Source organism: Pelobates fuscus, chromosome 13 (genome assembly GCF_036172605.1).
Source record: "Pelobates fuscus isolate aPelFus1 chromosome 13, aPelFus1.pri, whole genome shotgun sequence".
NCBI lineage: Eukaryota > Metazoa > Chordata > Amphibia > Anura > Pelobatidae > Pelobates > Pelobates fuscus.
In genome coordinates this window covers 53,896,297-54,040,475 of record NC_086329.1, presented here as the reverse complement: position 1 = coordinate 54,040,475, position 144,179 = coordinate 53,896,297, and the positions used below count along the sequence as shown (strand labels likewise).

Genomic DNA, 144,179 nt, shown 5'->3' with positions numbered 1-144,179 from the left:
CAAGACACCATAAAACCTGTACATGGGGGGTACTGTTTTACTCGGAAGACTTCGCTGAACACAAATATTAGTGTTTCAAAACAGTAAAATATATTACAACGACGATATCGTCAGTGACAGTGACATTTTTTGCATTTTTCACACACAAATGGCACTTACACTGACGATATAATTGTTGTGATACGTTTTACTGTTTTGAAACACTAATATTTGTGTTCAGCGAAGTCTCCTGAGTATAACAGTACCCCTCATGTACAGGTTTTATGGTGTTTTCAAAAGTTACAGAGTCAAATATAAGGTTTGCGTTTCAGTTTTTTCACATTAAAATTCGCCAGGTTGCCTTTGAGACCGTATGGTAGCCCAGGAATGAAAATTATCTCCATGATGGCATACCATTTGCAATAGTAGACAACCCAGGGTATTGCAAATAGGGTATGGTTTTTTTTTTTTAGTAGCCACTTAGTCACAAACACTGGCCAAAATTTGCGTTCAAATTAGTTTTTTGCATTTTCAAATATTAACACTAACTTTGGCCAGTGTTTGTGACCAAGTGGCTACTAAAAAAGACTGGACATACTCCATTTGCAATACCTTGGGTTGTCTACTTTTGCAAATGGTATGCCATCATGGGGGTAATTCTTATTTCTGGGCTACCATATGGTCTCAAAGGCAACGTAACCAATCTGGCGAATTTCAATGTGAAAAAACTGAAATATGTAACATGCTATATTTGACCCTGTAACTTCCCAAAACACCATAAAACCTGTACATAGGGGGTACTGTTTTACACGTGAGACATCGCTGAATACAAATATGTGTATTTTATTGCAGTAAAAGCAAACAGTATTATGACATTCACAGTTAGAATGTCACGTAGAACTAAAAAAATTAATCTTATTTTCTCTCATTTTTGTAATATTTTTTTCATATTAAATTATGTTCCATACCTAAATATTTGATGTTAAACGAAAGCCCTGTTTCCCCTGAATAAAAGGATATATAATAAGTGTGGGTGCATTTAATATGAAAGAGGTGAATTACGGTTGGACAGACATGTAGCGCAAATGCCAGGTTTTGTTTACGTTTTTTTTGGATCACAACTTGTACATTTGGCTGCGGTCTTAAGGGGTTAATTCACCGTAGTTTTTTTATTTACACATTAGAAGGGATTTTTTTTTCTGATGGCGGCGGGATTTTTGGTAAATGTTAGTGATGGGCGGAGCTTAAACAGCATTCCATTTCAGTTGCAGATTTACCCACAATCCATCGGTGAAATCAGTCTGGCAGAAGGCAAACAGCAGACAATATGGAGGGAGGAGAACAGAATGGCGGCAGCACACACAATGTTATATTTATTTAAACTATACCAGTGGCTGACACAGTGCCCACATGCAATGGTTACCATGACAACATGAAGTCATGAAGCCACCACCCCATCGCTGCTAACCCACAACAGGCCCCAGAGGAACCAAAGCCAAGTGAAATAGAGAAATGTACGCAGTGCTGCACATACAATGTACGATGGGATCGCCGCTGGGACGGCCATAATGTCAGAGCAGACGGCAATGCTCTCCAGCTAAACAGCAGGTCGGGGAAATCACCGAATTATCACAGCATTGGCAACAACCAAAATCTAACTCCACAACCTCAGAGACCCCCGATAAACCCCCGATAAACCCCCGCCATGGCACTGCTCACACAGCGAGGGGCAAACAGTGCGGACATGACGGAGAAAGAAACAGGCTGGGGAAGGAAGGGCTGCAAGCAACAGGAGATAGTGGGCCAAGCCGCCTGACTGCATCTCCTAAACTGACCGACATCATGCCCCTCATGTGACTGGCATCCGGTATCGTTCACCATCATTACCCGCTATGGGAGGCTCTGCCAAATGGACCTACCTGGAAATACTGGACAGATACGGTCACCATCATTACCCGCTATGGGAGGCTCTGCTAAAAGGACCTTCCTGGAAATACTGGACAGATACGGACACCATCACAGGCCGTTATTGGATCTGCTCAATGGACCTTCCTGGAAATACTGGACAGATACGGACACCATCATTACCCGCTATGGGAGGCTCTGCTAAAAGGACCTTCCTGGAAACACTGGACAGATATGGTCACCATCACAATCCGTTATTGGATCTCCTAAATGGACCTTCCTGGAAATACTGGACAGATACAGACACCATCACAATACTGGACAGATGACACCAGAAGCCCCCAACATTTCAAGGGTGATGCTTGGACTAAAAATAAATATAAAAAGACAAGCTCTGCTCTCTTCTCCCAGCCTCAAGGTATAGATAATATGTTATGTGATAGTTTAATGTGAGCCTGGATTTACAATGCTTTTGTGGCATTAACCATCTGGCAATTATATTTATCCTAAAAGGCTCCATTTTCCCCTAATATTTTGTTGACTTTCTGGACTTATATATTAATTTCAATTCATTTTAATTTGTGGTATTAATATATAATATAATGGACATGTATTTTATTCTATTTTAAGAGGTTGCTATACCCCAATAATTGATCTATATATGTATTAATATGGATATCTCTATATTTTTCTAATTACTATTCAGCATTTTATTCCACTCTAAGCTATTTCTCCTGACCATCCTGCTATACTGTTAGCTAGGTTATATCTTTGTATTTAATTTAGGGTATGGCGAACCCTGGGTTCATTTGAGCAATATTTAGTTAATTGTCCCCTAAATCACTTTTGGATGGGGACAGGGCACATCATGACCGGTCTGCAGCTATGTGGCCTCATATGCAGCAAACTGCGATGCACTGTATGTTCTGACACCTTTCTGGTGGCCAACATTACGCTTTCCAGCAATTTGAGTTTCAGTAGCTCATCTATGTGATCGGACCAGACGGGCTAGTTTTTACTCTCCACGTGCATCAATTTATTTATCTATTACTGGCATTTATAAAGCGCCAACATATTCTGCAGTGCTGTACGATTGGGGAAACGACAAACATAATAAGAACAGACCAATACAACAGGTATAGGACCCTGCCCGTGAGCTTACAATCTAAAGGTTAAAATGGGGGAGATTATCCTTGGGTGCCCATGACCATGATGCTGGTTCACCGGTTGTCCTTCCTTGCACCACATGTGGTTAGTACTAACCACTGCATACCGGGAACACCCAAAACTTGCCCTTTTGGAGATGCTCTGACCTAGTTGTCAAGTCATCACTATTTGGTCTTTGTCAAAGTCACTCAGATCTTTTCTCTTGTCCATTTTTCCTCTTGCCAACACATGAAATGCAAGAATTGAGTGTTCACTTGCTGCCCACTATCACATCCGTTGACAGGTGGCATTGTAACGATATAATCAATGTTATTCACTTCAACTGTCAGTGGTTTAATGTTGTGGCTGATCAGTGTATGTCCCTTCACCTCTCATTAAATCCCTCTCCCATCATTTACACCCAACCTGTACATCCCCACCCACCTTCCAGTCACCTACACCCAACCTGGACATCCCCACCTACCTTCCATTCACCTACACCCAGCCTGGATATTCCCATCTACCTCTAGGTCACCTACACCCAGCCTCTACATCCCCACCCACCTTCCAATCATCTACACCCAGCCTGGACATTCCCACCTACCTTCCATTCACCTACACCCAGCCTGGATATTCCCATCTACTTCTAGGTCACCTACACCCAGCCTGTACATCCCCACCCACCTTCCAATCATCTACACCCAGCCTGGACATTTCCACCTACCTCCAGGTCACCTACAACCAGCCTGGACACATGATTCTCATTTGGTCAATGACTTAACTCCAAACTGGTTTAAATCTAAATTACATAATATATCCTTGTAACTCATCTGGAAACATTCTCCTATTCAGCTATAAAGCTATAAGGGGGGTGAGAAAAGAGAGGGGCTCATTTAATCACATCCACATAGTCAACTAAAAACATCCTGCATCTAGGTGCAACTGACCCCTGGCCAGGGCCGGACTGGGGATACAAAGCAGCCCTGGAAAAAAAATCTATGCCAGCCCCATAAGTCATTGCGCCATATATTGTCGCATGTAATATGTAAGGCTATGTCTTGCCACCCCAGATGATTGAGTAATATATATATATATATATATATATATATATATATATATATATATATATATATATATATAAATTAATGAAATAAGGCTCGCACTCACGGTCTTTAAAGATAAAAAGTTTCTTCTTTATTCCAAAGTAGTTAAAACATATAAGTTGTCATCAACGTTTCAGCCATCGTCTGTGGCTTTCATCAGGATCAGTTCAGCATAAAAAAAAAAAATAATAATTATGCTGAACTGATCCTGATGAAAGCCACGGACGATGGCTGAAACGTTGATGACAACTTATATGTTTTAACTACTTTGGAATAAAGAAGAAACTTTTTATCTTTAAAGACCGTGAGTGCAAGCCTTATTTCATTAATTTTTATAATATCTGGCTATGGCTATATTGCACCCGGCAATTTTTTGTATTTGAAAGTGTGTGTGCAGGGTACCAGAGGAAAGATATATATATATATATATATATATATATATATATATATATATATTTGTGCTCAGAATTTAATACGTAATGGATAGTATCTGTAAGTGCAAAGTTGGTTGTGGTGTGCCGAAACCAACTGACGAGTGGGCCTGTAAATAAAGAGGGCCCACCAAGGAGAAAGTAATTGTAACAGGGTGTAGGTGGGTGGGGACAATCAACTGAACGGCAGAGGTGAGTAGGGGCTGGGAGTTTAAGTAGGGGACTTACTCCTCCCACAAATTCAGGCCTAATGGCCTTTCTACTTGTGCTCGGAATTTAATACGTAATGGATAGTATCTGTAAGTGCAAAGTTGGTTGTGGTGTGCCGAAACCAACGTACGAGTGGGCCTGTAAATAAAAGAGGGCAAAAGAGAAGTTCGAGAAAATACACACTTTATTGCATTTTACATGGCCAAGTTCCTGAAAGCTTGACGAAGCTCTTTTTCCGGTCGTGGAATATATGTATAGTATATGGAGGATTTCCAAAGACCCAGCCTCTTGATGATGTGGACCGGTGTATTTGTGCTAGAGGCTGATGAGGCGGCTCCTATGCGGAAGGAGTGCCCGGAGAATGAAGCCGGATTGAAACCCAGCTTAGATAGTAGTGTTCTGACGTGTGACATGAATTTAGCAGTGGTAAGCGGGTGCCCTTATAGTGATAAGAGCGGAGAGTCTGGTAAGTGCGCGTGATGGGTTGACGGTGGGTGGTCTAGCGCCTTGACCGGACACCAGGCATTATCAGTAGGGAAGAGAGGAATTACAGTGGGGTGTTGTGAATGATTGGTTTTAGTTGATGGGATTGAAAGTAGGTAGTGATCCTCCACCTTTGTGAGGTGCAATGCTTTTAGGCTGTGCGTGGTATCTCCTTGACAAACAACGGTGAACTCTCTAGGTCTGAGAAAACCATAGAAAGCAAGATAGATAGCCGATTTGATCACCAGATTTGTGTTGAGATCGAACAGGGATTCGTCAAGGAGATTGCTAAGTGATCTGAAGATAGGCCCATCTATAGGTAGTCTTAAAATAGTGAGTGGAGCTGAAACCTTTGATATACCTTTCAATACCTTTTAATGGGATATGACGACAAGAAGGGCGTGCTGTTAGGAAAATTAGTGAGGCTATGGTGCTGAACCCTGGTGAGGTAAAGTTTAATGGTGTTGAGAAAGTTTAAGATGTAAGTGGCAGAAAGAGGCAAAAGCCACCATGATTTGTATAGAAAAGTCACCTTGTAAACCGAATTCTGCAGTGAATTTGTTAAATATGGTAAGTGCCCTATAAAGAGATAGCTGTGTTAGGTGATAGTGCTTGGTGAGTGAGAGTCCTAGCGTGGTGCATTAATGTGTTCAATCCAGGATTAGTTTGTGAAATCGTGGTGTCCTGGATGGCTGGTGGTGAGCCGTAGGGAGTGCCTGAGAGAATACCTGGAATTGAGAGCGAGAAAGAGCATCAGCGGCCGTGTTGTGGATACCCGGGATGTGAAAACAAATTAAGTGAAACTGAACGGTCAGCTTGCGAATCAGCCGCATGATGGTCAGGGACGATGAGTTAATGATTTCGTAAGCCGCCGAGTTGTCAGAGTAGCATTTTTTACTGCCTTGCCGGATCAGAGATGACCCCATGTGTGTGCGGCCGCCACAATGGGATAGATTTCAAATAGTGCTGAGGTTTCCCTGAATCCTGGCAAGGCATCCGTCTCAGTGGACCCGTGACCCCTAAACCAGTGGTTCCCAAAGATGACTGCACAACCAGTGTTGGCTGCAGCGTCTGTGTAAATGATGGGTGAAGAAGCGGAGAGAGGGGGGATAAACATGGAGATACTGTTCCACTCTGAAAAAACTTCCCCCATATAGCTAAATCAGCCTTGGCGTGGAGGTCCAATGAAACTGGGCAAGAGTCCGGTAGCCCGTGGAGCAGGCAAAGAAGCCTGGATATAAAAGACCTTCCCTGCTGGATGATGCGCATTGCGAAGTTCAGGGATCCCAGAAGGGACTGAAGCTCCTTTCTGGTGCAAACATCATTCCGCAGGAACATGTCTATCTCCCCTCTCAAGCGGGACAGTTTGTCGTGGGGAAGGCTAGCTCTGAAGGTAACGGAATCTAGCTCTATCCCCGAAAAGTTAGTTTAGTTGTGGGGCCAATTGTTTTTGATGGGGACAAAGGTACTCCAAGTGTGGAAAACAGTGCTGTAATACTGCTGATAGCAGTGGGTGTTTGTGACCCTGGCTCTATCAGTAGGAAGTCGTCTAGGTAGTGAATAACGGAGTGACACCTGAGGACGTTCAGAAGCAGCCAGCATAGTGTCTCAGCGAAAATATCGAAAAGTTTGAGGCTGCTTTGAGAACCGAAAGTGAGTCATGTGGAGAAGTACTACTTTCCTCACCGTTTAACACTGTGCAAGTGCCAGAGTGAGGGGTGCATGGGTAGTAAATTAAACACATTTGTGATGTCTGTTTTGCCTTTTTAACCAGTATATGATTGCTGTGGACAAAAGGTGGTCCACTGTAAGTGGGTCAATAGATGTAGAAAATAGGTTAGGGCATACGAGTGAACCCGTGGGGTTGGCGCCAAGGCCCGTGTGAGACCTCAGTGTGAAACCCGGCATCAGAATCTACCATATGCCCGGCTGGGTTTAAATGCAGATAGTATATCAGTGTCAGGATCGGGACAGGGATCCAACACGCAGAGTACAAAGAGTGGAAAGGTACGTATACCGGGCCTTAGAATGGCCGGACTAACGTACCGAGAGTAATAGAGAATAGTCAGAGACAAGCCGAGGTCGAGGGAACGGGAAGACAGATAAGCGAGAGACAAGCCGGGTCAAGGGAGAACAGAGAAGCAGGGTAGTACAACAAGCCGAGTCAAAACCAAATAGAGTGAACTAGAATACCAGAGCACTGAGTGACTAGACAAGCTAGAACCACGACAGGGCAATGAGCTGAAGAGAGAAGTAAGCTTAAATACCCTGGCTCTGGATGGTAATCACGCCTCTGACAAGTACCGATTGGATATCGGACACTTGAGTGACAGGTCGCTCGTGATAGCGTCATGACGTCACGTATTGAGCGTCCCGCTAGAAAAGGACGTGGATTCCTCGCGGCCGGTGTTTAAGTGACTGGATGAACCGCGAGGAACGAAGGAAACAGCTCGCCTGGACGGGCAAACCACCAAATCTCTACCTCCCTTAGAGGTAGAGGCCTCAGGTACCCTGACAGTACCCCCCCTCTCAGATACGCCCACCGGGCGGAAGGAACCGGGGCGAGATGGGAAGCGGAGGTGAAATGCTCTGCGAAGGCGAGACGCATGAACGTCCTCCTGAGGTACCCAACTCCTCTCCTCAGGACCATATCCCCTCCAGTTGACCAGATATTGCAATTTTCCCCTTGAAATTCTGGAATCAATGATGGAGCTGACCTCGTACTCCTCCCGACCCTCCACCTGAACAGGACGAGGGGAGGAAACCTTAGAGGAGAATTTGTTGCAAATAAGAGGTTTCAACAAGGAGACATGAAAAGAGTTAGGAATGCGTAAGGCAGGTGGCAGAGCAAGGCGATACGCAACCGGGTTGATACGAGTGAGAATCCTGTAAGGACCTATGTAGCGAGGAGCAAACTTCATAGATGGGACTTTTAGGCGAATATTCTTAGTACTCAACCATACCCTATCCCCAGGAACAAAAACAGGAGCCGCTCTTCTATGCTTGTCAGCGTGTTTCTTGAACAACGAAGAACTATGTAATAGAATTTGCCGAGTCTGATCCCATAATCTCTTCAGGTTGGCGACATGATCATCAACCGACGGTATCCCCTGAGAAGAGGAAACCGAAGGAAAAATCGAAGGATGAAAGCCATAGTTCATGAAGAAAGGGCTAGAGCGAGTTGAATCACAAACAAGGTTATTGTGTGCGAACTCCGCCCAAGGAATCAGACCGACCCAATCGTCCTGGTGTTCGGAAACAAAGCAACGTAGATACTGTTCGATCTTTTGATTAGTACGTTCAGCAGCTCCGTTAGACTGAGGGTGATAGGCAGAGGAGAAGTTCAATTTGATACCCATTTGAGAACAAAAGGATCTCCAGAAACGTGAGACAAATTGAGAACCTCTATCAGAAACAATCTCCGAAGGAATCCCATGTAGGCGAAAAACCTCTCTCGCAAAAATCTCCGCCAATTCAGGAGAAGTCGGAAGTTTAGGTAATGGTACGAAATGAGCCATCTTAGTAAATCTATCCACCACCGTGAGAATAACAGTTTGTCTCTTGGAAGCAGGTAAATCAACGATAAAGTCTATGGACAAACAGGACCAAGGTTTCTCAGGAACGTCCAAAGGGTGTAACAGGCCACATGGAGAAGCATGAGGTAGTTTAGTCTTGGCACAAGTCTCACAAGCTGCGACGAACTCCTCAATATCTTTTCGAAGTGAAGGCCACCAGAAATCCTTGGATATCAGAGAGTATGTCTTGCGAATACCAGGATGACCAGCTATCTTACTTTCGTGAAAACATTGTAAGAGCTCCAGTTGAAGTTCAGGAGGAACAAAGTTTCTTCCCTCAGGAGTGTTTCCGGGAGCTAGATGTTGTGACTTCAAGATCTGGTCAAGTAGCGGAGAATGAATTTTAAGACTGGTATTAGCAATAATATTGCATTTGGGTACAATGGAGGACACAAGTGGTTCAACTGAAGCAGAAGGCTCAAATTGGCGAGATAGCGCATCGGCTTTAGAATTCTTTGAGCCAGGTCTGTAAGTCAGAACGTAATTGAAATGGGTAAGAAACAATGACCAACGAGCCTGCCTGGAGGACAAACGCTTGGCCTCTCCGATATAAGACAAATTTTTGTGGTCTGTTAGAATGGTAACAGGATGTAAAGTACCTTCCAATAAATGTCTCCACTCTTTCAAAGCTTTGATAACCGCTAGTAATTCTCTGTCACCAATGTCATATCTGCTCTCAGTACCGGACAATTTTTTAGAGAAAAATCCACATGGATGTAATGGTTTATCAACACCCAACCTTTGAGATAGGACAGCACCTAAACCAGTCTCTGATGCGTCTACCTCAAGCAGAAAAGGCAGGGAAGTGTCGGGGTGAACTAAAATTGGAGCGGAAGCGAAAAGCTCCTTGAGAGTTTTGAACGCAAGAAGAGCTTCAGTAGTCCAATTCTTAGTATCAGCCCCCTGTTTGGTCATATTAGTGATAGGTGCGATAATTGAAGAATAGCCCTTAATAAAGCGCCTATAATAATTGGAAAAACCAATAAATCTCTGTACGGCTTTAAGACCTTTGGGTAAAGGCCACTCTAGAATGGACTGGAGTTTATCCGGATCCATCTTAAATCCCTCCCCAGAGATCACATAGCCGAGAAAGGTTACCTGGGTTTGATCAAAGCTACATTTCTCCAACTTGCAGTACAAACCATGCTGAAGAAGCTTGTGCAAAACCCTCCTGACTTGCTTGTGATGAGTCTCAATCTCACTAGAATGTATAAGTATATCATCTAGGTATACAATGACGCACTCTTGCTGAAATTCCCTAAGAACCTCATTTATCAGATCTTGGAATACCGCTGGTGCATTGCATAACCCAAAAGGCATAACCGTATATTCATAGTGACCATAGCGAGTATTGAATGCCGTCATCCACTCATGTCCCTGCTGGATTCTCACCAAGTTATATGCCCCTCTGAGGTCTAACTTGGTGAAAATTGTAGAGCCCTTCAAACGATCGAAGAGTTCGGTGATCAAGGGAATCGGGTAGGCATTTTTAATGGTTATCTTATTCAAGCCTCGATAATCAATACAAGGTCTCAAAGAACCATCTTTCTTTTTAACAAAAAAAAATCCAGCCCCGGCAGGGGAGGAGGACCTCCTGATGAATCCCTTGTCTAAATTCTCGTGAATATACTCCTCTAGAACTGAGTTCTCTTTCGTAGATAATGGGTATACATGACCTCTGGGAGGCATGGTACCAGGGAGTAGGTTAATTTTGCAATCAAAGGACCTGTGTGGGGGTAAGGTATCGGCTTTCTTTTTGTCAAATACTGCCTTTAAATCTAGATACTGAGGCGGAATTTGTGTCTCTGTAGGATTGTCAGAGGTAGTCGATGTGTTAGTTAATCCGAGAGGTAAGACCTTCCGCAAGCATTTTTCTTGACAATTCTTTCCCCACGAAACTATCTCCCCTGACTCCCAATTAATAATAGGGTTGTGTCTCCTCAACCAGGAGTACCCCAGGACTATGGGAATAGACGGAGAAGAAATGAGCATTAAGGATATATCCTCTTTATGTAGGATGCCAACAGTTAAGTTAATCGGTATGGTCTCATGGAAAATAACAGGCTCAAGTAACGGTCTACCATCGATGGCCTCAACAGCCAGTGGTGTCTCTTTTAACTGGGATGGGATAGCATGCTTGGCAACAAAACCCTGATCTATAAAGCTCTCAGCAGCTCCAGAATCGATTAGTGCCATAGTCTTTACTACTCCCTTCTCCCACCTCAAAGAAACGGGTAACAGAAGCCTGAACTCTTTGTAGTTGTGAATAGAGGACAAAGTAGAAACACCCAAGGCCTGTCCTCTAGAGAAACTTAGGTGCGAGCGTTTCCCGAACGATTAGGACAATTTAGGCGTAAGTGTCCTCTGACTCCACAATACATACATAAACCCTCCCTTCTTCTGTACTGTCTCTCTCTCTCTGTGAGATGAGTACTGCCTATCTGCATAGGTTCAGAAATACGTAAGTCCTCGAACTCAGAATTTTGAAAGGTAGGCGCTAGTTTAAAGGAGGGTCTACGGGTCCTATCTCGAGTGTTCTGCCTCTCTCTTATGCGTTCATCAATACGAGATATAAAAGAAATTAAATCCTCCAAATTCTCAGGGAGTTCTCTAGTAGCGACCTCGTCAAGAATTACATCTGATAACCCATTCAGAAACACATCTATATAAGCCTGTTCGTTCCACTTAACTTCTGCCGCCAAGGACCTGAACTCTAGTGCATAGTCCACAAGTGTTCGATTGTCCTGTCTAAGGCGCAACAGTAATCTAGCTGCATTGACCTTTCTACCAGGAGGGTCAAAAGTTCTTCTAAACGCAGCTACAAAGGCATTATAATTATAGACTAGTGGATTATCATTCTCCCATAAAGGATTGGCCCATCTCAGAGCTTTCTCAATGAGTAAAGTAATAACAAATCCAACCTTCGCTCTATCTGTAGGATAAGAGCGGGGTTGTAATTCGAAATGGATGCTAATCTGGTTCAGAAAACCACGGCACTTCTCCGGTGACCCGCCATAACGTACTGGTGGGGTAATACGGGAAGAAGCACCTACAGTGGCTACCTCTAGACCTGAGACTGCAGGAGAAATAGAAGGAGTACGTGTCTCCTCAGGTGGGTTACTAGCACGAGACAAAAGTGCCTGTAGTGCTAGAGCCATCTGATCCATCCTATGCTCCATGGCGTCAAACCTGGGATCAGAAGAACCAAGCTGACTGTTTGTACCTGCAGGATCCATTGGCCCTGTCGTAATGTCAGGATCGGGACAGGGATCCAACACGCAGAGTACAAAGAGTGGAAAGGTACGTATACCGGGCCTTAGAATGGCCGGACTAACGTACCGAGAGTAATAGAGAATAGTCAGAGACAAGCCGAGGTCGAGGGAACGGGAAGACAGATAAGCGAGAGACAAGCCGGGTCAAGGGAGAACAGAGAAGCAGGGTAGTACAACAAGCCGAGTCAAAACCAAATAGAGTGAACTAGAATACCAGAGCACTGAGTGACTAGACAAGCTAGAACCACGACAGGGCAATGAGCTGAAGAGAGAAGTAAGCTTAAATACCCTGGCTCTGGATGGTAATCACGCCTCTGACAAGTACCGATTGGATATCGGACACTTGAGTGACAGGTCGCTCGTGATAGCGTCATGACGTCACGTATTGAGCGTCCCGCTAGAAAAGGACGTGGATTCCTCGCGGCCGGTGTTTAAGTGACTGGATGAACCGCGAGGAACGAAGGAAACAGCTCGCCTGGACGGGCAAACCACCAAATCTCTACCTCCCTTAGAGGTAGAGGCCTCAGGTACCCTGACAATCAGGATGTCAATGTTGACCTAGTTAGACATGTCTTGAGTGACAGACTGGCTGTATATGTGGACTAGGTGTAAGTTCTGGAGCAGATGAAGTGGATGTGTGATACCCTGTATCTAATGAAAATAGCATACCCCAGCATTAAAGTCATAGCTCGCCCTCACTTTGCCCAATAATTAATGGTCAGCCCCGCTTGTCCTTCTGCCCGCCTCCCAGTATAGTGCGTGTGATGGAGGAGTGGTAAGAGAGGCTAAACAATTGAATTTGTGGCAGACCCAAGAAGCCTGGATATGTTAAAAACATAGTGATAGGTACCGGGTTCTCGAGTGTGTGCCGAGAGAGGGAAAAGACATGCATGGGCCTAACGAGGTCATGCGTAATATAAGGAATGTAGTATGAATTATATTAGAATTTAGACGTATGAAATTGCCCAAATGTGGGGCCGGAGTTGACGTAAGTAACTGCCCAAATGAGGGGCCGGAATTGCCATAGTGCCCGTAGTGGACCATGTGTAAACGTATGGAGTGAAGGCTTGGTGAGGGCCATGTATAGAGGTATTGTAGTGGAAGGCGGAGTGCGTAACCCCTTAAGGACCAAACTTCTGGAATAAAAGGGAACCATGACATGTCACACATGTCATGTGTCTTTAAGGGGTTAATGTTAGTCCTGAGCTGCTGGGTGGCGAAATAGGGTTGTATGAGAGGTATGGATGAATAGTACGAACAAAGAAGGAAACGAACAAAGAAAGGGTGAGAGATTCCTTCGGAGACCCAGGCCTGACTGGTGTGCTGGGTATTTCGTTCAACAGTAGACCGATTATTGGGATGGATTCCTTTGACATTCTGAAAAGAAATAATGATTTGGATAAGTAAGGTGTCGTAGAGGTGGGGATGAGACCTCCGGAGAACTGGCCTGCTAGCTAGTGCCGAGGCGAATAATTAACCTAGGACCAAGTGACAGGTGAGGCCCTGCTATTGCCAAGTGGCGGTGAGAGGCTCTACCTATGATTTGGGCCGAGGGGATTTTGTGGCCACCAAACAAGGTGGCAGGATGTTGGCCTCTCGGTGACAGTAAGATTCAAAACGTGTGGCTGTGACTTGGGAAGCCCTAACTGTAGCCCAAAGAAGAGTGAGTGAGGTGGCTAGCTATGATTTGGTCGTGGGGCTGAACCTCCGTGTATGAGGTGGGGGTGTAGACCTCGCGGACCGCAGTATTATTTGGGAAAGTTAGGGCCAGCGCCTAACCCTGAAAGCCAGTTCTCTAACCTAATGGGGCTTGTCTCTAGAAAGGAAGTATGTAGATACTGACCTCGAGTGTTTGTCCTGTATATTTACACAGTGTTCAAGGCGGCTTCAATATATATGTATAAATATATATATACTGCGAAGAACAGGTCCAGTCCAGGAACCTAGGGGTAAAAGGATGCTAGCTGGCCTGAGGCGTGTCACTGGTATGCCAAGTGTAAAAATGTAGAACGTATGGAAAGGAGTGTAACAGCGAATCTGTAGCGTAAGAACCAGTGTAAGCTGAGGGACCTGAACGTTGGTCCAAATATTTTGAGACAAGCCCCTGGATTCTTACAAATGTGCATTACTTGTGAAAGATACGAAGGCAAAGTGAGGTCTTAGAAGTAACGTAATCGTAGTGAGTAAGATTAATGATACCTGATACTGAAACATCGGGGACCAGTTAGCCTGTTAGTTTGTTGATGGCGTAGAAGAGCTAATGGACAAATTGAGCGTGGAGCCGAATAAATTTAAGCGGCTTGATGGGCTTGACCTATTGGCTGTTAGGAGCGCAACGTGAGATCCTGAATTGAGGGATCTTAAAGGTTTAGTATACGGCTGGGACGAGTTTGCGTTCAGGAGAAAGGCTGAATGAGGCCTTGGGGTAGTGATTGCCGTACATGAGTAAAGGACGTAAGTACCTGGTGGTATGGCTGAGTACCGGGTCAGGTAGGTTGGGTATTTTTCCTGGCCTGATGGCAGTATGACCGTGGGCCTTGATTTAACGTACGGGAACTATGATGAGCGTAACTGGTTTAATGTGTAGAAACCGGAGGAGGCCTGGATACCGGTGGAGGCCTAGAATAATACTGGAGCTAAGGATTAACCAATTGATATTTCAATAGTTGACAGATGTGACAGTATGTAATAAATCCCAACAGTTTAATTGAATTTGAGGCCTAGACCTAGATGAAACCAGCGTGAGAAAAATACTATACCTGTTCCTGTAATAAAAGAACTTGAAATAACAACTTTTTGAGCAGAAATGCGAGAAACTGATGCAATCTGTAAAGCTAAAAACATGTGACAGAGGCAGGAATAAATGACTGCGTGATTTTAGGAGAAGATGTAGTACAGGTGTGAATTTAACAGAATTATCCTAGAAGATCGTGTTTAATAAATTAATATCTGTATGTAGGGTTTGAATATGGTTGGTGTATAGTTTAGAAACTAGTTTATTTATTTGTGTGACATAGGAAGTCTATAAGAATTACTAAAATGGAATTTAAAACGTGGGTTACTAGTTAATTAGGTGTAGGAAAAAGAACCGTATGTTATAAATAATTGTAGAGATTTTAAATGTTTTAGATATATCAAACCGGCCGACATAGTTTAAGAAAAAGGCTAGTAGTTAGACCGGGTTGTATAACCAAATACTGACATGTAGGTATCAGCAGTTAACTGACCGAACAAGGAATATACGTTTATATTTAGAATTCGTGTAAATGAAATTTGTGAATTTGTTAAGCATGGTTTACAAGAATTAACCGTAATAGGGATTTGTACCGTGCGTTCGTTTAAACCGTACAAATAGATCGGTACTGAATGACCGAACGGCAACATAAAAAAAACAACGAATATTGTGAGCGTTATACTTATACATAATTCGGTAGTTTCCGTACGAATGCGTGAACAATGCGTAAGTGTGACAAGCTTTTGTCCTTTTTGGCGCGAACGCTGAATACGTTAGAACGAGCATGGATACATGTAATGAAGATAGAGGGAGCCTACCCCTAAGTTTTTAGGCCCAAACGCTATTTCCCTCACTTAGCTTACGTGAGCATGCCGGTCTCGTGACCGGAAGCCAGGTACCTCGACCGGGAGGAAAAACCGAGTGGCAGGACCTCAGAACGGACGGGGGATTGCTCTGGACCTCTTGCTGCAGGAAACAGAAGCTGTTCTGGCGGGAAGCTTGGACCGGAAGTGCTGGTTGCTATGGGGACAATCAACTGAACGGCAGAGGTGAGTAGGGGCTGGGAGTTTAAGTAGGTGACTTACTCCTCCCACAAATTCAGGCCTAATGGCCTTTATATATATATATATATATATATATATATATATATATATACACACACACACTGCTTTTTCTAATAAAAAATATTGGTCCTTTTAAAGTAAAACATTTAATAATACAGTAAGCATACTCACATGCAGACACAGACAGACAATCTCACTGACACACACAAGCTCATTGATACACATACAATATAGAGGATGGAAAGTGGAAAATACAACCTGTATAACAGGACGTGGTCTTTAGCAAATCTAAAGGATAATAAATGGTATATAGTAAAGTATGTATAGAAAGGAATAATAACATCCAGGAGGTAGAGAACTTACAAGAAGTATTGATGGTCTGTGCTTATCTCCCCTCAGGGGTATCTGTATGCAGAAACGAGATTCTCCTCAAGTCTGAGGTCCTCAAATTGATAAAAAGAAAAGATATACATAGAATAGTACTGTTAAAAAATTATAAATTTATTGCACTGATTGCACTTACATTCAGGTCGCAATCAGCAAGCATATCTCCACTCACAAGTGGACCACGATGATAAATGGGTCTATGCAGAAGATGGAACAAAAGCTGATCACAATACACTAAGTGCTAAAAATAATAATAATACAATCATAAAATCAAATAGAAGAAAAAATCTTTCTAAATACTCAATCCAACGCGTTTCGTCAGTATTGACTTCTTCAGGGATGTGAGTACAGTCCAAAATCTTTTCTTTATATATCTTCAAGTGTAGATGTTCCTCATTAATCACATTTTCCCGCGCTGCTGAATACTTGCGGGGTGTGACGTTAGGTATCTTTCATTGGTCGCATCCATACAGACATAATATGACCTGCAGCCGTCTGTGCGACTTCCGCGTACCAAAATGGAACGCATGACGGAACTTCCGCATGGCGCACATTACAGCATTCCACAATGGAACGCATATCAGAACAAAGATCAAAACAACAATTAAGACGAGAGTGGGTGAAAGGGAACCACCCACTCTCATCTTTTGGACATATGTGTCCATATATATCATCATACAAAATATAAAAAACAGAAATAAATACAGAAAAAGAGTATATAAGCGGATACACCAGATAGTGATACCTAGACAATAAGTATGAAAAAAATATGAAAAAAATATGAAAAAAATATATAAAAAAATATATATATATGAAAAATATAAAAAAATATATGTATAAAAGCTGTATATAAGAAAAACTATATAAAAAAAAGTATATATAGAGAACATAAAAATAAAAAAATATATAATAAAATATATATATAATAAATACACATTAAATAAGATGAAATGAAATTAATACAAAAATAATAAAAAACAAATTAGTATAAAAAAAATATATATACATATTACTCGAAAATATGGTCGAATGAACCCACCAAGTGAAAAATAGAAAACCAAAGAGGTGTATTAAATTATATCCAAAAAACCTTCTGTAAAGATGGTGACAAGAGTATCAAAGGAGTCCTGCTAGATCAATGTCTTGATTTAGTTTTTAAAGTTTTTAAATTATATATCCACTGTGCCTCTTTTCTAGCTAATTCAAGCATTTTATTTCCTCCTCTCCATTGTCTTTCAATGGAATCTATACCAATAACAATAAAGGTAGACCAGTTAAAAAGTGTACATTCAAGTTCTCCCTGCGGCCGCAGGTCACCGAAATGTCTCCCCGGCCCCAGGTGCCGACGGCCCACCGGGAAATTTCGCGGTATCCCGTTGAGCCAGTCCGGCCCTGCCCCTGGCTCACCCCGAGCAAATTATCTCGGAAATTGTAAAACATATCCCAAAAGTGTATTAAATAGTAATGCAATCTAACTAGCAAACCACGAAATGCCCTAATCTTCAAAACCATATAAACGAACCATGTAGAATGAACAATATGTTAGCATAACAGTACAGGTGTGCAATGAAGAATGTGTAGCCAGAACTATATGTTGTAACAAACCACCTCTTTTCCAGGTAGGATTTTGTCACAGATCTTGTAACCACAGCCTTCTAGGGTAATGAAAGTCCAGGACACATCCAGCTCAGTTTTTCAGCTTTATTCAGTGAAATATATATACAGGTGTTTCAAAAGTGAAAAATAAACAAAACAAAATTCCTTGCTTTGTTAAGCACTTACTATACACAGCAAATCCCTATCTGGAATTGGGTGGCTTTGCCACTTGCCAATTTACAAAAAGTATAACTGCAAGACACCATTCCTCTGGCTTTTCCTCCTCACTCTGCAGCATGCTGATCCATTCCTTTTAAAAGCCTGCTAGCAGGTGAGGTGCAATTAGACATAAGTGATACTACTAAGCAAAATAAAAGTTCTGGTTCGACTGTTACATAGCAGCTGGTGCTATTGGAGCCCTGGCCCACCCTGCTCTCCAAGTGCTCCGCCCCAGGGACCCATACCGTGGTTTGCAGAGTACCAGTAATGCATCTTGCAAACCTAACATCTCTCCCTGGGACATTTAACTCTCAAACCTCAGGCTGCTGTTCAGTAAAGCAGGCCTAATATATATGCCATCAACTACTAGACCACATTTCCTCTCACAATGTGCAAAACAAAACATACTCAAAAATATTTTTATTTATTTATTTACAATATAACAGTAGTTGGCACAAGGCCCACATGCAGTCGTTTCTATCGGTCGCAGAACTACTATGGAGGTGGTCCTGGTGCAATAATTTTTTTTTTGCTCTCACAATGCTTTGCAAACTGGGGATCAACCATTTGCCCATTCTTACAGGGTTGTATTTAGCACTGAGCAGTGTTTGTGTGTTTGAATGTAAGCATGTTTTTTTATGGTGTATGTGTGAGTGAATGTAAGGGCGTATTTGTATATGGTGTTGTGTGTTTTTATGTACTGTTGCAATTTGAAAGCCGTAGATTACTTGTGTAATACCGACACCCACACATAGATACACACACTGACACACACACAGTTTCACAGACACACAGAAAGACACAGAGATACACACACTGACACACACACAATTTTACAGACACAGAGAAAGACACATAGATACACACACACTGACACACACACAGTTTCACAGACACACAGAAAAACACAGAGATATACACACTGACACACACACACAGTTTCACAGACACACAGAAAGACACAGAGATTCACACACTGACACACACACACAGTTTCACAGACACACAGAAAGACACAAAGATATACACACTGACACACAGTTTCACAGACACACAGAAAGACACAGAGATACACACACTGACACACACAGTTTCACAGACACACAAGAAGACACAGAGAAACACACAGTGACTCATATACAGATACACATACTGACGTACATATAGATGCAAAGACACACAGATACATTCCCAACATTCCTAGATTGTGAAGGACAGGCCATGGATAACGTAGTCTTCAAATAAAAAGGTGTCTGTCTCTTGATACAGTGTCTGCAAAAAGAAATGATATGTAATTAGTTTAGCATCATATGGCATTGCCTACTTCTTACATATAAATAAGAATGTACAGCTTATTATGGTCACTGTGATGGTGGGGAGCAATTATTATTATTATTGGCATTTATGTAGCGCCAATAGATTCCATACCCTTTACAATATTATAACAAGGGGGATTTAGCAATAGGTAAGACAATTACAAAAAACTTACAGGAATGATAGGTTGAAGAGGACCCTGCACAAATGAGCTTACAGTCTATAGGAGGTGGGGTGTAAAACACAATACGACAGGAGATAGCAATCAAAAATGGTAGGAGTGAAGCAAAACTGGAGGAGAGATAGAGTGCCTTCTTTTAGGAGAGAGCAAGGGACAGGTATGTGAGGTAGAGGTTCCTCTGTGAGGCCATAAGCTTTCCTAAAGAGATGTGTTTTAAGGTACTTTTTAAAAGATTGAAGACTAGGGGACAGTCTGATGGTGGTAGGCAGGCTTTTCCAAAGGAAAGGAGCCACCTGTCAGGTCCCCTGCCCCCGCGCCGCTCGCGGCGACCTTGCTTTCCTCATTATAGCGAGCGGCGTCATCTGGTCCTTGTCTCCAGACTGGCAGTGTGTCTGACGCTGCACGCTCCAGAGCAGCTTCCTTATATGTGTGCTGCACCCGGTCATGTGACCTTGCACAAAGTGATGACCTCAGAGACCACAAGGGAGGGAAGAAACTCCTCCCACGTGTCGTGGCTAACACTAATTGGAGATTAGCCAATCAGACACGCCCTGTGTGTATATAAGCTAACCCCTCCCTTTTCTCAATGCCCTGTTGTGGTCTGTGGTTTACCATTGAGCGTTGCACTTGTTATTTGGATTTCCTGGTTACTGATATTTAGCTTTGTCTCTCGTTATTCCGTCTCTCTGTTTCCCTTGACCTCGGTTCATGTTTTGACTATCCTTTTTGCATAACCCGACCATTCTAAGGATCGGTATTACAATTCTCTCTACTCTGTCCTGTCTGCATGTTAGGGTTCCCTAGTGAACTTTACACCACCTGCGAGACGTCCTGCAAGCGTGAATTGGCCTTACAGGTGCAAGCAGCAGACAAGAGAAGGTCATGGGTAGAGCATAGAGATTGAGAAGGGGCATACCTATGGAGCAGTGAGGAGATATAGGAGAGGATAGAATTGTTCAATGCTTATAGGTATGGACAGGGGCGTATTAGCCGCGAGGCAAACAATGCATTTGCCTTGGGCGGCATTTTTCAGGGGGCGGCAAAAAAAGCCGCCCCCAAATGCCCAGGGCAAATGCCTTTTTAGCCTTGCGGCTAACAAGGCATGCTGGGCGGCCGGCGGGCTGCTGGGTCAGTGCGGGTAGGTGGGCGGCCGGCGAGGGAGCACTTCCTCTGAGCGGTCTGCTCAGCTCCCTCGCGCGCCGCAGAGTGAGGCTGGGAGCCGGAATATGACGTCATATTCCGGCTCCGCCTCCCAGCATCACTCTGCGGCGCGCGAGGGAGCTGAGCAGACCGCTCAGAGGAAGTGCTCCCTCGCCGGCCGCCCACCTACCCGCACTGCCCAGCAGCCACTGGACCACCAGGGAGACAGATACCCCCCCCCCCCCCAGCATTCCCAAAGGTAAGGAGGCTGGGGGGGTTAAATTTTAAAAAAAAATGTATTAAATATGTGAGTGATTGAGTGTGTTTGTATGTCTGTGTAGGTCTGTTAGTGTGTGTGTATGTCTGTTAGTGTGTCTGTGTGTGTGTGTCTGTTAGTGTGTGTGTGTGTATGTCTGTAAGTGTGTGTCTGTTAGTGTGTGTATGCCTGTAAGTGTGTGTGTGTATGTCTGTTAGTGTGTCTGTGTGTGTGTCTGTTAGTGTGTGTGTGTTTGTGTGTGTGTTTGTGTATGTCAGTGTGTGTGTGTATGTCAGTGTGTGTCTGTTAGTGTGTGTGTGTTTGTGTGTGTATGTCAGTGTGTGTGTGTTAGTGTGTGTGTATGTCTGTTAGTGTGTCTGTGTGTGTGTGTCTGTTAGTGTGTGTGTGTGTGTGTGTCTGTTAGTGTGTGTGTATGTATGTCTGTAAGTGTGTGTGTGTGTATGTCTGTTAATGTGTCTGTGTGTGTGTCTGTTAGTGTGTGGGTTTGTGTGTGTGTGTTTGTGTGTGTGTATGTCTGTTAGTGTGTCTGTGTGTGTGTCTGTTAGTGTGTGTGTATGTCAGTGTGTGTGTTAGTGTGTGTGTGTGTCTGTTAGTGTGTGGGTCTGTGTGTGTCTGTTAGTGTGTGTGTGTGTGTGTGTATGTCAGTGTGTGTGTATGTCTGTTAGTGTGTCTGTGTGTGTGTGTCTGTTAGTGTGTCTGTGTGTGTGTGTCTGTTAGTGTGTGTGTGTCTGTTAGTGTGTGTCTGTTAGTGTGTGGGTCTGTTAGTGTGTGGGTCTGTGTGTGTGTGGGTCTGTGTGTGTTAGTGTGTGTGTATGTCAGTGTGTGTGTCTGTAAGTGTGTGTGTATGTTAGTGTGTTTGTCTGTTAGACTGTGTGTGTGTCTGTTAGTGTGAGTGGGTGTGTGTATCTGCTAGTGAGTGTGTGTGTCTGTTAGTGTGTGTGTTTCTGTTACCTAGTGTATGCGTATTTGTCAGTGAATGTGTGTGTGTGTATTTAGAAGGCGGGACGGGGGAAGGGTTGGGTGGGGGTGGCGCGGAGGGTTGGGTGGGGGTGGCGTGGGCGGGAGGGGGGCGCCTGAGTTTTGTCCTGCCTAGGGCAGCACAAAACCAGGATACACCACTGGGTATGGATTAGTACTTTGAATTGACTCCTATAGGATTCAGGAATCCAATGTAAAGACTGGCAGAGGGGAGAGGTGTGAGAGGAGCGACTGGAGAGGAAAATCAGTCTGGCAGCAACATTCATTACAGACTGTAGCGGGGCAATACGGCTTTTGGGAAGACCAGATAGGAGAGGGTTACAATAATCTATGCGGGAGATTACTAGACAAGGACAAGGTCCTTAGTAGTATCTTGCGTAATGTAGGAGCGGATGCAGGCTATGTTTTTAAGATGGAATCTACAGGATTTGGGTGCAAAGACACACAGATACACACATACCATAGGAGAACATGGTCTTTTTGATGTTCAAGCTACTGCTATAGTTTGACCAAGATGTGGCCATAACCATCTTCTTTGCTGGAAATCTTTTCTTTTCTTTCATTACCGACATTCCTAGATTGTGAAGGACAGGCCATGGATGACTAAGTCTTCAAATAAAGAGGTGTTACTTAGCAGAAAAAAAATATTTCTTCTGTGGTGTCTGTCTCTAGATACGGTGTCTGCAACAAGAAATTATATGTAATTAGTTTAGCATCATATGTCATTGCCTACTTCTTACATATAAATAAGAATGTACAGCTTATTATGGTCACAGTAATGGTGGGGAGCAATTATTATTGGCATTTACCTTATATAGTGCCAATAGAATCCGTACTGCTTTACAATATTATAGGGGGGGGGGGTTTACCAATAAGTAAGACAATTACAAAAAACTTACAGGAACGATAGGTTGAAGAGGACACTGCACAAACAAGCTAACAGTCTATAGGAGGTGGGGTATAAAACACAATACGACAGGATATAGCAATCAAAAAGAGCTCAGTTTTAGAAAGATTGAGTTTCAGAAAGTGGAAGGACACGCAGTCAGAGATGGAAGAAGGGCAAGCAGTGACACATTGCATGATGGCAGGGGAGAGGTACGGGGAGTAGAGATCTATCTGGGTGTCATTGGCGTACAGGTGGTAGTGGAATATAAATGAGGTAATAAGTTTGCCAAGAGATGCAGTATAAAATGACAATAGAAGGGGACCAAGGACAGAGGCTTGGGGGACTCCAACCGAGATAGGACGAAGGGAGTAGGTATCATTAGAAAAGGAGACACTGAATGAGCATTGGGACAGATAGGAGGAAAACCACGAGAGGAGAGTTTCACAGAGACCGAGTGATTGAAGAGTTTGAGGAAGGAGAAGATGATCAACAGTGTCAGCTATTAAGGCAGTTCTTGTTAAATGGAGCCCCCTCTTGGATATGATCACTGGTGGATCAAGAAATCAGTTTTCATCTTGTTGTGGTGGAATTATTATTCTGTATAATGTTTCCTCATTTTGTAAATACTGATTATTTGTGTACTTACCAGCAGTGACAAGAATGGACAGGTCACTTTGCCCCCCTCTAGATCTTTCCAATTAATGTTAGTGTAGAAGGGGTGCTCCCGAATGTTCCTTCCTGCCACAGCACGTGCATTAGGATCCTTATCCAGGAGCTAGAGAGAGAGGATACACGGAGTATAATTTACTTTATATCTCTGTAACACTTTGATGGACAATCTTTAATGCATACACAACCAATCACCTCTGATGGAGGATGCCATTTTACCTGTCCTTGGGAGATTAGAGTTTACTTTATTATCATTAATATTGTTATTAAAACCATCGTTCGTTAATTTGGAACATGACTGTCCCTTGATATATTATCCATTGAACCCTTCTCGGTTCTCTACTATAAAGCACAAGCTGCTCTATGATTCTTCCAATTTGTTAGATGTACAAATCAATAATCTATAAATATATGAATGTATTAAGAAGATTCATGGTCATAGCAATTTGTATTTCAAGTGTGTAGAAGAAGATCCACCCTGAAGTCAGCTTAGAGCTGCAGCAGGTCAGCTGACCCCTAGTGGCTCCCGATCTGCTGTCAGTCCGTACAGAACGTATCCCGCTGCTAGTCCTGAGTTTCTTGTTTTTTTGTTTTTGTTTTTTTTTAGACTATCTTTATTTTTATATTTAAATTGAACAAATCAGGTAAAATTATGTGTAGATGTGCAGTAATGCCTCAGACAGACACGGAATGAGTTATTAACAAGGAAAACATCTAAAAAGTTCTAAGTTGCCTCTGTATACACAAAGTTAGGTGTTTGGGCATGCATCTCAATAGTAACTTTCCTAGCTGGAAGTACCATGGAAAGCATAGTAATATACGATATCATCAGATGGAATCCATGATATCAACCGATTATCGAACTCGTCAACCATTTAAGCCATCACATATTCCAGAGGGATGTAAGATCCTCCGTCCTGAACTAGTGAGCGAGATACCACTGAGGAGGAGGGGGAAAAAAGGGAGGGAAGAGAAAAGAAAGAATAAATAGGACACGAGCATAGAATAGGATCAGAGCTGGGTTCTTGTATTGCCTATTGTCTGGCTGATATTGAAAGGGGAATTCTGGTTTAGTACATTACCGTTAACTCAGTCTGTGTCCATGGGCGTAGGAACCGGGGGGGATGGGGGGACGCATCCCCCCCAGCAAATCATGCGGGGGGGACAGGTAATGGGAAAATCCCCCCCAGCTCCACCGGCCCCCCTTTTGCTGCAGCCGCCCGAGCGCTCTGCAGAGAGCCTCAGGCGGCTGTAGCTCTGCCCGGGCGGGCGCAGCCAGAGGAGAGGGGCTGACAGGAGGGAAGCGCTCAGCGCTCCCTCTTGTCACTCCCTCAATGTAGCGTGGCCGAGCCCAGTATAGTCCGCCGGTACAGGGAGCATCTGTCTCCTGTACCCGGCCGGACTAAAAGGAAGTGAACACTGAGTGTGCACTTCCTGTTCGTCCGCCGGGTACAGGAAACAAAAGCTCCCTGTACCCGCGGACAGTACAGAGCTCGGCCACGCTACAACACAGGTAGGGGAGGGGGGAAGAAAGAAACAGGGAGGGAGGGGAGAAAGAAACAAACAGGGGGGAAGAAAGAAACAGGGAGGGAGGGAAGAAAGAAACAGGGAGGGAGGGGAGAAAGAAACAGGGAGGGAGGGGAGAAAGAAACAGGGAGGGAGGGGAGAAAGAAACAAACAGGGGGGGAGAAAGAAACAGGGAGGGAGGGGGGAGAAAGAAACAGAGAGGGAGGGGGGGAGAAAGAAACAGGGAGGGAGGGGGGGATAAAGAAACAGGGAGGGAGGGGGGATAAAGAAACAGGCAGGGAGGGGGGATAAAGAAACAGGGAGGGGGGATAAAGAAACAGGGAGGGAGGGGGGGATAAAGAAACAGGGAGGGAGGGGGGGATAAAGAAACAGGGGGGGATAAAGAAACAGGGAGGGAGGGGGGATAAAGAAACAGGGAGGGGGGGATAAAGAAACAGGGAGGGAGGGGGGGATAAAGAAACAGGGAGGGAGGGGGGATAAAGAAACAGGGAGGGAGGGGGGATAAAGAAACAGGGAGGGAGGGGGGATAAAGAAGCAGGGAGGGAGGGGGGATAAAGAAGCAGGGAGGGAGGGGGGATAAAGAAGCAGGGAGGGAGGGGGGATAAAGAAGCAGGGAGGGAGGGGGGATAAAGAAACAGGGAGGGAGGGGGGATAAAGAAACAGGGAGGGAGGGGGTGGGATAAAGAAACAGGGGGGGGATAAAGAAACAGGGAGGGAGGGGGGATAAAGAAACAGGGGGGGATAAAGAAACAGGGAGGGAGGGGGGATAAAGAAACAGGGAGGGAGGGGGGGATAAAGAAACAGGGAGGGAGGGGGATAAAGAAACAGGGAGGGGGGGATAAAGAAACAGGGAGGGAGGGGGGGATAAAGAAACAGGGAGGGAGGGGGGATAAAGAAACAGGGAGGGAGGGGGAGATAAAGAAGCAGGGAGGGAGGGGGGATAAAGAAACAGGGAGGGAGGGGGGGATAAAGAAACAGGGAGGGAGGGGGTGGGATAAAGAAACAGGGAGTGAGGGGGATAAAGAAACAGGGAGGGAGGGGGGTGGGATAAGGAAACAGGGAGGGAGGGGGGATAAAGAAACAGGGAGGGAGGGGGGATAAAGAAACAGGGAGGGAGGGGGGATAAAGAAACAGGGAGGGGGGATAAAGAAACAGGGAGGGAGGGGGGATAAAGAAACAGGGAGGGTGGGGGGATAAAGAAACAGGGAGGGGGGGATAAAGAAACAGGGAGGGAGGGGTATAAAGAAACAGGGAGGGAGGGGGGATAAAGAAACAGGGAGGGAGGGGGGATAAAGAAACAGGGAGGGGGGGAGAAAGAAACAGGGAAGGGGGAGAAAGAAACAGGGAGGGAGGGGGGAGAAATAAACAGGGATGGAGGGGGAGAAAGAAACAGGGAGGGGGGAGAAAGAAACAGGGGGGAGAAAGAAACAAGGAGGGAGGGGGGAGAAAGAAACAGGGAGAGAGGGGGGAGAAATAAACAGGGAGGAAGGGGGGGGAAGAAAGAAACAGGGAGGGAGGGGGGGGGAGAAAGAAACAGGGAGGGAGGGGGGGAGAAAGAAACAGGGAGGGGGGAAAGAAACAGGGAGGGGGAGAAAGAAACAGGGGGGGGGGAAAGAAACAGGGAGGGGGGGAGAAAGAAACAGGGAGGGGGAGGGGGGAGAGAGGGGGAGAAAGAGTGACAAGGGAGGGGGAGAGAGAGTGACAAGGGAGGGAGGGAGGGAGGGGGAGAAAGAGAGTGACGAGGGAGAGAGATTGACATCCATCACACACACACACAATCACACAATCATGCCACCCTTACACACACAGAAACACACACTCAATGCACCCCGTGCACACACACACAAACACACAATCATGCAATCCTTACACACACAGAAACATACAATGCATTCCTTACACACACTCAATGCACCCCGTACACACACTCAAAGCACCCCTTACAGACGCACACACTGCATCCCGTACATACACAGAATCACACCTTGCAGCCCTTACACATACAAACACAGATTCACACAATGCATTCCTTACACACATATCAGGACATCCCCTACACACTCCACCCCCTGTGAACAAACTCATTGGTGGAACGTGAAGAGGACCCTGGGACCCAGACCTTGAGCTGTGTAAAGGGCCCCCAAAAAATGGAGCTGCTTCCCGTTCTCACAGAACATTGATTTTTGGGACCACAGTTAGAAACAGCCTCCAGAGAGCCTGTTCTACACCAGACCAGTGGAGCCAGACTGCAGCTAGAGCCCATCATCATCCTCATCTGGTTGTAAGTAGGCAATCTAGCATATTATTAGTGGCACTAATCTCTAATTTACCTCACATTAAAGAAACACTATAGTCCCCAGAAGCACTGCAGCTTAATGTAGTGGTCCTGGTGTCTATAGCCTGTCCCTGCAGGCCTTTTAATGTAAACACGGTGGCAATCCAGCACTGGCGTTAGTTAACATGGCAGAAAAATAATTGGAAAGGGTTAGGGGGGCTACTAATAAGGATAGGGGGAGAGGGGTAGGTAGAAAAATAATTGGAAGGGTTTAGGGGGGCTACTAATATGGATGGGAGGAGGGGGGAGGTAGAAAAATTATTGGAAGGGGTTAGGGGAGTACTAATATGAATGGAAGTGGTTAGGTGGGTTCTAATATGCATGGAAGGGGTTAGGGGGTACTAATATGCATGGTAGTGGTTAGGGGGGTACTAATATGCATGGAAGGGGTAGGGGGTTAATATGCGTGGAAGGGGTAGGTGGGGTTCTTTTGTGCATGGAAGGGGTAGGGATGGTTCTAATATTTATGGGAAGTGTAGGGGTGGTTCTAATCAGGAGGATCCCGGCGCTGTATCCGGGTAAGTAAAACCCCTTCCTTGTAGTGACCCTTTAATGTTATTATTTAATCATTTATATAGCGACTGCAAATTCCGTAGCGCTGTACAATGGGATAAACAACTCCTAGTTTACGGAATAAGAATATACCCGGCGAGTAAAAATGCTATCCCCCCCAGATTTTTTTGGGTTCCTACGCCCATGGCTCCTTCCCCAATTAGGCCGCAGTCTCCAAAGTCTCAAGTAGTCCCCAGGGGCCACGAAACTCCCGATCTTGGGGTCTGCAGTAGCGTCCATCGCCTCCCGGTCACTTTGCTGCGCTTCTTGGTTTGTTATCAGCTTAATGTGTCGTGTTTCTCAGGCTTAAGGGCCTGTGCCTGCAGGAGCCTCTCCCGCATGCGACCGGTCAGCATGGCGGTCGGCCCCGCCCCCCCACAAGAGCAATATTAACCCCCAAAACACTAAAAAAAAAGTATGCATCCCTATAGTTGATTTTATACTGACCAGTGTTTCAACAAGTACCTTTTAATAAATTATGCAATCTAAGGCTATTACTTACAGATGCTCTGATTGTCTAAGGGCCCCCCTATTCACAAAAATGTGAGTCTTCACTGGTTTGTCTACAGGTTTCTAAAGAAATGTTGCAGAATGGTTTTGATGTTCCTATCCTTGTATTAAGGGAACACTCCATGCACTGTAACCAATACAGCCTGATAGTGATGATGGTGCCAGGAGTTCCCTGGTGCCCGCCCTTGCAAGTAGTCGAACGGTTGGACTTCTTACCTGTGGTCTGTTGGGCACTGCCCCCAACTGTCACTCCTAATGCTGCAGAGCTGGAAACTCAAGTATGAGTTCACGTTAGTTCTCCTGAGTTAAATCCTGCACTTGCATGTCTTAGCTCAATGCAGAGAGCTGCTGGGTCTCGGAGGAGGTGACCTGCACCTTGCAGACCCCAGAAAGATTGGCAAACAGTTTAACTTCTCACAACGGGGAGGTGCCAGTGTGCACTGTCATTATTATGGTGCTTGGAGTATTTAATTTTATTTTTTTTAAATGGATTGGCATTGTTAAAAATGTCAGATTTAGTTACAATCACTGATAACCTTTCAATGGTGTTAACACTTTTACTGAGAGAGTGCTGCCTGTATGTTTGCTAAGGGTAGTGCAGGGATTATCAAATATTTGTAGATTTTAGAAGCCTGTTAGTCATACATATGAGCTACCTTGTGTGTTTTGTGTTTTACCTTAAGTAGAGAAAAGGTTCACCCAGAGTGTAGTAGCCTTTTTCGCATCAATCACTTGCCTTGTGTAAAACTCACAAGGCATCAGAGGAGTTACAGTCCTGCCACAATTGAAAGCCTACCTTTAAGCCATTCCTGCTTCATCCCCCCCAAGAACCATGGCAGAGGCCCATTTTCAATTTTTAGTTTACCTTGTGCCTGCATGTTGGGTAATCAGCTTGTTTATTTTCATTCCCTTGACACCTAAAGCTAGATTCACTTGAAATAAGCACTGGTAATATTAGGTCTTTAAAGGAAAACTGTCGTAAATTGTATTAATGAAAGTGTTTCAGAATGCATTTAATATAGCCTCTTTAAATATTATTTTTCAGTACATACATAAATCTTAATTCCCCTTTGCATGCATCTCTTGAATAAGTCTTGCCCCATTCCCATCTTTTAAGTTCTAAATGTTTAGAAGCATCATTTATCCGCTAAGACCATGCACTATTTGGACGTCTGAAAATATCCCACAGTGCTTTTTAAAAATACGCCAGCACTTGCACAAAATGTCAGGATTCAATAAGGACACCCTGACCCGAGTTTTCAATTACCCAGCTAAGAGGGTTTAAAGATAGCTGTCCTATGCAGCAGCAGTAAGCCAGGAGAAGCTCTGAAAATTGGTATTTACATATATGTGTGCATTACAAATAAATAACACACAGAGGCTTTAAAAGAGTTTCCAACATTGGGTGGGGTGGGCATGTTTGTGGAATTAGCTTTGTAGACTGAGTGTGTATCATTATGGCTGCAATTACACATGGGTTTAAATACCCTGAATTGCATTACCCTCAGTCCTTCCAACACAGGTTGACATGGCCTGTCTATAAGGTGATTGGGGGAACTGAGGCAGAATTGGGTGTTCTTGACTGATCTGCTATAGTACATGTAATATTTAAAGGACCACTATATAGGGCACCCAGACCACTTCAGCTCAATAAAGTGGTTTGGTGGCCAGGTCCCCCTTGTTTTAACGCTGCAGCTGAAAACATAGCAGTTTTAGAGCAATTGCTATGTTTACACTGCAGGGTTAATCCAGTCACTAGAGGCGCTTCTGCGATTTACACTGAGTAAATCGCACTTATTGGACGCTGGACTTCTCACGGACCTCCAGTGTCAAAAAAGATCCCCGTAGGAAAGCATTGAGTAGTGCTTTCCGATGGGCGCGCATTTGCATTCGGCTCCACTTGGGAGCTGACGTCGATGGAGGAGGAGAGGTCACCAGTGCCGAGGGAGATAAGATAAGCAAATAAATGGTTAATTAACCATTTATTCGCCACGGAACGGGACCCAATAGCGTAAGGAATACATATTTGTATTCCTAACGCTATAGTGTTCCTTTAATTTGAAAGTTAAAAGAAAAAAAATTTGAATTGATGACAGATGATTCATTCACATCAATAAATTATTGAAATATTTATGGGAGTGAGGTGTGTAGAGGATGATAAAACACACATGAAAGAGGACACTTAAGTCTCTGAAAGCTGTTTAGCTCAATGTTCCCCAACCCAGTCCTCATGGACCACCAACAGTCCAGGTTTTGTCAGTATCTCCATTGGAATAAAACTGGGAAATACATTAATCCTGGACTGGGTTGGGGAACACTGGTTTAGTACACTGAAGTGCTTTATTGGTTAACTGGATGTCCCCCTGGCTTATTTTAGAAAATTGCCCCTCACTGACACCTCTCGGTTTTCAGTCATTGTCCCAATACTTCTCTATGAGAAGCATCAGATTGGACACACAATCAATGCTTTCCTATGGGGAAAAAAATCTGATGCTGGATATCCTCATGCAGAGGATGTCCAGCGTCAGTTAGGTTTCAGGAAGCGCCTCCATTAGTGCTACAATGTTAACAAAGTGCAATGAGCTGAAGTGGTCTGGGTGCCTATATTGTCCCTTTAACCTCTGCTACAAGCGGCACTGTCATGGCCGAATCCTGTTTTTTTTTTTTTTTAACCCCCCCTCCCGCCTCCACTACATCTAACTAAACCCCGTAGTCACCCCCAAATGCCCCTAAGCCCCCCATATTACCTATTTATTAATCTTTATTTTCTTTATTGGTTAACTGGATGTCCCCCTGGCTTATTTTAGAAAATTGCCCCTCACTGACACCTCTCGGTTTTCAGTCATTGTCCCAATACTTCTCTATGAGAAGCATCAGATTGGACACACAATCAATGCTTTCCTATGGGGAAAAAAATCTGATGCTGGATATCCTCATGCAGAGGATGTCCAGCGTCAGTTAGGTTTCAGGAAGCGCCTCCATTAGTGCTACAATGTTAACAAAGTGCAATGAGCTGAAGTGGTCTGGGTGCCTATATTGTCCCTTTAACCTCTGCTACAAGCGGCACTGTCATGGCCGAATCCTGTTTTTTTTTTTTTTTAACCCCCCCTCCCGCCTCCACTACATCTAACTAAACCCCGTAGTCACCCCCAAATGCCCCTAAGCCCCCCATATTACCTATTTATTAATCTTTATTTTCTGCCCCGATCTATATTCAGGGCGCCGCCATCTTTGTGTGGGTAGGTGAAGTCCCTGTGGGACACGTCATCAGCCCACACTAGACAGACTGTAAGATTCCCGCACATGCCCAGTGAAACACCTGGACATGCGAACGGGAATTTCATCTATTCATTCATCAGACAGACGAATGAATGAATAAAAAAATCAGACTAACAAACAAACACTGAGTATCAGTGTTCGTTTGTTCGTTCAGTTTGTTACAAGGAGGGAGCTACCGGCACGCAGCTCCCTCCTTGTAATATGTAAAGATAGAAGCAGCAGGGAGCAGTGCTCCCCGCCACTTCATAAGCCCCCCAGGTCCCCCTCTCACTCTATGGGGGTCAATATGACCCCCATAATAGCACAGGGAAGGCTGCTCACTGTGACTGCTCACTGTTTAAAAAATAACCTACGAAAGAACAATAAATAGGGGGGACCTACTGTCCCCCCCCCCCATCCCCCACCTCTAAAAAGTGGATGGGGGCCCTATACAAGAATGGGGGGGACCTACTGTCCCCCCCCCGGCCCCCACCCCTGAGCGGTGGGTGGGGGCCCTAATAAACAATAAGGGAGGGGGACCTACTGTCCTCCCCCCCTGGCCCCCACCCCTGAGCGGTGGGTGGGGGCCCTAAAAAACAAGGGGGGGACCTACTGCCCTCCCCCCCTGGCCCCCACCCCTGAGCGGTGGGTGGGGGCATAAAAAAAACAATTGGGGGGGGGGACCTACTGTCCCCCCCCGTCCCCACCCCTGAGCGGTGGGTGGGGGCCCTAATAAACAATAAGGGGGGACACCTACTGTTCTCCCCCCCCCCCGGCAGCCACCCCTGAGTGGTGGGTGAGGGCCCTAAAAAAAACAATTGGGGGGGACCTACTCCCCCCCCCCCCGGCCCCCACCCCCCTGGCCCCCACCCCTGAGGGCAAAAAAAAATCCAGATGAAAAAAAAAATGCTAAAAAAAATTAATCCATCTTGACCCATGGAGGGCTCCGCGCAGACTGAGCTCTGCAGGGCGGGGGAAGGCTTATAGAGGCTTGACCCGCCCTGCAATTAGGCTAAGAACACTCTGATTGGTTGGTTTAAGCCAATCAGAGTGCTCTTTGTCATTTTACAGAGCATGGGAAAATTCCAAAAGAATTTTCCCACGCTGTGTAAAATGACAAAGAGCACTCTGATTGGTGGGCTTGGAATCTAACCAATCACAGTGATCTGTGTCATTTTACACAGCATGGGAAAGTTCTTTGGAATTTTCCCACGCTGTGTAAAATGACACAGAGCACTGTGATTGGATGGATTTCAAGCCCACCAATCAGAGTGCTCTTTGTCATTTTACACAGCGTGGGAAAATTCCAAAGAACTTTACTAAGCTGTGTAAAATGACAGAGCACTGTGATTGGATGGATTTCAAGCCACCCAATCAGAGTGCTCTGTGTCATTTTACACAGCGTGGGAAAATTCTTTGGATTCTTTTTTTTTTGCGCTCGGGTTTTTTATTTTATTTTAAGTTCGACGGGTATGATGGCTTTTTATTTGGCCTTTTTTGGGGCAGAAAAATTAAGATTTTAGAAAAAAGAAGATGCCAAATGGTAAGTTTAATTTTTGTTTACAGGTTAGTTATTTTATCCCCCCCCCTCATTATTTTTAGGGTGAGAGGGGTAGGTAGGGGATAGTTTTATTTGGGTGGGGGGTGGTGACTAGGGGCTTGGGACCCCTAGTCACCTTGATTGGGGGGGGGTTTATTTAGGGCCCCCACCCACCGCTCAGGGGTGGGGGCCAGGGGGGGGGAGGACAGTAGGTCCCCCCCTTATTGTTTTTCTAGGGCCCCTACCCACCGCTCAAAGGTGGGGGCCGGGGGGGGAGGACAGAAGATCCGCCCCCCTTATTGTTTTTCTAGGGCCCCCACCCACCGCTCAAAGGTGGGGGCCGGGGGGGAGGACAGTAGATCCCCCCTTATTGTTTTTCTAGGGCCCCCACCCACCCCTCAGGGGTGGGGGCCAGGGGGAGGACAGTAGGTCCCCCCCCTTATCCTTATTTAGGGCCCCAGCCCGCCGCACAGGGGTGGGGGGTGGACAATAGGTCCCCCCCCATTGTGATTCATAGGCCCCACGCAGGGGTGGGGGCCGGGGGAGGGGAGGACAGCAGCCCCCCCTCATTGTCATTTAGGGCCCCATCCCGTCGCCCATGGGTGGGGGCCGGGGGGAGGACAATAGGTCCCCCCCCATTGTTATTTAGGGGGCCCGCACTGGGGGGGGCGGTTAGTAGTGTTTTTTTTTAAACAGTGAGCAGCCGCATAATAGACATGCCCCTACTCCAGGGCCGGACTGGGCATTAAAAGCAGCCCTGGAAAAAAATTTTTTACCAGCCCCATAATGCGTCGCGCCAGCATAGTGTGCAGATACAGAGTTAGAAAAGAGAACTTAAAATTCAAAATTATTACTCCAACGTAAAAAAAAAGCACTCATATGGTTCAAAATAAACAAAAGTGCTGATTTATTTTAACCCCTTCAGGACAGAGTCAATAGTGCACGTTCTGATCAAAACAAAACGTAAACAAAAACTGGTATTTGCGCTATATGTCTGTTCACCCGTAGTTCCCATCTTTCATATTAAATGCACCCACACTTATTATATATCATTTTGTTCAGGAGAAACAGGGCTTTCATTCCATATCAAATATTTATATATGAAACCTAATTTATTATGAATAAAATAAAATAAACTGTGAGAAATGTTAAATTTTTTTAAACATTTGTATTTCCGTCTGACATTTTAGCTGTAAATGTCATAATACTGTTAGGTTTTACTGCAAAAAAATGCACATATTTGTAATCAGCAATGTCTCACGTGTACAACAGTACCCCCCATTAACAGGTTTTATGGTGTTTTGGAAAGTTACAGGGTCAAATATAGAACGTTCCATTTTTAAATTGAAATTTGCCAGATTAGTAATGTTACCTTTGAGACGGTGTGGTAGCCCAGGAATGAGAATTACCCCCATAATGGCATACCATGTGAAAAAGTAGACAACCCAAGGTATTGAACGTGGGGTATGTTTAGTCTTTGTTAGTAGCCACTTAGTCACAAACACTGGCCAAAGTTAGCGTTCATATTTGTTTTTGTGTGAAAAAAGCAAAAAACTAATATTTGGCCAGTGTTTGTGACTAAGTGGCTACTAAAAATGACTGGACATACCCCATTTGCAATACCTTGGGTTGTCTACTTTTGCAAATGGTATGCCATCATGGGGGTAATTCTTATTCCTGGGCTACCATACGGTCTCAAAGGCAACATAACTAATCTGGCAAATTTCAATGTGAAAAAAATGAAATGCAAGCCTTATATGTGACTCTCTAACTTTCCAAAACACCATAAAACCTGTACATGGGGGGTACTGTTATTCTCGGGAGACTTCACTAAACACAAATATTAGTGTTTTAAAACAGTAAAACATATTACAACAATAATATAGTCCATAAAAGTGCCGTTTGTTTGTAAAAAATGCAAAAAACGTCACTTTTACTTAAAATATCATCGTTGTAATATAATTTACCAGTTTTAAACAGTAATATTTGAGTTCAGCGAAGTCTCCTGAGTAAAACAGTACCCCCTATGTACAGGTTTTATGATGTCTTGGAGAGTTACAGGGTCAAATATAGTGCTTGCGAATTAAATTCTCTGCACTTTCTCCCTGTGTTGTCAGGCATGTCAATCAAATTTTAATTAATCAAATGACATAATTATGTTAAAAGATTACTTAAATATACACGTAGAATTTTAATATATATTTATTTATAGGTATTTAAATTCTACGTGTATACTAATGTAATCTATTATGTAATTATATGTATTTATCTCTCTATATATATTTGCGGTTATTTGTATTTTATATATAGATAGATATATATAGAATGTCATTCTAAGTGTATTTTGTTACCAATATATATATATTAATAACAAAATACAGTTAGAATAAAATTACATATGAATATATAATTTATTTTAAATTTTGTTTCAATATTTTATTTATTTATTTAATAATTTTATTTATTTATTATTGTAATTATACGTATATATATATAATATTTGTGTATATATCTATTATATATATAATATATATACATATTATATATGTAACGTCACTCTAAGTGTATTTTAATACTAATATATATACTAATATTACTATTAAAATACATTACGCATGACGTTACATATATATAATATGTATATATATTATATATAATATATATACATATATTATATATATAAAAATGCATTTATTTTAATTTTACACATGTCTAATTATTTTTTTTAATTCTTCCCACCAGCAGGGGGACTGTCTGATATTTCAGACAGCCCCCCTGCTGGCAGATCCACAGCCAGCTATAGGGGGCCATGTGATCGCTCTTTGAGAGCGATCACATGGTCCCCGGGGGCCTGATTTGCCGTGGGGGGGCTGCCTGGGCTCTGAGGCAGCCCCCCAGAAGAGGATCGCGGCGGAGGTGAGTACCGCCGGACCTCCTGGGCTGCAAGCCGTTACGGCGTTCTATGCCGCCGCAACGGCTTTAAAGCCCTTTAAAGCCGCGACGGCATAGAACGCCGTAACGGCGTTAAGGGGTTAAGCAGATGTGCCTTTGCATGTAATCAATGTTTCAGTCCAACTACCATGACATATTAAGGAAAGCTTGGTAATGGGAATGAAATGGTATGTTATTGTGCTGGAGTGTGCACCTACCTAGCAACAAGACTGGGCCAATATCTGCTCATTACATATGGTACATATTAATGACATTTCTCTGTGTATTATGCATATATAAATGTACATTAATATATGTGTAAATATAATAGACATAAATATATATATATATATATATATATATATATATATATCTAATACACACATTAATATACATGTCATATACCAGTGGAGGATCCAGAGCCTGATCCCGGGAGGGGCACTTGTAGATTATTTAAAGAAAAAATCCATGCACAATAACCACTACTGCTCTGTGTAGTGGTTATGGTGCAAGGAGTGCCGGTGTTCTATCAGTCTGCTATACCTCGTCAGATTTCTATACCCTCGTCACTTCCGGGGAGGGGAAGCAGCTGGATCCTGTGCTGCACATGTGTGCTAGCACTCCTGCTACTCCTCCACAGCCAGGTCCTGGAAGGTAAGTAAAACTAGTGTTACACTTTCATTATAGTTAGTGCATTCACTAAGCTTAGGCACACCGGACATTTAGGGTTAAGTGAGGGTTCAAATTAGGGTTAGGTAAGTGCTTCTAACCTCTCTCACTCTCTATTCTTACCCTAACCCTTGGGGTAAGGGTTAAAATAGAGTGTGAGAAATCCCTATTTAGTGATATTCCCCTATTGTGAAATATCACTAAATGTGAACAAGTCCCTAATCCTAACTCTAATTTGAACCCTAACATTAACCCTAAATGTCCCATGTCCTAAGCTTAGTGAATGCACTAACTATAATGAAAGTGTAAAACTAGTTTTACTTACCTTCCAGGACCTGGCTGTGGAGGAGTAGCAGGAGTGCTAGCACGCATGTGCAGCACAGGATCCAGCTGCTTCCCCTCCCCGGAAGTGACGAGGGTATAGAAATCTGACAGGTATAGCAGAATGATAGAACACCGGGACCCCCTCACAGAGTAAGTAGTCAAACCGTTTAAGAACAGTTTGACAACTTACCTGGGGTTTGCTGGGATATGGGGCTGTAATAGGGTATAGGAGCAGTGGTACAATGTGTGAGGGGTGCAGTGTGTGTGAAAGGTTCAGTGTATGTGTGGGGGGGGGTGTAGTGTGTGAATGCGTAGCGTGTGTGGGGAAATGTGTGTATGGGGGGGCTGTGAATGTGTGTGTGTGCATGGGGGCAGTGTGTATGGAGGCACTGTGTGTATGAGGCAATGTGTGAATGTGTATGGTGTGTGTGTGTGGGGGCAGTGTGTATATGGAGGGCAGTGTGTGAATGTGTATGGTGTGTGTGTGGGGGCAGTGTGTCTATGGGGCTAGAGTTCACTCTCAACACTGCGACCACCAGGAACTCGTGGTGAGAGTGAACTCTAGCCCATAGCTCCAGGGCTAGAGTTCACTCCCGTGAGAGCCGGAGCAGTGCCGTGGTAACCGCGGCAACACTTTGTGCTCGTGCGAGAAGGACGCAGAGGAGCTGCAGGCTGACCTCCCGGGTCCTTTCTCCCTCCCCTGCCGGCTCCACCCTTTCCCTTTGTCTCTCTCTCCCCCACATCTCTCTTCCTCTCTGTCTCTCTCTCCCCCTGTCTCTTTTTCCTCCCTCCACCATCTCTCTATCCCCCCTCTGTCTCTTTCCCCCATCCTTTCACTGTGCCCCTCTGTTTTATTTGCCCCCTCCCCTTGTGTCTCTTTATTTCCCCCCTCCCCTTGTGTCTCTTTATTTCCCCCTCCCCTTGTGTCTCTTTATTTCCCCCCCCTTGTGTCTCTTTATTCCCCCCCTTGTGTCTCTTTATTTCCCCCCTCCCCTTGTGTCTCTTTATTTCCCCCCCTTGTCTTTTTATTCCCCTCCTCCCCTTGTGTCTCTTTATTTTCCCCCTCCCCTTGTGTCTCTTTATTTCCCCCTCCCCTTGTGTCTCTTTATTTCCCCCCTCCCCTTGTGTCTCTTTATTTCCCCCTCCCCTTGTGTCTCTTTATTGCCCCCTTGTCTCTTTATTCCCCTCCTCCCCTTGTGTCTCTTTATTTCCCCCCTCCCCTTGTGTCTCTTTATTTCCCCCCTCCCCTTGTGTCTCTTTATTTCCCCCCTCCCCTTGTGTCTCTTTATTTCCCCCCCCTTGTGTCTCTTTATTTCCCCCCTCCCCTTGTGTCTCTTTATTTCCCCCATCCCCTTGTGTCTCTTTATTTCCCCCCTCCCCATGTGTCTCTTTATTTCCCCCCTCCCCTTGTGTCTCTTTATCCCCCCCTTGTGTCTATTACCCCCTTGTGTCTCTTTATCCCCCCCTTGTGTCTCTTTATCCCCCTTGTGTCTCTCTTTATCCCCCCCTTGTGTCTCTCTTTATCCCCCCCTTGTGTCTCTCTTTATCCCCCCCTTGTGTCTCTTTTTATCCCCCCCCTTGTGTCTCTTTTATCCCCCCCTTGTGTCTCTTTTTATCCCCCCTTGTGTCTCTTTTTATCCCCCCCCTTGTGTCTCTTTTTATCCCCCCCCCTTGTGTCTCTTTATTTTCCCCCCTCCCCTGCCCTCCCTTCCCTTCCCTTCCCCTCCCCTCCACCTGATTGAGTGGGGCTGGGGCCGGCCGCATTCCGCGCTGGAGCCGCCGGACCGGGTGGCAGCCTCGCCGGTCCGGCGGCACTCCTTTCACTAATGCAGACACGCTGGGGGCTGATGGAGGAGCATGTCTCTGTACCATGCTCCCTCGCGGTTCCCACAATTCCCAGCACAGGAACCGCGAGGGAGCATGGTACAGAGACATGCTCCTCCCTCCTTCATCAGCCCCCAGCGTGTCTGCATTAGTGAAAGGAGTGCCGCCGGACCGGCGAGGCTGCCACCCGGTCCGGCGGCTCCAGCGCGGAATGTGGCCGCCGACCGGCCCCTTCAGAGTGTGTGCCACCGGACCGGCCACCCGGTGGCACATACTTGCTCAGAGCAGCCCCCAGGTGCCGCGGCCCACTGGGAAAATTCCCGGTATCCCGGTGGGCCAGTCCGGCCCTGCCCTACTCGCGGTATAGCGAGTAGGGGCATAATTTACTAATACTAAGTAATCTTTACTTAGTATTAGTAAATGTGGCTGAAAGACCAATTTAGGTCTTTCATGCTTTTAGTAGATAGCTCCCTAATACCGTGGGAATTAGGGAGTTATCTACTAAGCGGCTGCAAGATGCAGCCACAGCACAAATAGGATCGGAGTTTCATTCATTCGAATGAAATTCGAATTCATTCATTCGAATGAAATTGCGATCCAAACAAAGTACCGAATTGCATCCTAACACGAATGGAGAAACAGTGCTCATTCTATTAGGATGCAATTTGGCAGTTTTGCCGGCGTTCTGTCTAAGTGACAGGACGTTCGGCAATACTGACAGGAAGCATCGTGGGAACAGGGAGGAAAGCTAGGGATCATGGGAAAATTGCTCTGACCAGCGGAAATGAAGCACACTTTGCTCCTCCGCTGGTCAAGCGGAGGAATCCTCCATAAGGCAAAGAGTCCCTACTTTGTCTTATGATTTTAAAGAAAACAGGAAGAAAAGAAGAACAGATCCTGAGAGAGGGGGAGAAGAGGAAGAGATTGAGGAAAGGTAAGTTCGGCATGACAGTGCCACTTTAACATCTTTCAGTGAAAGATCTTTTCCCATAACCATGATTGAGCATGTCCCTAAGGTATTTTCCAAAAAATTCCAGAATGTACCTGGACACATTGAAAACACTAATCTTTTTAATTTATTTTAAAGAAAAGCAGGAAGTCACGTTTATTATTATTATTATATTTATAGAGCGCCGTCAAATTTCGCAGCGCTTTACATGAATATATATATATATATATATATATATATATTTGAGTAGATTTTCTTTCTTTTTTTAAATAATGCATTAAGAAAAATATTAAATCCAGTCTGGAATGTTAAACTTTTTCCAACTTGGCTATTTATGCTTAATATTTGCCACTTCCCACAATTCTAAGGTTTAGTGACTTTGTCAGTACATGTTGATAAAGTAGACCAGAATCTGTTTAAAAAAAAACAAAAACATTTCCATTAAAAAAAATAAAATAGAAAAAGATTTTATCGTGCATTTTTTTTATCTCTTAATGCTTGTACCCATTTAACTACCATGTCCTGGTGGTTATACTTGCTTCACACCAAGTAAATAGCAGATTTCTTGCCTTCCATACTGAGCCTTTGATGACAAATAAATTGGGGAGTCACTACTTGTGGGGTCCAAGCAGTGTTTGTATAGACTTCAAGCCACGTTTTATTTCACGTTCTGTGGCCTTTCAATGTGCTTTGTATCAGTGTTCTTAACAGATGTAATAAATCACTTAGTCTTACTTCTGTTTCCTTGTTTTTGTTATGTCATCAAATTTGCTTAGAGATTTTCAGTGATGTTAAAAAGGGGTGTGTCATGTAATCTGCTGGAGATAATGCTTTAAGATATTAGCCACATAACTGAAATTATTCACTCCTTTGCATACCTGTGACAGGTGAAATAATATAGCTTTAAAACGCCCTAACGCTGGACGTCCTCATTCTCTGCATGATGACCTCCAGCATCAGATTTTTGAGGAGGGGGCAGAGCTTCGATCATTCGGCACTGGAATAAGGTGAGTAAATAAAGGGGTTTAATTTACTTGGGAGGGGGAGGCAGGAGAGATCGGTAGTGCTAGGAATACAGCTTTGTATTCCTGGCACTATAGTATCCCTTTAATTGTTTTAAGATTTTTTTTCTGGGATATTCGTCCAGCATAAGAAAGCACATCCCATGTGTACTGCCACTATATGCTAGGAAAATAGACACAAATGTTCTTAACTCAGCGGCATATGCTTAAATTTGCAATTCTCACATATCCCACTTTAGCAAATAAACTTAATTACTCTCAAGTTTCAACTCCTTAAAGGATCACTACAGGATCAGGAACACAAACCTGTATTTCTGACCCTATAGTGTTAAAACCACCATCTAGGGGCGGAGCCAACAGCCGAAGCGAACAGACGCATGCAAGCACAGCTCCGCCGAAACAAGCCTAAAAAAGCGATATTTTCACCCTAAAAGCCCCATCATCAACCCCAACTACGATATCGCAGGATGGGGAAGAAAGCTAAACATCAGGGAACCGTAAAACCAGCTGGGGCCCGCGATATCGGAGACCTTCTCCTCCGTCCCGCAAAGGCCTCAAGCCTCACCGCGCCAAAACAATATGGCGACGCGACCTCGGCCTCCTCCGAGGAACAAGCTATGGACGAGCTGGATGAATTCCCGAGCTCTGGGGGCTTACACCAGGCCTCCTCCGACGAGGACAACGAGTTACCCTCCACGAAGGGGGACATTAAAGCCCTTCTCCGCAACCTCCGTACGCTATTTGCCGCAGACGTGGCCGCTCTGCGTGAGGAAATTCAATCGGTGGAGGGGAGAGTCAAGACCGTAGAGGGACACTCCGAAGGCCTGACAGCCCGATGCACACAGCTAGAAGCCCAAAATACTGAGCTGCAGTGCGCCCAGTCACATCTTGCCGGCCGCCTCGACGCGATAGAGGACAGGCACAGGAGCAGAAATGTTAAAATCCGGGGAATCCCGGAGACAGTGACCCCGAATGACCTACCGCAATACGCCAGAAGACTGCTTGTCGCTCTACTCACATCACCCCAAGCAACTCTAGCCGTGATCGACGGGATCTACCGCATCCCGAGGGCTGCAAAAACCCCGGCGGACACCCCAAGGGACGTCATACTACAGCTACAGACACGGGCAGCTCAACAAACCCTCATGACAGCTGTGAGAGGAAAACCTACCATTCTTTTTGAAAGCTCTACCCTGTCCTTCTACCGGGATCTGTCTCGGCCCACGGTGCTCTGGAGAAGCAAATTCAAGCCCCTCACTTCCACGCTCCGACAACACTCCATCCCATATAGATGGACATTTCCCAGAAACCTGGTCATCTCCCATGGAGGAGCCACAACCCGCTTGATGGAAGCAGCAGAGATGGATTCGGTGATGTTAGCTCTTGGACTGACTGCACAACCAGCGCCAACTACCCAAGCCACGAGACAGCGGCACCCTCACGTATGGGACATGACAAAAGTGCGCACATTCCAGCCGATTGGGACCCCCGCTTCACCCTCTACCGCGTTCAAGGCGCAGAGGGTTAGCCGCCAACCGATGGGCACCTGAGCCATAGAGGGGCACACAGAAGAACAGACTACCAGAACTGTCGGTCTATACTGCTGAGTCTACATTTTATTTTTGCTGCAAATTTTTTTATTAAGATATGCTATGTTGCTTGTGTAAACAGCCCAGTTACAGCGTGTTACCTTACTCCCAACTCCCCTGAGCCTTAGCTTTCTGCCTTGGTAACAACCGATAACAGACAGGAATAGGCCCCACCACTTTATTACCACTTTATTACCACTTTATTACCTTCCGCCGGCAGCTCCTTAACTTTCTGCGGGCAGCGAACTCAGCGTAACCCGGCACACTAAATCCCCGAATATTGGCCACCTAGAGATACCACGTAGGTGACAGTGAATTCATGGGTCTAGCCGCCAGTCAGAGATAGTAAGCGTTACCCCCACAATTAGCAACATACGCAACCCTACACTGGCCACACCACCTGGGCATCCTGATAGGCAAACCACTTAAAACAGAAATATGGCAATACAAGCTTTCCCACCTCGCCGAGTGCCCCATTCTCACACCAAGCTCACACCCTCAACTCGGGATATGAACCGACGGCGAATTGGCAGACTGGGGGGTACCGATGAGGGTAGCTTACCCCCTATGATCCAGGACCACATGCTCTGCGACACAATTATGTCCAACACAGAGAGACACCACCCAGACCCTCATTGACACAGTGAGTTCAACCTAACAAGGCTATCTAGGGCACACACGAAAGACATCATGGTTCCCACACCTTTAGGACCGAAGCATTACTGAACTACTTATGTTTATAAGCTACTTATGATTTACTTTACTTTATAATATACGTTATACTTCACAATGCTTAGTTTGAAAGCGCATGGACACACTTTTTTTGAATAAGCTAAATGTTCGATCTAAATGCTACAATGTTATTATTTATAACTAAAATGTGCATCACAATCGTTTTCCATGACATGTAAAACAAATGTTTAATCAAGTACCCAGATGTCGCTGTTGTGGCACATCGAGGCTTATGGTATCTTTCTTGCACACCAAAAATAAAGAATTCAAAAAAAAAAAAAAAAAAAACACAAAAAAACACAAAAAAGGTAGATCATAATCTGTCCTATACCTCTCACAATGCTTAGCCAGCTGGGGATATATTATTTGCTTATCCTTGGATGGTTGTATTTAGCACTGAGCAGTGTTTTTATGTTTCAGAAGCATGAAGTATGTGTGTATGAATATAGGGGTGTATGTGTGTAGTTTTGTCTTTGCATGCACTGTTGCCATTTGAAAGCAGTGGTTTACTGTGTATTGTTAACGTTTGAATGCAGGTGTATTTGTGTGTGTTGAAGTTTGAATGCAGGTGTATTTGTGTGTGTTGAAGTTTGAATGCTGATATGTAGGTACATATACAATGACACACACAATTGACGTCGCCGGAATTCTCAGTTTAAGTAATAATCCTTTTTGATATTATTCTTATTCTCTAGAAGATACTGGAAAAGCTAGTTTTAAATATGTACAAACTATCAACATTTTTTTCTATGATTGTATGGAAAACAAACATTGAACTGACGATAATTATTATAAATGACAATAATAATAACTGCAGTACAGAATTGTATTGGATTGATTATCCTTCTTGAACAAATAAATGCCAATTTACTATAGAGGGCAGGGCAGCTCTTAAACTTCACTTCAAGAGCATTTGGCTGCATCATTTATATTTTGAAGTATAGATGTTATTTTATATCCATCCCATGTTCTACAGTTCATATTACGTATTTTTAAATACTGTTCCCATGGAACGGTGTTCTATCAAAAAGACATACCCCGTGAAAAAGACATACCCTCGTCACTTCAACGGCTGCTGTCACGTGGACTACATTCCCCGTGATGCTCTGTCAGCTTCCTCCCCTCCCACATGGGCCATTTGATGAGCGGAGCATCACGGGAGATGTAGTCTGCTACTGGAGCGTTGATTCCAAGCCCCTCCCACCCACAGTAATGGCGGATACTGAGGACATGTTTATCAGGGAGCTGGAGAGAAGGGACGGGAAGGTGCTGAAGATCCGTCAGCTTTGCTCGGGGGATGTAGGCTGCGTAGTGTGGGATGCCGCCATCGTCCTGGCCAAATACCTGGAAAGCCCTGAGGGGCCCAGGATGAAGAAGGCGTCAGTGCTGGAGCTGGGGTCCGGTACCGGCATCGTGGGCATCATGGCTGGCAGCCTGGGGTGAGGGCACAATCTGGTCATCATCGCTGGCAGCCTGGGGTGAGGGCACAGTCTGGGGGTCACGGCTGGCAGTCTGGGGTGAGGGCACAATCTGGGGGTCATGGCTTGCAGCCTGGGGTGAGGGCACAATCTGGGCATCATGGCTGGCAGTCTGGGGTGAGGGCACAATCTGGGCATCATGGCTGGCAGTCTGGGGTGAGGGCACAGTCTGGGGGTCATGGCTGGCAGCCTGGGGTGAGGGCACAATCTGGGCATTATGGCTGGCAGTCTGGGGTGAGGGCACAATCTGGGCATCATGGCTGGCAGTCTGGGGTGAGGGCACAATCTGGGCATCATGGCTGGCAGTCTGGGGTGAGGGCACAGTCTGGGGGTCATGGCTGGCAGCCTGGGGTGAGGGCACAGTCTGGGCATCATGGCTGGCAGCCTGGGGTGAGGGCACAGTCTGGGCATCATGGCTGGCAGTCTAGGGTGAGGGCACAATCTGGGCATCATGGCTGGCAGTCTGGGGTGAGGGCACAATCTGGGTATCATGGCTGGCAGTCTGGGGTGAGGGCACAATCTGGGTATCATAGCTGGCAGCCTGGGGTGAGGGCACAATCTGGGCATCATGGCTGGCAGTTTGGGGTGAGGGCACAGTCTGGGGGTCATGGCTGGCAGCCTGCGGTGAGGGCACAGTCTGGGGGTTATGGCTGGCAGCCTGGGGTGAGGGCACAATCTGGGCATCATGGCTGACAGCCTGGGGTGAGAGCACAATGTGGGGATCATGGCTGGCCGTCTTGAGTGAGGACACAGTCAGCGAAATGAAAGGAGGAAGATTATGGGAAGTGCTTGCACTGTAACAATGTGTTGGGATCAAAAGTAGTTATGATTCTTGTAGTTCAGTAGAAATATGCACTACATACCAAAAAAAACCCAAAACCTCAAAACAATTAAAAAGACGCTTTAGTCACGCAGACCACTTCATCTAAATGTGTCTAAAGTGGTTTGGGTGCAGTGACCTGTAATTTAAAACAATACAGTGGTGGTGTTTTTTTTTTGTTTGTTTTTTAGAAACTACAATGTTTACAATGTAGAATTGAGTCCTATTGCATTTTGGTTTGTCTAGCTAGTGCATGCCTCCTCCTTGAAGTCGCGGAAGGTGGAGAGGTAGGTAGTGCCTAGGAAGTCTCAGTGCTGGGAAATTAAGAAAAGTTTTTAAAGAAACACTATATAGTGTTAGGAATAAGAAAGCTGTATTTTAAATACTATAGTGTCACGCTGTCCCTTCTCCTTGTGACAGTTAAAGGATCACTACAGTGTCAGGAAAACAAAGTGGTTTTCCTGACACTATAGTGCCGTGAGGGTGCCCCCACCCTCAGGGTCCCCCTCCCGTGGCGTGGGTTAAAACCCCTTCAGCCACTTACCTTATTCCAGCGCTGGGCTCCCTCGACGCTGGTGACCTGGTGACCTTTCCTATGGACGCTCTGCGCGATGGAGGCAGACAGCCACTAGAGGCTGGCTTAACCCCAAATGTAAACATAGCAGTTTCCCAGAAACTGCTATGTTTGCATCTGAAGGGCTAAAACCTGAGGGACCTGGCACCCAGACCACTTCATTGAGATGAGGTGGTCTGGGCGACTATAGTGTCCCTTTAAGGGGATAAAATACTTGCCTTGTTTTAGCGCTGAAGTTCTTCGGTGCTGGCTTCGCCTTTTTGACGGGGGGAAACTTAATGTACGTGTACAGCGAGCGCCATGCATGTAATAGTGCTTCCACATGGAAAAGCATTGAATCAATTCTTCCCTATGTGCGATTTGAAGACGCTGGATGTCCTCATGCACAGTTTGAGGTCATTTCACAGACTTAAAACTGCAGGAAGCGCCTCTGGAGGCTGTTTTAATCCTGCAATAAAAACATTGCAGCTTCTCTGAAACTTACAGCGTTAGATTACAGGGATAAGGGGACTGGGACCGTGTACCCAATGAGATGAAGTTGGTTGGCTGCCTATAGTGTCCTTTTAATTTGTACAAATGTAACTGCAAACAAGGGGAGGGGACACTGTAACGCTATAGTGTTTCTTTAAAGGGGCACTCTAAGCACCAAAACAGAGTAGTGGTTATGCCAGCAAGCCCCTGAGCCATCCCCCTGTTCTATGTAAAATAGTTTGACCCCCCCCCCCCCCCCCCCCCCCCAACAGTATTCCACAAAAACATCTGCATACAAAATCAGGAGTTCTCTCTCTCCCACTCGACTGGAGTCATTATGCCAATCGTGTTACTTTTTTATTGCTTTGAAATTTCTTCTATAAAAATGGATACAAAAATAAAATAAAAATTGCAATGGTATGAAAAAACAAGTAAGATTGATGCAAAATAAAATAATCAAAGGGTCTGAATACTTTTTGAATGCACTGTAAATACATCATTACTTATGTCCCATATTCTTTCACAATTCAGTCGCTATAACGCAGATTTCAGATTTTATTTGCTCCTTTTACTGTGTGGCGCCAATAAATATGAATATTCTTTTTATAGAGGCACTCCAAGCACCATAATCACTGCGGATCATTGTACTGCTTTCAGTGCTACGAGTCTATGGGCTGTATGTTTTCTGACAAACATGGATGCTCGTAGCCTGCCACACTGATAATGAAGAAATTACACTCATGTCATCTGCGTGACCCATCCAAGGTGGATGGCAGTGTATGGCTGATGGTCTCTGGATAGCCTATGCAGGTTACAATAATTGTACTTTTGCGTCGTTGGCTGCATCTCATTATGCTCTATATATTTAATATTTATTTTTTCTTTTCCCAGGGCAAGTGTCATATTGACAGATCTTGAAGAATTACAGGATTTAATGAAAATGAACATTGATCGTAATGCGGATCTTATAACTGGTTCTTGCCAGGCGAAGGTACTGAAATGGTTTGTATTTCTGTGCTTTGCTGTGTTTGTTGTTATGTTGTTTGATGATCTTAACCTTCTGTCTATTGCACTGTTGTGTAAATTAAATATTTTTTTAAATTTCTTGCAGGGGAGAAGATGTCACAGAATTCATGCCTCCATCTAATTACATCTTGATGGCTGATTGTATCTACTATGAAGAAGTGAGGGGATTTAAATATTTACCCTATGACCCTAAACAGATTCATTTCCAGGGAAACTCCAATTATGTTGTGTGCTTTTTGTAGGTTAGATATACTACAAATACATCACTTATTATGTGTTTTCTCCCTCTTTCAAAATTGTCATCTAGGCTTTCAGTACAGGTACTCTGGCATTAAATTTTAATTGTAACTTAAGTTAAGTGCAAGGCTAGCATGTTGGCTGAGAGCACCAGCTGATCTCCCTCTCAGCCAATGAGCTAAACCCTGCACTGGGGGGCTTAGCTTAGTGACGAGAACTTTTGGCTAAGCAGTCAGCACTACTGACTGAGTAGTAGCAGAGGTGGAAAGCAAACCTAAGGTAATAAGTCAAACAGTTCTAAAATGGTTTGACTCCTTACAATGAGGGGGAACTCATAACCACAACTGAATGCGCATGAATTACTTCAAAAATCCAAGGTCTTACCCTCCTAGAGGAATACGGACACGTTTCGGGCTACAAAATCAACTTGGAAAAAATCGGTGGCCATGCCACTAGAAATGGACGCGGAGGGGATTAATGACATCAACACCACCCACTCCCTCAAACTCACAAGAACTGACATTAAATACCTCGGTATCAAACTCACTGTGGACCCGGAGAAATTGTACAGCGCCAATTACACGCCCACTATCCAAGCACTCTGTCGTGATCTAGAAAAATGGCACGAAAAACCGATTTCATGGATTGGCAGATTGCATGCAATCAAAATGACACTGCTCCCACGCCTACTGTTCCTGTTCCAGGCCCTGCCGATTAAAGTGACCAAACAAGACCTAATGACATTACAAAAACGCATAGATAACTTTATTTGGGCACAAAAGAGACACAGGATAGCTAGACAGGTACTGTACCGTCCAAAAACGAGGGGAAGGCTGGGTCTTCCAAAACTGTATCAATACTACTTAGCGGCGCAACTAGCCCAAATAATTGCATGGCATACACCGGAGGGTTCACACAGGTGGGTGGATCTAGAGACAAAACTAATGAGCACGGATTTACCACAGTTTTGGATATGGGTACCCATACAAGACAGACCATCCCTGCACACCACTTGCCCAGCGATCCTCAATTCTATACGGATATGGGACTTGACAGCCACCAAATATGTACTAAAGCACACACCCTCACCGCTGACTCCGTATCTACGGAATAAAGCTTTTGAACCCGGGCTGAGCGCACGCGACTTTAGGGGGATAGAAAACACAGGGATGCAAAGATACGGGCACATGTATGACGGCGACTCCTTCTGAACCTTTGACACCCTAACAACACTGGCACCCCTGACAACCAAAGACGTCTTCCGATATGTTCAACTACGAGACTTCGCCAAAAACCCTGAGATAAAAAGAGCAGCCCAGACCCCAATGACATTTTACGAACAACTATGTAACGCAGAAACAATCCAAAAGGGGTTGATCACGGCCATTTACGCACAGCTCAGCGCCCCTGAAAAGGGAGCTAAAGACCCAAGATACATACATCAGTGGGAGGCGGACCTGGGTGGGGCCTTAGAGGGAGAGGACTGGGTAGATATATGGGAAGCGACGGCTAAGACGTCGATATGTGTACTACACCAGGAACAAGCCTATAAAATGCTTATGAGATGGTACACCACACCTGTTCAGCTACATAAAATGGGGAAAACCTCGACAGTCACATGTTGGAAGGGATGCGGTGACAAAGGCACCTTCGCCCACGTGATGGGAATGCCCTGTAGTGACGGGATACTGGAATAGTATCCAGTCACTGCTGACAGATGTACTAACACGACACATTGACTTAGACCCCTGGTCGATCCTGCTGTCCCGACCCACAGACTGCCTCCCTAGAAAAGAACAACAACTTCTAAATAAACTCACACTGGCAGCAAGAAGAGCTCTTGCACAGGTGTGGCTGAAACCCACAGTCCCCACCGATAACAACGCGATAGTAAAAATCAAAGACACATATCTGATGGACAAACTCACAGCCCAAATTAGAAACACGGAAAAATCATTCCAAAAAATCTGGCAACCCTGGGAAGTATATGCTAACGACTGATACCGCACAGACTAGACAGGGTGAGTGGTCCGGTCAGAGACCTAGACCCGCCGGGCGCCCCAACGAACAGCACGCCTCTCCCTACCCCACAGCCCCGCCCTGCAGCCAGAGCCCATCACCATCCTCAGCTGGTTGTAAGTAGGCAATCTAGTATATTATGTGTGGCACTTATCTCTAATTTACCTCACATTAAAGGGACACTATAGTCCCCAGAACCACTGCAGCTTAATGAAGTGGTTCTGGTGTCTATACCCTGTCCCTGCAGGCTTTTTAATGTAAACACACACTGGCGTTGGTGGATATGACAGATCATGGGTGGGCCATTGTGATGTCACATGGGGGGGAGAGGGGCGAATTTTTCTTTTGCCTAGGGCGGCAAAAATCCTTGCACCAGGGGGCGGAGCCTGCTTGCTAAGGAGAGCGGACGCCATTTCTCAGAGCTCCGATCAACCGCCTGTAATTTCCCAAAATAAATGGTAACTGACTTACCTCTCAGCAGTACAACACCCGGCATCGACCTCCGGAGGTCGCCCGGATTAGCCCCATGCCATTTTTTCACACGCCAAAGGTCACCCGATCGAAACGAAGGCCTGCGGCCTACTACGCACATCCTGGGGCCGTGCTCAGCGCATTACTCAGCGACTCCCACGGAGTGAGATCTCTCAGCTCGGAGCTCCACAGCCCGATAGGGCAGAGAAGCAACGAACCGGCTATGGGACGCCGCACCCAGAAGCAGATGGCTGAGGCCGCAGCAGACACCAGGGATATCGAATCCATGCTGCAACGGCCGCCCCAAGCTAAAAGGGCAACAGAGGCCCGCCATGATGCCTCACCCAGCCAGAGTGAGCTGTCCACCTATACCTCACAGCCCCCAGAACCGGCAACACAGGCCTCTCTAGATCTGCCCCGACCTTACAGCTACCCGGGAACAACTTACACAAGTCCAATCCTCCCACAAAGCGTTCAACACACAACTCACCTCTATGGAGGACAGGTACAGGAGGAACCACATTAAGATCTGAGGTATACCTGACACGGTCCCCGCAGAGGAGATACCCCAATATGTGAGACGCCTGATAGCTGCGATACTCCCTCCGAATGTGGCCAGGAAATTCACACTGGATGGGGCATACCGCCTTCCGAAACCCCAGCGGGCCACGATAGCTGTCCCAAGAGACGTCATAGTCCGATGTGCCACACTACAAGACAAGGGGCATTTTATGAAAGCGGTGAGGGGTAAACCACAATACCCCTTCGAGAACTCCCATCTCTCCTTTTTTCAGGATCTCACAAGAGCTACGCTCCAGTGGCGCAAGTCTCACACCGCAGTGACAAGCCGGCTTAGAGACGCGGGTTTGGCCTACAGATGGAGCATCTCTAAAGCTCTCCTGGTGACTCACCAAGGAACTCAAACTATCATCAGCTACAGAAGCTCCAGCTTTTCTCAGCGCTTTAGGACTCCCGCCACTGACGGCCAACGACACCCAACCACATAATCCACAATCTTGGGACCCTGCCACAGTTGTTCCTTTCGTCCCACGAAGCACCTCTGATACCCGTCGGGGAACCTGAGAGACATGCAGAGAACCCATGCATGGGATCCTTAATGTTCAAGACTACTTGTTAGTGCCTGACACTACTTATTATCTCTCCGCACTGATTGACCGTTAACTGTTTTTTATCATAATACCTGTTTCTCTCATAATATTTTAATGTTTACTGTTTAATGATTGCTCTCAAAACCTTAGGCCCGCTGTATCCTTAAAGATTACAGAGAATCCCTCACCCCCCCCCCCCCCCCGCCACCCCCTTGGTCAGGGGCAACATCCGTGCTCTACCGAGCTCAGCTTGACACAACCATATAAAGCATGACCTACTACCAAGCATCTACCAGAGCAAGCATTATGGCAGAATTAAAAAAAAAAATCCTTGCACCAGCCCTGCCAAGTATACAACACCTCCTCAGATAGGATGAATAAATGCATATTTTATTTTAAATGCCTTGTTCAAGTAAGTGCATGTAAAAAATGCATTTAAAAAAAAAAAAAAAACTTTACCGTTAAGATACAAGCATTCATTCCCCCCCCCCCTTTCTATTTTAAACACAGTCCTTGCGTCCATTGGTTAAGACTCTGAAAGATCTTGCCAGCCCAGAGACATGTATACTGTGCTGTTATGAGCAAAGAACAACTGGCAAAAATCCTGAAGTTGAGAGATTGTTTTTTGAGGTAAGTCGATATAGTCCAGATAATTTGATTTTAGTTCATTGTGCATCAAGATCTTGATTTTATTGCGGAGTCTCTTTTCAATACTACATCTCCTCTTGTGTCTCATGACTAGAGTCAAAATTGACTTTGTCGTGGAGAATATAGGAATTAGACTGACTTTTATATGGACCACTCTAGACTAATTCTTTAGTTTAAAATCAAAAGCACAGTTTAGTAGATGCATGCATTTATTGGTGTATATCTCAAATAGAGATCACCTGCCACTTGCGTTGGTTCAGGGGCGCTAATGGAAGGAGGCATTAGACTAGGACAGCTTAGGGGTTTGTATCCATCATTTATAAATAAGTTCTGATTTCTCATAGAAGTAATCACTTTTTTATAAACCGGGGTAAAAATAATATACTCTTCATCCAAAGTGCTTTTTTATTGAGGTGGACTGGTTCTTTAACCCCTTAAGGACAAAATGGCAAAAAAACACCCAAGCTGCATTTTGCTAGTCCATTCATTCTGCATTGAGCAGACTGCCCAGTGATTTAATATTTGTATTCACATTGTGCGGAATTGGCTAAGTTAGACTAATTTCCATTTTTTTTCCCTTAAGCTGTAGAATATTTCCAAAGTGAACTATTTGTTTGGTTTTACGTTTCATGAGTTGGCATATAGAACCTTATCAATGGCAGTCTCTCTATAAACATGCAGCAGAGGATAGATCAGGATTATTTATACAGAGCAATTCGCAGTGGAGTAATCAGCAGGCATTTTTCAAGTGCTGCAGAATTGTCAGTACGCAGAACCCTGTCAGTACGCAGAACCCTTCTTTTGTATGTTAGCTGCATTGTGTAATATTTTATGGTGTGATATTGGAATGTACATTGAGATAACTATTTATAATGGCAGATTTTATCATGATGGCTGCCCTTCTTTGACCTGCTGTTGGTGAGGGTTCTCTATGATTTGGCCAGTCAGCACTTTTATTGGTCTAATTGCTCCTCTTAGTGTTACCCACTCGATGCAAGGCAGACCGAAGATTTTGTCATTAAATTGCAGTATTCATGTGAATATACCACAGGGCATTCTGTTCGATAAGATTCCGAGATTGGATATTATTCCTGCATTGCACAGGCTTTGACAGTCAATGACGTAACTTGCATAGCTTCAAACATCCTGCAATACTTGCAGCTAATCCAAGAATACTTCAGTATGCATTGCATTCTGAGATATGTGTACAGTTGGCCTCAGTTTTGCAGTTTAATTTAGATGGAATCCAAACCTTAATATGGACAAGGGCATACTGTGCTAGTAATACAGACATTTATGTCTTACATGTCTACATTAAGTTGTAGCCACCCTGACTTCATGTCTTGAAAGTTGAATCCCCTGATATCATGTCTCTGTGACTTTTTTTTGTTTAGTTATTAAAAGACAACTTTGAAATTGAAAAGGTGCCCCTGGATAAACATGACACAGAATACCGGAGTGAAGACATTCACATACTGCAGGTTTACAAGAAGAACTAGGTGAGATCAAGATCACTACAGTATTTATATGTATTATTAAAGGGACACTAAAACAACTTTAGCTTAAAGGACCACTATAGTGCCAGGAAAACATACTAGTTTTCCTGGCTCTATAGGGTCCTTGGGTCCCCATCACCCTCGGGGTTCCCTGTCCCACCGGGCTCTAGGGTGAGGAAGGGGTTAAATTCTTACCTTTTTCCAGCAATTATATACCAGTTAGAAGTTAAATTACTTTGCTTATACAGGCCTAGTCACACCTCTCTGTCTGTAACTTTACACAGCCTCCCTACAAACTTCCTGAACAAGTTTTAGCTTATAATATTGCACGTTTAATCTAGAATGTATCTCCTGCTCAGTTAATAGCCTGCTCGAGCCTAACCTCCTGTGTGTGCCTAAAACACACAAACTTTCAAAGAAAACACACTGTGCTGTAAGATTTGATTGAAAATGAACCAATGTATTTATGGAAGCTGTATGAAAACAGCTAGCAGAGGTGGGACTATGGCTGCATAAAGGAAAAAAAGTCAGGCCGGGTGAGTTAAAGCCTGGGTTGTAGCATAGGACTTAAAATTTAAAAACCCTGAAATAGTGACTTAACACCTAAATGGCATATAATGGAGAAGTGAGACTGCAGGGGCATGATCTATAAACCACTGCAGCACACTGTCATTACTCAGGAGTGCTATGGCACTTTTCCAGGGTAAATTGGCTTGATAATTTACCAGGGTTCCACCAAGAGCCCCCCTTGACTCCCCAGGAGCAGCTAACTGGAGCACTTCAGGTAAGTTCTCATATCATTTGCACATGGTTTGTCAGCTTCTCCTAGAATTAAAACCACTACAATGCACTGTAGTGTTTATGGTGCTTTGAGCTCTTCTGTAAACAAAAAGGAAAGCAGTTTTCTTGGCTCAGAAAAAAGTTGTCAGGGAGAAAAATGGCACACTTTTTCAGAAAAATAAAATGACGGAAGAATCTCAGTAAGGAATATTTAGGCACAAATAGGAAATGGGTAAGAAAAGAACAGCATACACATTGTGTGCAACCAGTTTTTGTTTTTTTGTTTTTTCGTAAACCTAATCCCAAATGTATCATTGAAACTTTCTTTAAAATTACCCTAAGTCTTAACTGAGGCCTACCTAGCAGCCTCTCAAGCACGGCTGAATCTAATCTTTGACAGGTTTTGGGCACAACTGGCAGCACGGCAGGAGGTCACACCAAAACCCGACCGACACAAAGCTGAACCTGCGAAATCACAGACCTACTTGCACAATCCCGCTACGCAACCAAAGCTGCCAAGCACCCAGATGAACCTGTGGCGCCCCCGCAAGAAGAAACCGCAATCTCTGAAAACACGCACGCCTGTCACCCCACGGAGGCTTGCAAAACCCAGTGGAAAGCAAGTGGCGGCGGGTAGCAAAGACAAGGGCCAAGCTAACGGGTCTCTGACATCCACAGCCCCACAAGATGGCGGACCTGTGTGCAGGAGCACCACGAGGCACCCAGGCACAGTACAGCCTCGCAATCTTTGCGAAAGGTACACACCTGCAAGTCACATACCCACTGCAGAGCGACCAAGGACCTCCCCACAGACTAGGCATTGGATGAATGGGTGAGAAGCCCAGGACTGACTTTTGGCACGTTCCAGTGATGGAATTATAGTGGTCCTTTAATCTGAATATGTTGCTCTATAAAAATTGTGCTGTTTCTTCACATGCTGACCAACTGTTAACGAATGTTTTGTCATATACTTGTCAATGCTGTTGGGGCATGACGAGAACTTGTTATATTTCCATGCACTCCAAAAATAAAGAATAAAAAAAAAATTACCCTAAGTCCTGTTAGTCAAGAAAGGTCCCTTATAAATTTATATCAGTTGTGTCTCGAGCTCAGATATATTTTGTATTAATGCATTGGTTTCTCATGGTTTTAAAGGGACACCGTATTGCACAGTTTAGTGGTATTTATAATTTAATTTCTCATCCTCTTTTTGAATGTAGGGATTCAAGATTCTGATGGAATCGACTCTGTAAAAGCATTGCATGCTTTGTCGTGGATTACTGCCTTTTGGGTAGATGTGTTAACCAATTAAGGCAATCCTGGAGGCTCTGTTACTGACAAGCTATAAGAACAAAGCATGGCGGAGTTTAACATTGACGAAGTACGGCTGCAAGAAAATCACGCATGCAGTAAATATGGCCATCTCTGATTCTGGCCAGTACATGAAGTCCTGATCAATAAACATCTTAATAGGCTAAGTGAGTTTTGAGTTTAACAAATGTTGAATTCTTACTGGTTGTCTTGTTTGTTGTTAACAAATGTTGTTGAATGCTTGCTGTTGGTCTTGTTTGATTCCTCCCCCCCGTGTTGTGCCATATGCATGACTGTTTTTATTAACGCAGCTGATATGGCAAGAACGATATTACAATGCCCTCTGGCTCTGATGGTTTAAAGATGTTACTTTGTAAAAAAAAAAAAAAACGTTGGTCTTGGAAACAAATTAAATTAATATGACATTCTGGTGACCTTGCATTTTGTGTATTGACAGCATTTGTAAGAGGACATTTCCTAAACTCTCCCTCCTTTTTCCTCTCTGCTGGCATGTTATACTAAACTACAAATAATAGTAAAATAAAAAGTGAACAGCAAAACAGAGGCTAAAATAACCAAACTGTGAGTAAAGCGGATCGTTTTTCAGATCCGTTCTAGCTCTGATTTTAAACTCAAATGTAGTGAATTAAAGTGTTCTGCACCAAAACCAATACATTAAGCTAGTGTAGTTCTTGTGCTTAAAGGGACACTATAGGCTCCCAGATCACGTCAGCTCATTGAAGTGGTCTGGGTACAGTGTCCCAGGTCCCTTAACCCTGAGCAGGTAATTATTGCAGTTTTTAAGAAACTGCAATAATTACCTATTAGGGTTAACTCCACCTCTACTGGCTGTCTACCATACAGCCACTAAAGAGACTTCCGGGCTGTTAGGCGACTTTTGGTTGCCTGATGCTGAACATCCTCACGCTATTCATGAGGACTTCTAGCGTCACCCAAAACCCTATAGGAAAGCATTGAATAATGCATTCCTGGGGAAATCCTAATGCAAGCGCGGTCATTGCCGTACATGTGCATTAAATCTCCCCTGCCAGCTGATATGGGAGGGGACCCGAGCCAGCGCCAAGGCGCTTGACCCAGGTAAGTGAGAGAAGGGGTTATTAACCCCTTCTGCACGACGGGTTAGGGGTCAGCAAGGGAGGGGGAAGCTGTTTTCCTGGCACTGTAGTTTACCTTTAAAGATCCTGTCCCTGCAGTCTCCCATTTGTAAATGTGTCCTTTTCTGTGAAAAGCATTGAATTCTGTGCATTTCTATGAGCTGCTATTGATAACGTTCACGTCACATGACCAAATTTTGCTTTATCATTGCAGTAGAGGCACTACTAGGGACTGTGTTTAACCTTTCAAGGTAAACATTGTCATTTCTACAAAATGGCAATGTTTCACATTGAAGGGTTAGGTGGTTAATGCTTTAAAAGAACCCTTATCCACAGCCCTGGGAAAGTTCAGTCACAGAATAAAAAACATTGGCAGCATCAACATTTTTACTCAAAGTGGAGTGTTGATTTCCTTTGTGCATAGAGAACTGCACAATTTAGACAGTTATTCATTTACTTATGATACATAGTGGAACAATGACTACCAGCAACAGTAATAATAGTCACTGTTTGTGACTTGGAATTTGTTGCTCTTTTCTCCCCTTTACAAAAACAGTATACCAAATTTTTTTTGTAAATACACAAAGAAGTAAAGCTACGGTTTGGAGTGCTGATGGTGCCATGAGTGCCCTGGCGCAAGCAAGCAACCGGCAGACCCCAGGTATGTTGTCAAACCAGTCTTAAAACGCTTAACTACTTTAACCCCTTAAGGACACGTGACATGTCATGATTCCCTTTTATTCCAAAAGTTTGGTCCTTAAGGGGTTAAACTAATAGTGTGTGTCAGGGTACCCCTTTCACCATAAGCACTGCAGCCTTCTATGGTGGCTTAGGTGTTTAGAGTGCTTCTTTAAAATAAACATCACTTTCCACAGTCAGGGCACACATTGCATTGGAGTAACAAACATTGTTTCTACTGCTCGCTCTATGCTGATTGTCAAGGAGATATAAAAGAATGTGACAATATCTAGTTTTCAAAGAACTTAGTTGGAAATGCCTCGTTGGCTACAGCAGAGCTGTGTATAGAGTTACAGATTCTAAAGTCACGCATGTTGGTATCAATTTTTTGATGACTGTTGTGACAATGGCGTTGATCTTTAAAGGAACATGCTGAGCACCATAACAACTTCTTGCTTTCACCTTGCTCCATTCCAATTCATACCAGTAGCTGAGGTGGTGATTCATCAAGAGTGCTCAGCAAACACTGCCTTCTAACCCCGGTATGGCGAGAAGCTTAGTATAGCTCAGTCTCTTGACATTTCATAATTGGAGCTGGGCTGCTGGCTGCCAGGGACCAAGAATATCTGTTGAAACAGTGAGCAAACCTTTTAGCAGTGATTCGAGTCCCAGAGCCTTTAGAATCACAAAACCATAACCACTTCAATCCGTTGAAGTTGTTATGTAGCATATAGTGTCCCTTAAAGTCTCTACAGGCACCCAGAGCACTTCATCTATAAATTGGTCTGTGTGCCATGCCCTTCTAGTTTTAACATTACTAGATAAACATTTTGGTTTTACAAGAACCCCAATATTTTCATTGCAGGGTTCAAATGTCTCTAGTGCCAAATCCTGTAATTTCCATCTCAAAAACCATTGCGCGCATCCGCCCCTACTTAACGGCAGATGCGACTAAGGTGTTGGTCCATTCCACTATCCTTTCTCGCCTTGACTACTGTAATCCGCTTCTCAGTGGTCTTACGTGCTCCCAACTTGCTCCATTACAGTCCATATGAATGCGGCTGCGAGGCTCATCTTCCTGTCGCCTGAACCTCCCATGCCTCACCCTTCTGTCAGTCCCTACATTGGCTTCCTTTAAAATATAGAGCTCAATTTAAAATTCTGGTTCTTGCTTTCAAATCTCTACATAGTGCTGCTCCCACCTATCTATCCTCCCTTATACACAAGTATGTCCCGTCTAGGCCCTTACGATCTGCTGAAGACTTACGTCTATCTTCAGTCCGTACTCCCACCTCCAATGCCCGCCTTCAAGATTTCTCGAGGGCTGCACCGTTCCTGTGGAACTCGCTTCCCTCCTCCATTAGATGCTCAACCAGTCTCCACTCTTTCAAAGAAATCGTTAAAAACCCACTTCTTAAAAGCGTATCAATGAAATTGTTAATAGCTCCCGACTGATTCCTCTTCTGCAGCTGTCACTAGTCTAATACTATCCTTACCTTTTTGTGTCATTTTACCCCACTCCCTCTAGCATGTAAGCTCATTGAGCAGGGCCCTCTGTTCCTGTGTGTCCAACTTGTCTGGTTACAACTACATGTCTGTTTGTCCACCCATTGTAAAGCGCTGCGGAATTTGACGGCACTCTATAAATATCATAATAATAATAGTGTCTGTCACTCTAAAACAGACAATTAAAACTTGGCCACTTCAATAGATGGTTTTATAGAGACCATCTGATAGGCACAGTGCTGTGCCTGAGCACAAGCATCCCAACAGTTTCCTATGGGAAAGCACTGGATTGGCTAAGATTAATGTACTCTGCGAGGAGGTTAGGGCCAGCCGAGGATAGAGCAGAGCAGCTCGGGACAAAAGGTAAGTTAACTTTTTTAACCCTATATTTTTTTGGGGGGGGTCACCTAAATGATGACTTGGACACTATAGTTTTAGGAATACACATTTGTATTCCGAACGCTATATTGGTCCTTGAGGCTGGCGACCAGTTCTCGGTATTTGCACAATCCTTTATATATTGCTCCTAAAATTGATTGTTGATCAATCTTTGTACTGCAAACAACTTATACACCGCTTCCTTTACATAGTGTGAAACAGTATTACCCATTACACAAATTCAGATTTTAGTAATTTACTGTCTCAGAAACCTTTATCATCTATTTTGTATTTCTGGAGCACCAGCAATATTACCATAATTTTGGTTTAGATATTAAAATGCGATTTCTAAAAGGTTTTCTATTCAGTAATTTCACTAAAGAATGATAAAAATAGCGATCACTGCACGTTTCATCAATTTATCACAGAATAATTCACAAAACGCAAAAAATAGCAACATTGGATTTAAGCAATGTTAAAACTGCAGTCATTTTAGAGTGTGAAATAAAATCATGATCGGCCAGCTCCTATTGAAACAATGAGAGAGTTAGAACTGTCTGACAGCAGGGCTAGCTCTTACAGAGATACTCCAAGCACCAAAGCCACTTTAGCTTAATGAAGCAGTTTTGGTGTATAGATCATGCCCCTGCGGTCTCACTGCTCGATTCTCTGCCATTTAAGAGTTAAATCACTTTGGTTTCTGTCTATGCAGCCCTAGCAACACCTCCCATGCCTGTGACCCACTCAGCATACATGGAAAATGGTTTCATTTTCAATCAGATGTGACAATACAGTGTGTTTATTTTAAAAAAGTATCCTTGGCCCTGTTAATTGAACATAATTACACACAGGAGGCTCTAGCAGGTAATTAATTTAGAATTTCTATTAGACTGTGCAATAAAGGAAGTGTAACCCATTCCTGATATTAGGACGTTCCATGACATCCTACACAGAGTGAACCTTAGGGTGGCATGGAACACCCAGCAGTTTTGGTGTGAGCCGAGTTAAATCCCCTCATACACCAGGGACCTGCAGAGAAGTAAGCTCTCCATAGAGCCCTTTAAATTAATTAATAAAACTATCCATGAGTGATCGTGCTCAGCCGCTGTGTTTCTGAGCTGCAGGCTTGTTAAGGAACTCCCCAGGGTCTCTCAGTGTCCCCAACCGATTGTCATCGGTGCTCACACTCAGAACAAAGAAATATGCCACTATGGTGTGTGTCCTGAGAGTATCCAAATAGGGGATAACCCTTTATATCGAAAGAGAAAAGAAGTGGTCCTGGGGCACAAAAGTCCAAGGCACACAAAAGGGATACATCAGAGTAGTTGTAACAAATTTAAAAATCTTTATTAGAAAATCTATAGAATACATGAAAAAAAAAGAATAATAATAATAAACCAAACACTCCTCATCTATAAATCTGGGGAGATAAATGAAGCTTGATTGGCCTGTAGGGGAATCTATGACAGATCGATCAGTAATTGTATAGAATAGGGTGACCACTTAAAATGAGTACTGATGTAGATGAGAAAATGTACAGTGGATAGACCTTCACATAACGTCAACTAGATGTAGTGCAATTGTAATGCCAGTGGCTGGTCCTAAATAGTTAAATCAGAGCTTACTGCTGATAAACATAGCCATGTAGGCACCTAGCCACATTGTATCAGAATGTTAAATAAACTGTTATCCAAACAGCAACAGTCTATAATGAAACAAAGTTGCTACACGCTGTATCATTTAGCCTTGCATAATCAATTAATTTGGGTCCTTAGAAATGTGCGTCATGCATGCTAGCTTTAAGGTGGTGATGCTAGGGTAATAATCCTAAATAAACCAAATGTTGTTCACAAATTGATTAAAGCTTGGTCTTAGAGCATACACCCATATATATTCTGGAAGGGAGAGGAAGCCGGACCTGGTTTACCAAGAGCGATCACAGCTAAATGGGAGCTTACTAGCAATCAGTTAGTCTCCTTCGAGTTAAGGCTACCACAGCATGGATTTTTGTCTGACAGCATATCTGCAGCATGCTCGTTAGGGTGTTATAGCAGTTTAGTGATACGCTCTATGGCTGACTAGTATCTGCTCTATTATAGACAGGTTACAATCTATACATTATTACATTTAGCATTCAAGGTGTGACTGCTTCATCTATGGGTGTATGCACTAAGACCAAGCTTTAATCTAAATTTGTGAACAACATTTGGTTTATTTAGGATTACCACCACCTTAAAGGACCACTATAGGTACGCAGACCACTTCAGCTTAATGAAGTGGTCTGGGTGCCAGGTCCATCTAGGATTAAGCCTGCCTGCTGTAAACATAGCAGTTTCTCGTTTACATATGGTTACATAGGAGTTAATCCAACCTCTAGTGTCATTGACAGCCGCTAGAGGCGCTTCCGCGCTTCTCACTGTGAAAATCACAGTGAGAAGACGCTGCCGTCCATAGGAAAGCATTGAGAATGCTTTCCTATGGACTGACTGAATGCGCGTGCGGCTCTGAAGGAGGAGGAGAGTCCCCAGCGCTGGAGAAATGTAAGTGGTTGAACCCCTTCCTCTCCCTTCAGGTCGGCGGGAGTTTGTTTTCCTGGCACTATAGTGGTCCTTTAAAGCTAGCATGCATGAAGCATATTTCTAAGGACCCCAAATTAATGGATTATGCTGGAGGCTAAATGATACAGCGTGTAGCAACTTTGTTTCATTATAGACTGTTGCTGTTTGGATAACAGTTTAACATTCTAATACAATGTGGCTAGGTGCATACATGGCTATGTTTATCAGCAGGAAGCTCTGATTTAACTACCGTATATACTCGAGTATAAGCCGACCCGAATATAAGCCGAGGCCCCTAATTTTACCCCCAAAAAATGGGAAAACTTATTGACTCGAGTATAAGACTAGGGTGAGAAATGCAGCAGCTACTGGTAAATTTCTAAATAAAATTAGATCCTAAAAAAAATATATTAATTGAATATTTATTTATAGTGTGTGTATAATGAATGCAGTGTGAGTGTATGAATGCAGTGTGTGTATGAATGCAGCGTGTGTATGAGTGCAGCGTGTGTATGAGTGCAGCGTGTGTGTATGAGTGCAGCGTGTGTGTATGAGTGCAGCGTGTGTGTATGAGTGCAGCGTGTGTGTGTGTGTGTGTGTGTATGAATGCAGTGTGTGTGTGTGTGTATGAATGCAGTGTGTGTGTGTGTGTATGAATGCAGTGTGTGTGTGTGTGTATGAATGCAGTGTGTGTGTGTGTGTATGAATGCAGTGTGTGTGTGTATGAATGCAGTGTGTGTGTGTGTATGAGTGCAGCGTGTGTGTGTGTATGAATGCAGTGTGTGTGTATGAATGCAGTGTGTGTGTATGAATGCAGTGTGTGTGTGTGTGTGTGTTGCAGAGCCTTGGTGGGGGGTGGGCAATTTTTTTGTTTGTTTTTATTATTTTAATTTTTTTTAATTATTATTTATTATTTTTATTTATTTAATTTAATTATTATTTATTTTTTATTATTAATTATTATTTTTTTATTATTACTTATTATTTAATTATTATTTTTTTATTATTACGATCTTTTTTTTCGTCCCCCCTCCCTGCTTGATACATAGCAGGGAGGGGGGCTCTCCTTCCCTGGTGGTCCAGTGGCATTGGCAGTTCAGTGGGGGGAAGGGGGGGCTGGCAGAGCTGTAACTTACCTGTCCTGCAGCTCCTGTCAGCTCTCTCCTCCTCCGCGCCGTCCGTGCAGCTCCCTCTGTCAGCTCCCAGTGTAAGTCTCGCGAGAGCCGCGGCTCTCGCGAGACTTACACTGGGAGCTGACCGAGGTGCTGAACGGACGGCGCGGAGGAGAAGAGAGCTGACAGGAGCTGCAGGAGAGGTAAGTAAGATCTCTGCAGCCCCCACAGCCCCATTGTCTGTATTATGGCAATGCAAATTGCCATAATACAGACACTGACTCGAGTATAAGCCGAGTTGGGGTTTTTTAGCACAAAAAATGTGCTAAAAAACTCGGCTTATACTCGAGTATATACTAATTAGGACCAGCCACTGGCATTACAATAGCACTATGTTTAGTTGACGTTATGTGAAGGTCTATCCACTGTACATTTTCTCATCTACATCAGTACTCATTTTAAGTGGTCAACCACTTCTATACAATTACTGATCGATCTGTCATAGATTCCCCTACAGGCCAATCTAGCTTAATTTCTCTCCCCAGATTTATAGATGTGGAGTGTTTGGTTTATTATTATTATTCATTTTTTATTTTTTTCATGTATTCTATAGATTTACTAATAAAGATTTTAAAATTTGTTACAACTACTCTGAGGTATCCCTATTGTGTGCCTTGGACTTTTGTGCCCATGGACCACTTCTTTTCTCGGTGCTCACACTCAGCCACAATAATCGATGCAATAGTCCACCATTAAGAGCCATTATATTTTTGCTATGAAGCAATACGTTATCTCTATCTGTCTGTCTATCAGAGGCTTATGTGCAGAACGTCTGATCATTTTAACAAGTCACCTATTAAACAACTTGAGCTGACTGAGAAAACTCCCCCAGATGGTTTAACACAATCTAAAAACAGCTTTACTTCCTCTATTTAAAAATAATCTGGTTCCATTTTTGACGTGTACTAAGGAAACATAGCAAACATTTATTCTTAGACTGGGAATGCAGTAGGTTTTAACACAGATAAGTTGATATGTTCGTAAAAATAAATAAATATCTACTATTAATAATATTACAATAGGCGGCGCTCTGTCACTTTTAAAGACCCTTTTAAAGAAGAGGAAGAGGGTAGTACCAGCATCATTTTATTGGTTCAGGTCTTCAGCTCCTGGTTTCATCTGCCAGGAGCCACCATCACTACTGAGAGTACTATAGGGACTCTTGTGCATGTACCGACATACAAAGCAGGGTTCTATGGAAGATCACGTGATACATTCTATATATGATCGTTTTCCTGTGCAACAAGATGCATAGGAATTTATTGTACATCACACATAATAATATTTTTTTCACCAGCACCGTGAGTGATGGATGATAAAAAAATAGCAGGATGTGGTGGAGGAAGCTCAACCCATTGACACATTTTGCACAATATTGGCTCCTACGTAAGGCAAAGTAATCCCTGCATTGTCTTACATCACAGGATTCCACAGGCATTTCAGTGATATGCCAATGCAATCATTACAAGTTTTTTGTTTTTTTTGTATTACTATTATAATACATTATAAAATACCTTTATGGAAAACCTCAAAACTGAATGTGCCATTTTAAGTTCTTTCTCTCCTTCACCCCCCAAAACTTAATGAATAAATAGAAGGAAGAATATTCTACTTAAGGAGTTTGTTAAGGAAGCAATCACTGCATTTTTTCCTATCAAGATATCCGCAAGCAATGTGGCAGATGTAACCATCATCACCTGCTGTTGCCAGATGTGTGCCAATGCTGGGCTAGAATTGCACACACACTGTGGCTCCGATAGATATTTTGGTTGAAGTACTACCATGAAGAGTAGATATTTTTTATGAACATTATGGGTTCCTGGTAGACATAAACCAGAGCTCGGCACTGATGGAACATCTGGGTCCAGGATATCTGTGCGTACACAGTATATGCCCACTAACAGATATAAACTGCAATTAACGTTTACATCCAAACAAAAAAAAAATTCCACTCAAAGACCGAGAGACAATCCCGATACCACGCGACACAGAAGCCACCTACACCACGCACGACCAGCCACACACACAGCCGACAGGCCCAGGCGGGCAGTGACACCACGCAAACGCACGACATGAACCCGCAACTCCGACAGTTCACCTTCACCAGGAGTACATAACTTACCTACTGACTGAGCTACACCCATGAAACGAGAGGGAAGGCAACATAAACACACCCCGCTATTCGCCGGGCCTGACCCCCGCACGCTAGAAATTTCCACTGACAAAGTTCAACAACTCAAATACCCCACCCAGCAATGATGCACACACTTCACACAACAACTTCAAAAAGAATCAAACTACACCTAACCACTACGCAAGCCCACGTACGAAAACCAGTACCAGTCCCCCATTAGGAGTCAACGCCAAACTTGCTGACTAGGGCACCTAAAACGAGAAACAAGAAGGAAGGCAACGCTAACACTCCACATTACCCTCCCTACCCACCTCTCACGTGCTAGAAAGGTACACTCGGCACTGCACATGCTCACACCCCTGACCATGGCCCACTGCAGTCACGGCACCGAAGCAAGACACCACAAAGCCACATTAAATATGGCCTCTACGTAGGCGCATGTGCACTTATTGTTATTTAACCGACTGAGCCTCTGCGTAGGCACTCATGTACCTAACTTTCAAATCCGATGCAAGTCTGCTATTATACTATAAACAAAAGAAAGACCATTCAACACAAAATAAAACAATTTAACACAAAAAGTTATAAAAGAAGCAAAAAACAAAAAAAAAAGTTAGAAACAAAACCAATCTATATCTGTTTTTCCATAACGTATGCACTGTTTGAGCTACATCCCCTGCGTGGGAAAACTGTTTAAAGTGAAGATATCAATAAAAACGGATTTAACACTAAAATAAAATTATTTATATGAAACAAATATTTTTATTGACAGGTTGTCATGGATTTTTAAGTAAACACATTAGCACAACGAATTTTGTGTATGAACACTTTTTCCACACGCTTTAACACACTGAACCACTACCAGTACTAATCTTACAAATACAAAAAGGGGAAATCAATAAATCAAATGAAAATATTGATAAATCATGGACTAGATTGAGTGAACTATATATAACAGTATCTTAATCAGAAAGATTAAATGTTGTAACAATTGCAAGTTAAAAGTACAATGAAATGACGTATACAACATATACACACAACATGCCATAGATAGATTAGCAAGTAAATTGGACATATTCATGCGTGAAAAATCTGAGGGAAAAATAAACTGATCTGGAAAAATTCACAACTTAACTTTTGCCACTTCGAATGCGAACATTTTTTTCACGTTTTGGAAAATAACCCAAAATTACCATCCAAACCTGCCTAATAAAATGAGAAAATGTTTTGAATTCAGAAGTTGCTCCAAATTATTTTTCAGAAATTTCAAAAACTGGTTTTCTTTTCTGCAACATAAATATGAATTCAACCTCTGTCTAGTACAGCTTTTCCCTCCAATATGCTTTGCATGGAAAATATCAGCATTATTGCATAAAACAAAATGGCTTGCTACGGAGGATGTATTATCTTACATTTGATCATGTTAGTTCTGTAATCCTAGCCTTAAGCGGACGAAAGGTTTGGCTAACGTTTTATCATGCATGTCAGACCGGTCAGTTAATAAATGACATACATACTGCATATATGTCAATACAATATGTGAACAGACCCTTTTGCCTACTTAAGAGAGCATATTTATTGCACACCGTACTGGTTATAGTGCTCAGAATCCATTTCATGCTCTCACATGAACATTTAGAATCTACATGATATGGTTTATTTTTATTTAAGTGCTTCGCTCAAAAAGCAAAAATATAAATTTAAAGTAATTTAAATTACATTTTCATTATTAAATGATAGTGATTTGCAGGATTTAAAAACACATATCAGTCTGATGGTTAAAGGGACATTATAGTCACCAGAGCCACTACAGCTAACTTGTTCAGAGAAAAGACATTGTTTACATTGCTGCGTAGGAACACCTCTAGTGGTAGTCACTCAGACTGGCGTTCAACGTACCCACGCTCTGCATGGAAGCATTAAATGCTCCCCATAGAGATGCACTGATTTAATGCATGTCTATGAGGAGATGCTGATTGGTGCAGCACCACATTTTGACGTGCGTGCGCAGTAGCCTATCAATTCTTTCCTATGGGAAAGCATTGCCTGAGATCATCATGTTTGATAATCTCAGCCATGGAGGCAGAGCCAGCCATGGTGAGTCTGCTGCTGTGTGGGTGAAAAGGTGAGTAAAAAACACCTTTAATCTCCGTAAATAGGGGGGCCAGGGACCTAAATAGTTAATGTAACACTATAATGTCAGGTACTTATGTGTGTTCCTTTATTGTACAATAGTAGGTATATCGTTTTTGGTATCAGTGAAGTGTGCCTCATTGTAGAAATGATTGGCAACTACTAACTTAGAACAACTTGACATGAAGGGACCTTCTCCAAGTCCCTCTTCAAAACTATCTTGACAAGAAGTATCTCAGCTAGACAACCCTATCATATCTACTGTCCTATATTGCAAATATCTTTATCCATCCATCAAATTTGTTCCAGAGGATATCATAAATACAGATAGATCTAATGTCTCTAGATATCAGAACAAGTTTGCAAAACCATTAGTAAATTCAATGTAAGAACTCTGGGAAACATAAATCCAGATAGGTTCTTGAAGCCATTACAATCTATATGTCCTTGGGAAAGATAGGAAAAGAGGTGCCTGTGGTGGCATCTATTACCGGGAAACTATTGGGCACCTCCTACACGGCACAGGTTATTGCACATGGTTCCAAAACAGGAGTGCTTCTAGTGGCTAACAGCATTGTCTCAATGAGGAGACAAAAAACATGCTTGATAGCTAGTAGTGGATGGGTTAATGAAGGTGCACAGTAGCAAGATGACCATATGGGGATGTCAGCATAATTACAACAAGCCTTGCAAAGAAAGTCCGGCAACTGATCTTTTCTTGCCAGATGGCCTTCCAGATTATACAAGTCTGATGGCAATGTTAGAATGAGAAAAAATCTCTACGATTAGAGACCCAGTCCAACTCCACTATGAGTGCCTCACATATACCAGTGTTTTTTGCTGAACTAGAGGTGTGCTCTATAATATTAATCAGTCCCCTATTTATAAGGGAATTTGTGGAAGGCAAGCCGAGATTACTTATTGTGGGGAAAAAAGTAGCCATTCTTAAAACACCTGCCGTATTTTAAGCAGTTTTTGTTTGACAGCGTGCGCACAGTGTGGAGTGACAGTGTGTGAGAAATTTAAGTAAGTGTGTACGTCCATCTGTGTGGGTATAGGAATGCAGAGGTCTGTTTGGTTGGAGTGGCATTGTCTGTGTAAATGCAGGGGTTTGATTACAGAGAGAGTGTGTGTACACGCAAGCAAGGGTCAGTTTTCTTTGTGTGTGAAAATGCAGGGATTTAGTGGAGATTCACTGTATTTATGTGCATGCAGGGATATCATTGAGTAGTGTTTCACTGTGTGGGTGCAGGAGTGTACTTGAGTGGAGCAATGCTGTGTATGTGTGAAAATGGAGAGGTCTATTTGAGTGGTGTGTGTGTGTGTGTGTGTGTGATCCATCTGAGTAGCATGTCACTGTAAAAATTCATGAAGTGAATGAAGGGGTATATTTGAGTGGTGCGTCATTATGTGCATGAGGGTCTATTTGAGTAGAGTGTGTGTGAATGCATGGGTCTATTTGAGTGGAGTGTGACTGTATGTGTAAATGCAGAGATCTAATGACATAAAATGTCACTTTTTGTGTAAATACAAAGGTTTATTTGAGTGGAGTTTCATTGTGGGAGTGTGTGAATGCAGGAGGTCTATTTGACTGGAATGTGTGTGTGAATGCAGGGAATTATATGATTGGTGTGTCACTGTATGTATAAATGCAGGGATGCAATAAATGTCACTATTTGTGTAAATACAGAGGTTTACTTGAGTCAAATTTCACTGTGTGAGTGTGTGAATGCAGTAACACTTTCAGAATTATTCACTAAAGTGATAATTCCCATCAATTCAAAGTGAATTTAATATTTAAGGCCTAAATAGCCAATTGATTAATTGAATATAATTGACTTAGACAGTAATTCTAATTTGACTATTTGGTAAAATTCATTTTGAATTCCAAATAATTTCCACTTTAGTGGATAACCCTGTGTGTGAATGTAGGAATCTAATAATCTAATTGAGTGGTATTTCACTGTGTATGTGTATGTGAATCCATGTATTTTCTTTATATGTCTATAATGAAAGAACCTACAGTCTGATGCAACTGTCAAATTAGTAAAAATAAATAAATGTAAAAAAAATCAAACCTCCCCTCCCCTCCCCATAGGCATATAATACACTAAATTAAAGTGCATAATATGTTTAAAAACACATTATCTACCATCTGTCATGGCTAAATAATGTGGGGCTCCAGAAACTGAATAATTCAATTGTGTTTGACGTCTGTTGTATTTCCTGCAGGGGGCAGTACTGCATCACACCTATCTCAGTACCATGTGGTTTAGTGCTTAAAACAGTTTCTAATGCTTGATTAACCTCATCTTGTCTAAGGATAACGTTGTGATACTTTTTTACCAATTAAGAAAAAACAAAATTCTCTATATGGATGAAAAAGGGAAAAAAATCTCTATATGTAGGAAAACGTTCAAACAGAGATTGCCTGGAACTGAATCTAGCACTTGATGGGAATATAACGTGGTGATTGCTCCCTCACTCATTAAATTGTTACTTCTTCTGACATGTTTTAGTGTGACACTCCAGGCACCCATCAGAAGACTGCTATGGACACAGAGTGTCTCATTTGAGCCCATAGTGTTGCTACTGAGAGTGGATATCTGGATCTGCCCCTGTGAGATATGAAAGAGTCGCAACATATTTCATAAAAGCATCTATGGGGGGTCAGTAATTACGGAGGGGTAAACAGATGGTATTCCACCATTTTTACTCTAAAAGGCAAATGCATTTCCCAAACCAGACTTAAAACGTTTTGGCCATTTGCCTGGAGAAGTTGGGTCATAGGAGAGGTAACTCAAAATGAACAAAATGACCTAACCTGGCCAAGAGCAATCAATATAAGAAAAAAAAAAAACACATTAACAGTTTAAGTAATTGAAATGTTAGAGAAGTAACAAGCACAGTACCTTGGCCACAGATACGCTGGAGTCATAGCCGCCATCAAAAGGCTTTTTTGTTGTGCGATTGGCCACAGTATTCCTTAGTTGTCATCCCCCAGGAATTTCATGCTTTGAAGGAGCATAATTAAGAAAGCACGTCACAAGCTGGGACAGAAATAACATCTCTGCAAAGGAAATTTAATAATGTTAAGCACATGATTTATAAAGTTTGCTTATTTTTCACTTTTTTAGTTTTTATTAAAAAAAAAACAACAACAAAAAACAGGAATACATTTCAAATTAAAGGGATACTCCAGATCCATAAAGTGTGATGAGTGTGTCCTCTTTATTTTTTTTTTGTTCATTTTACAAAAAGTTCAGATTTCAATAGAAATTGTCACTTTTAGAAATTAACGTCGTTACACCCTCCTGGATTTCAGTTTTTCAATCACTCCTGTTACTTCCTAGTCATTTAGCTCAGTGGATCTAAACTCAATAGGAAGGCCGTTGCCCAGATGGTTGATTTTGTGACAGGACTGTTTCATAAATGATTAAATAATGACAAAGCGCAAATGTGACTTGTCATTTTATCAGTGTATTGATATGCAGAAGAATGCGCTGTAAGATTTGCAGATCTGACTTGTACCATACAGATTAGAGTAAATCATTAACTATACAAGGTTTCTGGTGCAAATAATCACCAGTCTGAGGCCTTATTGAGTCTAAACGACAAACTAGTTACACAATACCATGGCGATATTATATTACAAATGTTACTGAAATCACGATCAGCGTTTAGAAAACAAAAAGTACAGTTTAGTATTAAGCACTTTCTCCTGACAGAGAAAGAGAATATATAGTAGGCGTTTTAGAACTTGAAAAAGTTGTATTTGCATAAAAGCACTAATGGTTAACAATGATGATATAGAAGGGGGAGTAGTAAATAGGCTTACCTTACTCAATAAAGACAAAGAAAAAGTAGTAGATACCAGGAACAGCCGTCCAGTGGAAGCAGGATGACTAACCAAGGGAATATAAAAAGGATACTAGATAGAACAGGACACAATAGGCACCCAGACTACTTCAGCTCATTGAAGTGGCCTGGGTGCAGTGTTCCAGTCCTCCTTAACCCTGCAATGTAAATCATTGCCGTTTTAGAGAAACTGCAATGATTACATTGCAGAATTAAGACTGCCTCTAGTGGCTGTCAATCAGATAGCCACTAGAGGCACTTCCTCGTGGCGGCATAAGGACATCCAGCGTCGGTGAAATCCCCATTAGAAAGCATTGAAAGCTATTAGGTGGGCCTAAAGCAACTGCGGCCCTGCACTCTACCTCCCCCTCCGTCCGGTGATGTCGGAGGAGGCAGAGTGCAGAAAAGACTAACAGTGATGTAGAAAGGGTAGAAGTGGTAAACATAAATAATGACTCTAAACAGCTTATCTATATGTGTTTTCAATAAAAGCTGTAACCAGGGGCATACGATGTTAATGCACTACATCTCCCTTAATATTTTGCCATTCATAGGCCTGTAGAGCATTCTGGGAGTAGACAATATACATCAAAGTGATGGAAGCAGTGTGATAATGGGGGGATGGGGGGTGGTTATAAGAAGAAAACAATTAATTTAGCTTTTCATTTATAAAAGCCAACCTGGCTCATATAAGAGATGGACTGCCCTTTCAGAATGCTCAGTCTGCCTCTTCTCATAGCACGGGCTGAGTGCGCCCAGGGTATGCCAAGCAAACGCCGTGCCAGTGAATACAATGGAAAGAAAAAAAGCTTGCTGTCTTGCTGAGCTGGCAGCAATCATTGTTACCCTTATCTGTGTATTCTAGATCAGCTCGGCTCACTGTGTGATGATAAAGAGGCATGCGCTGGCGGCTGCTCTGCGCCAGGTGCTTGAAAACAAATTTGTATTAATCACTTTACTTAAAAAAAAAAAAAAAAAAAATTATGTTAACCCTGAATGCACTTTTCCCAAATAGCTTTGTGATTTAAAAGGCGTCTAACAGATACGTTATATAATAAAGATTTGTGAACCCTCCATGGACAAATATCACTCCATTTTAAAACAACATTAAATGGAACACTTTGGGAGCAACATTTAAAGGAACACTAAGCTTTAAAATAACTAATAAAATAACTAATAATAAATGAAGTGGTTTTGGTGTATAGATCATGCCTATGCAGTCTCGCTGCTCAATTCTTTGCTGTTTAGAAGTTAAATCACTTTGTTTATACAGCCCTGGCTGTTACCAAATAACGCCACTCACAGGCAGGTATACAACTTCTTTCACTTCATTGGGTGAAAGAATTAAAAGTCACTATTTGTCCCCACTAGGGGGGTGGGGGGGGGGGAGATATGAAACACGTCATATCCCTGCTCCCTGTATTCCTCATAGCATGGCTGGGCTGACGACACTTTAGTAATAAGGCCGTGCTTAGAGGGGCAGCAAACTCGGGGTCCGCCCTGGTCGGCGAAAGCTCTAGCTACGCCTCTGCTTTAGTGTTTGTAAGTCATTCTATGACGCCTCCTGTAATCGATCCCAGCACTGGCGAAAGGAGGATCTATACTGGTAAGGCTGCAATGCAAGTATTCCTGTCCAAACACCAACCTTGATCACTAATATTATACCCCAAGTCCAGATACTTAGCATACCAGTATATCAGCCACTAATCCTGAATGTTCACCTTCACAGTCTTGCAATACTATTTTGAACTAATTTTAGGTAACTGAAACCCCAATAAGAACAAGGGCTAAAGTAACAGGCATATTGGTGACCTACATAGTAAGCTTGGTCTCCTACGAAACCATTAGCAAACCTCCAGTTTTTACATTAAACAAGGTGAAATAAGGTCACTTTCCTTTAAGGGAGTGTGGCTGAAGTAGTCGCTATTACGGTATATATTAAGGTGACTTCATGACCTACTGGCATAGTCCGATAGTAAAAATATTATTTAGAACAAGACAAACATATCTTTACCTACATTAACTGAATTGTAAAAACAAATTTATTGTAGTTTAAAGGCACTTTATTCTGAGCTGTGTTGCTGTGAAGAGCTGTTATACACTCCGACACTAATAATATTTAGTTTCTACGGAGGGAGACATTAGGCTAGAAGAGGGATCTTTGGGCCTAAACTAGGGACTGACCTTCCTAAAGAGGGACTCTTGGGAGGTATGCATTTGGTTAATGATTTATACAGGACTAAGCAGGACATTAAAATTGCCTCTCGTGGGACAGAAAACAGCACACACAAGCAAAGCATCCTAAGACCCATATAAAAATCTACTTCTCCCAAGATCTGGTTACAATGACGTCTAGTTAAAAGAACATTATTTCATCTACATTTATAGTATTATTCTCAAGTTGAAAGTCTTTTTTATTACAAGTCAATTTTATAGATCTCACATGACAAATACACAGCTGAGGATCTTCAGGAAAGATTTAGGTCTTTTCATTTTAAGGTGTTACAAAGGAATAGAAACCAATAATACACCGTTTAATTGGACACACAGAGGTTTACGAAAATCTTTCAGTGTGTGTGTGTGTGGTAAATCTTTGTATATGCAGAAAATGTCAAGCGGCTCCACATGCATTATGGGGAAAAACAAAACAAAATTTGTATACATTAAAATTGCATACCCTCTAAAAATTGTGTAAAGGAAAAACACACACTTCCATATTTTCTTTCTTTTTATTTATTTTTAACATATTTGTAACGGCACCCCAAGTATAGAAGGGGTTAACGCCGCCAAAGCTGTTCCTTTTCCTGAATACGAAAAAAAATGTGCATTGTTAACTGCAATTAATAAGATCAGATGTCTTCAGTGACTCCATAAGGGATCTATCTGCCTCTGCAGTCATCCTCCAGCAATTGACCACATTACGGGACACCATAAAATCACTCATGTTGGTGTAACAACTGCTCTCATACTAGTCTAGATTGATGGCAGATAATTAGATGTCTTAGTACCCAGCTCAATGAAACAGATCTTATTGAATTTGGAAAGATGAGAAGAACCTGTTACCCAGAGATTTGAACATGTACTAGTTGCTGCATTTACCAAGTAACCTATCACACGGACATGATCAGAAGACATCTTGCACCTGAATAAGAACGTTTTTGCATTTCAATTATAGAAATTCTATTTCTGCTGCCCAAACCACTGGAAGCATTGTCTGTGGCTGAACACCAAGTCCATCATGTGAATTAGCACACTATTTACACCTTCCATCTGCAGGCTACAAATTCACTGCTATAGATTTCAACAGGATTTCCTGTAACACTGCAGGGAACAGCTCAAAGCCACATAAACAAAACACAATGTACTCACTTTGCACAAACATTGCACACTTATGCTGCTATTTACCCTGTACACTGATGTACACGAATGCAGATATACAGATAATTCACAGATATATACGGTCTCATATTGCACATATTTCTGCTATACATGTACTCTCACTCTCTGTAAATATTGTTCACTTCGGAGTTCTGTGTTAAGTGTACTTTGACAGAACACAGGATCGAGTGCTCTCCTTTACCAAATGGAAAAGGAGACAGTATGTTCCTTTCCTAAGTGGAAAAGGATCCCCTGGTCTCCTTTACCAATAGGAAAAGGAGTTGGAAATCCTCTTTACCGTGGGGGAAGGAGCATACGAAGAAAGGGTAAACAAGTGCCCCCATGAATTTGCCTTTTCTCAATTTGGCCTTAGAATGAAAATGTATACACATGTCTTTGACCGTCTCCATCCGGAAAATTTTCTGTGGGCAGCCCCTGAAGCGAGCACTCTTCCATTATTTAATAAAAATTCTTATAAATTCTATCAGTCTTTGTGCTGGCTGGCCAATGGTGCTGCTGCAAATGATAATATATGAATGCTGGGCTGTCAGAGGGTTCTAAAGCTGAATTAGATTTTTTGTTGTTGTAAAGGATTGTATTTGCAAACTAAACAGTAAATAAACTATGTCCTTAGAGAGGAAGCGTGCACTGGATGTGAGATGTAACACGGGCGCTTAGTGCAGGAAGTGGCTTGAATACCTTGAATATTTGTATTGCTAAATTTGCATGATCTGTATATACCTGAAGGGCATTCACCCTGAATTTCATGGATTGTAATATTCAGACTCACCAGAGTGCATCTGCCCAAATTCGGCCAATTCATGCAACTCGGCCAATGCATGCTGCATTTAACTTTAATTATACAATATAATATGATCATTTTAACCTGCTCAGTTTACAGAGACAATCACTGGAGCAGAGAACGTTAAATAGTAATAGGAAGTGAAACAGGACTGTAGTTACTGTAGAGGGGCCCACATAAATAATCTTTAGGTGAATGCTTTGAGAGGATTTTTAAAGGTAAATCTAACATTTCTAGTAGAGCGAGGTTAGTGAAGTATTAAGTTTCAGTGACCAGGATGTAGGAAGGAGTATAAATTATAGTAAAAAATCTGTTTAACACATCCAGCCCTCCTCCCGCACTGAGGATCCCATCAAGACTTTGCTCTAACACCTTCCAGGTTCACTATCAAATACAGTCAGTGGTTACTTTTTATATTCAAATACAAGTCAATGGGTTAATGCAGTGGTCTTGGTGCGAAGATTATGCACCTGCAGTCCTTCTCCTCAATTCCTTACCTTTTAGGAGTTAAAACACATTGTTTCTGCCATCCTAGCCACACCTACTTTGGCTATCAATTACACAACTTTCCTTTGGACTTCCTGAAAATATATGTCTATATAAAGTAATATATGTTTATTTAGGGCTTGGGGGTGCGGGGAAAAACCATAAAAGTCTTCAGACCTCCTTTGTACAGCATCGTACAAGATATTATTGCGAGTATTATAGGGTAGGAGCTAGACATTACGCATCAATTCTGCCCTCATGGGTAGGATTAGTTTGATATGCAAATGGTATTTAACAGAAAAAGGTAGTTAAAACACAGGTGTGTGATTGTAGACTGTACAGTCTTATAGGAATAGGCGCCTCGGCTTCCCCTGCCTTTATATGTCAAATTTAGAATTGATGAGTTTAGTGGATTAGAGTAGGACCTCCGACCAGGAATGGAGATTAAAACAGAGCTATATGAAGTTATTTACTGCTAGGATGGGCAAAAATAGAGCAAGAGATGGGGTGGGTAAAGCCGACATTTATTGCATACAATTGAATAGCTTACAAATAAATTCTATAAGCCAAAATATTAGTAACTAAGTACATGAAAAAATGTAAGAAATACGTTCACTGAAAATTATTTTCAAAACTGCATGTACATAAAGTTACAGTGATTAACTAGAGGTAAAGATGGTAACGTTGTTACAGTAAAATAGTAGGGTTAAGAACACTAGTGAGCAATAAATAACAGTAAGGCACATGCCATCCCTTTAACTCCAGCCCCAATTCCTGCCCTCCAATTTGTAGGGAGCTGGGAAAACGATGTGCCCAGCGTCGCCACAGGCCCCTTCTAATGGATGGTAAGCACCACAGACAGTGGTAAGTCAAAGGATTTATGGGGAGTATGGGGGTGACGTGAGTATCTGAACATGGGGGTGGGGCAGAGGAGGAAGCCAATGTGGGCATGAGAGCCCCGAAAGCATCCACAGGCGACCCATCCTACAAGAGATCAAGGCAAGGGAATATCTCCCGGAGGGATCCTTAAAGTCCCCCTAGTGGGGGATATGAGATGGAACCAGCAACGTCATAAGGCGTGAAGAGCGTAGGAGAATTTGAGGTGGGGGACTGAACCCGCCCCGCTATATGGATGTGGTATGTGTGTCCAATGGGCGCCGTGTCTGCTGCCGAAAGGCCAAGTTAACCTTGTAGCCTGCTAATATGTCTCCAACACAGCTGTCAGTGCCGCCATGGATTCCCTATGGTGCGTTAAAGATAATAACACATCATCTGCAAATCCTGACACCACAAACTGCTGTCTGCCCACTACTACCCCCTGTATACCCAGGTTGGATCTGATAGCTTGCAGAATTGGTTCCAAAGAGAGCAAAAACAACAGGGTAGACAGAGGGCACCCCTGGTGCTATTGCTCAATGTAAACGGTGTGACCTGAGCTCCAGATATCCAGATCTGTGCCATAACATTCGTGTACATGGCTCAAATTGCTGCTAAATATGGAGCAGGGATGCCGATGTGCGCCAATAGTGCAAACAGATACAGACCATTTGACCCTGTTAAACGCCTTCTCGGCTTCGAGCGACAGGATCAGTGTTGGTGTGTTGGTGTTGACCTGTCTCCATATGATATCAACATTAAGTCTGGTATTCTTGAATAATTGTCTGCCCGGGACGAATTTCAGAGAAACTGCTATGTTTACATTGAGGGTTAATCCAACCTCTAGTGGCTGTCTCACTGATAGCCACTAGTGGCCGCTTTTGCGATTCTCAGTGTGAAAATCACACTGAGATGATGCTGGACGTCCATAGGAAAGCACTAAGTAATGCTTTCCTATGGGCGGTTTGACTTCGGCGCGGACGTCGGCAAGGGGAGGAGAGTTTACCAGTGCCGAGGGAGCTTGGCGCTGGATTAAGGTAAGTGGCTGAAGTGGTTTTAAACCCTTCAGCCCAGCGGGAGGGGGGGGGGGGGGGGGGGGGGAGACAGAACCCTATAGTGCCAGGAAAATGAGTTTGTTTTCCTGGCACTATAGTGCTCCTTTAAGGATGCACCCCCCATTCCCATCGGACCGGGCCAAACTACTTTCTATCCCCCCCATGCCTAACACTGTAGACCTGTTGTGCAGATAAGCAGCCGAATTAAGCCGGACCTGTAAAACCCCAGTAACCGCTTCCCTTTATTCTGCAATATTCCCCCACTTATGTGTATGTTGTTTGTTTTTGGTTTCCCCCTCCTCGCCCCCTTTTTTTTTCATTTTTATATTATTGGGTTTTCAGTCCCCTCCCTTGTCATTTAAATGCTTCTTCCACCATTAGGGGCATCAACATTAAAACACTAGTTGAGAGTCTGTGGAGAGCTGAGGTGAGTCGGTGGTAGTAAGATAGTGGTGCTGTACCTGCTGCATGACAAATGTTATTTTTTGCCCCTGTTGAAGCCTTCGTATGGTGCAACTTACCCCATCATAGCGTGTAGCCAGATGTTACCCCAACACCTCCCGCACATCCCACAGCATTCCAGCCATACCAGGGCCCGGGTGGAACCCGGCTTCTCCCTCCAAGGTAAGAAATTACAGGGAATGTTATAGCCCTAGCCCACCCAACCTAGGTAGACATATCTCCTCCCCCACCCCCCTTACCGTTGCCCCACCCGGGCATAGCAGCCCACATTGCTTCTCATGGGAAGAAGACAGTGGCAAAAAATCATATGGGGCAAACCAGTTAGGCCCGTCACCCAACTCGAAACTTAGTGGACCCCCCGTGTCTTACCGGCCCCAGGAAAGGCTACTCTGTCACTGCCAGGCGCCTACAACCGAGGTCCCCATATCGCCGGTCCTCACTCACCCATCATGAACCATTCTCGTGGGGGAGGACGCAATTCTTCCGCCGAGGATCCAGGGAACGCCAAATCTGCTGGGGCTTGGATGTCCAACTCCATCAGGTAGGCCGCAGGATCACCATCTGGGTGTAGAACTTGCGTGTGTCCATCACTGAAGGCCAGTAGTCAGAACGGGTGTCCCCAGGCATATTTAATGGAGTTCTGCCAAGGAGCTCGGTGACATGCTTCCACTCCCAACATCTTTGCAACGTGGCAGGTGTCTGATCTTGAAAAAGGGTGATCTCAGAGTTCTTATGCTTTATTGGGCCCTCTCAGCCCCTCCGTAAGAGTGCCTCTGCTCGTCTGGTGCGAAGTTCCCGTTCAATATGCCACATGTGGTCAGGCACCTCCGGAAGCAGAGGTTTGCAGATGGCGGTCACCACATCAATTAAGGAGGCCCCGCAGGCGAAGGTTATTACGCCTGGACTTGTTCGCCAGGTCCTCCAAGGCGGTTTCGGCTGCCGCCCGTCTGGACATGAGGTGATTGATCTGGACAGTGGCTTTATTGTGGGCCACTACCGTGGACTCCACTTGTTGCTCCAGTAACGCCGTCCTCGTGCCCAAGGCCTGGATCTCCGCCTTTACTTCGCCAATGTTCCTGACTATCACCTCAGAGAGCTTCAGTAGGATTTGTAAGGTATAAGTTGCTGGTGTGCCTGGCGTAGCAGTACTCTCGACGCTGGATGGTGATCTCTGCGCCTTTGGGCTTGCCCAGCCGCCATCTTGGATTTCTGATTGCAGGGCTCTGGACTGGAGGCCGCAAACAGGTTCAAGATCGTTGTGCTCTGCTCCGGCTGCTTCCTGGACTGTTTTTGGGGCCCATTTATCCAAGTTCCTACCCTCAGGTCGCTTAAGTTTGCTGTTGACCTTGTGGTCCTTGCGGAGCTTAACTCAGACGCGTCCAGCTCGCTTCAACAGCAGATCACGCCCCCCTTAAATAGTTTTTTAATGTAAAGTAATACATGGAATTTATTACAACTTATTGTAATGTACTGTGCACACCTATGAGTATAACTCCAACTAATTTCAGGATACACACACACATACTCACTCACAAAACACACACAAGCAGAACCTAGCTTGGGAAAAGTTAGCCACACTCTACAATGTGGGCATTTTCTATTGCCTGTAACAGACTTTGATGAGTGACTGGCTATGCTGCTACTTGTCACCATTTCAATAAATCTTACTGGTTCACAAGAGGTCTCCGTGGCCATTGAAGGCCTCACATAGACAGACGGTATCGTGGTCTAATTACTGCAAAAAGCCTGTAACAGTTTTATAATCATAGTAACGGTGTGGGATTTACTCCGAGGAATTTATTACTCAGAGGACATGTGCTAATGATAAATAAAGACCATATAATTAACCACGGATCCCCACGGATTATAGATGTCACAGAGGAGCAAGGCCTAAGCTATGAAAAAGCTTTACTTAGTAACAGAAAACATGAATTTACAGTGCAGTGCAGACATAATAAAAAATAAAAAAGATTTTACTGAAAACACCCATTTGCACATCGCTACGGAATGTGATGGCGCTATATAAATAATAAAATAATAATAAATAATAATAATAATAATAATAGAGCAAGTGCAACACTATGTCTGTACTTATTTACAAAACAAAAAACAGAAATAGGCAACAGATTGGCAGATTTTACCAAAACAGGAACACAATTTAAATAGTTATTGTTCAGGAAGCTCTAAAGCAACCAATGTATAAAATATGCACAATATTTTAGATCCCTTTATTTCTCTGCAATGTGAAAACCATTTGACCAAATTATGTCCATTGAGTTTTTTGGTTCTTCCAAATTTTTTCCAATTCAGTTAGTTTTTTTAAATTGGACACATTAATATATGCATTTTTAAGCTTTATTTTTTTGATTTTCACCATGTTAGGATATATATATATATTATTTTTTTAATTTTTATTTTTTTTACATCCTTTCTTTTGTGGTGCACAGTTTGGCAAACAAGCTTGCAATGACAGTTTTGCAAAAAAATAGATATGTCAATACGGCACAGAAGTAATAGAAAACGTCATAAGAAATACTGCACTTTTTTATTTTTTTAGAAATACTGCAAGTTGTCATTTGTTAGTCAGGATAAAGATTAACATGTTCAACTAGGCTTACTGACTATACAAGAGTTGGGATGCATAAGTAAAACCACCCAGTAAGTTGGAGCTGGGGGAGCACAGGATCGGCAACCCGAAAGGTAGAAGCAGGATAGATACCACGATGAAAGGCACTAAAATCAAGCTATTAGCCAGAGTTCCTTCTTGGACAAGGGGCCCCGTGGATATAGGCCTTTTAACCAACGCCTGTGATGGCCAGGCTGAGTCCAAGCAGGTGCATTGTATTATCATGTCTCCCATAGCGCAACTACAGTGTACTATAGTGTAACTACAGCCCCAGGTATTTGCAGGAATCATCTCTTAATATCCACAGCCTCTCTCTCCTTCCCAGGGAGACTGCCGTAAGATTCCAGCCAGTGATGTTCTGCTCCCAAGCGTGGTCTGTGGACAGTCTTTCGGACCCTTTTGATTCCCCACCCAGGAGATGTAGAGCTCTGACTGGAGTTCATGATGTAGGTTTGGGTAATGCAGGTGGCTGACGCCTATTCTCCCAGCTCTCCCAAAGTCATTGGCATATAGTGTCAAACTTGTGGAGGGTTGGGGGGGAGAGGGGGGTACGGAGCTCCTAATAACCACAGGAAAGGAGGCCCGGACCACCCCGGACGAGAGAAGAGAGCGATCGCTTCTCCCGCCAGGGAACCACCAGGCCGCAACAAGCTGAAGGCCACAGCTGCCAGTCAGCAGTAATATAGATCACTCCAAAGATGCCCTGCTATGGCATGTGAGGGTACCAACAGGAGAGGGCCCAGTAGGAGGATAATTTTGCCCTATAAATCACTAAGGAATCAGGTTTAAGCAGAAGCAGGCTATCTGCGACTGTTCAGCATGGCATCCAAGCCCCGCCCCCCCATGTTAAGAGATTTTAATTAAATATTGTTACCACTTGTTAATGATTTATGCATTTTGTGGTGTGTCACATAAGCTAGATTGAGATGATATAGATATATATTTGGAACTGAATGACACTCAATAATATGTCATTGTCATCAATCTTGATTACCTCAGCCAGTCCAAGGATCACTAAAGGAAAATAGGCTAGTGCGCATGCACAGCAAATTTCCTCACTGCACTAATCAAATGCTGTTCTAGGAGGCGTCTCTAGTGGCTGTCTGCTTCACATGTTTAAAACTACAAAATGTTTTACATTGCAGAGGTAAAACTACAGTGCCATTGCACCCAGCCCACTTAATTGAGGTTAAGTGCTCTGGGTGCCTTTAGTAGTCCTCTCATGGTTTTCTTGCCATTTTAACAAAAAGTTTTAGTTTCATTGCTTATCCTAAGCAGAAAAAGTACAGATCTGCAAACATGTCTTGGTTTAATAGAAGGTTTATAGGTTGGTCTGGCAGGGCAACACGCATGTGAGAATATACAGCAGCCTCAACTTTAATACATTAAATTTAAAGGGGGTTGGATGGGTGGTTTGAGTTAAAGTTTGGTACAGGTTTAAGCATCTTTATTCTGTCCTGTATTTTCTTTCTAATACTTTAATTTTTGCCAAAATCGGGTCAAATAATGTAACAATGGACAAGCTTGCACGTTTTGTTTTTTTTTAGAACAAATTAACTTCAATGTAATCACAACGCAATAGCACACTTTTTTACTGTCTCGGCCTTGAAGCTTGCTGTAAACTCTTAACAAGATCTGTGTGCACTCCACACCCTAAGGAAATGGAGCTGCTGTAGGCTCTTTGAAGTGGTAGGCCCTCTAGAACCTGACCCCTTTTTAGCCCACGTGCCTACTGATGGAAATAGAAAGCATAACTTATTACACAAGTAGACACAGTTTCTCTTTTTGTTTCCTCTTAGATTTACCTCATGGCCAGGGGGAGAGTTTGCTTCTCTTGTTTGCCCCTAATTACGTAAATGGTGGGAATCATTGTGATTGGCTGAATTGGGAAGGATTATGCTAGGACAAGGGACACACAGGTGCACAGGATTTAATTTCTGGGAGGGGTAATAGGAAGTGAGAGTATGATGAAATGATCCCCATGGGGATTTTGTAAATATTATTTTATAAAAATAAATGTATGTGCGGTGATAATGATTTGCACGTAGCTTTGAGGAAAAAAAAAAAAAGCAAATCGAAGGTTAGAAGCACAGTGGTGACCCTTCTAGTGTTGTACGAATAAGCTTAGAGCACTGTGGGAGGCTGGCAGGAGTATTCGCTGCTTATTAAATATACCAAGAACCAAAGTTTAGTTTAGTATAGGCAAGAGTCATCAAATCTTTTAATATGAAGTCTGATCCTCTACTTAGCATAACACATTAGGACTTTTCATCAAATGGGGCCTCCTCTTTTTGTCTTTTCTAAGAATCCACTGCACTAACGTACACAATTATAGATTTAGGGCAAAGCCAAAGTATATTTGATAACAAATAGAAAATGAAGTGTAAATGCGGAAATGTCAATCAGTTCATGAGATGAAAGGGTGGATGCTGTAGGTTAGAACTGTAGCCGTGGTGCAGCCGTTTTAGTTAAGGGCAGACATACCCAAAGTATCAGATATACAGCCAAGGTTCAGGCACTTTGAGAATCTTAAGAATGCAGACCTGGCTGAGCGTCAGGGGAGTAGCAGTCCACAACTGCTGGGCTACTTATGTCTGAATTAGAGGAGGCAGATTTATTTATCTTCTTACTCTTACAAAAGTGTGAACAAGCAGAATTGTATTTTTAGGCTCTGGAAATCAGCTACAGATGTGTTAACGCTCACTGCCATGACTAATGCGTGGAGTGATTGTGAGTAATTGTGGCAGGAATTAGAGGCGTGGCATTTTTGGATCCAAGCCACATCACTTTACAAACCACACTCAAGGCAAGCTGAGCGGAAACGGAGAGACACACACACACACACAACAATGGATAGAAGGCAGTTATTTAGTATCCAGAAAAACCTGTAACGTGTTTTTAAAGATTCACACCCCTCCTGCACTAAAAAGAGTTAACTTCACCAACAAGGGGAGGCCAAACCTAATTACAAAAATGATGTAAGGTAGTATAGCCTGCAGAGTTCTCAGAAGACCTGGGGCTGAAAAGGGGGTGAATCTTCTCAGTCATCATGTGCGTAATGTGCTAATACCTCCAAATGACTATTCAGTCTTGATGTGAGACCAGCTATTATTGCTTTACCAATCTCATATCCTTCTTCTTCGGAACATTGGAGTGGAAAAGTTTGAACAACTGATCTTGGCTATTCTGAGCCTGTGCAAATTAACAGATGTTGATCATTGATAAGTGAATGAGTTAATTCACGAACAGTTCATCTGTTGGAAAATTGGAAAACAAAAAAACCCTATATATATATATATATATATCGTCATTACAATGTTAAACAAAGATATGCACACAGCAGACAAGAAATAGAACTTACTTTTCCCACAGAAAGCACAAATTTGCTGTGATGTTACTACTGCAAAGGATTCTGGGTGGGCATATGCAAACTAGTTTAACAAAGAATCACATTTTTGCCTCATACCATTTTAAACATGGATTCCTTGGAGTTTGTGTTTGCTGTATGCAACATGCAACTCATTAGCATGAGGTTGGTTTACTAGCTTGCTATTGAGGCTTGGCGTTACTTGCGAAGCACAAATCAAGAAAGTTATGTGATTCTTTGTTGAACTAATTTGCATGTGCCCACCCAGAATCCAAGCCGGTAACCAACCTCATGCCGATGAGTTGCATTAACAACGAAACAGCTGTCCATGAGCGGTTCGCTGCAGCGGCATACATACCACGGTCGCAGCTCCAGGGGGCCCGGTCGCATGTTAAGGGGTCCATCGGTTGGCCCATGCTGTCAGGGCCACCCGATGGATATGGATTGTCAGGGGGCCCGATCAGCGCTGGGCGCTTTAACAGCGCGACCGGGCCCCCTGTGATGAGATCACTGCTGGGAGGAAGTGACTCCTCGGTCACTCCTCCCAGCTATCAGAGCCCGCGTGGGAGGAAGCAAGAAGGAGTCAGAGTGGGAACTCTGACTCCCATCACAAAAGGTAGGAAACAGGAAACATTTTGTGTCTGTGTTTCTGTATGTATCTGTGTGTCTCTGTATGTATGTGTGTCTCTGTATGTGTGTGTGTCTCTGTATGTGTGTGTGTCTCTGTATGTATATATGTGTGTGTGTGTGTGTCTGTGTGTTTGTGTCTATGTATGTGTCGGGCGGGGCCCACGGATCGGGGGAGAGAGGGGAGGGAAGGGGAGAGAGGCGAGAGGCGGGGGCCCCATGGATTGTGTGTACACCACTGGTTCGCTGACTTTGTATAGTGTCCTGAGATGTGTGTGTATATATTTATATATATATATATATATATATATATATATACACACACACATATATATATATATATATATAGGTATATATATATATATATAAATATAGTTATGATTACAGGCTTCCCTCCCCTTTAGGCTATATCTGGGTTCTGTCTTGCTGTCGCAGTTTTGTTCCCTGTTGTCTCATCCAGGGAACTGTCCCCAGAAAGCATAGCCTAAGGGTATTACTAGACTTGAGGCCTATCCAGAGAGAGGGCCGTAACAGCGCTCTCAGCATGGTTTGCTCTTCATGGGGACAGCTGGCATGATTGACGATTGACTGGTGATTGACTGGTGAGCATTCACGCAAGGCTGCCATGCATATTCTTCAGGCAGATCCAACTTCTTTGGACAGAACCAATAACCCAGTTCATGTTACTGGCCCATTCCCACCTTTACCCACCCACCAGCTTCCTGCTTTAATGGATGCCAATGTTGGGTAGTATGGAATGGTGTGCATTCTTTACAGTTCGAAAATAAAAGGTATTGAAATTTCTTGCTTTAGAAGTGGTTTTCTCATTTCCTGTACAAATATTTTAAACACTGGATGCGATTTTGGAAAAACAGAATATTTAAGGATATAATCTTTAATATTGGAGGTAACAGCTTGTTTATCTGACTGCCATTTTGGAGTAAGCAAATGTCACCACGACACTATGCTCAGACACACTCAGACACACCTGGAGGCAGAAGGCAAATTTTTATGTTCTTCAGCTAGAAGACCTATGATAAAACCAAAGCTTACCTCTTCTTTACTAGCACAAGTATTATATGCACAAGACTGGCAGTGAAGCATTACACAGATGAATGTTATGCCTTCACGACAGGTCACATCCCCATGGACTGGTCAGCTACCCTGAGTGCCATTAGCAAAGTGCAATGCATTGAAGCTAATCTCCTACCTACGGCATGTTCTAATGTCTGTTTAGCCCTAGCAGTACATTAATGCATTAAGGCGAACAAACAAGAGCCACAATTATCAAGAAGAAACTGTATACCTCCAACAGACATAACATTAGGAATCTGGTAGTTAGGGTTAGTTGGGGCATATCTATGCATCAATATGTTGCCTCTATGGAAACAAAAGTACTAATGTAGACTTTTTTCACCTATTACAAAAGTACTTATAATGGAAATGTTAACGTACCAAGGACCTACCCGTCTAAAGTTCCAATTACCAAATAATGTCAGAAACACCGACCAAAAAGTAAAACCAGCAAGTGAGGAACAACAAGGCTATGATCATTATTTTTGTTAACTCCTGAATCAAGGAGGGAGGGATGCTAATACCCAGCATGCAGAACGTAAGTTAAATAAGTAATATATAATGAGAAATCTTAAAATGTATTACCGGGCCTCAGAATAGCCAGATTTAACTTTAATAAATAGAATAGTACAGAACAAGGTCAGGGAAATGGAAGATGTGTAAATGGCTAGACAGGCCAAAGATCAAGGTATACAGAAGTCAGAATAGTCAAAAGTTCAAGGTCAAAACACACAAGAATCATTTTAAGTAACGCGCTGTCGGATAACCAAATAGGAAGCCACGACATGATGTGACGACGTATGCAGATTCGTTACCAGTGGGGTGACAATGCGCGTACGTTTGAAATAGGGGCTGAGAAGATCTCATGCGCAGCGGCTGAAACCTATCAGACTATTAGAATAGGCTCTGCCGAGGTAAATCTGAGCTGGATAGGTGGTGTCCTCACATACCTCGTGGGGACGAGCTGCATCGAGAGAGACCTGTGAGAAATATGAACGTATGAAATTTTGATTGGAAATTTGAAAAGGGTTAATGAAATTTAAGTATGTTATCAAGATTAACCTGTAACCCAATAAATTTGTTCTCTAGGATTATAAACATGGCCCCTGTCTAAAGGAAAGAGAAACCGAAATGCAGGACTTTTGTTTATTATTTTATATGCTAGTCTAAGGCAAACAAATTTGACAGGGGCTAGACAAAGGCCGGGTCAGGCAACCCAATGGTCAAATATCCAAGGTTCAGCAATGGTGGAAGCATTCTGGCAGCCGCGACTCAGAGGCTCAGAATGGAGGTAAGTCCTGACAGATGGAGTTCCTGTATGCAAATAGAGTACCAGGTCAGCTTCTTCGCTACTATCAGGGGACACTGTAGCATTTCAGACCCACTCGCCAAAGCTTGACTGGGGTCTCTTTGGCCCTTTTCCACCGGACCAGGCTGCAGTGATTATAGCTCATGAGACCTTCCCTCCTGTAAATCAGAGACTATAGCTTTTCCCTCACACATTAGATGAATTTATTCGGAGGTCGGGGGACCGGACAATACTTGCTTAATGATTGACTGGAATTCGGCACGGTCCTGATACGATGAACAGTTCCAGAGTTTTTCATGGTATCTCCTGATCAGGCACTCGATGTGTAAAACCAATTCAAGTGATCCCCAGTTGTTCTCAAGTCCGGCTGGGAAGCACAGTAAGCATCCAGGGTCCACAAGCCCCTCCCGCATTGATATTAGCCACTTTTAGGGGCTCTTGGGACCAGTGGCGTCGCTAGGGGGGGCCAGAGGGGGCCATGGCCCCCCCTACATCATGCTGTGCTCCCCCTTGTGCCCCCCCAAATGCCAGCAACCTGCTGGCTATGTGTGTAAATGATATTCCCTCGGGCTGTAACAGCCTGTTACAGCCCGAGGGAATGCAGGGCAGAGCAGCTGGAACTGTGCAGGAGGCTGTCTGGGGCTGGAGGGAGCACTGACAGGCTCCCCGGCACAGGCCCCGCCCCCAAACAAAGCCCCGCCTCCCGCACACAAGCCCCGCCGTTAAGCAGCAGCCCATGCTGCTGCTGGAAAGGATGAAAGATGGCTGCCTGACCCCCAGCAACAGCCTCCAGTGACAGGTAGGCTTGCTTAATGTGCTTGTGTGTGTGTGTCTGTCTGTCTGCTAGTGAGGAAGAAGTTTGTGTGTCTGTATGTATGTACCACTCTCCCCACCACCCTCAGCCTCCTCACCCTCCCTACCACCCTCAGCCTCCTCACCTTCCCTACCACCCTCAGCCTCCTCACCCTCCCTACCACCCTCAGCCCCACCACCCTCCCCACCACCCTCAGCCTCACCACCCTCAGCCTCCCTACCAACTTCAGCCTCACCACCACCCCCACCCGCCTCAGCACCCCACAACCCTCAGCATCAGCACCCCACACCACCCTCAGCCTCCCCACCCTCCCCAATATCCTCAGCCTCCCCACCCTCCCCAATATCCTCAGCCTCCCCACCCTCCCCAATACCCTCAGCCTCCCCACCCTCCCCACCACCCTCAGCCTCACCCCCTCACTACCCTCAGCCTCACCACCCCACCAGCCTCAGCACCCCCCCACCACCCTCAGCCTCAGCACCCCCCACCACCCTCAGCCTCAGCACCCTCAGCCTCACCACCCCCACCACCCTCAGCCTCACCACCCACCACCCTCAGCATCACCCTCCCTCACCCCCCTCAGCATCACCCTCCCTCACCACCCTCAGCATCACCCTCCCTCACCCCCCTCAGCATCACCCTCCCTCACCCCCCTCAGCATCACCCTCCCTCACCACCCTCAGCATCACCACCTCACCATCCTCAGCATAACCCCCCTCACCATCCTCAGCATCACCCCCCCACCCCAACCACCCGCAGCATCACCCCCTCACCATCCTCAGCATCACCCCCCACCCCCCTCAGCCTCACCCCCATCCCCCTCAGCCTCATCCCCACCCCCTCAGCCTCATCCCTCACCCCCCTCAGCCTCATCCCTCACCCCCCTCAGCCTCATCCCTCACCCCCTCATCCCTCACCCCCCTCATGCCTCACCCCCCTCATGCCTCACCCCCCTCATGCCTCACCCCCCTCAGCCTCACCCCCCTCATGCCTCACCCCCCTCAGCCTCACCCCCCTCAGCCTCACCCCCCTCAGCCTCACCCCCCTCAGCCTCACCCCCCTCAGCCTCACCCCCCTCAGCACTCTGTGTGTGTATGGACTCAGCAGTCTATGTGTGTGTATGGACTCAGCAGTCTATGTGTGTGTGTATGGACTCAGCAGCAGGCCCGCCATCAGGGCATAACAACCATAACGGTTGTCATGGGCCCGGCGGTCCTGGGGGGCCCGAACTACTCTGGCAGTCCGAGCCCCACATTCCTTATGTGCACTTATATATAATTTTTGCTATATATATGTGCACAGAGGGCCCCCTGCTACCTGTACATCGAAGAGGGTGCCCAGCAGTACACTCTGTCCTCCTTTCCAGCTGCTCTCTGTCTAACTTCCCTACGCCCTGCGGCCGCCAGCGCGTTGCCATGGGTTGCCATGGGCAACGCTCCGCACAGCACGCAGACCTGTCTCGCGAGAGTTAGTCAGAGAGGAGCTGGAAAGGAAGACAGTGTGTGCTGCTGGGCCCCCTCTTCAATGTAACGCGGCTGGCTCGCTCCACCATGCCACCGGACCACCAGGGAATGTGATCTACCCCCTCCCTGGCCCAGAAAGAACCAGGGAGGGGGGAAAAAATTGAAATATATACAAATAAATAAAAAAAATACTCCCCTCCCCCCTATTTTACACATACACTGCATCCTTACAAGTACACACTTTGCACTACACACACTACATTCACTAAACACACTCTGCACTACACACACACACACACTACATTCACTAAACACACTCTGCACTACACATACTCACACTACATTCACTAAACACACTCTGCACTACACATACTCACACTACATTCACTAAACACACTCTGCACTCACTACAAACACTACATTCACTAAACACACTCTGCACTACACACACACACTACATTCACTAAACACACTTTGCTCTACACACACACTACATTCACTATACACACTTTGCACTACACATACACAAACACACACACTACATTCACTAAACACACTCTGCACTACACATACACTACATTCACTATACACTCTCTACACTCACTACAAACACTACATTCACTAAACACACTCTGCACTACACACACACACACACACACACACTACATTCACTAAACACACTTTGCACTACACACACACACACACGTTGCACTCACTACACACTACATTTACTAAACACACTCTGCACTACACACACACACACACACACACACTACATTCACTAAACACACTTTGCACCACACGCACACACTGCATTCACTTTACACATGTTGCACTCACTACAAACACACTACATTCACTACAAACACACTACATGCTCTATACACACTACATTTACTATGCACACTACATCCACTACAAAAACACACACTCTGCATTCACTATACACACCTACATTCACTACACACACTCTGCATCTAATGCATGCATACAAACATTACATACATTACACAAAACGTACAATCTGCATCCACTATACACACTGCGTCCATGACACACATACCATATCCACTACACACATTCTACATCCACTATACACACTGCATCCATGACACACATTCTACATCCACTATACACACACACACCCTTCATCCTTGTGGGCAGCTCGGGGCTGGCCCTCGAGGCCCAGATCTTGAGCTGTGTCAGGGGTCCTAAAATTTCTGATGGCAGCCCTGCTCAGCAGTCTGTGTGTGTGTATGGACTCAGCAGTCTGTCTGTGTGTGTGTATGGACTCAGCAGTATGTGTGTGTGTGTATGGACTCAGCAGTCTGTGTGTGTGTCTGTGTGTATGGACTTAGCAGTCTGTATGTGTGTATGGACTCAGCAGTCTGTGTGTATGGATTCAGCAGTCTGTGTTTGTGTGTGTGTGTGTGTGTGTGTGTGTGTGTATGGACTCAGCACTCCCTGTGTGTGTGTGTGTATGGACTTTGCAGTCTGTGTATGTGTTTGTGTATGGACTTTGCAGTCTGTGTATGTGTTTGTGTGTATGGACTCAGCAGTGTGTGTGTGTATGGACTCATCAGTGTGTGTGTGTATGGACTCATCAGTGTGTGTGTGTATGGACTCATCAGTGTGTGTGTGTGTATGGACTCATCAGTGTGTGTGTGTATGGACTCATCAGTGTGTGTGTGTGTATGGACTCATCAGTGTGTGTGTATGGACTCATCAGTGTGTGTGTGTATGGACTCATCAGTGTGTGTGTGTATGGACTCAGCAGTCTGTGTGTGTATGGACTCAGCAGTCTGTGTGTGTATGGACTCAGCAGTCTGTATGTGTGTATGGACTCAGCAGTCTGTATGTGTGTATGGACTCAGCAGTCTGTCTGTGTGTGTGTATGGACTCAGCAGTATGTGTGTGTCTGTGTGTATGGACTTAGCAGTCTGTATGTGTCTGTGTGTATGGACTCAGCAGTCTGTGTGTGTGTGTGTGTGTGTGTGTATGGACTCAGCACTCCCTGTGTGTGTGTGTGTATGGACTCAGCCCACTTTGTGTGTGTGTGTGTATGGACTCGGCAGTCTGTGTGTATGTGTGTGTGTATGGACTCAGCAGTCTGTGTGTGTGTGTGTGTGTGTGTGTATGGACTCAGCAGTCTGTGTGTGTGTGTGTGTGTATGGACTCCGCAGTCTGTGTGTGTGTGTGTGTGTGTGTGGACTCCGCAGTCTGTGTGTGTGTATGGACTCAGCAGTCTGTGTGTGTATGGACTTTGCAGTCTGTGTATGTGTTTGTGTATGGACTCTGCAGTCTGTGTATGTGTGTGTGTATGGACTTAGCAGTCTGTGTATCTGTGTGTGTGTGTATGGACTCAGCAGTGTGTGTGTGTATGGACTCATCAGTGTGTGTGTGTATGGACTCATCAGTGTGTGTGTGTATGGACTCATCAGTGTGTGTGTGTATGGACTCATCAGTGTGTGTGTGTATGGACTCATCAGTGTGTGTGTGTATGGGCTCATCAGTGTGTGTGTGTATGGACTCAGCAGTCTGTGTGTGTATGGACTCAGCAGTCTGTGTGTGTATGGACTCAGCAGTCTGTGTGTGTATGGACTCAGCAGTCTGTCTGTGTGTGTGTATGGACTCAGCAGTATGTGTGTGTCTGTGTGTATGGACTTAGCAGTCTGTATGTGTGTAGGGACTCAGCAGTCTGTGTGTATGTGTGTGTGTGTGTGTGTGTGTATGGACTCAGCACTCCCTGTGTGTGTGTGTGTGTGTGTGTATGGACTCAGCCCACTGTGTGTGTGTGTGTGTATGGACTCGGCAGTCTGTGTGTATGTGTGTTTGTATGGACTCAGCAGTCTGTGTGTATGTGTGTGTGTATGGACTCAGCAGTCTGTGTGTGTGTGTGTGTGTGTATGGACTCCGCAGTCTGTGTGTGTGTGTGTGTGTATGGACTCCGCAGTCTGTGTGTGTGTGTGTGTGTGTGTGTGTGTGTGTGTGTATGGACTCAGCAGTCTGTGTGTGTATGGACTTTGCAGTCTGTGTATGTGTTTGTGTATGGACTTTGCAGTCTGTGTATGTGTTTGTGTATGGACTCTGCAGTCTGTGTATGTGTGTGTGTATGGACTTAGCAGTCTGTGTATCTGTGTGTGTGTGTGTATGGACTCAGCAGTGTGTGTGTGTATGGACTCATCAGTGTGTGTGTGTATGGACTCATCAGTGTGTGTGTGTATGGACTCATCAGTGTGTGTGTGTGTATGGACTCATCAGTGTGTGTGTGTATGGACTCATCAGTGTGTGTGTGTATGGACTCATCAGTGTGTGTGTGTATGGACTCATCAGTGTGTGTGTGTGTATGGACTCATCAGTGTGTGTGTGTATGGACTCATCAGTGTGTGTGTGTATGGACTCATCAGTGTGTGTGTGTATGGACTCATCAGTGTGTGTGTGTATGGACTCATCAGTGTGTGTGTGTGTATGGACTCATCAGTGTGTGTGTGTATGGACTCAGCAGTCTGTGTGTGTATGGACTCAGCAGTCTGTGTGTGTATGGACTCAGCAGTCTGTGTGTGTATGGACTCAGCAGTCTGTATGTGTGTATGGACTCAGCAGTCTGAATGTGTGTATGGACTCAGCAGTCTGTGTGTGTATGGACTCAGCAGTCTGTATGTGTGTATGGACTCAGCAGTCTGTATGTGTGTATGGACTCAGCAGTCTGTATGTGTGTATGGACTCAGCAGTCTGTATGTGTGTATGGACTCAGCAGTCTGTATGTGTGTATGGACTCAGCAGTCTGTATGTGTGTATGGACTCAACAATCTGGATGTGTGTATGGACTCAACAATCTGTATGTGTGTATGGACTCAGCACTCTGTGTGTGTGTGTGTGTGGACTCAGCAGTCTGTGTGTCTGTCTGTGTGTATATGGACTCAGCAGTCTGTGTGTCTGCGTGTGTGTGTGTATGGACTCAGCAGTCTGTGTGTCTGCGTGTGTGTGTGTGTGTGTTGGATTCAGCAGTCTGTGTGTAAGTGTAAAAATCAGCCTGTGTGCATTCAGCAACGTCTGTGTGCATTCAGCAACATCTGTGTGCATTCAGCAACATCTGTGTGTGTGTATTTAGAAGTTTCTCGGTGTTCGTATTTGTGTACTGTGTGTATGTACTCAGCAGTCTATCAATAATTAAAATTTTTATTCCTGTGAGTTGTTGTGTAGGAAGGGACCCAGTGCACTGCTTTGCCCGGGGGCCCTTAACACTGTTAAGATGGTACTGCTTGTGTGTGTCAGTGAGCTTCTATTTATTGAGCATGTGTGTGTCCCCGAACTTCTTTGCAGTGAGCCTTGTGTTTATACAAGTGAGTTTGTCTGTAGTAAGCCTGTGTGCGAGTCAGAGAGTTTTTTGTCTGTCAGTGAGCCTATTTGCGCATTTTAGTGAGCTTGTGTGCTCACTGTACTATATATATATATATATATATATATATATATAATAAACAATACACAAGATCCAGTGCACTCTCCTATCTACCAAACAGCAACTTCAATGTTGACAGATTTTATTAGTTTTTAAAAGGTTTTGTTTAAAAACACCTTATCTAGGCAAAAAATAATGGGGATTTAGTTACATTATATGATCATACATTGCATAAGCCTGCCACAGGATATGATCATATAATGTAACTAAATCCCCATTATTTTTTGCCTAGATAAGGTGTTTTTAAACAAAACCTTTTAAAAACTAATAAAATCTGTCAACATTGAAGTTGCTGTTTGGTAGATAGGAGAGTGCGCTGGATCTTGTGTATTGTTTATTGTATAATATGGCCCCAGCAGCACCCCATTTAAGCATGTTCAGGTGAGTGCAACCACCCCCCCCATGTTCCATATATATATATATATATATATATATTGACCTTTAGGAATGGCATACATTTTTTTCCAGGGCTGCTTTCCAGTTTGGCTCTGCCAGCGAGTGCGCTTTACCGCTGAATCATCTGTGTGAGCTGCCGCACACTTTAGCCCTGTTACACGCATCTGGGAGCTGCTGTTGACAGGTACTTGTAGTCTAGAGATTGGGACATGGGGTATATGCTCAGCTATCTGTATAATACTATAGTGCTGTTCTCTGTATAATACAGGTCTGTGTCTGTATAATATCCTGGGACAATCAGTGTTCCCTGTATAGTGCTGTTCTCTGTCTTGGGATATTATACACAAACAGATCTGTATTTACAGAGAGCAGCACTATACAGGGAGCACTGACTGTCCCAGGATATTATACACACAGCCATGTATTATACAGAGAGCAACACTATACAGGGAGCACTGACTGTCCCAGGATATTATACACACAGCCATGTATTATACAGAGAGCAGCACTATACAGGGAGCACTGACTGTCCCAGTATATTATACACACAGCCATGTATTATACAGAGAGCAACACTATACAGGGAGCACTGACTGTCCCAGGATATTATACACACAGCCATGTATTATACAGAGAGCAGCACTATACAGGGAGCACTGACTGTCCCAGGATATTATACACACAGCCATGTATTATACAGAGAGCAGCACTGTACAGGGAGCGCTGAATGTCCCAATTTCTCAAATGTTGGCAACTATGGCACTATATCAACGGAAATGTTTGTTTTTTTTAATAATCTCTGGTGGAAAATAATGAATCCTCCACCAGGGATTATAAAAAAAAACAAAAAAACACATTGTGTCGGGGGCGGGGCTTAACATGCGGCAGGGGCGGGGTCAAACTGCGGCGAGGGCGGGGTTAAATGTGCCCCCCTACTTTTGTCCCTGGCCCACCATGTGCCCCCCCTAAAAATGAATCCTAGAGATGCCACTGCTTGGGACCACACCCATTGTCTGTGAGCAGGAGGCTTGCCATCAATCCTCTCCAAATGTCCTTGGCATGGGATCTTCCATCACCTGGCTTCAGTGATGGGGATTGTTCAATGTGAATGTTCAATATTATGCAACCCTCAAATGACATGATCCTTTAAAAAAAAATGAAACTTTTTTTTTTTAATAGGATGAATAACTTCCTTGTTCTCTAATTTAACAATATAGTTGCTGTTGAAATTCGCCTCGGGATGCGTCTCAAGGCTGAGAATAAGATACAGACAGGGCAATAAGAAGATGATAGATAAATTATCATCAATTGTCCAACAACGTTGCTTTCCTTCCAAAACCTTAGATACACTGGACATCGCGGTTTGATAATAATATTACTTGTTTATGGACATCGAAATTGAATTGAGGGCTTCAGGGCCTAGCTTATAGTTGAGTGCAATCAATTCTGCATGTTGTATCAGTTGGTCCAAGCAGCACCCTAATGTTTTAGTTGAGTACGATACTTCTCCTATGCTTATTTATTTTGGAGTTAAGACCAACTCCCTTGGTTTTGCACCCCTTCCTGTCACAAGTGCCTCATTTCAGGATCCTATTTAACCTTCTACTGTACAAAGCCCCAGGAGAATGGGTTATTCTGATAAGAAGCATTAGTTTGTTAGAGTAGGATCTGCAAAATATGGAGTACATTGACATAGTATGATATGCAATGTATGGTCATATACTGTAACTAAATCCACATTATATTTGCCTATGTCATGGGTTTTTAAAGAACTCTTGAATCTTGTGGGCTTTTTGTGGTATATATATTCAATCGATGTGAAAAGGCAGCAAAATGTGAAGCAAAATGGGCGAATTGACCTGGGGCAACAAAAACCATCACTGGACCACTTTCAATAATGTGCCAAAACATTACATCAATAATCATAATCAGCTTGGGGTGCCACACTTGATGAGAAGAAGGCAATGCTTGCAGACATGGTGGATTGTAACTGTGGCTGAGAATGGTGGGATTTACAGTCCATAGCAGCTTGGTAACAGGTGTACCCCCTAATCTATGAGGACTGGACACGGATAATAGAAGATACATTGTTCTTCTCCCTAACACCATCATTAAATGTGATTACATGCATCTCACCGTTTAAAATACGCAGACAATGCTGTACTTTAATGAGTAGGGCGTCCAGTTTTAATCTCTTTATTGGATAATCAAAGTTTCCCCAGTAGAGAGATAGATAAATCTACATTCCTACAAGCACAGACTCTTCTTGAGGATCAACTGCGTTCTTTCTGCTGGTTCAGAAAAGCAACAATATTATTAGAGAGAAATCTACCCCTTGACCTTCACTGATTAAACTATCTAGGAGAGGACAGCAATACAAACACAAGGGTCCTTGTTTATTAACCAGGGGTCAGACCGAATGCCTTGTATGTTTGTGCTTTATCAAAGAAAGTCAAAGGCCAGCATGCAGGAGTAATCTATAAAAGTGAGTAAATAAAAGTGAGATGAATCTCCCACTTAACCTGATGACCCCAAGCTTTCACGCCTCTGCAGAACTTTGCCATATTAAGATCAGTTACCAACACTAAACATCGTAACCCATCCTCCAGCATTCCTCATCAATACAAGGACCAGATTTACAAGGAGTTTAAAGATCTTCAAACATTCAAGAACATAGTTTAGCCTGCAATGGCTTTCTGGGAAATGGCGTATGCAATGTACGAATATCTCGGACGATCCACCATTAAAACAATTGGTTTCAGTAAATCTCAACTTTTTTGCGGAAATCCAAATTGTGTATCATAATAAATTTTATATTCTAAAAAAATAAATAAAAAAATAAATAAAAGAAAGGACACGTTTTGCTTTTGCTTTTTCCTAATGTCTCTTCCTGACATTCCTGACAGACACATGCCCTCACTGATGCATGCACTGGACATACACTAACTCACAGATGCACAGTCTTTGTCACACACATTGTTTAACCAACAAACACTGTCACTGAAACATACACATCCACAGACATACACTCAATCATTCACAGTTACACTCACTCACAGTTACACACACTCACATTTACCAACAGACACACACACACTCACAAGACACACATGCACATTCACTAACAGAAATGCATACACACTCACTGACAAACACATATACACACTCACTGGCAAACACACATACACACTCCCTGACAAATACATATACACTTAGTGACAGACACACACACACTCTCACTAACAGACACACACTAGCACACACACTAACACTTACTAACAGACACTCACGTTAACACACAATAAAAAAAAGTTTCAAGTTCAATCCACACAGCCTCCTACCTTTGGGAGTGCTGGAGTGGATTTTTCCCTGGGGTTTAGTAGGGCTGGCTGCAGCTCGATGGGCAGGCAGGCGGGAGGTCAGGAAGACAGGTGAACGGTTGAGGCCGGCGGCGAGGGAGTTCTGATCTCCCATGCTCAGCTCCCTCGCGTGCCTCTTAGTATTCCAGCTCCGGCATCACTGTGGTGCGTTTGAGGGAGCAGGGAGAGCTCAGGGGAGAGTGCTCCCTAGCCGCCCGCCTCAGTTATCAGTGCTTGCCAGCCTCAGGGGGGCCTGGAGGTGGCCAGCCGGCCAGCTCTTGTGCCCACCAGAACAAGAGGCTGGCAAGGTATCTGCCAGGGCGATTGGTTGCCGCCCCCCTGAAAGTGCCACCCAAGGCAAATGTCTTGCCAGCCTCATGGTAGATACAGCGCTGCCTTTATTGCAATTTCTGTTTAATATATAATTTCTCATCTACTGCTTTGTTAATACCTTGCTAGACCCTGCAGGAGCCTCTTGTATGTAATTAAAGTTCAATTTACAGAGCAGAAGATACAAACTTGTAAAGTAAGTTACATGTGATTGAAAATGAAACCATTATGTGTTCATGCAGGCTGTATCAATCACAGCCAAGGGAGGTGTGGCTAGGGCTCCATAAACAGAAAAAAAGGTACCACCATATTTTTCGCTCCATAAGATGCACTACACCATAAGACACACCTAGTTTTTAGAGGAGGAAACCCAGAAAAAAAATATTCTGAACAAACTTTCCCATAGTGATCTTCACCCCCCCTCTCCCCTGTCCCATAGTGATCTTTAACCCCCCCTCCCCTGTCCCATAGTGATCTTTAACCCACCTTCCCCTGTCCCATAGTGATCTTTAACCCACCTTCCCCTGTCCCATAGTGATCTTTAACCCCCCTCTCTCCGCTGTCCCATAGTGATTTTTAACCCCCCTCCCTGTCCCATAGTGTTCTTCCCCCCTCCCCTGTCCCATAGTGATCTTTAACCCACCTTCCCCTGTCCCATAGTGATCTTTAACCCACCTTCCCCTGTCCCATAGTGATCTTTAACCCTCCCTCCCCTGTCCCATAGTGATCTTTAACCCTCCCTCCCCTGTCCCATAGTGATCTTTAACCCTCCCTCCCCTGTCCCATAGTGTTTAACCCCCCTCCCTCCGCTGTCCCATAGTGATTTTTAACCCCCCTCCCTGTCCCATAGTGTTCTTCCCACCTCCCCTGTCCCATAGTGATCTTTAACCCACCTTCCCCTGTCCCATAGTGATCTTTAACCCACCTTCCCCTGTCCCATAGTGATCTCTAACCCACCTTCCCCTGTCCCATAGTGATTTTTTACCCCCTCCCTCCCCTGTCCCATAGTGTTTAACCCCCCTCCCTCCGCTGTCCCATAGTGATCTTTAACCCCCCTTCTCCTATCCCATGGTGATTTTAACCCCCCCTCCCCTGTCCCATAGTGATTTTTAACCCCCCTCCCCTGTCCCATAGTGATTTTTAACCCCCCCTCCCCTGTCCCATAGTGATTTTTAACCCCCCTCCCCTGTCCCATAGTGATTTTTAACCCCCCCTCCCCTGTCTCATAGTGATTTTTTAACCCCCCCTCCCCTGTCTCATAGTGATTTTTAGCCCCCCCTCCCTGTCCCATAGTGATCTCTCCCCCCCCCCTCTCATCCCATAGTGATCTTTCCCACCTTCCCTCCCATAGTGTCCCTTAGTGCCCCTCTCTTACCCCCTTGGTCCCCAGTAGGTTTACTTACCTGTATTGTAGCGTGTCGGCCGGCAGAACAGTGCGCACTGCGGTAAATGTACACATTTCCTCTATTAGACACACAGACATTTCCCCTTACTTTTAAGGGGGGGGAAAAGTGTGTCTTATAGAGCGAAAAATACGGTAATTAAGTTCCTAAATGGCAATGATTGAACAATGAGATTGCAGGGGAATGATCTATACACCAAAACTACTTCATTAAGCTAAAGTTGTTCTGGTGACTATAGTATTCCTTTAAGATATGCGGCAGTTTCGAAAATATATTGCGAGAGGGAGGATTTGAATCTTTGGTCATGTGAAGAGCAGAGCACATGTGTAGGCAATATAGATCGTTATAAAGACAGAAGACATAACCAGGTTTTTTAAGAGAGTGAGAGGAGTTTAAATGAAACACTTGAATGGATTGGGCCAGTGGGAGGCTTTGCAGACTACATAAGAAGATGATGAGCTGGACGGAAACAATTTTGTATAGAACACAGATGAACATTATTATTATTAAAGCAGATGTCGAAAAAGCTACAATAGTAAAGACTTGATACGATGAGATAAAACATTAAAACATTTAGAATCTTCAGGAATTCAAGTGATGTTTTAGGTGAAGGAACGTGAGGGATATTGGATATAAAGGGTTTGGAAAGATGAGATGGACTCTTAAGAAATGCTTTGGTCATTGCAGATATAGGCCTTCATTTAACTTCAATTAAGCATTCCAAAATGATTAAATACGGTTATAAAAACTTTCCAAATGATTTATCTAGACAAGTCACCATTAAAGTCCATCAGACTTTTTGGGAAGTTTGAATCATTTGTAAAACGTATTCCTATTGTACAGCTCTACGGAATTTGCTGGCACTATATAAATAAAAAGAAAAATATTAATAATGACACCGAGGCCATAATAAGTGGCTGCGAAAAAAACTTGGCTCATCGGAATAAAATGTTGGTTTCAGGTATAATCTGTTTTCACCCGTATTGCGTTTTATTTTGGTCAAATTTTATGTATGTGGTTCTTTCAGTAGCCAAAATGGCATGAAAATGTGCCTATTCGTGTACTGCAAAATATATACATAATATAATTATGTATTAATTATGTATACAGGGAGTGCAGAATTATTAGGCAAATGAGTATTTTGACCACATCATCCTCTTTATGCATGTTGTCTTACTCCAAGCTGTATAGGCTCGAAAGCCTACTACCAATTAAGCATATTAGGTGATGTGCATCTCTGTAATGAGAAGGGGTGTGGTCTAATGACATCAACACCCTATATCAGGTGTGCATAATTATTAGGCAACTTCCTTTCCTTTGGCAAAATGGGTCAAAAGAAGGACTTGACAGGCTCAGAAAAGTCAAAAATAGTGAGATATCTTGCAGAGGGATGCAGCACTCTTAAAATTGCAAAGCTTCTGAAGCGTGATCATCGAACAATCAAGCGTTTCATTCAAAATAGTCAACAGGGTCGCAAGAAGCGTGTGGAAAAACCAAGGCGCAAAATAACTGCCCATGAACTGAGAAAAGTCAAGCGTGCAGCTGCCAAGATGCCATTTGCCACCAGTTTGGCCATATTTCAGAGCTGCAACATCACTGGAGTGCCCAAAAGCACAAGGTGTGCAATACTCAGAGACATGGCCAAGGTAAGAAAGGCTGAACAAGAACAAGACACACAAGCTGAAACGTCAAGACTGGGCCAAGAAATATCTCAAGACTGATTTTTCTAAGGTTTTTTTTTTTTGTAAATCTTTCTTTTATTATGGCATAAACGTTATGGGATACAGAATAGAAAAAAGGAGGCATTGTGGGGTAACACAGATTAACAATAACAAGAAGGTATGCAGTGCCCTCCAAAGAAAGATCGCCATATTTTTTGTGTTTTAAATCATCGTGTGAACATCGTAAAGATACAGGCTTGGTTACTGTAGTGAACGTTTCGCTTTAACATTTGTCGCTTTAACATTTGTCGCTATAACATTTGTCGCTATAACATTTGTCGCTTTAACCTTTGTCGCTTTAACATTTGTCGCTTTAACATTTGTCGCTTTAACATTTGTCGCTTTAGCATTAGTCTCCTTAACATAGAGTGATCTTGCACTATATGTGTGTATAGAATAACAAGCATTAGATCAGTAGTGAACTGTAGTGTTTGTGCTAGGCTGTTTGAGCATGTGCAAATAAAAGTTACGTTTAGAGTGACAGGTGTGCGGCATAGGTGAGAGGTTAGTTTAAGTGGTTAACTAGAGTATACTCCTAAGTGTTTCATATGGTAAAACATAACTTTAGCAGATTATAAGATTTAGTAATGCCTATACGAAGATAAACTAGTATAATGTAAAACAGCTTAGTGAGTCCGTTGAGCAATAGGTAGGCTCAGCGCCTATGACCAAGGCTTCAGCCGATTCCGCAGTCCCGGCTCAGTAAGACTTCGGCACCGCTGGGAATCAGGGAGGCTCCGCTGCCACTCCCCAGTTTTTCATGGGTACCTTGGGTGGTGAGCCTATGTTCTCGGCGACGTGTCTGCTTCGCCTCTCCCCATGCTGACCTGCGAGTAGATGTCCAGGTGTTTCCTCCGAGCAGAGGGTCAGAGCCCCTCAGGGCGTTTGTAGCAGCTTTGCTGGTTTGTTGGCGGGCAATGCGCTGTGTGTCCATCTTGACTCTGTTGGCTGAGAGCCACGCAGAAGTCCCCCGTTTGTTTCTCTTGTGCTTGAGCAGCTGTGGGTTACGCTTGTGGGTTCTCCGCTTGTGTCGGGACCCAGGTAGGCAGTTTCCGATGCGTGGTCTGCGGCATAATAGTCAGGGGGTAGCCGTCGCTCTTCTATCTCGCTTAGTCCCGGTTAGTAGCTCTATGATGCTTGTCGGTGCTGGTTTATGCGCCGGAGGGGTGATTGGCTTGAAGGAGGCCGTTTTGGCTGTTCGGGTCTGCGCCAAAGTGGCCCATAGTCGCTCCCAGAAGTGGTCAAAGGCTGCTTTTATACCGGCCTCGTGGGGTGTCCCGCTTGTAGGTCTCACTTGCAGAGGCTGGGTGAGTGTGGGCCCCTGAACTCGGTCAGCGTCCGCCATTTTGGAAACTGATTGCGGGTTGCGTACGCCCGCAGGAGCTTGAAGGAGCTTGTGGCCCTGAGTGGCACGGACCGGGATGACCCCCGCCGGTCCATAGGGGGGGGAACGTGAGCTCTGCGGTACCTCTGCTGGGTGTGAGAGTCGCGAGAGAGCGGCCGTCTCTCCCGCGCTGCCCATGGGAGTGTGCCGCATGTTGGTGTGTCAGCAGGCCTCAATAGTTGGATCTGGGTACCCGGCGGTCGAACTGCTCGCTTGAGGTATCGGGTTGTGCGCCTTGGTGCCCTCCGCTTGTCAGGAGCTATTCTAGAGTTGGACGTGCCGAGATTCGTGAGTTTTTCCCCATAAAAGGACGATTTGGTTCAGGAGCTGAGTCTCGGCACGTCTGTTCAGCTTGGCTCTTTCTAAGGTTTTATGGACTGATGAAATGAGAGTGAGTCTTGATGGGCCAGATGGATGGGCCCGTGGCTGGATTGGTAAAGGGCAGAGAGCTCCAGTCCGACTCAGACGCCAGCAAGGTGGAGGTGGAGTACTGGTTTGGGCTGGTATCATCAAAGATGAGCTTGTGGGGCCTTTTTGGGTTGAGGATGCAGTCAAGCTCAACTCCCAGTCCTACTGCCAGTTTCTGGAAGACACCTTCTTCAAGCAGTGGTACAGAAAGAAGTCTGCATCCTTCAAGAAAAACATGATTTTCATGCAGGACAATGCTCCATCACACGCGTCCAAGTACTCCACAGCGTGGCTGGCAAGAAAGGGTATTAAAGAAGAAAATCTAATGACATGGCCTCCTTGTTCACCTGATCTGAACCCCATTGAGAACCTGTGGTCCATCATCAAATGTGAGATTTACAAGGAGGGAAAACAGTACACCTCTCTGAACAGTGTCTGGGAGGCTGTCATAGGCGTGCGCAGCCTGTTGCATTAGGGTGTGCACCCTAAAGCACAAACACACACGCCGCGTGTATATGTATTTTTATATACACATACACACACATACATACACACCACACGGTGAGTCTCCCGATCTCCAGTCAGAGCGTTGCCGCGGCAATGCTCTTATAGGCTGGAGATCGCGAGACACCTCATTCTGCAGCTCACTCCCGGCGGAGCTGCAGACTGAGGCTGAATCTCAATCAGGGCAGACGGACAGGAGGGGCCTCTCACCCGGCGGCATTGTGGGCAAGCCGCCGGGCCCCCTCCTGTGTCGGGTCCTCGGTCATAGACCGAGGACCCGACATGTCAGTCTGCCCAGAGGCAGTGCAGCACGGAGGTGTGATTAGGGTGTGCCCACGCCTATGGAGGCTGTGGTTGCTTCTGCACGCAATGTTGATGGTGAACAGATCAAAACACTGACAGAATCCATGGATGGCAGGCTTTTGAGTGTCCTTGCAAAGAAAGGTGGCTATATTGGTCACTGATTTATTTTTGTTTTGTTTTTGAATGTCAGAAATGTATATTTGTGAATGTTGAGATGTTATATTGGTTTCACTGGTAAAAATAAATAATTGAAATGGGTATATATTTGTTTTTTGTTAAGTTGCCTAATAATTATGCACAGTAATAGTCACCTGCACACACAGATATCCCCCTAAAATAGCTAAAACTAAAAACAAACTAAAAACTACTTCCAAAAATATTCAGCTTTGATATTAATTAGTTTTTTGGGTTCATTGAGAACATGGTTATTGTTCAATAATAAAATGAATCCTCAAAAATACAACTTGCCTAATAATTCTGCACTCCCTGTATATTTTGCAGTACATTGCTAGGTGCATTTTTGTGCCATCTGGTTCACAGATCAAGTAAGAAGAAGTAACCAAATGAGAAAAACAAAACAAAAAAAAGAATAAAATAAATAAATCTATATTTATAGATAAAAGGAAATGCACTAAAATGAATAAATAAAATCTATTGGTCACTTGATTTGTGAATAAAATCAATATTATGGGCTGTCCTCCAACCACCCAAAAAAATATTTTTTTCGCCATCATTCTTTTTTTTTTGTGCCAAGGATGGAACTCTGAATCACAAAACAAACAAAATGACTGATTCCACGTTTCATTTGTTTTGTGATTCAGTCACATGGCATTACGAATCCGGATGTCTCTGTTGCCCAAAATTCATTTGAAACTAAATGCACATAACTAATAAAAAGGTCTTCAATAGTGGTGGAGCGCTTGGGTAGTAGGAAGTGGAAGTACAGACGATCATTATTTCAGTTTGAAGGTGGTGGAGTTCTGGTTAAAGGGATACTCCACTACCCAAATAAATATTTATAAAAAAGAAGGAAAAAGGCGGAGCCTGGCAGCCCTCCTGTTCAGACGCCATCTAAACTTGCTCTCCCATAGCCAGAAACAATCCGTCGAATATCCCCTACACCAAGCACCATCAAACAGCGAAAAATACCTGACGTTGATTAGCGTTCCTTGCTGCATCGATTGATGCCTTTTTTCCAACCACCCAAGCAGCACAGGCAACGGCGCAAATCCGCGGCCTACCGCGCATCGCCCATCCAGAGCCTGGAGGCCTACCTAGACGGAAGCCTACTAGGGTACCACGCACCCAACCTGATCCCGGACACCACGGGTATGGGCCGCCGATCAAACAAACCTGCAACAAGCGCGGCCACCCAAGCCAGGGATATTGGCGAGATGTGGCTCCGACCGGTACAAACCGAAACGGCGCGCACCACACACCGCCCTCCTCCCGAGCAACCGTCCGAGCCTGACCACGAGGAGCCGAATACAAACAGGACTCCCCTGGCGGAGCACACACCACCGCAAGGGGCCCAGGACGACTCGGCCCCCACGACTAAAGGCGACTTAAAAACCCTATGGACCAACATACAACAGCTGCTGGCGGCTGATGTCGCTATAGTCAAAAAAGACATACAGTCGGTCACAGAGAGAGTGACAATAGTGGAAGCGGATATTACCACCGTACAGGACACCGTGTCCACCCTCCAGGACTCGATTCAACGCCTACAGGCAGAGCAACATGTACTCGCCGGCCAAATTATGTCACTGGAAGACAAACAACGCCGGAACCATATAAAAATCCGGGGCATCCCAATCGCTGTCACGACAGAGGAACTGCCGCAATATGTAAAACGGCTACTTACAACACTGCTAGCCGCTAAAAAGATAACCCCGGACGGGATTTACAGAGTGACCAGCTCTACCCGCATACCACCCAACATGCCAAGGGATGTTATCATGCGCCTGGCGACAACATCAGACAAGATCCAAATAATGACCGCTATAAAAGGCAAAACACCTCTGGCCTTTGAGGGCTCTCAGCTCTCCTTTTTCCAGGATGTCACAAGAGCCACATTGTTAAGGAGAAAGTCATTCGAACCGGTGACAACGTCCCTGCGCAAGGCCGGCATCGCTTACAGATGGGGAAACACAGGCGCACTACTTGTCCACCACAACGGGACAGCACACCATCTCACAAACCCAACCGGAGCGCCCACCTTCCTGCGGACACTGGGACTACAACCCCCACAACTCACCTCCATGACCACGAGCCAACCAGAAAGCTGGGGACAGGACGACGGCTCCACACACGACCGATCAACCACCGAGTCACCAACACCTACCACCTGACCCCGACCAGGGACTGAAACCAGGGGTAACGCTCACTACAGAGCAGGGACTGCCAGTGTGAAAACCTGATACCCGTGAGAGAGATGGGGTATCCCCCAATGAACACTCACACCCGGGACTTTGTCCACATATAAATGGCACTGCTGCATCTCCCTGGTTTTCTTTTTCTTTTTCTTTCTTTTTCTTTCCCATATTTTTCTTATTTTTCCAAGTTCTCTCATTATCTTAATGTTTCCATGTTTTGCTGTACCGTATACGAGCCTCGGTGCTCTAATGCAAATATTCTTTCCTTACCTTGCAATGATAATCCATATGTATTGGCTCAGCACGTATTTATCCTCTACACATATGTCGCTGAGGCACATCTAGACTGCAGCGACACACGATAGAGAGTTTATAGGCGCTTATTGTAGAATCTAGCCACTCCGCTTAACTCCCCCCCCCCTCATCCCCAGGGTTACAGGGGACACACAAGATGCCACACAGGGTGCATCGCTCCCCGGAACCACTTCCACACTAGCCAGACCACGAAAATCTACTATGTTCCGCTAGCGAGCACGCACGAGCATCCAAACCCACATACCTGCACTAACCTGGATTACATTCATACCACCCACACACCTGGAGTATCCCCTAGGGAAAGTTAACACACCTTACCAGACCAACCACAACACTACTCACCCTGGGCATGTCACTATACCTATTTGTTAGGAGAAAATGTGCTTACAAACTTGAAATATGAACGATAACGCTAAACCATGTACCTGCTTGCTCCCATTTTACAAATTTGCTCTGAACTGTATTTTGTACCCATGCTCTACCAAGCACAAAAAAATAAAGAATTAAAAAAAAAAAAAAAAAAAAAAAAAAAAAGAAGGAAAAAAACAACAACACTATTCATGAGATATACCTCAACTGGAACAACCCTCCCCCACACAAGTTTGATGGGCTAATGTACAAGTCCACTGCTACATATTGACAGAGGAAGGGCAACAACAGTGTGCAGGTCCACCTTTATAGAAGGCAAGTCCTTTCATAAAAAGGACTGTAGCCTCACTGATTGCCTGACTGGCTCTATTCAGTGATCATGAGTATGGGCTGACAATGCTAATGTCAATACGTGCAGTATGAGCACATCTAATGATGAGTTGCACATAGAAAGCTTATCAATAACTTGCAATCTTTAAGTTTGGATTCCAATATTGTTGAATGGTTAAGGCAGTGGCTGAGTGACAGGCAACAGAGGGTTGTAGTCAATGGAGTATATTCAAAGCATGGTCTTGTTACCAGTGGGGTACCTCAGGGATCTGTACTCGGACCCATTCTCTTTAATATTTTTATTAGTGATATTGCAGAAGGTCTTGATGGTAAGGTATGTATTTTTGCTGATGATACTAAGATATGTAACAGGGTTGATGTTCCAGGAGGGATAAGCCAAATGGCAAATGATTTAGGTAAACTAGAAAAATGGTCAGAGTTGTGGCAACTGACATTTAATGTGGATAAGTGCAAGATAATGCATCTTGGACGTAAAAACCCAAGGGCAGAGTACAGAATATTTGATAGAGTCCTAACCTCAACATCTGAGGAAAGGGATTTAGGGGTGATTATTTCTGATGACTTAAAGGTAGGCAGACAATGTAATAGAGCAGCAGGAAATGCTAGCAGAATGCTTGGTTGTATAGGGAGAGGTATTAGCAGTAGAAAGAGGGAAGTGCTCATGCCATTGTACAGAACACTGGTGAGACCTCACTTGGAGTACTGTACACAGTACTGGAGACCCTATCTTCAGAAGGATATTGATACCTTAGAGAGAGTTCAAAGAAGGGCTACTAAACTGGTTCATGGATTGCAGGATAAAACTTACCAGGAAAGGTTAAAGGATCTTAACATGTATGATCAAGCCGGATTTGTTACGGGTAGGGAAGCTAAAAACAATACCACAAAAATTATTAACATTATTCACTGGGCCCACACACACAAGACTCAAAGTGCTCTATTGGCTATTGATGCCGAGAAAGCCTTTGACAGGGTTAATTGGTCGCTGCTGAAATATACCCTTAGATTCTTAAATTTCGGAGACAGATGGCTGGAATGGATTAATATGATCTACTCTAAGCCTACAGCAAAACTGAGAATTAACGGTCAACTCTCAAAATCAGTGAGCATAACAAATGGCACGAGACAGGGGTGTCCCCTATCACCACTATTGTTTATTCTAGTCCTGGAACCATTCCTCCAAGGTATTCGGGATAACAACTTAATACAGGGAATTCAAGTCAAAAAACAGAACTACAAAGTCACCGCTTTCGCAGACGACCTTCTCTTCACCATTTCAAACCCAATAACGACTATTCCTGCCATCATTACAGAAATGGAAACATACGGCAAACTTTCATTCTTTCAAGCCAACCTTACTAAATGTGACCTAATGCCTATTTGTTCATCAGATCAGACAAATAAAGCTATTAGATCCCAATTCCCCTTCAACTGGACAACCAAATCAATTAAATATTTAGGAATTCACATTCCCAGCATTCTAGATAATACCTACGCGATTAACTTCCCACCGCTGATAGACGACATCACAAAAGACCTTATTAGGTGGCATAAACCTTGTTTCAGCCTACTTTGTCGTGTTAATATTCTTAAAATGAATATCCTTCCACGAATACTTTATCTCCTCCAAACTATCCCACTCAAAATTCCTACGAAATTCTTCGTCACTGTCAAATCACTCTTCCTCAAGTTTATTTGGTCTCACAAACCTCCCAGACTAGCATACCAAACCTTGATAAAAAGAAGGGAACAAGGGGGCCTAAACCTTCCAGACATAGAAACATATTACAAATCTACTCACTTACAAAGAATCTATGAATGGAATAGAAACCACACTACACTCCAATGGGTCACTTTGGAAAATAGCTTTTTGGACCTTCCACTCCAGGTTTATACCTGGCTTCAAGATGTTCCCCAACTCACAGGGAATTTACTTAAACACCCAACAATATCTCCTACATTCCGCATATGGCTCAAACTGAGGAAACACACAAATATCTCTCCCTTCCCCTCCCCAATTTATCCTCTAACGCTAAATCCTCTTATGCATAAAGGAGTATCAGGAAAACAATTTGGCTTTAAATTCACAGGACCCTACTTGAAATTAAATGAGGCCTTAAACGGGAAGGAGCTTAAACCATTACGAGATCTCACCAAATCTGACTCACACACAGGGATTCAATCCTTCTTCTATGATCAACTAAAACACTTCATCAAATCCCATTATCTCCTACCAGAGGGCAATAGACCACTCACTAGACTCGAAACGATCTGCACCTCTCACCCTCCAAAGATAAAGACTCTTTCAACGTTTTACATCATAATTAGAGAGGCATACACTCAAACTCCCCCGACTTTTACACTAAGGTGGACAGAGGAACTCTCTACCAACCTTTCTGAAATGCAATGGAAAAACATCTTTAATACCGTACATAAATCCACTATCTCAACTCACGCTCAGGAATGTAACTACAAAAGAATAATCCGCTGGCACAATACTCCGGCCAAACTCAGCAAGTTCTATCCCGCAACATCCCATCTTTGCTGGAGATGTCAAGCTCCTAATGCACATCATGCTCATATCTGGTGGCAATGCCCGATAATTAATAAATTCTGGCGAGAATTCATAGAATTATCCAGTTAATTTTCCATAAAACTTTCACTATCGACCCAAATCACTATATCTTTCTATTACCCCCGCCCGAACTTAAAACACTAGAGTTGATATTGTTCCGCAACCTGGTCATGGCAGCTTCCCAATTGATCCCCAAACACTGGAAACAAGCCGACTCCCCCTCAATCAGGGAATGGATAACGAAAGTGGAAGATATTAAATTGATGGAGGGAATAACCTCTTCCAAAACAGGGAGACATGCTAAATACCTATCCATCTGGGATCCTTGGTCCAAATACACCCGTTCCCACCTTCGACCAACTCACTGTAAATTCCTCACTCCCCTCTCCTCATAACGCTCCCAACCCTTACTTTTTGACTTAACATGTCACCCAGATTCTTGGTTCTCCAACATATTCAAAATGTTCATTCAAACACCCACACCTACATATACCTTCTATCAATGTTGTTAAAAAATTGTATTTACTCATGGTGTAGCAGGACTCTACTATAGCAAGGGCTATAAAGTAGAAATCCTAAACAAAGACTTCACTGTCAATGCACTCGACTTGCTTTTCATGGGCGAACAGCTATCATCTAACCACCTTGCTATTAGAGTGCTCTCAAACACTACTTATTTCAACCTCTACTTTTGCATGAGACGACACCTTCACATATCACAACCTATTGCATATGATTCTTGCTCATGTTATAATATTATATTCTCCTTGCCTAACCATCCCTACTCTAAAATTACTTGTAAAATGGTACACTGTTGAAGCTATATGTCATCTTATAAGTTGTAATGTATTAACTTATTACTGTTTTATTAACTAAGTTGTATAGAAAATGCAACCTCGATGTTTACTCGCTTTACCAAAACATTTTTTGTATTTGTATACTTATAACCCAATAAAAATTTATCAAATAAAAAAAAAAAAAAAAAAAAAAAAGTGTTTATACACAGACAAAAAAGAACACGATTGTCCAGAAACACTGGTAGTTAAACAAAAAAATGATAACACTTAACATTTAAGATTTTTGTTAAAATAGTAGAATAAAAATGATAATGAAAAGGAAAAAAAAAAAAAAAAAAAAAAAACTAGAAAAATGGTCAAAGTTGTGGCAACTGACATTTAATGTGGATTAGTGCAAGATAATGCATCTTGGACGTAAAAACCCAAGGGCAGAGTACAGAATATTTGATGGAGTCCTAAACTCAACATCTAAGGAAAGGGATTTAGGGGTGATTATTTCTGATGACTTAAAGGTAGGCAGACAATGTAATAGAGCAGCAGGAAATGCTAGCAGAATGCTTGGTTGTATAGGGAGAGGTATTAGCAGTAGAAAGAGGGAAGTGAGCCCTCACTTGGAGTATTGTACGCAGTACTGGAGACCGTATCTTCAGAAGGATATTGATAATTTAGAGAGAATTCAGAGAAGGGCTACTAAACTGGTTCATGGATTGCAGGATAAAACTTACCAGAAAAGGTTAAAGGATCTTAACATGTATAGCTTGGAGGAAAGACAAGACTGGGGATATGATAGAAACATTTAAATACATAAAGGGAATCAACACAGGAAAGGAGGAGACCATATTTAAAAGAAGAAAAACTACCACAACAAGAGGACATAAAATTAGAGGGGCAAAGGTTTAAAAATAATATCAGGAAGTATTACTTTACTGAGAGGGTAGTGGATGCATGGAATAGCCTTCAAGCTGAAGTGGTAGAGGCTAACACAGTAAAGGAGTTTAAGCATGCGTGGGATAGGCATAAGGCTATCCTAACTATAAGATAAGGCCAGGGACTAATGAAAGTATTTAGAAAATTGGGCAGACTAGATGGGTTGAATGGTTCTTATCTGCCATCACATTCTATGTTTCTTTGTTTCTATGAGTTGACATTAGAGAATGATTAATGATACCACAGAGCCTTAAGGCAGGTGACCAGTTTGAGACCCTCAGTTCATTCTTCAATTAGGGATGCAAGACCAAGCAAGTCCAAGGTTCTGGGCCCTGTCTAACCCCTGGGCCCTTGACATCTGCCTAAATTCTTCTTATGAGTAATTCTGTTCTGGCTAACATTGCACTGACTGATCAAATTTCCCTAGTTCATCTGGGGACAAACTTGAGATGCCACAAAAAACCCAAATTCAGGACGGTCAGTTGGAAGGAATGTTTTAGGTGCCAGGAAGCCCAATATTTTATCAATCTGTGCAGGAAGTGAAGCAGGGAAGACCACAGAGACTAACTGTTGGTTTTCAAAGACTGTGCGACCAAAGGTGCATGTGTATGCATGAAGAACCCGGTTATATGCTAAAGGTCGGGATGAGTTTCTCTCTCTCACTTTTTTATTTTATTCTATTTTTTTTTTCTTACATATACTTAATTTAAAGAAAACGATTTCCTTTCTAAATTTGATGAAAAGAATATTATATGAAAACAAAAATGTTTGAGGTGACAGAGAGAAATATAATCATTAAGATACAAGAGCATAATGAAAGGAAAACTGAAAGAAATGAACAAAAGAAGAAAAAAACATCACAGAGCTGGCTTTAGCAAACCAGTGACTGAGGATTCTTAATTACTGAGCTTCTTATGGTTGCCCTGCCCTCACTTCTACATGCTACTTTACGAGTACAGTTCTGCTAAATCTTACAATAATTTCTATGAGGAGTGTCGTGTGACAGAGCCACACAGCCGTAGAACACTCCTCTGTCACAGAAACTACTGTGATGTAGTTGCCATGTTTACTGCTTCTACAGGGGAATATTGAAACGCGTTGCCAGATATCCCCTTATCCTGATGCATTGCAAATAAGTGTCAAATGGTATGTGTCCGTGTGCCCATTTTAGAAAGCTTCACTGAACAGCATTCTATGAACTATATTGACACAATGACTGTAATAGGCAAGGCACTTAGAGTATCCCTTTACCTTGATTTCCTTTGTTATATTGATATTTTTTGTTATCTTAACTACCATTGAGTTTTGCTGCAGAATACACACATGCTATTTACAGTATAACCCAGGCACAAATGCCAATCACACCATCTCCCCAGTAAGTGTCCTGGGCAAGACATCCAACGATATATACCCGATTAACTCAAGTCCTTATAGATTGCATGATTGTTCAAGCAGGGCCTATTTCACTTCAACATATCCGCTTTCTAGAAAGTATAGTGCTACATAATATGTTGGAAAATATAAATGCTAATCATAATATTAATAATAATATAATGGACCCACTCGTCTCCATGTTGAAGATAAATAAATCATATACAGATTTTGTACATGAAAATAATGTGTTTTTTTTTTAAAATGTTTTTATTTTAAATAACATTTTTACTCAGATCTTTAAAGAGAAAAAGTTAAGGAACTGGCATTTCATTCTGACTAAAAATTCCACCAGCTACGCCCATTCTCACTCTAGATTTATTCTTGCAACAGTGAATGCAAAGTCTTTTACAGATGAGTCACTCAGCAACCCGGACTGTGAAATGACACAGCAGGTGTCTAGCTAATTCTCACCCAGAACATGCACAGAAATAACTGGGATTTTAAGAAGCAGATTCAGGACTTATTTTTAAATTGTATTTTTTCTTCGAAATAATAAAGACCTTCAGAGAATTAAAGGGAATCACAGATAATGTGAGAAGAGCCTCATTTCATAAATAATAACACAATAATCCAACTACAGATCCCTTTTTACCAACACATTTTGCTTGCCAGAAGGTTAGCAAATGTATATTTTTTTTCCCAGCTATGATAAAATATTTACTCAGCCTCCAGACATTCTGGAAGAGGTTACCGCAGATGACTTTTTAATATAGGATTAGCCTTTAGTTGGAACAAGCAATACATTGTTAATCAGACACTGTAGGCACTGTCTCGTGATAGTAGTTATAGTGCCTGAAGCCCGTGTTTCAATCCTTCCACTGAGTGTTAAACTATTTTTAATGTTTCAATACTAAGTGAGAGTCCCCAGTAGCCAATCCCCTCTGTGCTGCTAGGAATAATGAGGAAGCATTAGTTGGCGCACTCGTGGACTGCAGTGATTGGCTGAGTGTGTCAGGTGATTGCGCTCAGCTAATCCAAGTGTCCATTGCTGGTATCAACTGGTAAAAGAGCAGGGTCCTCTTCAACCTATCGTTCCTGTAAGTTTTATTGTAATTGTCCTATTTATAGTTAAATCCCCCCTCTCATAATATTGTAAAGCGCTACGGAATCTGTTGGCGCTATATAAATGGAAATAATAAATAAAAAAATAGGAAAGGGTGTAATGTCTACCTCCATGTGGTGGCTGGGATGTGTGTGACCTTGACACTTTTTCAGTGTTGAAATGCTTAAAAATGATCTAACACTGTATGGAGGGATAGCGACAGAGGACTCCAGGTAATATAACAAATTCAATTAGATAAAATGGTTATTGTGCACTGCCAAAAATGTCCCTTTAAATATGTATATGGTCATCTCCAGACTTCCAAAGTCCAACTTTTGGTTCTATACAGCAGATTATCTTTCCAAATAAAATTAAATGCGAGCTGAAAAAAAAAAAAAAAAAACCCTATAAAAGTAGGATTTGGCACGTCATATTGTTACCCATCGTGGTCTATGTGAATCAAGCAGGTTTATTCACTAAAATGTGAATTGCCAGGCAGGGCTGCCATCAGAAATGATGGGGCCCCTGAGGCAGCCCAAAGTCTGGGCCCCTGGGGCCCACCCCTGAGCTCGCCTCTGTGCCTGCCCCCAAGTTCACCTACATGGCCCGCCCCCGAGGGATGAAGTGTGTGCACTGAATTGGTTTATGTATAGTGGATGCAACGTGCTTAACTAAAGTGGATGTGGTGTGTATGTTGTGGATGTGGTGTTTATAGTGGATGCAGATTGTATGTTTGTGTTTATTAGATGCAGAGTGTGTTTGTGTAGTGGGTAGAGTATGTTTGGATAGTGGATGTAGTGTGCATAGTTAATGCAGAGTGTGTGTTTCTGTAGTGGGTGTATAGTGAATGCAGAGTGCGTATTTGTCTAGTGGATGTAGTGTGTGTATAGTGAATGCAGAGTGTGTTTGTGTAGTGGACGTAGAATGTGTATAGTGAATGCAGAGTGTGTTTGTGTAGTGGACGTAGGATGTGTATAGTGAATGCAGAGTGTGTTTGTGTAGTGGACGTAGGATGTGTATAGTGAATGCAGAGTGTGTTTGTGTAGTGGACGTAGGATGTGTATAGTGAATGCAGAGTGTGTTTGTGTAGTGGACGTAGGATGTGTATAGTGAATGCAGAGTGTGTTTGTGTAGTGGACGTAGAATGTGTATAGTGAATGCAGAGTGTGTTTGTGTAGTGGACGTAGGATGTGTATAGTGAATGCAGAGTGTGTTTGTGTAGTGGACGTAGGATGTGTATAGTGAATGCAGAGTGTGTTTGTGTAGTGGACGTAGGATGTGTATAGTGAATGCAGAGTGTGTTTGTGTAGTGGATGTAGGGTGTCTAGTGAATGTGTCTTTATGTTTGACAAATGCAGTGAGGGTATTTTTTTCCTTTTAATTTTGATAAAAAATAAAAAGTATATTCATTTTATTAATTTAAAATAAAAAGTATTCCCCCCTCCCTGCCTCTTACCTGTAGCCAGGGAGCGGGGACACTGGATTCCCTGGTGGTCCAGTCGGTTGCTCAGCAGTTGGTCCAGTCTTCAGCTTTCCCCTCCAGCCTCTACTTCTTTCACAGGCCGGCAGGCAATGCGTGCCGCAGGGCATTGCCATGGCAACGCTTTACAGCCTCGCCGACGCTTTACAGCCACTCGCGAGAATGCCGGAGCGGGAGTTGAGTATGAAGCCAGAAGGTCCCGCAGAGGCATATATATATATCGCTACTCGCTATAAATATATATATATGCACATTGAAGGGCTGCGGGCCCAGATATGCAGAGCATTAGCAGTGCAGTCTGGGCCCCCCAGGACCGCCGGGCCCGTGACAACCGTCATGGTTGTCACCCCCTGATGGCGGCCCTGTTGCTAGGATTGCAAATTCAATTTCAAATTATAGACCAAAAGGAACAAACTGAAAACATAGTGGACTTAGATCATTTTTTCATTTTGGTTATTTAGACTCTAAAATGAAATGAACTCTTACTTCAAAACAATTTCTAGTTTAGTGAATAATCCTGAAAAGTGTTAAAGGAACACTTCCAGCACCATAACTACTGCAGTCTATTTGAGTGATTATGGTGTCAGTACTGCCCTGGAACAATCCAAGGGTAAGAGCGATATGACATCTTAGCTGAATCCCACTACCATCTGAGCCCAGCCATACAGGGCCATGCTTGGCTCTGCTTGATTAGTTAGTCAATCACCCTTAGTCAATCAGCGTGGCCCTTCATGGCCAGGCGTAGCTCAGTGGAGCGAATGGAGTTATGGGGAGGCAATGCCGTGCACCCAGTGGGACCCAGGTAAGTTGTCAAACCAGTCACAAATAAATTGACTGCTGACTCTAGGAGGGCTCTCCTGGCACCATAATCACTACAACGAGCTGTAGTGGTTAGGATGCTTGGAGTATTTCTTTAATATAGAAAAGATTAAGGAGATGTTCTGCTTGTCTTCACATTAAACTTCCTCTTAAGAAATGTTATCTTTAAACAGTAACTTCAGTCTCGATTCCCTCTTTCAAGGCTATGCTCGCCAAGTAGTTTCTGTTCAGTACTTCATTTTCAAATCAATTCTTTTTTTTTATTAGCCACACAAAGAGAATAGCACTAAATTACCATAACACATGAATCTTTAATTGAAAATCAGGGGAAGAAATGGGGGCAGGTCAACCTGGCACTAGATACTAGACATAAACAATTTCATTCCTAAAAGTAAGCTGGTGCCAGGAAACTCCTGGCACCTAAACAATTTTATCCCCATGAAACGGTTATGGTGCCCACAGTGTTATTTGTAAAGGGACACTATAGGCACCCATGCCACTTAATGTCATTGGAGTGGTTTGGGTGTAGTGTCCCTGTCCCCTTAACTCTGCAATGTAGAACACTGCAGTTTCAGAAAAACTGCAAAATTTTCATTGCAGAGTTAAAACGGCTTCTACTAGATGTCTACCAAATTCTAATGGGGTTTGCCACGGTCATGAGCATGTGAATAGGTTCAATATACTCATGCCGCATGGTGACAAATAGGGTGAATGGTGCCCGCTCTCACTGCTCCTCTTCTTATGAATGTTGGAGCCTTTATTGGAGGCAATCAGAAAGAATGGTGGCATCAGAGGTATTGACGTGGAGGTGTGGAGCATAAAGTAGCCGTGTATCATGACGATATGATGTTCTTCGTTAGCCAGCAAGGCATAACTAACTATCTGGCATTATTCTCAGAGTATGGCAATCTGGCTAAACTACAATTGAATTTAGATCAATGCGAGATACTGAATGGGACACACAGAGGTGACTAGACTGAGATGACAATTCATATTTAGATAATGCATGGAAGTGATCAAATATCTGGGGATCTGGATCCATGGGAACCCAGATCAAATGTATCATAGAAACGTCCTCCCTCTCATTCGGCCCATACAGGCAGATTTGAATTCCTGAGGCAAGTTGTATGTATCGTGGTTTGGATGATTAAGTGCCGTCAAGATTAACATACTCCCATGGCTATTTAATCTCATACAAACCATCCCAATTAAGCTTCTGAAGGAATACTTAAATTGTCTAGACTAAATGGCTTCCTCCTGCCAAGGGTTTTCCCTTGTTTCAAAAATATATTCCCTAGCAACAAATCTGTTATTGGTGCTGGCCTGGCAAGACAGAGATTGGTCCACACACTGGATTGATCTAAAGAGGGCATACTCAGGGGATAGCTTGTTAGCTGTAGTGTGATTGGGAGTGGGTGGGATGTCTAAGTTGCTTTTGGAACAAGAACAACCATATGTTGGGGGGGCTCTGAGGATATGGATCTACAGTAGGCACATATTCAATTTGTCTTCTTCCCCCGGCCCACTGTTCCTTTGGTCGGACAACCCAGACTTAATACAGGGGTTTAGTCTAGAGCACTGAAATGTTTAAATCAGCGGCCAACCGTACCACCGGCTCCTATCTGCTCTCCCATGGGGCTGAATGAATTCCACAGGGGAGGCCCGAGAGCCAAATGCACTTGTGCTCTTTACCTACCATCAGATAAAGCACTATTATAATGCCAGATGCCTACAGCGAGGGATTTCAGTTGTATATTAATTCTTAATCCCCCTTGTGGAGCCATCCTCTCCCAGATTTATGGCAGGATGGGAAGATGATTTGGTGATGGTTTTCTGAAAGGAACAATGCTCCAAGATCTGTACCCTATTACATACTGTTCCTTTCTAAGCTCATCTATCCAGGAAACCACATAAAATGTTTCCAGGGGGTCTTTAACAAATGTTTGAGATATGTAGTAGGATTTCTCTATCGTGTTCACATCTGGTAGGAGTACCCTCATATCCAATCATCCAATTTATGAAACAATGGTCTTCATAATGGGAGATTGGGAGATAGCGTCCCATTCACTCCAGCAGCCATGCTGCTCAGTCATGTTACGATGCGGTTTCCTAAATTAAAATCCCTTCCCTAGCCCCTCTGTGTCCCTTTCCCAAGCGTCTCTTGTGTTTCTTTGTGCCCCCAGCTCCTTTGTGTGTCTCTGTGCCTCCACGCCCTTTTCTGTGCCTATTTGTCCCTCCCCCAGCCCCTGTGTGTCTTGTTTGTCCCATAGGCACATCTGTGTGATTGTCCTCCCTGATCCCTCTGTGTACCTCTTTGTCCATTATCCCATCACTTTGTCGTCTCTCCCCCCCGTCCCATCCTATCCATGTAGTGTGGCCGAGCAGACCGCGGTAGTAGATCTTTGGTTTCCTCTACTCACTCTGAAAGGAAGCTGTTCGTTGCTCCCAGTGAGCTGCTTTATGATACTCTACTGTGGTCTGTGCGGCCAGGCTACATAAAGTGTCTGGTAGTAGGGAGAGAGTGCAGTGTTCTCCCCTCCTGCCGGTCACCCGGACATTGCCCCCTAGGGCATGTGCACTTTACGCAGCTGCCTTTTTCGCCTAGCAGTCGTGGCGGCCTGCACCCACTACCACTACCCACTGCACAGTTTACACAGCTTAAAACTGTATCCAGCTCTTTTAAGCGGTATAAACTTCTTAAATCCCAGTCTACCCTTCAATTTCATGAGAAACTCATATATGCAGATGTTATTATTGGGGATATACATGTTTGCAAAATCTTTTAAAAAGTTTACCAACATATTGCGAAAATTTGAAAAGCTTATGCAAAAGGATTTAATCGAGGGCTTGGTTTTTAGATAATGGATTAGCCAACCATTACAAAGTTAAATTTTGTGTGAAATACTTTATATTTCCCATGATGCTCAGTAAGTATTGTGAAACACTGGTCAAACATCGGCAATGCTAAGTCTAGTCGTCTCGGTCTTAGATGAAGTAATCATAGCTATGATATCACATTCTGGTTTGGGAGGAAACACTTGTGTGAGTCATACGTGTGTAACATGAGGCCAACACAGATGTATCATAGTCAAATACAGTGCAAAACAACATTGTGACACAGAGACCATTTTGCAGATCAGATTTGCGATTAAGATGAGTCTAGTACTTAATTTTAAGATGCAAATGCTTTTTAATGTTATAATATATTAATGTCAACATTGGCAAAAACTTAACCCCTTAAGGACTGGACAGTTTTTGCGATGTTGTACATTTGCGACCAGGCCTCTTTTTACACTTTTGTGGTGTTTGTGTTTAGCTGTAATTTTCCGCTCTCTCATTTACTGTTCCCATACAAATTATATATTGTTTTTTTCAGGACAAAAAAGGCTTTCTTTACATACCATTATTTATATAATCTCATGTAATTTAATTTTAAAAAACAAACAAATATGATGAAAAATTTAAAAAAATACATGTTTTTTTGACTTTTACTTGAAAAATCTTTTACTCATCTACAAAAGCGAATACAAAAACTGCTAAATAGATTAAAAATATTGTCCTGAGTTTTAAAATACCCAGTGTTTACATGCTTTTTTGCAAGTTATAGGGTTATAAGTACAAGTAGGATATTGCGATTTCAAAACATATATTTTTTCAAATTTATCAATAGTGACATTGTAACACTATTATCTGTCAAAAGTCTCTGAATAACACCCGACATGTACATATTTTTTTTAAAGTAGACAAACCAGGGTATTCAATATAGGGTATGTCCAGTCTTTTTTAGTAGCCACCTAGTCGCAAACACTGGCCAAAGTTAGCGTTCAGATTTGTTTTCTGTGTGAAAAAACTAAAAAACTAAATTGAACGCTAATTTTGGCCAGTGTTTGTGACTAAGTGGCTACTAAAAAAGACTGGACATACCCCATTTGCAATACCTTTTGTTGTCTTCTTTTGCAAATGGTATGCCATCATGGGGCTAATTCTCATTCCTTGGCTACCATACGCTCTCAAAGGCAATATAACCATCCTGGCCATTTTCAATGTAAAAATATTTGACCCATATATTTGACCCTGTAGCTTTCAAAAACTCTATAAAATCTGTACATGGGGGGTACTGTTATACTCGGGAGACTTTCTTGAACACAAATATTAGTGTTTCATAGCAGGAAAACATATCACAACAATTATATCATCAGTAAAAGTGCTGTTTGTGTGTGAAAAATGTGAAACAAAGTCACTTTCACTGACAATATAATCGCTGTGATAGGTTTTACTGTTTTGAATCACTAATATTTGTGTTCAGTGAAGTCTCCCGAGTAAAACGGTACCCCCCATGTACAGGTTTTAGGGTGTCATAGAAAGTTACAGGGTAAAATACAGTGCTAGCAAATTAAATTCTCTGGAATTTCGGCCTGGGTTGGAAGGCAGGTCCCTCAAATTGCAATTAATAACATTACGTAATTATGTAAAAATATTACATAAATATGCACGTAGAATTTAAATATATATGCATATTTATATATTTGAAGTCTACGTGTATATTTATATAATTATTTATGTAATTTTGTATATGGACATATGTATATTTCGTATTATTTTTATTTATTTATATATACATAGATATATATACAATTTCATTCTAAGTGTATTTTGATATAAATATATATATTTTAATATCAAAATACAGTTAGAATAAAATTTCATATAGATTTGTAATTTTTTTAAATTTTTTATTATTTTTTACATTTCATTTAATTTACTTATTATTTGTATTTTATAATAATATATATATACAATATATATAGTTATTATATCTATTATATATATACACACGTGTAATTTAATTATAAGTGTATTTTTATATTAATATATGTACATATTAATATAAAAATACACTTAGTATGATATTATATATATATGATATATAGACATATTATATAAATATAATATATGTCTATATATCATATATATATATACATATATAATAATTTTTATTTTTATTAACATGTACCTTTATTTATTTTAATGATTTTACACTAGCAGGGAGACTGCCTGTCAGCACAGACAGTCCCCCTGCAGGCAGACACATGGACACCTATTGTGACCATGTGGTCGCCCTGTTGAGCGATCACATGGCCCCAGGGGTCCTAATCCGCCATGGGGAGACTGTCTGGGCTGCAGGCAGTCTCCTACAACGGGAGCACCGCCAATCGCCGGGAACGACGGCGATCGGGTAAGTACATTGCACCGTTAGGACGGTTCAGGACCGTCACCGGTCGGCAATGCAAAAATGCCGATGACGGTCCTGAACCGTCCTCGGTCGCTAAGGGGTAAATTGGAAGAGGATGACTCAAACCTAAACAAATTTTAATTTTTAAGTAAGATTTTTCAAATTCTCCATCATACTACCACTCAGTATCTACACAACCTTGCCTCCCCACCCCCTGTATGTGCGTGGTCTCCCTTGGCCTGATACTACAATGACAAGACCTCTCTTCAGCCCCAGTAAGCCATCTTTACCACACCATTCTCTGTCTATCTGCAGCATTTCCAAATTACTAAAGAGAAAAAATAATAACAATATAACCAAAAAACCTACACAAGAAACAACTATTCAGATTTTTCTCAGTGGCATCTCCCTGTAGTCATAATGCCGATGATTAAGCATGCCGTAGCCCTTGTGATTTTCCTTCTCACCCCGTAATTTGACCTCTCCCGTGCACCAAGTACATTTTTAGAAGATGAAATTGGGAAGTTCTGTGCTATTAAAACAATTCATACTTTGTGCAAGGACTTTCACTGCCCAAGGCAAAAATAAATCCATTTTGACTCCCATTCTCATAAAACCAACACACGTTAGATGTTTATTTACTAAACTGAAAATTGTAATGAATGGAGCAAACTGTAGGCTAAAACACAGCTGGAAACCGAATGGAAAGATTGACAATGTAATAAAATGGAAATCCCAGAGGAGTGAAATATGTTTTAAGGGAACTTTACTTGAAGTGTTTAGAAGAAGCTGAATCTATGTTTATAAAAAAAGCATGTTGTATACACGAAGTCTTGTGCCACGTTATTTACATCTTATGGTAAGCGAGTGTGTGCTGTGAGAGTGCGGTTACGATGTGCTTAACTCTTTTGCTCCGTTTTCCTAGAAAGATTAATTGCATGATTTTGCTATTACATGACGAAAAGTCATGATTTTATTAAAGACACGGAGGCGAGTATTGCATATCCCTTTCTTTACTGTTCACAAATAGCAGCAAAGGAAACAAACAGAATGAAAAAAGAATGAACATGTGATAACATAGGCCCCTCCCCGCTCAGGTCCCAGTATAACAGGCAGCACTTCCCTTCCATTTCCCTCTTTCTGCAGATGCGACCAAAGAACAATGTCCATAACTAGAGTAGTGTGAGAATAAAGTCCCAAGGTAATAGCATAAAACCGAAGAAGGTAGAACATCAAAAACTGGGAAGTGTGACCATAGAATCCATAGGTCCGATGGAGAACAGCGGGAGGAGACCAATAAACCGGACCATTGCTAGATGTCTTGCCGGATTAAGCTGTGAAGATATAAAGGACAGGAGCCAACAGGTTAAAGTCGATACTTGCAACTAGTTTCAAGGTTACACCAGTGAGAACAAAAGACCCCCGTATGTACAGTCCCACAAAACAATTAATATATCCAGTATTATTGAAAACAACAAAGTCTAAGGATGGCCCCACTTACCGTATCGAACCATACTATGCGGCGTGTCGTGGTATGAGTCATTTGGGTGGGGAGATATATAATTACCAGTGTGTAAGAACAACAAAAAAGGGTGAGAGAATACTCGCCTCCGTGTCTTTAATAAAATCATGACTTTTCGTCATGTAATAGCAAAATATGCAATTTTATAACAAGACACGGAGGCTCATATTGCAAGTTTAAAGCTGATCCATTACCACAGTGAATGTGTGTGGGGCCGGCCGAAAGTAGAATTCTCGGAAGGTAGACTCCCTAGACCAATCAGCTGTCCTCATAATGTCTTCTAGGCGGGCGCCTGCCGACATCATAGAAGAGGCTGATGCCCCCCGTACTGAATGGGCGCCAAATACTGTAGTATCAATGCCTGCTTGGGCCAGCAGCCATTGCACCCAGCGTGACAAGGTAGTGCTGGAAACTGGATGAAAAGGAGGACGGAAAGATAAGAACAACTGAGGAGAGACAGTAGAGCGGTGTGGTTCGGTGCAAGTTTCATATTCGCGAAGGCAGGTCACTGGGCATAGTGAAGGAGAGGCAGGGAAACTAGGGTATGATACCGCTTTGATGGAAGTCTTAGTGCGCCTGCTGATGTTAAAAGTTACCCCGTCCGGGGTGTATGACTTGGCATCGACGTCCAGTGCACTGACATCCGAGACTCTCTTGCATGAGATGAGACAGAGCAGGCAAACCAATTTGGCGGACAGCTGTTTGAGGGAGAGTCCTGCGTTAGCGGGCCAGGATGAGAGGAAAGCCAATACAACGGAAACATCCCAGGTCGTGGAGTAGCGGGGCCTGGGTGGCCTTGAAAATCTAGAACCCTTGACGAGTCGGCACACTAGTGGGTGTTGTCCCGCGGGGCGGCCCTCGAAACCTAGGTGAATCGCTGAGATAGCGGAACGGTAAAGGTTAATAGTCCTGTAAGCCTTACCGGCCTCGAAGAGAGACGTCAGGAACTGCAGGATCGTTGTTACAGAGGCCGAAACGGGATCCTCGTTCCGAGCCATGCACCAGCCAGCCCAAGCTCGCCAAGCTGACCCATATGCCCGTCTAGTGCCGGGAGCCCATGCTGCTGCCAATAAGTGTCTAGTTGCGTCCGAAACTCCTTGGATTTCCCAGGGTCCCCGGAGATTCGCCATGCCAGAAGCGGGAGAGAGCCCTCCAGCCGGAGGGGATGATAGCGTCCCGTCGGGTCTTGCAGCAGGTCGTGGTGTCCCGGCAGGAGTCGAGGGTAGTCCAACGTCATCTCGAGCATTTGGGGAAACCATGACTGCGTTTCCCAGAATGGGGTGACCATGACCAGTTCCGCCCGGTGTTTGCGGGCCTGCAGGAGTGAGCGAGGGATCATGGAAAACGGGGGGAAGGCATAAAGGAGGCCTCCCTTCCAATCTTGTAGGAAGGCATCCACTGCCTCCGCCATTGGGTCCGGCCTCCAGCTGAAGAAGCGTGGGAGTTGGGCATTGAGCCGGGAGGCGAAAAGGTCTATGGTAAATGGTCCCCAGAGATATGATATATTGGAGAACACCTTCCTGGCCAATCTCCAGTCGCTGGTGTCTGAGAGATAACGTGAACCCCAGTCCGCCTGGACGTTGTGCAGACCAGGTAGGTACTCCGCGTAGACCATCAGGTTCCGTTCCAGGCAGAATTCCCAAAAGTCTTTCGCCAATCTGGCCAGGACCGCCGACTGTGTACCACCCAGGTGGTTGACATATCTCACCGCCGAAACATTGTCCATGCGGAGCCGAATACATGATAGGGCACAGTCCCTGGCGAAGCTGCGGATGGCGAAGGAGCCTGCCAGAAGTTCCAGGGCATTGATGTGTAGTCGGGATTCGGACTCCGACCACCGGCCCCCAGTTGAGATTCCCTTGCAGTGGGCTCCCCAACCGTGTAGACTCGCATCCGAGTCGATCGTGAATTCTGGCATTGAGCCGAAGATGGCTTTGCCATTCCATGCGGACAGGTTGAGAATCCACCATCGCAACTCGTCTTTCGTCTCGTTGTCCAAAGATACCAGATCCGCGTAGGATGCCCCGGCTCTTAGGTGAGCGATCTTTAGGCGCTGTAGCGCTCGGTAATGGAGTGGGCCTGGGAACACGGCCTGGATTGAGGAGGCCAGCAGGCCTATGAGGCGTGCCAGTTGGCGTAAGGTGAGCTGGGGCCGGATAAGGGCCCTGCGTAACTCTTTGCGGATGGATCGAATTTTGGATATCGGGAGGCTCAGCGTTGCTGCCCCCGAATCCACTTGGAATCCTAGGAATTCCAAGCGGGTGGCGGGGGTCAGGCATGACTTCTCCCAGTTGATTATGAAACCTAAGCGTGACAGGAGGTTTATGGCTAGCCGTAGATGTGTGAGGAGGGTGGAACGCTCCTGAGCCATGAGGAGAATATCGTCTAGGTAGACGATTAGCCGAACTCCTCGACTGCGTAGCCAGGCCATAACAGGCCGTAGAAGCTTTGTGAAACACCACGGGGCTGAGGATAGGCCAAAGGGCAGGCAGGTGAACCGCCATGTTTCGTGCCGCCAGTAAAAGCGTAGGAGGTCCAGAGAGGCCTCCGCTATTGGCACTGTCAGGTACGCGTCTTTTAGGTCTAGTTTTGCTAGCCAGTCTCCGTGGAGGAGGAGATCCCTTAGCAGGTGAATACCCTCCATCTTGAAATGGCGGTACCTGACTACGGCATTGAGGGGGCGCAAATTTATGACTGGCCTCAATTGGCCGCCTTTCTTTTCCACTAGGAAGATATTGCTTATTACGCCCGCAGTGTTGGGGGGTGCTAGTTCTATAGCCCCTTTGAACTGGAGGGTTGAAAGTTCTTCGTCGATCCGTCCGCGATCCTGGAGGGAAAAGCGGATCGGTCGAGGAGGGGGAATGTGTATGGGGTGGCTGGTGAGTTCTACATTGAAACCCCGAATAGTGTTCAGTACCCAGGGATCTGAAGTGATTTGTGACCAGGCTGGGAAAAAATGTTGGAGTCTGCCCCCTACGTAACCCGGAGAAGAAATGTGTGGTATGAGGTAACTCACCGTATGGTCGTCTTGAGCTTGGGTTACCCCGAAGGCCTCTGGATCGCCATTGACGTCCGCGGGATGGAAAAAACATGGGGCGGGAGGCCTCTTGGTATTGGTTATGGTGTTGAAAGAAGCCTCTTCCCGTGCCACGGGATTGGGGGTAGCTGCGGCCGGACAGACGGCTCCTGAGTCTGCCGGCCCTGGTAGAGACCCGCCCCTGGAATACTCTCCTCATGGAGGCTTGGGCCTTGTCTAGAGCCGTGAATGCTCCCACAAAGCGCCCTAAATCTTTAATGAAGGAATCTCCGAAGAGGAGTCCTTGGGCGTCTTTGCCCGCTTCCGTAAGGGCGAGGTTGGCCAGTTTGGGCTCAATTTTGAATAATATGGCTTTACGCCTTTCTATAGATAGGGAGGTATTTACACTCCCAGCAATAGAAATTGCTCTCTGGACCCAACCTCTAAGGTCTTCAGGGTCGACCATGCGGTTCTCCGCTCTGGCGTCTTCCGCCAAGTCAAATAATTTGGCCAAAGGTCCGAATATGTCCAGGTGCTTGTCCTGGCAGGACTTCAAAGCGGACTCCAGTCCTTTACGGGGATTCCAGCCCATTTTAGTGAGGAACTGAGTCATTTTGGGGTCAACCTCTGGGGTGTCACACACCTTGTTGGGCACCATAGGCCTAGGACACTCCACCCTCAATTTGTTGCGGGCCGCCTTGCTTAAGGGTTTTCTGACCCAATTTTCTAGGTATGTGGCAACGTGGTCGGCCGGGAGCCACTCCGCCGACCTCGGATGGTGTAGGTCATCCGGGTCGAAGAGTGGGACCCCCGAAGGATCCACGAGGGAGGGCCCCGCAGCCGCGGGGTTCCTGGTCCCTGTCTCGCCTCCGGGCGTCTCTGCCTGAGCAGAGGAAAGGAGGTTAAGAGCGCCATCGGCGGAATCCGCATCAGAGTCGGTATCCGACTTGTTCATAGCCTCCTCATTTGACCCGATTTCTGAGTCGGTGTCGCTCTCAATCTGTGCTCTGGCACATTTCCATAGCCGCGCCCGTTCTGCCTGGCGCGGAAAGGCTCTTTTGCGTGGATGGGACACGCTTTCTGGGGCGACCGAAGGTACGCCAGTCATGGTGTTTCTGGAGGCAGAGGAATGTTTGGACTTACGGGTAGCCTTTTTGAAACCCTCTTTAGACACCTCTCCCTGGGGTGTCAATGGGCTTGAGAGTTGCTCGTCTGAAGGACGGGGCAAGAGGGCCTGTGAAATGGTGTGGGAGAGGGTGGAGGACATAGACCCCATAGCTGCCATAATGGCGTCTGTTACTGAGCGCTGTAGCGCTAGAAACTGTGACCCACCGGGGTGGGTATTTCCATCCGCCATAGAAGGCGAGATATCTGAGGTGACAGGGGCCTCAGTTCTAATTAGTGGGGTATCCGACTCCCCAGAGTGAGCGGACCCAGCAGATAGTCTGGGTTTAGGCATGATGGGAAACTAGCAGGAGTAATAGGAAAATAAAGAACGTATGGGTTAGTCACCCAAACAGCTAAGCAAGAAGCAAGGAAAAACGCTCTCACCAGGGCCCAGACCAGTGACACACTAAGATGTAGGGACAGGATGTCAGAAAATGGCCGCCGGGAATCTCGCGGGATTCGCGGCACCCGCGAGATACGCGGTAAAACTACCAAACAAGAAGGAGAAAATGCGCAGAAAGGCGCCCGAGCAGAAGAAACAGACAGGAGACAAGACTACATAGGCAGGGGAGGTCTGGGCCCTGAGGCTAGTGTACAATGAGACAAACACTAACTTTAGAAATAAAAGAATAAATAAATAAATAAATACAAGTAAATAAGAGAAAATATCAATGAACAAAATCAGTATATTAAGAGAATATGAGGAGAAAAAATATGGCATGTACTTATCTTTGTGTCAGAGCAGCAAAGAAAGAGGGAAATGGAAGGGAAGTGCTGCCTGTTATACTGGGACCTGAGCGGGGAGGGGCCTATGTTATCACATGTTCATTCTTTTTTCATTCTGTTTGTTTCCTTTGCTGCTATTTGTGAACAGTAAAGAAAGGGATATGCAATATGAGCCTCCGTGTCTTGTTATAAAATCACTAGTTTGAGGTTTTATTTTACAATCTAAAGAGCTTTGGGGGAAAAATGGGGAGAAAATAAATAAGGTGAAAGATTTAAAGGAACACTACATAGTGTTAGGAATGCAAACCTGTATTCCTAAAGCTATGCAGTGTTCTTTTAATTTAAATTCAGGGTTCCCCCGAAAATCTAAATAAAAATTGGAAAAAAAGTTTTACTTAAAAGATTTTTTTTCCTACCTTGAGATAGAGTTTGCAGCTGCTCGACCTACCACAAGCGGTGTCACATTGTCTAAACGTCCAATCTAATGCTTCTCAATGGGTACTAGAAGTTTATGAGTGGCAGTGCTGCACCCCTATTGGAGGTTAGCTGTGAGATCCAAGTCTGACTTCATTCTCACAGTGAAAGCGAGTCTAGTGAGTGGTCATGTAGAAAGTCACTAGAGGCATATGTAACCCCGCAATATAAGTATTGCCATATCTACTTAACAGCAATGCTTTACATTGAAATGGAGTGATGTGGGTGCCTTTTGTGGTTCTTTAAATGTCTGTCACCTGTTTACACTTTACCAAATAGATACTAGAAACCAGTCCCAGACTGGCCATCGGGCAAACTGGACAAATGCCCAGTGGACCGCGTTCTCCTCTGCCGGCCCCATTAAAGGCAGCACCGGCCCTAGGAGGGACCACTGTCCCTTCATGGGCCGAATGTAAAATTTGTGCGTGCTGGGCAGTCTCCTTGACTCCCTCTTGCAAGCTCCGATATTATCAGAGCGTTGCCATGGTAACTCGTGGCAATGCTCGGTAATATCGGCACTCGCAAGAGAAAGAAGCATGGTCTGTACCCTGCGGAGGTACAGACCAAATAACCAGAACACAGGAGCACCAGGGAAAGGAAATAAGATAAGAGGGAGGGGGAGTGGAATATATATATTGCATATCATTATCCATATATCAATGATTAAATTAATTAATCAGTCCTCCAGTCCTCTATTAACCCACTACAACCCCTTCTATCTTACCCCTATTAACCGACTACATCCCCTGCCATCTTGCCCCCTATTAACTCACTAGACTACATGCCATCTAACCCCTATAAACCCACTACACGCCATCTAACCCCTATTAACATACTACACCCCCTGCCATTAACCCACCACCTCCCTATTACCTCCTATTATCTCACTACACCCCTTACCATCTTACCTCTATTAGCCCACTACTCCTCCTGCCATCCTGACCCATAGTGACACACTACACTCCCTGCACACAATTACACACAGTACACAAACTCTATACCCCTTAAACATACACTTCACACCCTGCACTCTATATCCCCTATACACACACACACACACACACACTACTTTATATACGCATGCAAACACTAAAACTCCTAGATACACACACACACAATTAACACAGGGATAACAAACCTCTTCTACAACAGTGGTGGATCCCGGGGAGAGGGGGGGGGGGCAACGGGGCAATTTCCCCCCCACCCCCCAAGATTCTCGCCTGCCAGCTAGTGCAGGGCTGGCATTGTCCAAGTGCCAGCCCTGCAATGTGCCTGCGGACCGGGGAGGGAGATCAGAGATGGAGATATGGGCTAGAGTTCACTCCTACCACTGGGACCACCAGGGATCCAGAAATGTCCCTCCTCCTCCCAGTAAAGGTAAGAAGGGAGGGGGGGGGGGGGGACATAAAAAAAATTAAAAAAGCCTCCCTACCCTCCTTCCCCCATACAAACACTGCCCCCCCATACACACACTACACACACTGCCCCCGTACACACTCTACACACACTGCCCCCATACGCACACCGCCCCACATACACAGCCCCCCATACACACACTACACACACACTGCCTCCCATACACACACACTGCCCCCCATACACACACTACACACACTGCGCCCCATACAGACACTGCCCCACAAACACTGCCCCCATACATACCCTGCCCCAAACACACACACACACTGCAACGCTCACACACACTGCCACCCTCACATACACACTGCACCGCTCACACACACACACACTGCAGCTCTCTCACACACACACTGCAGCTCTCTCACACACACACACACTGCCCCACACATACACTGCCTCCTAACACACACACACTGCAACCCTGACATACACTGCCGCACTCGCGCACACACTTCACCACTCACACACACACTGCACCTTCCACACACACTCCACCCCTAAACATACCACTGCTCCTATGCCCTATATCCCAGCAGACCCCAGGTAAGTTGTCAAACTGTTCTTAAATGGTTTGACTACTTACTCTGGGATGGGATCCTGGCACTACTGGCGCCATAACTACTACACTGAGCTGTAGTGGTTATTGTGCCTGCATTATTTCTTTAAATAATCTACAAGTGCCCCTCCTGAGATCAGGCTCTGGATCCGCCACTGTTCTACAATGGATAGTTTATCAGTGATGCAGGAACCAGACACATGGTCTCCTGGGCCTGGCACAATAAACACTTAAATATGTTGAGCTGGTTATGGTGTTCACAGTGTTCCTTTAAACAGCAACATTTTGGATCTTGTGTAACTCTTTCTTCAATCTTTTTTGTCATTTTTCCCAAAATTCCCAATTTAATAAGCAAACAAGTGAAGGTCTTTGCAGATTTAATTAAAGGGACATTATAGGAACCAAGATCACTTCATCTCAATTAAGTGGACTGAGTGCCATGCGCCTCCCCTTCTATTTTAACCCTGCAAGGGAAAAACATTTCCGTTCTGCAGAGTTTTACTCTGCTAGTTCGATCAAAGAGACCATCTGATTGGTGCAGCACTTGCGTTGCATTGGCGGAGATAATCACGACTGATAATCTCAGATGAGGAGGCGGAGTCAGCCAGGGAGATAAAAGTTAAAGGGACTCTATAGTCACCTGAACAACTACAGCTTAATGTAGTTGTTCAGGTATGATCTATAGCTCCCTGCAGGCAATCTAATGTAAACACTGTATTTTCAGAGAAAATACAGTGTTTACATTGATTGATAGGAATACCTCCAGTGGCAGTCACTCAGACGGCCACCAGAGGGACTTCCTAACATGCAGGGCCCTAAAAAGGGCCTGTACACGTCAGACGTATTAAAATACCTCTGACGTGTGCAGGAGAGAGAAGGCACTGTGTGCGCGCCTTCTCTCTCCAGCCTGTCAGCAGAGGAGGGGAGCAGGCAAAGACCGCGAGCTGAGCTGTCAGTCAGCTCAGCTCGCGGCCGCACACACTGAATGCCGCCCTCAGAAGTATGTGCGCATGTGTGGCGAAGCCGCTCATGCGCACAAGGGAGCAATGACGCTTCCAAATGGAAGCGTCTGATTGCTCCCTGCTCGCGCCCGCCTATTTCGTCATTTTGACGAAATAGGGGGCGCGGCTTCACGAGGCTCCCAGCGCTGGAACCAGGTGAGTAAAAGACTCTGCCTGGAGAGTCCCTTTAAGTAATTTTTGTTTTTTCATCCAGTGGGGGTTTACCTAAACATTGAGCAGGTAACTATACATTTGTATTCCTAGCTCTCTAATGCCCCTTTAAATTATCTTTTCCTGAAGCACACAGAGAGGTAAACAAAAAAGGGGGGTTGGAGTGTCAGTGATAAGTGATCTTTTTACAGAGAGGTACAGGAACTTTCTACTTATCAGCTCCTGCACAGCTCAGTCAGATACACTGTAAATGGAGAGAACATGCAATTGTTTTGGCCCCTAAAAAAAAAGGGCTGGAAATCACCTGAGCTACAGATGTAGATGCAAAGGACTACTGACTTTGATCACCCCTTGCTGTTTCATATTTAATTTTCACGAATCCAGGTTTTGATTAGAGAAACAATTCAAAAATCATCAAAACAGGAATCTACAAAGGAGCAGATGTTGAATGTATGATACAATTATGTTCAATGTCAACCACCCTAAAATAAAAAGGAAAATAATAATAATAATAACCCTTTAATTTCACAGAGGCTGGTCGATCACTTTACTGGGTGGTGAAGATTGTGCAGAAAGGATAAAGACATTAATGTTTTATTCATTCACTCAAGAGCAGATTGCAGCAAAACGAAGACTAAATTGCAAAAATGTGTCAAAAACTACTGATTTAGAAGAATAATAATAATCTTCACCTCTATAGTCATAGCTGATTTAGCTTACATTTTGCTATTAAGTTTTACAACGCGCTACAATTTGGTAAAAAGCAAACAGGAGGATCAGTGCTGTACAAGCAAATAGAAAAAGTGTCAGCAAGCCTAAATGATGGGGCTCCCTCAAAGACCCAACAGAAATAGAATAACGCAGCAAAAGAGGAATTATGAACAAATGTGTTTAGAATATTAAAATACTAAAACAAATAAACAAAGAACAAGTAGCAAATATAAGAGTACAAAGTCAATGTGTAAACTTGCAAAGGAAGCAGCCAAATCCCATAGAGGAGTCGTTTTGTCCTTTTCTATAGGGATACCAGATCCAAAGTTTCTTGGGAGCCGTATAGATATACAAAATAAAGCAGAGAAGAAAGTCAAAAGTGCAATATGTTCCTGTAACGTATCCCCTATACTCTGACTGGGTATATCCGTTGTAAATATCAAAAATCCCCCAGTGAAGCAGGGATTAGAATTCTAAGCTACACAAACATCAGCCAAGACTTGATGTAGGGTACAAGAAGACCGATTTATTATGGCCCAGTGGCCAGCTTATATACACCCGCCCAGCATTGGGTCTCAAGCAGTAACAGAGTAAACCACTCCCACAACACGTCTAGGACACTACCACAACACGTCCAGGACACTACCACAACACGCCCAGGACACTACCACAACACGCCCAGGACACTACCACAACACGCCCAGGACACTACCACAACACGTCCAGGACACTACCACAACACGTCCAGGACACTACCACAACACGTCCAGGACACTACCACAACACGTCCAGGACACTACCACAACACGCCCAGGACACTACCACAACACGCCCAGGACACTACCACAACACGCCCAGGACACTACCACAACACGTCCAGGACACTACCACAACACGCCCAGGACACTCCCACAACACGTCCAGGACACTCCCACAACACGTCCAGGACACTCCCACAACACGTCCAGGACACTCCCACAACACGTCCAGGACACTACCACAACACGTCCAGGACACTACCACAACACATCCAGGACACTACCACAACACGCCCAGGACACTACCACAACACGCCCAGGACACTACCACAACACGCCCAGGACACTACCCCAACACGTCCAGGACACTACCACAACACGTCCAGGAGTCTCTGTGTCTGGGAGATAATTTAGTGTACTTAAACTAAATATCTCCCAGACACTAGAGTTACAAAGTATAAATACATAAAATATAATTAAAAATACATATAACACATATAGGAATAGTTTATTTGATGTTTAATGAGCCAGGGGGTGGTCTATGTTCAGTAGATTGTAGCTCCCAAATGGGGGAAAACATGAATAGGGTTCGGGAACATAATATACGAAAACCTAGCAGGGAAATGTCTTAAACACAAGAAAAATAGTGAGTTTGTCACAATGTATATGCCCAATAGTCGGTGTGCAGGAGGCCAGCTTCCACACTCCTCCAGGAGTTCATGGCAAACGTCCAGGGTAAGGAGTGTTTGTCACAATTCCAATATATAATATAATATAATAGTGCAATATGTTTAGCCCTCTTGGCTTTATTAATTAATATATAGATATAGCGGTTTCCAGGCCAAATCCCCGGTTTTGCACCCCTCTCTGTCGTCACAGGTGCCTCATTCCAGGTCCTTATTTAACCTTGTACTGCAGAGAGTCCCAGAAGGAAGCATTTCCCAAGTAAGTGGGTTAATCTCATTTTAAGGCATTAGGTTGCTAGAGTAGGACCTGCCAAGGGGGGTACATTGATGTTGTGGCAGGCTTATGCAATGTATGATCATATATTGTAACTAAACCCCCATTCTTGGTTAGGTGTTTAAAAGATAAAACTAAATTAAACAATTACATTCTGTGACTTGAAATTGCAGTTTAGTAAATGAGTGAGTACGCTAAATCTTGTATGTTATTTTACATATAGATAGATAGACAGATATAGATAGATCCAGATATGTATAATTTAATTTGACATTGCAAAAATGGCTGATATTGCCTAGCCATTAGGCCAAGCAATATTGTAGGCATTTTTGCATGACAGTAGAGCACAAAACGTACTTCCCTAATTTTGAATTTTTTTTTTTTAATCTGCGGAAGTGGTGCAGAAGAACCAAAATGTTTTGCCATGTACTATGTTTACTCAGGTTGCTGAACCCCCGACAATTTGTCATTTAAAAGGATGGTGGATATATGTGTGAAGAGTGTGTCCTCTTTTTTTCATTTTACAAAAAGTGCAGATTTAAATGGAAATTTGCACTTTTATAAATTACCTTAGACAACTGATCCTGTTACTTCCTGGTTGTTCAGCTCAGTGGAGCTAAACCCAAAAGGCAGCAATCACACAGAGCACCTGTCTTACAAAGACTTCTCACAGAGCTGCAACGGGAAGTTTGGGCTGGTTTAAAAGGAGACGGCTTTCAAAGACTAAGAATGTCCCTTGAATGTGCTCCCAGTCTTCTGCAAGCTATATTAAAAAAACAGATCATGGTAACAATCTGATAATGGTAGTTACATGGGAAAACATAAGTTAATAAAGGAAAATCAACTTGAGACACAGTGGTGGGACATTGGCAAAGGACACATCATATGCTTTTATGTTCCATTACTGTCTGCCTTTTTCCTTAGCCTTGAGTGCCTGGACTCTCCAATGTCTTTATAATCTCTATGGCTGCCTGATTGACTGGTCACATTCATATTTATGAATTGTGATACCTAGTTCTTATTTAGTAGAGAAAGGTAAAATATGATGTAAAAATAAATAAATAAATTACCAGTAAGAATAGTGTTGGGGAGATCTAGAAAAACGATTGAAAAAAAAAAATAGGCCAGTTCTAAAAGTTGGTGGGGGCAAAATTCTAAAAACAGAGTCACCCCCTTATAGGATTATTCACTAAAGTGTGAATTGCAGGGAATTCAAAGTAAATTGAAGGCCAAAGTAGCCGAACTGAAGTGTATGTGTATCTATCTGTGTGTATGTGTCATTCTGTGTATCTGCATGTGTGTGTGTGCGCGCGATTATTTGCATGGGCGCCAGTGTATCTGTAGGTTTTTCAGTGTGTATGCTTATCTGCATGTGTGTCAGGGTGTGTATCTGTGTGTCTGTATCTGCATGTGCGTTAATGTGTGAATGTGCGTTTGTGTATCTTTAAAAAAACTTTTTCAACAGTACATGAAAACACACAACACTGCACACAAATTCACCCACACAAACTGCTCAGTGTTAAATACAACCCTGCAAGGATAGGCAAATGGTAAATCCCCAGCTGGCAAAGCATTGTGGGAGTTGTACGACAGATGGCCATCCTTGCGATAGGGTGGGCCTAAAAAATTCTTGCACCAGGGCCCTGTCTTCTTTAGTTCTGCCACTAAGTTAAATGATGTTCCGGCTATACTTTGCTTTCAGGTCAGATTACAGAGAATGCAGAGAGAAGCACAAAACATCTGGAACCAGACGTAGCTCTGGATAGGAGAAAAATAAATCTATTTTTACTATATCTAATGATCGGCGCTAGCTCATTGTACAGAGCCAATTATTTGCAGATTGTAATGGGACTATTTCATGCTTATATATGTCAGAATCCATTTAAACAAAATATACAACTACAGTATTTAATGATAAAAACTTCTTATTTGAAGTCTGGTTGATTTTTGCAACTTGAAAAGACGTGGCCGAGTTAAAAACCAATACAGATAGTTTTATTCGACCTAACAAAGGATATAGCTTTAGGACGATACAATAAGTTTCAGGCTACGCTTACGGTGGGCCAAATCAATTCATTATTACGATGCATTAGAAAAAGGCACAACTGCCCACATTGTAACTAAACATGCCCCTCTGGATACCGAAATATGAGATAAAATGCAAATCCCTCTCCAATAACCCAGATGCAGAGCAGAGTTGCCCTCCTAGAATACAGGATATCTCAAATGGCATTTTGAACCTTTAAGTACGAACATTGTTTGTACCAATATTAGAGTTAATAAGGGTTTAGTGTTTTTTCTGCGTCAGGCTTTAGGAACAAGACAGATAATCCCTTTATTGTTAAGTTGTTTTTTCATTAAAAACAAAATAGTAGTATATTTATTTAAACAGGGGTTTTATCGCTCTGTTTATCGCTCCCACATACAGGATAATGAAGAAATCTGCTAGGCATATAGGATTTTTGATAAAACGGACAGTAAGTACCAAAACCACATAACTTAAAGGGACACTCCAGATCCCTAAAGCACTTTAGCTTGCTGAAAAAACTTTATGTGTAAAAGGGTGTGTCCAATTTTTTTCATTTTTCTAAAAGTGCAGATTTGAATAGAAATTTACACTTTTATAAATGAATCTGGTTACACCCCCTAGCTTTCAAGCAGACAACAGGACCTGTTACTTCCTGGTTTGGTTAGCTCAGTGAAGCTAAACTCAAGAGGCAGCATTTACCCAGAGTGCATGCCTTGCAAAGACTTCTCACTGAGCTGCATTGGGAAGTCTGTGATTGGACAGCCAGAGAAAGTCTGGGTGGGGTTAGAAGGGGAGGGCTTGCAAAGGCAGCAGACAATAGAACTGCAGGTTTTGCAAGTGGTTTTTAGATATATTCCTAATGAAAACAAAATACATAATTAAATGTATGTACGTTTTAATTTTGGGTATATGTACTAAAGATAGATTTTTAAAAAAATAATTTTGGATTTGGGCAGTAGAGTGTCCCTTTAATATAGTGGTTTTGGTGGATAGACCTGGTCTCTGAAATCTGACAAATGTCAGCATCGGCCTTTTGGAGAAATAGCAATTTTTATATTTGTCTCACAGCCAATAGAAGCGTTCTAACTGACAGCCACTATAGTCAGTTCCTAGTGACAACATCCAATAATTGAATGGCTTTCCTTTTTTGCATGGCTTTTTATAACGAAGCATTGGATCATTAAATATATTTTAATATAAGACGGTTTCCTCATGGGATACATACAAAACATTCTTATTTACATTTAAACAATTCGTATCTTTTGCTCAGATGTTACAATACTAGTTGGGTGACAGAAAGTGTCAGATTATAGATTACAGTTTTCATTTTGATATTTTGAAATAGCCAGAATGGTGAAACTCTTGAATCTAGAGCAGAGGTAGGCAATATTTGGCACTCCATCTCTTTTGGACTACATCTCCCATAATGCTCTTGCAGCTAAGCGTCAGCAAAGTATCAGGGCAGATGTAGTCCACAACATCTGGATTACCTGATCTAGAGGAAACATTCATTATTCTTCTCTAGATCATAAGCACTTCTCTGGAAAATTCCTACAATATCTAAACAGTATGATGTCCCCTGTTAGGCCTCCTATTCCTCACAATCCATAGTCCACTTCAAAAAGGAGATGAATCTGCTTTCTCTTATAGGTCTCCACATTGATGGAATAACCTGTACGACAACATCAAATCTTGATTGCAATCCCTGAAAACATCTGTGTCAGTCTACTAATCCTGAAGCACATGCACTCGTTGTTAATTTAGAATTGTATGTGTCTATTATATGTGAGTAATAGTGTATTTATAATTGCACCTATTGTATGTGTAGAATTGTATTTCCACAATGTTCTCCACAAGGCGTACTTGAAAACTCAATGCAGCTTTCATAATAAAATATTTCATAAACATCGTATCCTTTTTGTAGATATTTCAGAAAAGATCTAAAATAGAAGCCTAGAACAGAAATACAATTATTGTTATATGCAGTAGGTGTAACAAAAAAAAATAAATTACAAAAAATGGTTGAATAACCTGCTGATGGGGATTTGTAAGGAACTTTGGTGGAATTTCCGAGACCGTAGTTTCTGAAAACCTCTACAATAATGCAAAAATAAGCTTTGTATATGTACATGATACTCAGTTTATCAAGAACAGCTACAAACAGCATCTGTATTGTGCAGGGCCGTTGAATTCTTCAATCTGATTGGTTGACGAATGTTCTAAGGTGTGCAAATAGTAAATTGTTGTTTTAATGGAGTATTAATGAGGATTGCGCATTTGGATTCACTAAGTGTGGCAACTAACGGTTCCAGTAATACAGCCCCTTAATAAAACCCTAAGTAGACCTACAGTGAGGGAAAAAGAAATAGTCAGTCTATAATTTTAACAGTAAGAGACAGAATAACAAAAGAAAAATCCAGAAAAACGCATGTCAAGAAAGTTATAAATTGATTTGCATGTCAATGAGTGAAATAAGTATTTGCTTTAGTACTTGGTGGCAAAACCCTTGCTGGCAATCACAGAGGTCAGACGTTTCTTGTAGTTGGCCACCAGGTTTGCACACATCTCAGGAGGGATTTTGTCCCACTCCTCTTTGCAGATCCTCTCCAAATCATTAAGGTTTTGAGGCTGACGTTTGGCAACTCGAACCTTTAGCTCCCTCCACAGATTTTCATTGGGATTAAGGTCTGGAGACTGGCTAGGTCACTCCAGGACCTTAATGTGCTTCTTCTTGAGCCACTCCTTTGTTGCCTTGGCTGTATTATTTGAGTCATTGTCATGCTGGAATACCCATCCACGACCCATTTTAATGCACTGGTTGACGGAACGAGGCTCTCATCCAAGATTTGACGGTCCATCGTCCCTTTGATGCAGTGCAGTTGTTCTGTCCCCATTGCAGAAAAACACCCCCAAAGCATAAATGTTTCCACCTCCATATTTGACGGTGGGGATGGTATTCTTGGTGTCATAGGCAGCATTCCTCCTTCTCCAAACACGGCGAGTTGAGTTGATGCTCAATTTTGGTCTCATCTGGCCACAACACTTTCACCCGGTTCTCCTCTGAATCATTCAGATGTTTATTGGCAAACTTCCGATGGGCATGTACTTGTGCTTTTTTGAGCAGTGGGACCTTGCGGGCGCTGCGGGATTTCAGTCCTTCATGGCGTAGTGTGTTATCAATTGTTTTCTTGGTGACTATGGTCCCAGCTGCCTTGAGATCATTAACAAGATCCTCCAGTGTAGTTCTGGGATGATTCCTCACCGTTTTCATGATCATTGAAACTCCACAAGGTGAGCTCGAGCATGGAGCACCAGACTGAGGGAGACTGACATTATTTTGTGTTTCTTTCATTTGCGAATAGTCGCACTAACTATTGTCCCCTTCTTACCAAGCTGCTTGGCAATGGTCTTGTAGCCCATTCCAGCCTTTTGTAGGTCTACAATCTTGTCCCTGACATCCTTGGACAGCTCTTTGGTCTTGGCCATGGTGGAAAATTTGGAATCTGATTGATTGCTTCTGTGGACAGGTGTCTTTTATACAGGTAACGAGCCGAGATTAGGAGCTCATTACCTGTATAAAAGACACTTGGGAGCCAGAAATCTTGCTGATTGATAGGGGATCAAACGCTTCTCTCACTTATTGACATGCAAATCAATTTATAACTTTTTTTGACATGCGTTTTTATGGATTTTTTACATTTAATTTTGTCTCTCACTTTTTTTTTTTAAATTCTTTTTTTTTATTGTGCTTAGAATAACAATACACACTTATATTGCCACAACAGCAAATACAAGCCGATGGAATGAAACAAGAATATCAATAACATGGCAATCATTATCAGCACATTTTTTTTTTTTTTTTTAAACGAGAAGTCAGACTAGGTAAAACAATCTGTAGCTTTAGGTTCATTCAGGCTGGTAACTACGAGAAGCAAAATAGATAATTTGAGTAGTATCATTCAAAGGCTAGGCATAGTTTAAGCCTATGAGTATAGTGAAGCCCCTAGGGCTGAGCAGTTGTTTGAGCGCCGCTATGGTGGGTATGTCAGTTGCCCTATGCGTAACAGGAAAGATTGCCAGGGGCGTTATGGGGCAAAAAAGCAAAAGGCATGAAGTAGGTTGGTTGCAGGCATGAATAGTGAGGGTGTGTCAGCTAGACGACATTTTGTGATGTGGTTAGGTGCAAATGATTAACTGCCACTTTAGATAAAGCAGGGGCAGTACAAATAATGATAGTAATAATGCAGCGCCGTCTAAGTACCAAGATGAACATAACAGGCAAATAAAACATAGTTGAATATCCTGTTTGGGGACAATGTTGTGTGTGTTGTGATAGGCTGGTCTAATAAAAGAGCAGACAAGAATACCGTTATGTGTCCATCCAGTTATATTGGCATAAACACAGATTAAGTCCCGCTCCGTCCGCCAGGATGGGGGCTGGTAAAATAAAATAATATCTTCAGCCGATGACCAGGGACGGGAGGCTGTCAGCAGGTAGATGCTTAAGTCCGTCCGCAGCTCTTTGGGATGAAAGGCTCCGCCGGGCTCCAATGGCTTGACACTGTGTTTTGAGGGCATTTAGCTGTATGTCGCGGCTGACCGCCATTAGCGGCATTTCCATTCCTTCAGATTCCTGTGGTCTGTCTCGCTTTTCCTGGGACCCTCGCCCTGGGGGGCTTTGCAGGGTAAGTCCAGTTGGTGTCTGGTGATAGTACTGGATCGCAGTTGTCGTCCGCCGGGTTTGAGATAATGCTGATCTCTGTGTCAGCCTCCTCGTGTGGGGCCTTCTAGATGTCCGTTGCTTGAGCTGTGCCCGCCGTTTGTGCAGACGTCGTGTGGGGTGGTTCCGTTTAAGTGGAGTTGCAGACTTTCGCGGTGGGCCCTGGTGTGAGGGAGCAGCTGGCTGTACAGTGGTAGGCACACTCATCATGCTTTCTAGTCTCCGCCAGAATTCTAGGAACCTATTGTCCAGCCGGACAAGCATGTCTTCGAGCACTGAGTTAGGTGCTGGGATCCATGTGGTATCCGCCATCTTGGAGTGGCCGCCGCTGAGTGCACCCGTAGTCGGGATCTTGATTGCTGGGGTTGCGTTGCCCTCTGGGGGGGACCGGGATCACCCCCTCCGGTCCAAGGGGAGCGGGGGGGGGGGGCTACGGGGCGTTGGTCTATGCTTATCTGCAGCTCGGTTTCTTCGAAGCAGGGGATCGGCCGTTTCCCCCGCCCGGCGCCCACCGGGCCGCTTTTCCCATGGGTGTGACAGGACAGGTACCTCGGGTCGCAAGACCCCTTCTCGCTTTGTAGCTAAGGCAGGTAGCTTGGGTATCAAGTAGAGTAGTTTAGAACGCTTAATAGTTGGTTGTAAAATGGCTTTTTTGGCATATTGGTGGAGGAGCTCCTCCGAGATGCGTCCTGCCGCCATGCTGGTTTGGCCCCGCCCCCTTGGCTCTCACTTTTAAAATACACCTACCATTAAAATTATAGACTGATCATTTCTTTGTCAGTGGACAAACGTTCAAAATCAGCAGGGGATCAAAGACTTTTTTCGCTTCACTATAATCTGAAGACCATCCTTCAATTAGTCACTTATATTCATGCAATGATTTCAGATCGGACTTACCCGTAAAAACAAACAGTTTAGAGTAGAATAAATACACTTGATGGAGGCGGTATTTTGGAGATGTATGGAAATTAATTTAGCTAAAACAGTGCAAATACCCCCTCCCCTGCACACACGATTTTTAATTCACTATTTATTTTTTTAATCTCCAAGGCTAGAGAGGTAGAAAAGGGATGGCAGTTACTGTAGCCATGGGGACCACCACCACCAAACTCACTTCCATACTTCTCGGCTACCATCTTATAATATGACACATGCTTACAGGGAAAATAAAAGAGATCTACAACACCAGCGTTCAGAACTACAATTTTCTCTAGTACACCAAGTATAGATGGAATACCCAACAGGCATAGCATTAGTAAAACCAGGAAACCAACACAATGTCTGAACACTACTTCAGGCAACAGGGTGCCACAAACCACTATAAATATATATTAATGGAGATTCCCATAAATAAAAGGCAATAGGTGGAAATACAGAGTCCACTTTATTGAGAACAGTAATAAATAATAGTACAATATGCACAATAAATAAAATAGATAAGTACACAGCCGACTTCCTCAGGGCAAGCTCCTGAGGAAGTCGACATCGATGAAACGCGTTGAGCATTGACCATTGAGTATCTACAAGAGCCCTGTTGTCTTGGTATAGCAGTCTTTTTTCTACATGCACTTATTTTGTTATTTGTTTGATATAGCAAGTGTGTGCACTGTGCTGTTTTCAGTTTGTGGAGCAGTACTATTTGCATCTTGCACCCTTGCACCATTGCACTCTAGCACTTAGCATTATCAAGTTACTTGTATGATTTTAGCTTAGGGGCTCTTAGCCAATTTGGCTGTGTACTTATCTATTTTATTTATTGTGCATATTGCACTATTATTTATTACTGTTCTCAATAAAGTGGACTCTGTATTTCCACCTATTGCCTTTTATTTATGGGAATCTTTATGGGAATAATATATATTTATAGTGGTTTGTGGCGCCCTGTTGTCTGAAGTAGTGTTCAGACATTGTGTTGGTTTTGTATAAAGGTTGGGAGTGACCTCAGGGCCGGTGCAAGGATTTTTGACTACACAGGCGAAGATACGTTTTGCCGCCCCTCCTCCCCCCTAAAAAATGCATCTTCACCTGTGTGTCAAGTAACCCCCCCCCCTTTTGAATTTCTTACCCCCTTCAGTGTTTTATATCCTATCATTCGAATATATTACTCCCTTTTTCTCCTTTATGTGTCTTACACCCGCTTTGCTGTGTTTTATCTCCTCGTGTTTCTCTTACAACCCATTTGTGTATTTTTTACTTACTCCAGCCCCTTTGTCTGTCTCTTTCTTCTCCCCAGCTCCTTTGTGTGGCTCTTTCTCCCCCACAGTCCCTTTGTACGTCTCTTTCTCCCCACAACCCTTCTGTCTATGTGTCCTCCCTCAGCCCCTCTGTGTGTCTCTTTGCCCCCCATGTGCATTCAGCCTCTGTGACTTTCTTTGTGCCCCCCAGCATTCCTGTGTCTTTCAATGTCCCCCTCCCCTATACCTTTCATTGTACCACCTCCCCTCCTGTGCCTTTAAATGTCCCCCACCTTTTATTGCCTCCCCTGAACCTTTTATTATCCCCATCCCCTCCTGTACCTTTTATTGCCCCCCTCCCTCTTGTAACTCTTATTGTACCGCCCTCCCCTCCTGTAACTCTTATTGCCCCTCCATTTTCTCCTGTAATTCTTATTGCCCACCTCCCCTCCTGTAACTCTTCTTGTCCCCCTCCCCTACTGTAACTCTTCTTGTCCCCCTCCCCTCCTGTAACTCTTCTTGTCCCCCCCTCCTGTAACTCTTCTCTCCCCCCGTAACTTGTATTGTCCCCCCTCCTGTAACTCTTCTCCCCACCCCTGTAACTTTTATTGTGTCCCCCCTCCTGTAACTCTTCTCCCCACCCCTGTAACTTTTATTGTGTCCCCCCTCCTGTAACTCTTCTCCCCACCTGTTACTTTTATTGTGTCCCCCTCCTTCAACTTTTCTCCCCACCCCTGTTACTTTTATTGTGTCCCCCTCCTTCAACTTTTCTCCCCACTCCTGTTACTTTTACTTTTATTGTGTCCCCCTCCTTCAACTTTTCTCCCCACCCCTGTTACTTTTATTGTGTCCCCCTCCTTCAACTTTTCTCCCCACCCCTGTTACTTTTCTTGTATCCCCCCCTCCTGTAACTCTTCTCCCCACCCTAACTCCACTCCCCTCCTACCTTTCATTGTGCCCCCTTCTCTCTCCATGTAGCGTGGTTGAGCGGGCGGTATGCGGTAGAGAATCCTATTTCCTGTCCCGGTCTGACAGGAAGCAGTTTGTTGCATCTCGTGTCAGACCGGGTAAACCGCGGCCCGCCCGCTCAGCCACTCTACACGCAATGACCGGCAGGAGGGGTTGCTGTAAAACCAGGAAACACTGTTAGTATTGGTCAGGGGATC

The 144,179-nt window shown here is 43.8% G+C and overlaps 1 protein-coding gene and 1 non-coding gene across 4 annotated transcripts; one reads left to right on the top strand and one right to left on the bottom strand.

Moving 5' to 3' along the window:
- Window positions 1–32,276: 32,276 nt before the first annotated feature.
- LOC134584222 (small Cajal body-specific RNA 11) lies at window positions 32,277–32,417 on the bottom strand. Its single transcript, XR_010086499.1, has one exon. It is a non-coding gene; the product is annotated as a small Cajal body-specific RNA 11 (non-coding RNA).
- A 12,090-nt stretch (window positions 32,418–44,507) lies between these two features.
- On the top strand, window positions 44,508–134,028 carry VCPKMT (valosin containing protein lysine methyltransferase). Of its 3 annotated transcripts, none has more exons than XM_063439908.1 (6): window positions 44,508–44,753; window positions 47,549–47,659; window positions 47,769–47,841; window positions 52,030–52,149; window positions 53,562–53,666; window positions 134,010–134,028. In XM_063439908.1, exons 1-5 carry the CDS (start codon window positions 44,527–44,529, stop codon window positions 53,664–53,666), a joined length of 636 nt encoding a protein of 211 aa, XP_063295978.1. In that variant the 5' UTR covers window positions 44,508–44,526; the 3' UTR covers window positions 134,010–134,028. The 3 variants fall into 3 exon arrangements, with proteins under 3 accessions (XP_063295978.1, XP_063295977.1, XP_063295976.1); XM_063439907.1 differs by lacking the exon at window positions 134,010–134,028 and adding an exon at window positions 55,664–56,144; XM_063439906.1 differs by lacking the exon at window positions 134,010–134,028 and adding an exon at window positions 54,844–55,454.
- Window positions 134,029–144,179: the final 10,151 nt, after the last annotated feature.

What these genes read in the sequence shown, in the direction of transcription:
- VCPKMT (XM_063439908.1), top strand. Translation starts at nt 44,527, where the DNA reads ATGGCGGATACTGAGGACATGTTTATCAGGGAGCTGGAGAGAAGGGAC. An exon ending in CAGGCGAAGGTACTGAAATG is followed by an intron (nt 47,660 to 47,768) that starts GTTTGTATTTCT and finishes AATTTCTTGCAG; the next exon opens with GGGAGAAGATGTCACAGAAT. An exon ending in ATTGTATCTACTATGAAGAA is followed by an intron (nt 47,842 to 52,029) that starts GTGAGGGGATTT and finishes TTTTAAACACAG; the next exon opens with TCCTTGCGTCCATTGGTTAA.